At 35.0% G+C, this 101,039-nt stretch overlaps 1 protein-coding gene across 1 annotated transcript; it reads left to right on the top strand.

Annotated features, from left to right (window-relative positions):
* The first annotated feature begins 46,289 nt into the window (after window positions 1-46,289).
* Window positions 46,290-81,655, top strand: LOC148947176 (dimethyladenosine transferase). Its single transcript, XM_089097303.1, has 6 exons — window positions 46,290-46,404; window positions 54,781-54,947; window positions 68,314-68,492; window positions 70,987-71,359; window positions 72,677-72,783; window positions 81,503-81,655. Exons 1-6 carry the CDS (start codon window positions 46,350-46,352, stop codon window positions 81,543-81,545), a joined length of 924 nt encoding a protein of 307 aa, XP_088953429.1. The 5' UTR covers window positions 46,290-46,349; the 3' UTR covers window positions 81,546-81,655.
* The last annotated feature ends 19,384 nt before the right edge of the window (window positions 81,656-101,039 follow it).

Raw genomic sequence — 101,039 nt, 5'->3', positions numbered from 1 at the left:
TGTCTTTAAATCTTCGCTTTAGATTTCTTCATCTTCGAGGTATAGGCAAGTGTCGTGAATCACTAATGCTGGTAAATCATTTGGATTCACTGTATACTGATCTTGATTGACGGCAAAGTCAGGGTCACATTTTCTACAGTACAATGTAACTTCACTCTTGTCATATCTCTTCGTATAGTCAATGATACTATTTGCATTCATATTATGAAATTCATGAGTTTCAATCTGTCTATTTGATGCAATATCACATACTGTGTTTTCAAGTGGTGAATCACATTCGGTAAATGCCAAATAAAAATCACTTGGCTTATAGTCATAGTAGGTGGTGTCATCACAGCGGTGATGTAAAAACCAGATTGTCTTGTTACCCCAACAGTTGAATCGTAGACCCGATTCTTCTTCCCAGAATAATTTAAATCCACGACGATACCAATCTCGTAGAAATAAACTGAAATCACGTTTAGGATTCTTTCCAATCATAGCGGGGTAAGTATTCTCCCACTGATCACATTTATCATTGAGACAATCGGAGCATAAGTGCCCTTTAGGGTGAGAATCACACACCTCTTCAAGACATGAATTACATCTTTTAATTTGCACTGCATAGCCTCTATGTAATATACAAGGATTACATAATTTACACTTTTCACTATATTCATCAATAATTGTACAATTCTCAAACTGAGTCCAACTGCAAAGAGTGTACAAGCACAATGGACATATATAAAACATTTTTTGGTTTCCGATGTCAACTCTCTCGCAGCTAAAACGACATTGATCGTCATCACGCCTTAAATTCAAAGTGGAGGAAAGGGGAGAGGAGTACCTCTGTATTGTTACCTCTTTCGAATGAGGGAGAGCCATCTACATTGGCAATGAAAGTATATCCACAATATGATTCTGCCTTGTTCCAATTAATATATCAATAAATTGAGTATAAGCATTTGAATCACATTTTAAAAGTTTCATACAATAGTCCAATGGGGGAGAATCAGTTTTTAATATATTATCAAGTGTTGCCTGAGAGAATATCCTGCGTTGAAGAGATAACTCGAGAAAATCGTCATCCAAAATCAAATGTTTTTCCATAAACACTAGATTCAATCTAATTCTCTCTTTCTCAAATTTATTCATTTTTCAATCCTTCCACTCTGACTTCTGACTTTAGACTGACCCTGATTCGTTAACCCTAGCCAGAAGAGAGAGGGAACATTTTCGTTTTCGAAACAATTTTATTGAATAATTACAACAACAACAATAATACTAAGCATGTACAATTAGCGATAGAGTTTATTGTCTTCAATATGTTTCATTAATGCACTTAAAGCACATTGAAGTCTATTCACATGTGCTATATCAACTTTTGCGGCGAAACATAATTGATCTTCCATTTTAAATTTGCTCAAGGATATCACATATATATGTGATATCCTGCATATACTACATCCCATTCCAGACAAAAACGTGATCCTTTCGTAATTTCCACCGTAATGTTTGACGCTCTTGTATTATTAGCATCAACTCCACTATCAACTTCTAATATGGTAAATATTTCACTCATTATCACAAATATATATCAAAATGAGTAAAGTCAAAACTGTTCTTCTCACTCCTTTGAATTCTATTCACAGACTAATAAAACTATATCAAAAATCCTTTCTTTATATTCCCTCCGCCGCTAATATGTAACAAGCCCTCTGATTGGTTGAGAAGGGGGATGTAACCGACTCGCTGATTGGCTGAGAAGGAAACACGTGATCTAACTGTTTCTGGGAAACTTATAACATTGAACAATTTTATCCACAACAACCAATACTATTTCTGGATCATAACATTCGCTGTGTGCAACAACAAGAAGGGAGTGTCATTGACCTGCCCCCATTAGACTCAATAAACCTTGAATTGGACAAAGTTTCTGTTTTTCAAATTCTCACTGAAAAAATCCATAAAAATATCAAATAAATCGATCAACACACATAACCATCCATGAAAACAGACATAAATGTGAGAAAATTCCTGTTTTTCCAAGTGAGAAAATTCCTGTTTTTTCACTCTCAGTGAGAAAACCATAAACCACGTAGTAATGTTCGGAGTCAATAAGGCCCTTCTACTAACAGGCTCATTCGATTGGAAATTCAAAGGGCTTGTGCACTTTTTAATAGTCGAAAGTGATTGGAGGGCATCAAGCCCCCCCCCCCCCACACACACACCCATCACTCCCCCAAACACATCCTTGAGGAGGGCAAATAGCCCCCCTCACGCCCTTCATTCCCCCAAACACATCCAATCAAAGTTTTGAGATAGCTATTTTGTTTAGTAAAGTTGATTTCCAGATACAAAATTTGTTTTTTAGGAGGACAATCCCCCACATCCCTCATGGCAAGGGTTTTAACTTATTCCCTGGGGGTGTATAAGGTTAACAAGGCATTGTCGTAGAAACTTCAATAAAAGCTCATTCGACTGGAAATTCAAAGGGCTAGTGCAATTGTCAATAGTCGAAAGTGATTGGAGGGCATCTAGCCTTTCCCCACACCCATCATTCTCCAAAACACATCCAATAAAAATTTTGAGATAGCCATTTTGTTCAGGGTGGTTGATTTTCAGATAGAAAACATATTTTTAAGGAAGATACTCACCCACAACTCTCAGGGCAAGGGTTATAAGTTATGTCCTGAGGGCATATAAGGTATTTATTGAAATCTTGTCTTAGAAACTTGAAAAAGGGCTCATTCGATTTGAAATTCAAAGAACTAGTACTCTCTTAATAGTCAAAAGTGATTTGTGGACAACTAACCCCCCTCTCTCGCCCATCTTTTCCCAAAGCACATCCAATCAAAAATCTTAGATAGTCATTTTATTTAAGGTAGTTAAAATTTTGGAAATTAGGTCTTTAAGGATGACAACCCCTCCTCCCACAGCCTTTAGGGCAGGGGTTGTAAGTTATGCCCTGAGGACATAAAAAGTTTTTTATTGAAAGCGTTGTCGTAGAAACTTCAAAAGGGCTCATTCAATTGGAAATTGAAAGGGCTAGTGCCTTTTTTAATAGTTGAAAATGATTGGATAGTGACTAACGCCCCTTTCACGCCCACCATTTCCCAAAACATATCCAATCCAAATTTTGAGATATCCATTTTGTTCAACGTAGTAGGAAGTTCTGGAAATTTGAACTTTTAGGATGATAACCCCCTCAGTGCCCTCAGTGCAAGGGTTGTAAGTTATCCTTTGGAGCTTTCTATATAAGGTTTATATAGAAAGTTGTTGCATATGATTTATAGAACAGATTTTTGTTTTCCTCAAATCCAATTTTATATGTTTAAAAACTAAATGTTTACTTAAGATTAAATTAAAATGCACTCTGATAATGCTAATTCCCAATAAGGCATCTCAGCAGTGTCCCAAGAACGACTGAGGGTATTATGTTCAAACAATAGGGACTACTTCTGCTCTTAAAATTTAACCAAATCCAAATAGCGTAAGTGTATCCAAGCTATCAAAGAAAGTAAACAGATTTTTTTGCGAATGGTATCAAGTTTTCACATACAGGTCAACTAGAGAAGTTATGAAACTAAATTAAACAGTACTATTTGTGTCCAGATTTGTAAAAGGGCGTATGCTGTTAAAAATTGCTGAAAATTTTTCTCCGGCATACAAATAACAGTATAAAGTCTTAAAAAACGAAAATATTTAAAGTATTATTTTCTTTTTCCCTGATAAGACTATGTCAATATAAAACGAACAGAAATTAACAAATGAATTTGCATTGTAAGTTTAATATACATATACTGAAATTTAGTAATCAAAATATTAATATTATTTTATTTATTAAAGTTATAAAAGTAAAAACATTTATATTTTTTCCGTAAAGTGCAAATTTTGTTCTGGCCTTGGGAAGGCATAGGAGTTTTGCGCCCAACGTATGTTAATTTCTGCTCGTTTTGAGTTTGACTCGGTTAATTATTGTAATTTCTGTTCGTTTTGGGTTTCATTTATTTATCAATGCTGATTTGTGGTAGTTTCAGGCTTGGTAGATTATTTGATTTTAGTTTTGCACATTTTTTGTTTAATGGAGTTCTTTACTTTTCTTTTAAAAACTTATTTTGTGGAAAAAGTTTTTTAAATTAATGATATGAAAGAACGCTAGACGAGATTTTTGTTTATTTCCACGAGATTCGTATCGTCGTAGTTTTAAATTATTTTGGGAGGAAGAATCAGGTCTACGATTCAACTGTTGGGGTAAAGAGACAATTTGGTTTCTACGTCATAGTTGTGACGATACTATTACAATTTAAGAAAATCCGGACCTAGAAAACTTTACTAAAGAAGAGAAAAATAATAAATTACGCAGACGAGAAGATTATTGGATCCATGCTCTGGGTACCGCTTATCCTTTTGGGCTAAATGATCGAGTTGCGAATACGGAGACATGTCCAATGTAGTTGCTAACAATATTAATGGTTTAACTGAGCACCTTTACTTTAATGGTTCCACTAAACGTAAATACCGATCAAGAGGACAGAGAAAATATTATAGAAAGAATTTTTTATATTTAAATGTATTTTTAACCAATTTAGGTCAGATACTTGTAACTAATGGAATGCCTAGTTTAATAAAATCTTTAAATAAGTTAGCAAGGAATAATTTAATAAAAGTATTCTGGATTGCAAAAATAATACAACATGTAACTCGAAAACTAAACTAATTTATGATGCAGTTTGCATTTTAGCTAAATTAAAATTTATTTCAAAATATAATAAATCTGATAAGATTGTAAATAAGGAGAATAGATTATATTTTTCTGTTAATTTTAGTACTAAACAAATAGAAGATATTAATTTACCCAGAATCTTAAACCAGCAGAGAGTGAAGAATGCCCATCCATATAATTTGGTGTATAAAGGTAGTCCAATTTTAACATATAAATTTTCAAAAATGATTGGTCAAATGATTTTTAACTATAATTCAATGCTTAAAAAACCTGACAGGGGGAGTAATTGGAAACTGGTTTGTAGTTTTGAGTAATTTTTACCGTATGTGGATCAAAGTTACGAGCATGTTGTAACGGGGGATTTGTCCATTCTAAAGAATATTGATCTTCAAAATATAATGAAAATGTGAGTAGAATTCTTATAATGGATTTGCTTGGCTTATGTTCCTTCCCGTGCTATTTGCTTGGCTTATGTTCCTTCCTGTGCTATTTGCTTGGCTTATGTTTCTTCCCGTACTATTTGCTTGGCTTATGTTCCTTCCCGTGCTATTTGCTCGGCTTATGTTCCTTCCTGTGCTATTTGTTTGGCTTACGTTCCTTCCCATGCTATTTGCTTGGTATAAGTTCCTTACTGTGCTATTCTACAGGACATCTACACCTTTTCAAAGAGAGTGAGTATCCCCTCATTATGTGGTATGGGGTTGCTTGGCTTACGTTCCTTACTATGCTATTTTATAGAAGCTCTACACCTTTTCAAAGAGAGTGAGTAGAACCTGTCAAAGAGTTTGATAACCCCTAGCTTAAAAGCATCTCATTGGGTTTGGTTAAGAATGCATCGTGTCTAGAATTGATTGGCATATGGTTTTATATCATTTTGCTTAAAAGCTACTCTAATTTCAAAAAACGGTATAGCATTTGCGAATTGGACTATACGAACGATATTAATTGAATAATAGGGAAAAAAAGAGCTAGATAGCATTTGCGAATTGGATCGTATGAAGGTGGAGAAAAAAGGGTTAAACTGATTATCAGTTAAGGTAACCCCTCGGGGTTGTTAACTCATAGCTTATTTATTATAAATTTGGAACAATATCAATCTATGAAAATGTTTAACAATGATAAAATGGTCTTGTGACTTGACCTAGCTTTACTTCTTCGATGTATTCTGTATAATACACAAGTGGCGTTTAAACAGTAATGTCAATTGAAAATAGAGTCTAACGTTCTAGTATACTAAAACGTTGATACTAAGAGAGATGTAAATGGCAGGAAAAGAATTTTAATAAAGAAATTCAGAACAATCTATAGAAATCCTTACAAATCAAGTAGTGAGGTGTATACGAGTACGAACTGTCAAGGATCGTCATCACCAATGACCCTAACCACCAGGGACCTCAACCCACAAAGGTAACCTATACCCAAGCTCAAAAGGACCCCTCCCTCAAATTTTTTCGCCTCCTCCCCCCCCCCATTTTTTTTGAATTTTCTTTAAGTTTTTTTTTTAAAACTTTTTTTATTATTTTTTTGACAGTTTTTTTCAACTTTTGTTTACATCTCTAAATCATATCAGAAAAATAGAATGACACTTTTGATTTAAATTTTAAAACATATTCTTGTGCATATCCATTCTCCTATTGATGAGGACTGGTGGTTCTAATTCAATATTTTTTCATGAGAAACAAATTTTTTTTTAACTAAATTTTTTTGGACTTCGAAATTTTTCATTATTGACACTTGATGTAAATGTTAAGACATATTCTTGTGCATACCCATGCTCCTATTGATGAGGACTGATGATTCTCATTCAATATTTTTCATGAAAAACGAACTATCTTTTTTAACTAACTTTTTTTGGACTTCGAAATTATTCAACTTTTCTTCCTTTTTTTTATTTGTTAGCATGGTGTTTTTTGTCAACTTTTTTTACATCTCTAAATCATAATAGAAAAATAGAATGACACTTTTGATTTGAATTTCAAAACATATTCTTGTGCATACCCATACTCCTATTGATGAGGACTGTTGATGAGGACGAAGACAATGGTTCTCATTCAATATTTTTTCATGAAAAACAAACTGTTATTTTTAACTAATTTTTTTTGGACTTCGAAATTATTCAAATTTTTTATACATCTCTAAATCATATCAGAAAAATATAATGACACTTTTAATTTAAATTTTAAAACATATTCTTGTGCATACCCATACTCCTATTAATGAGGACTGATGATTCTCATTCAATATTTTTTCATGAAAAAAAATTTAACTAATTTTTTTTGGACTTAAAATTATTCAACTTTTTTTTTACATCTCTAAATCATATCAGAAAAATAGAATGACACTTCTGATTTCAATTTTAAAACATATTTTTGTGCATGCACATATTCCTATTTATGAGGACTGATAGTTCTCATTCAATATTTTTTCATGAAAAATAAACTATTTTTTTTAACTAAATTTTTTTGGACTTCGAATTTTTTATTTTGAATTGAAGTTATCAAGTATTTTGCAATAGGTTGCATAGGTTGCATCAACACGCTGGGTAATTGTAGACAGAGAAAAGCCAAGACAGATAGTCCAAGTAATTGAGAGGCAAATGTTTAAATGGCTGGGGCACGGGTAAATTGCAGGAGTATGCATGACTCTCTTATTGGAAACATACTTGTCAGGTTAGTTTTTGGAAAGGTATTCCCGCCTAGAGTCTTAAGCATACTGATGAAGAATTCAAAAATTGACATAAGACCGTTAGATTGCCTGTAATGAGAGGCAAACAAGACACACCCGCCTATGGTCTTAAGAAGGCTGATCAAGAATTTAAAATTGACAGAGGACCATAAATTTGCTTGAAATAATAGGCAAACAATCGTTTAAAGCCATCTTTATCTTTCAAATAGTACCTATTCATTACCTAAGCTTAGCCCCTCATTCTGAAAAAATTGAATTTTTCATAATTTTTTTTTAATTTTTGGGTCACTTGCCCGAGACTCTGGGCGGGTGTGAGCCCCAAATATTGTCCCAAATACATAGGCAAAAAGAGTGAGAGAGCCAAAAACACATACAAATACTTAGATTCAGACACACAAACCGCGAAAGACTTGCATTGGAATAAGCAAACACCCGCCCAGACACACAGGTAGAAAGAGTGAGAGAGACAAAAACACATACAAGTACGTATATTCAGACACACAAACCGAGAAAGACATGTATTTGGAATAAACAAACACCCGCCCAGACACGCAGGCAAAAAGAGTGAGAGGGACCGAAACACATACAAATGCGTAGATTCAGACACACAAACCGAAAAAGACATGCATTGGAATAAGCAAAGACCCGCCCAGAAACACAGGCAAAAAGAGTGAGAGAGACAGAAACACATACAAATACGTAGATTCAGTCACACAAAACCGAGGAAGACATGCATTTGAAATAAGCAAACAAATGCCTAGACTCACAGGTAGAAAGAGTGAGAGAGAAAAAAACACATACAAATACGTAGATTCAGACACACAAACCGAGAAATATATGCATTTGGAATAAGCAAACACCCGCACAGACACACAGGCAAAAAGAGTGAGAGAGACAAAAACCCATACAAATACGTAGATTCAGGCACACAAACCGAGAAAGATATGCATTTAGAATAAGCAAACACCCGTCCAGATACACAAGCAGAAAGTGTGAGAGATATAAAAACACATACAAATACGTAGATTCAGAGACACAAACCGAAAGAGACATGCATTTGGAATAAGCAAACACCCTCCAAGAAACACGGGCAAAAAGAGTGAGAGAGACAGAAAACACATACAAATACGTAGATTCAGACACACAAAAAGAGAAAGACATGCATTGGAATATGCAAACACCCGCCCAGAAATGTGGCAAATAGAGTGAGATAGACAAAAACACATACAAATACGTAGATTCAGACACACAAACCGAGAAAGGCATGCATTGGAATAAGCAAACACCTGCCCAGACTCGCAGGCCAAAAGAGTGAGAGAGACAAAACCACATACAAATACGTAGATTCAGACACAAAAACCGAAAAAGACACCAGCAAAAAGAGTGTACCCTGCGACGGCGCATACATAGTGAGAGAGACATGCAAAGTCGACATAGCTTTATTTCATTTTTAAGGTTAATTTAGACTAGGTTACGTGCGCGCACGTAACCTAGCATAAACTTTTTTATGCTTTAAGTATGTTTCATTTAATTCTAAGAAATGTAAAAAAACGTTGACAAAATACCATGTTAAAAATAAAAGAAATTAAAAAAAAACTTGAATAATTTCGAAGTAAAAAAAATTAAAAAAATAGTTTGTTTTTCATGAAAAAATATTGGCTGAGAATCATCAGCCCTCATCAATAGGAGTATGGGTATGCACAAGAATATGTTTTAAAATTGAAATAAAAAGTGTCATTCTATTTTTCTGATATGATTTAGAGATGTAAAAAAAGTTGAAAAAATATCATTTTAACAAATAAAAAAAAATTTGACTAGTTTCAAAGGCCAAAAAAATTTAGTTAAAAAAATAGTTTGTTTTTCATGAAAAAATACTGAATTAGAACCATCAGTCCTTATCAATAGGAATATGTGTATGCACAAGAATATGTTTTAAAATTTAAATCAAAAGTGTCATTCTATTTTTCTGATATGATTTACAGATGTAAAAAAAGTTGAAAAAAATACCATGTTAACAAATAAAAAAAAATTTGAATGATTTCAAAGTCCAAAAAAAATTTAGTTAAAAAAAGTTTGTTTTTCATGAAAAAATACTGAATGAGAACCATCAGTCCTCATCCATAGAAGTATGGGTATGCACAAGAATATGTTTTAAACTTTAAATCAAAAGTGTCAATCTATTTTTCTGATATGATTTCGAGATGTAAAAAAAAATTGAAAAAATACCATTTAAAAAAATAAAAACAATAAAAAAATATTTGTTTGTTTTTCATGAAAAATATTGAATGAAAAACATCAGTCCTCACCAATAGGAGTATGGGTAGGCACAAGAATATGTTTTAAAACTTAAATAAAAAGTGTCCTTCTATTTTTCTGATATGATTTAAAGATGTAAAAAAAAGTTGAAAAAATACCATTTAAAAAAAAAGAAGAAAGCTGTCCTTTCCTCAACGCCTTGCTCTTTACTCTAAAGTTTTTTATTGTTTACAAAAAATAGAGTTGTGAGAAAGTCAAACTTTAGCGTAAAGAGCAAGGCGTTGAGGAGGGGACAGCCCCTTTCATATACGGAATAATTTCTGTTCGTTTTAAGTTTTAATGTCGCTCCTTACTTTCAGTTGAAAAAACTTGTTTTTTTTATTTAATTTCTGGACATTTTTAAGTAAATGCAGGTTTTGATCTTGGGTCACAGTACATGAATAATTAAAACAAAATTTTCATATTAATTTACTTCTATTTGGTTAAATGGCTTTCTCGAAACTTGTTTCATTTTATTTACGAATGTTTTCATTAGTAATAAATATACGTAACTTACGAATTAATTTACATAACGAACTTCTATATTCATATATTTTTAATACGTATATTAGGGGGTTCACCCCCTATTCAATACCTTTCTCTTTAAGCGAAAGTTCGAGTTTTGTTCCAATTCTTTAAAACTGACCGCTTAATCACAAAGGCCGTTAATTAGAATAAATAGCTCTTATGAAAGTACTAAAAAATCTCTGGCTTAAAGAGTGAGGTATTGACTAGGGGGTTAACCCAATCATATATGTAATATTTTCTGTTCGTTTAAATTTTTGATGTTGCTGCTGTTGCAGTTGAAAAACTTGTTTTTTATATTTAATTTCTGATCTTTTTTTAAATAATGCTGGGAAGTCTAACGTCCCCTTCATAGCACTTTCCCTTCCCCCATGAAAACATCCTTCATGGTAAGATCCTCCCCCATAACCCGCGACCCCCCCCCGCCCACTACCAGGAAAAATCTCCCCTGAAAACGTCTATACTGTATACTTCCCAATAACCAATACTATATGTTAACATTGGGTAAAATTCATAACTTTCAGCCCTCCTCCCGGGAACTTCGGGGGATTAAGTCATCCTAAAAGACATAGTTATAATATTTTCGAACATGTTGAACAAAATGGCTATCTCAAAATTTTAATCAGGTGACTTTGGGAAAAACTGAGCGTGGGAGGGGGCCTAATTGCCCTCCATTCTTTTGGTCACTTATAAATGGCACTAGAACTTTTAATTTCCATTATAAGGAGCCCTCCTACGATATTTTAGGACCACTGGGTCGATACGATCACCCCTGGGAAAAAAAAACAAATAAACACGCACCCGTGATCTTTCTTCTGGCAAAAAATGCATAATTCCACATTTTTGTAGATAGGAGCTTGAAACCTCTACAGTAGGGTTCTCTGATACGCGAAATATGATGATGTGATTTTCATTAAGGTTCTATATTTTTTAGGGGGTCTTTCCACCTTTTTTCGAAAATCAGCCAAATTTTCTCAGGCAAATAACTTTTGATGGGTAGAATTAAACTTAATAAAACTTAAATATTTGAAATCAGCATTAAAATTCGATTCTTTTGATGTATCTATTTGTATCAAAATACAGTTTTCTAGAGTTTTGGTTACCATTGAGCCGGGTCCCAATAACCAATACTATATGTTAACATTGGATAAAGTTCATAACTTTGAGCCCTCCCCCTGGGGACTTCGATGGATTAAGTCATCCTAAAAGACATAGTTATAATATTTTCGACCATGCTGAACAAAATGGCTATCTCAAAATTTTGATCGGGTGACATTGGGAAACAAATGAGCGTGGGAGGGGACCTAGTTGCCCTCCATTTTTTTGGTCACTTAAAAAGGGCACTAGAACTTTTAATTTCTGTTCCAATGAGCCCTCCCACGATATTCTAGGACCACTGGGTCGATACGATCACCCCTGGGGAAAAAAACAAAAAAAAATAAAAAAACAAATAAACACTGATAGGGTGATAGGGTGAAAATTTTGATAGGGTGATTTTGGAAAAAAAGACCGTGGGAGGGGGCTTAGTTGCCCTCCAGTTTTTTGGTCACTTGAAAAGGGCACTATAACTTTTAATTTCTGTTCGAATGAGCCCTCCCGCCATATTATAGGACTATGGGTCGATACGATCACCCCTTGAAAAAGAAACAAAAACAAATAAACACGCATCCGTGATCTTTCTTCTGGCAAAAAATGGAAAATTCCACATTTTTGTAGATAGGAGCCTGAAACCTCTACAGTGGGGTTCTCTGATACGCTGAATATGATGGTGTGATTTTCATTAAGGTTCTATAACTTTTAGGGGGTTTTCTCCCTTTTTTCAAAAATCAGCCAAATTTTCTCAGGCGTGTAACTGATAGGTAAGATTAAACTTGATGAAACTTATATATTTGAAATCAGAATTAAAATTTGATTCTTTTGATATATCTATTGGTATCAAAATTCCGTTTTTTAGAGTTTCGGTTACCATTGAGCCGGGTCGCACCTTACTTACAGTTCGTTACGACGAACTGTTTGATAAGAGTTTGCACTGAAAGACATAGAAGAACATTTATCCCTTACATAGTTGACATTTTCAACCAGTGAATCTCCGAAGCCTTCCCCCCCTGACTCACTTTTTACCTCATAGTTATTTTTAATGCCCATTTTGCAAATTTGTAGGTTTTATATTTATGTTTTTTAGTCACTGATTAACTTATGTTTTTGTTTTAATTTTACTTTATCCCCTTGTAATTTTACAAGTTTTCGTTTTTTTGGCGTTTTTGCTGACTTGACATTGGCCTTTTAATTTTATGAGTTTATTTTGGTTTTGTTTTTAACATTTTTAGGTATTTGACATTGACCCTTTTATAATTTTCTGTTGTTGTTTGATTGTTTGTTTTTGTTGTTCTTTTTTCGCTTTATTTGACGCTAAAGTGCGAATTCGGCCGTTTTTGGGTTGTGATAGCCGTTTTTCAGTAATAAATCTTATCTTATCTAAATCGAATTAAATTGATTCTTAGCAAAGTTATGGCTTCCTTTAAGAAAATAATAATTTTACTAAGAATTTAAGTGTGGGAGGTTGTGAGAAAGCCTTGTCATAGCCTGACTAAATTGTAAAAATAGCAAAACTTTAGTATGACTTTTGTGTAATGTTAAAAATAACGAAGCCTTATTATGATCTTTGTGTAGCGAAAACAGATCTAGAAGTTGAGAAATCTGACTTGAACAATAGTACCCTTGACTTAACAAGGTCCATAAAGTGCAAATAAACCAGTCTGTTTCAAAATCAGAGTTCAACGCCTAAAATATTACGTGACAATATCACATGATAAAAATTACAAGTGCCATGTCTTTTGCAGTGTGTCCCTTATACATCCCATTTATCTTTAACATTTTTGCAGTTAGATAACATTCTTCTGGCAACTCCACTATTGAACTGCCCTTTATATTCGTGAATTTTCTATTTTTCTCGGTTTCGCATTCGAAATGTATTCTAATTTCTTCTTTGAAAGGAGATGTGATGATATACTTTGCCCTTCCAATTCTTTGAATTAAGATTTTATTTTCCTTTATAGTTTCGGTTCCACACACTTTGTTAATTAATGCACTATTTCCCATGTAGCTTTCAAAACTGCAGGAATTCATTTGTTTGCTTCTAATTAATGGCACACTCTTTAAGTTATTTTTTTTTCTATAGTATAATTTTCTAAGAAATATCCAGTTTGATCTTTACTCAACCGAAAAAATTTAAACTCGTTTTCAGTTTGAAAGAAATACGAAGTGTTTGATACTAGGATTGGAATGCTGAACATTTCGTACATTCAGAACTCATCTTGTTTCTTTTATATAGAGAAATAACAAATAACTAACAATTTCAATTGTTGTGTTGCCACATACCCGATAGTCAATTTATAAAATTCTAGTAAGCCGTAGCATCTATAATTAACCGATATTCTATAGCCTATTGGCAGTGAATTTTCAATTTTGAAAATTTTTCTAAGCATGTCTGCAGGATTCGTAACAATAAATGGGAAACCTTTATTTTCTGCTTGAAGAATAAAAAGAATTACTGTTTCTATTTTCTTTACTAACCTTTTTATTTGTATTCAAGTTTTCATCACTTCCTTGTTTATATGCAGTATTAGTATATTTATCTCATTAATCTCTCTGGATATATATTCGATAATACGCTTGGAAGTCTTTCCCAAAATTTCTAAACTTTTGTTGCTTTCCATTCTTAATTCCCTGTTGAGGTCACTCATTAACGTTATAAATTTATCCAAAATATGTATTAACTTTTATTTTTTTGCTGTCAAATAATCTACTCTATGAAGAGTTTTTTCTACATCTCCTGCCGTTGCTAGTCCAGCTACCTACCCTATTGTTTGCCCCAAAAGTGGTAATAGACTCTGTTTGTTTTGTTTTGTATTATCCGTCATTAATGATTCTAGTATTTTGAGAATTCTATTTCCTTCGCTTAATTCTAAATGTAATAGTTTACGCTTATCTATTACTTATTCCTTTAGATTATGTATTTCTCTGAGTTCTGTGAAATTCTTTTTTCCTTTTTCTAAGTCTTTTTACTATTTGTTCCATAATTTTAACATTTTTTATATTCAAAATGATCAAATATTAGGTCGTCCAAATCAGATCTGAGGCTTTCCAGATTAATATACTATATTACCCGATGTATTTCGTTAACTGGGAAAATTTGACCAATATCCTTGAAAGCTATTTGGCTATGTATTTCTGTTTCCTTTAGCAATATCCCTGTTGTAAACAGGGTCAGCCAAACAAACAGGGTTCCAACCGTTTCTGAAATGGTTTTAAGTATTTTAGTTATCTCTTAACATGACGGGATTCAAGTGTATTTCATTTAAAACTGTAGAACTGTCTGTGATTTTACATACCCATGACACAATTCGTTCTGACACTACTAATAAGCTGTCTATATGGAGCAATCGTAATCCATGTGAACGTCGACCTCACAACCGTAGGTGTGTTGATATGGTCATTGTCCCATTTCGGGGGTGCCGTCCTTATGGTAGAAAGTCTGGCGCCGGGCAGAGAAAATTACATTTTCATACTAATTACCCTGCAAATATAATTGCGCATTGTACTGTTAAATCAGTTGATTTAGATATTGGCGGTGTTTGTCATTGTCCTTGGATTCATCCCTTAGTTTACAGTGATTAGTGTTTATGTGATGTCCAGTTTAAAGTGTATAATTTTTTTAACCAGTGATGGGAGGGTCATTTTACACACCCACCATGGTGTTTCTTTAGACCAAACCGACAATTTAAGGATTTGAAATATTTCGTCCTGTGAGAATCGCCCCAATAATCTTCGGTGTCTGGTTTTGGTTCTCGGAGGAATTTCAGTGTTGACCCTTGAATACATTCACACCAATTTAGTGAGAAAGGAAACTAAGTTATATGCTGTGCAGGTTGCTGATTTTGAGGGTTTTTGTGGAACTCCCGAGAATGCCGGTTTGGAGCAGCTATTTGAAGGTTTAATTTTAGAATAAGGTATGTTTGTTAGTTATTTTTCCAATTTGAATTTGCAATTTTTGCAATTTTGCAATTTTTTTTGGCAATTTTTTTGCGGCTTTGCAATTTTTCCGTCAATAAAATCCTTTAAACTAGTATCCTTATAATATAATGGTTTTGTTTTAGCTTTCCTTTCATGGATAATTCTTCTCTGTTTGTAATTATTACTACCTGTTAGCACAGAAGTGTTCCCTTCCGAATTGTCATTTATTCCATCATTGTCAATTTTGTTAACAGGTTGTAATTGGGATTCTGGTAAACTCAATTCTGTATATGTTTCTGGGTTACTAGAATCCCTCAACTCACTCAAAGTCGTTATGTAAGATTGATTTATACCTTCCAAATTATTATCATTCACTTGGTTTAATAAACTTCATTTTAAATTACATTGTCAAATATTATGTGGGATGTCTTCCTCTATCAGTGTTTTATTCGTTTGTCCCCCTTTAATTTCGTCTGTTATAGGATCTAAGGGTTTGTCCTCTATCTTTGACAATTGTTTCGTAATTTGGGCGCTCATGGCTAAGAACCTTTCGTAGTCGTTTATCTTTTTAAGTTGTCTTATATTTACTAACCGTCTTTTACAAGTTTTTAACTCGTGTAACAAAAAGACGTTTTTATATAATTCCGTAAACACTAGAAAGAGTCCCCTATAAGAATAATTTTTTGATGAACTTTCTTGAATGACAGACACTTAAGTATTAGGTAAGGTTTTGATTTCCAATATTTTTTGTTTTTTTGTGCTGCTTGGCCCTTTCGGGCCCTTTTTAATCCATTAATACATATTTGTCGGCTGACATATACCTCTTGTACGAGATTAGACACCCATTCATCTTCAGAACAGAACCCATCCCTGGGATTAGAAACAATACAGTCGAATACCCATTTAGCTTCCAAACCATGGAGTAGGAAAAAGGATGTATATTTCCTGCTAGCATCTATACTAGAGTTTAACGCTAATTGTATGAATGGTAAGAATTCACTCCAATTTCCTATACGTACCTCATCGTTGTAGTAAGTTAGTATTCTTTTTACACATTTTACTCTATTTTTTGCTAATCCATTTGATTGGGGGTTCCTCAATGATGAACGTATAATTTTGAATCCTAAGGCTTTGGCCATTTCATTAAAGGTTTTGCTTGTAAAGCATGAAGCATTATCCGACAGTAGGAAATCCATATTTTCAAAATTTGATATGATTTCTTTTATTATAAATTCCATTACTGATTTTGACCTGAGGTCTTTGGCTGGTGCCATGACTGTATATTTAGTGAAATGCTCTACTAAGATAATTATATATTGGTCACTGTTAGCACAAAGTTGCAATTTTCCCGTGGTATCCACTAACCAGATATAAAATGGGTGGTTGAGGAAAATACTTTTTTTTAGTTTAGGATATATTGTGCTAACTTTATTCCTCCTCAAATATAGATCACAGTTCTTTACTGCCTCCTCAACTTGACAGTAAATATTTTCAAAAACAAAACTTTGTTTTAACTTACTCAAAGTTTTCACAGTCCCCATGTGTGCTCCTAGGAAAAGGCCCGAATGCATAAGATTAATGATTCCACTAATTAGGGTTTTCGGTAGGATGATTTTCAATTGATACATCTGTTTTCTGAATCATCTATTGCGTACAATAACCCTTCTTTTAGGATCAACTGGAGATCTCTTAACCATTTTACAAAAACAGGATTCTCTTTTCCCAAATTTGAAGTTTCTGGTGTGTCCTTAATTTGAGCTATGCCCGAAGTAGGGAGCGACGTTCCATTAAGCGTGCCGCTATAGGCCTTTGATAGGGAGTACGTAGTCCCTGAGTCCCAATTTCAAGGTCAAGGGGTAAAACCCAGAAATGTTTTTGTCAACAGAGACCTTGGGAAAAACCTTAGTTACATACCATGTTTGTGAACAATTTAAGATTTTGGGAAAACCTAATTAGTTTCTCAACAATGGAAGACTTTGGGGGAGAACGTAGTTATTTAACTGATTTGTCGGTTTTGCAAGGTTTTTGGGAAAATATCTATTGGGTAATAGCTATTGTGATTGGATAATTTTTTCTCGATATAAAACGGGGACTATGGGGGAAACCATAGTCCCGGCCTTCAGATGTACATATAAGTTGAGAAATCAATAATAATATTATCATTAGTTTAACGATACTTGAGTGGTGCAGAATAGTTAAGTCAATAAATTATGTCTGAGAAAATAAACTTGGACTGTAGTGATTCTACGGAAAAGGTAAGTTTTCTTTTTTTGTTATGTTTAGTGAATATAACTGGAAGAGAGATAGGCTTATTAAAATATATATTTATAAATTTCATAGGTATTAAATTATCAAATAAATATCTAGTGGGGCTATATAATTTATAAATAAATATATATATATGTACTTCTTACCATTTTCGTAATAAATTATTCCAAGAATATACTGGAATGAACATCAAATCCCATTTCATGTTTCACTTTTAAGCAACATTTCTTTAATAAAATTACATTATAACACAGTAACACTCTGCTTAATACTAAACGCTGTATGCTGAGAATGTTAACAGTGTAGCATGAAAACGATTGTTAGACGTATGAACCCTATGGCATTCAAAAGGTTAGTTTCACCAGAGATGAATATAAGATGTAGTATTTTACACTATGGAAAAGAGATAGGAAATGATATTTTTTAAGACGAGGGGAGGGAAGGATTGAAAAGAAATAGCCAAGCATTTTTTTTAAAGAAAAGTAGTTATTTTATTTCATTGGGTTTAATATTAGAAATACAATTATAGTCATTTGAGTTAAAACTTAAGGCATATCAATGAGCTTTTCTTGAAGTAGTATGAAAATACAATTCTCACTGTTTGAGGTCAAATTTACGCCACGGCAATGATTTTTTTTTCTGATGAGAAGAGATTCCTATTCGTTTTGTTTGAGGACTTTTTTTTATAAGCCAGTGTAAATTCATTAAGAACCACCTAGGTTTATAAAACATAGAAAATTAATCATATATTATTGACAGAGAATAAAAATTGAGTGAATATTGTACTAGGGAAGGGAAGGGCAATTCAGAAGATTTTTCGATCTAAAATACCTTCAGGGTTTATCTTTTTTTTTTAAATTTCATTTAAATAACATGGAGCCAAACTCTAAATCAGAACCATGCAGATTTAAAATGGACTTCTTATTTCGAAGAGGCAAGAAAAATATTTTCTTTAGCTTTGTGTCTTATCCTGCTAATAGTAACTCAGCCTCAAGCCCCCCAAAAAATGTAAAATAAATAAGGAAAAGTGGTGGGGGCCCACTAAATTCTACAACGCCCATAGGGAAGATGGCATACTATTAGAACAACTAGTCCCTAAAGACTTTATTACGCATACTTGGGTCTTGTGCAATACTATAGTACAGATGTTTGTTATGTAATGGTAAAGTGCACCTATTTATTACCTCATAGGAAATGCTTCTTTACTTATGCAAATGTTTTCTTCAAGATTTCTGTATCCTCTCTCTCTCTCTCTTTCTTGTGCATGTTTGAACACAACTCTCTAGATGGGGGTTTACTGGATTCCACAGGGCCTATAGGGGAGTATACTATTGGAGCAACTAGCCCCTAAAGACTTTATTACACATACCTGGGTCTTGTGCAATACTATAGAATAGCTATTTGTTATGCAATGGTAAAGTGTACCACAATCGTCTCAATTGTTTCAGCTCCATATCTATAAAGTGAGTCAACTAAGTCGTTTTCTGAATGAAGAACAATAACCAATTTGGGATATATATTGGCACAATAGGGGAGTAAAAGTAAGGTAAACTAACTTCACCCACTCACCTAATCTACAACTATATAGTCCAATTCATTCTGTCACCCGTCATTTGTCTTTGTCAATATGAAACTGGCTTTCTTAGATCTTAAATTTAGCAAACTTCTCAAGTGTGTACAGGATAATTCGGAAGTACCGTCTACGGCACCGAAGGTTTTTTTAAGTTAACTGGATATACCTTATTTTATGCATAAATAATGTATTACCAGACATCCAAAACGTATTTGGAGCAATTCTACAGTACAAATAGTTGAAAAATAACGGGAAAAAACGAATAACAGGTTGTCCCCAGATGGAATGGGAGGATTCATAAGGAAATATTTAAGAGAAAGTGATTCACGACAAATTTAGTTTTATTATAAACATGAATTTAGGTTATGTCTCCTTCCATAATTGTAAAAATGTAAAGCCTACCACGTCATTGGCGAAAGTATTACAAATATTCTCTTTTCCAGTTATTCTTTTCCAGATATTGAAATGAAAATAAAAATTCCATTATTCAAATTTTATTTATTATAAAAAAAGGAATTTTACTTTTTCAATTTTATCCATTTAAATAGAATTAAACGTTTAGCCTTCTTATAGCATATTAAATGTGTTCAATAGCTTGTAGCAATTAGATAGTTTTCCTTGTTCTATAAAATATTACAGACAGATCCCTACTTATATAGTGATTTTTGCCTATTTTGGCAATGCAAGCGTGGGCAGTTCTAACAGATAAAAATCTGAACAAGATCCATGAAATACGGTTTCACCCATTTTTAGTCTGTTGGAAGAAAATGGGCTGTTTCCATAACCGATCTATAGTTTTTTTTTCAATATTTCTATCTCTCTCCTACTTTTTCAGTGTCAAATTTCTTCAAATAAAATAAATCTACAAGACAACGATAACCTACTGGAAGCCCTAAAAGCAGCCTGAGAAAATCTTAAAACGAACTTTCAACTCAAATGTCGCGAAGTAATTCAATTACAAACGGAACTTGATCACTTTCAACAAGTTCCAGAGATCACCAAAAGACAAATTCCGAAAGAAACTCAAGTTTCTTAAATCAGAGTTGAAACCCAACTTGCAACTGCTCTATCTGAAAATTCACTATTGAAAAAAGAAATTACTAAGTTAAAAATTGAAAACTGTATATTTTTAAGTGAAAATGAAAGACTTGACTCAAGAAAAATTTATTGGAAATCTCACATAGCACAAGCCTTATTATATAAATCTTGCCTTTTAAACTCAAAAAACTCTTTAAAAGAGAAAATTGCTAAGTTGAATATGGAATATAATCAAAATTTAAAAGAGAAAGAAGAATCTGCTGTAAAAGACTTGTCCAGAAAAAATTTTATCCAGAAAAAAAATTAGACTAACTCCAGTGCTAGAATATGGCATTATTGGTCCGTCATACCAACCTTGCTTGTTAATGAATTTCACTGGTGCATACCATTGGTTAGTTGAGTACTTATGTAAATTATAGTTTACATTCCAATGGTGAATATCTACTTCTTTAAATTGTTCATTCATCACTAAGAGAGCACATTCAAATATTAATCCGGAATCAACTTTGGCTATATTGACAAATTCACTGTCAATAATTCCGAACATCATTCACTTATATTTTTCTGAGAACTAAAAAAAAAATAAATATTCTTTTTACTTCAAGTATCGACTTGAAGTGTTGGTTTTATCATTGGAGAAATTGTTCGCTCAAGATTTCATTGGTCTTTCAAGTGCCTTAAAGAATCATCATTGTCAAGTCTGTTTAGAGTTCATTAAGTCTCAAGAGTGTCCTAGGGCTAAATTATTGTGCAACTAACGTTCAAGACTAGACTAATCGTTTACATAAGAGTTCGTTGCTACTTCAAGGGCCATAGAGATTGATCTTGGTTAGTGAAAGGGGGTATTCACTCTGTGAAAAGGTGTTTTTTTTCGATTCATTAATTTTAAACTAACTATTGTGCTGCTGATTTACAAAGAAACTAACACGGAAAAAAGTCTTGTCATGTTTAACTACAACAACACAAAAAATCACGGTTTGCATACTCTTATTATTTTCGCTTCTTATTCCAAAAATATCAAAAATAGTTGAAAAAAAATCAAATTGAGAGGATGTTCTAGAGAGTATTTGTTAAAGGGAAAGTATACACATATTGATTAAGAAAAATATATTGTAAGTCCTTTAAATTGATTTTTTTCATAAATAATGAAGAGATTTAAAATATTCAATAGATAAAAACCAACATTAGTTAATCGCGTTAAAACAAGTCGCGATAACAAAAATCCATTTCATGAAAGAATTCTTTTTCTCTGTCTTTCAAATGAATAATCATATTTTCTAAGGCGTTCATCAAACTGGTTTTCTCTCTGACTTCTTGTTCAAGACGTTCTGAACCTGTTTCTAATGTCTGGTTTTTTTTTTAGATATGCTACAAAAGACTTGAGGCATGAAATTTCTTCTTCGTCTTTTACAGCAAATTCTTCTTTCTCTTTTAAAATTTGACTATATCCCATATTGATACAAGATATATATATAATAAGGCTTGCTCTAGGTGAGGTTTCCAATAAATTTTTCTTGAGTCAAGTCTTTCATTTTCACTTACAAATGTACTGTTTTCAATTTTTAACTTAGTAATTTCTTTTTTCAATAGTGAATTTTCAGATAGAGCAGTTGCAAGTTGGGTTTCAACTCTGATTTAAGAAACTTGGCTTTCTTCTGGAATTTTTTTTTTGATCTCTGGAACTTGTTGAAAGTCATCAAGTTCCGTTTTTAATTGAATTACTTCACGACATTTGAGTTGAAAGTTCGTTTTAAAATTTTCTCTTGCTGCTCTTAGGTATTCCAGTAGGTTATCCTTGTCCTGTAGATTTACTTTCTTTGAAGAAATTTGACTCTGAAAAAAGTAGGAGAGAGATAGAAATATTGAAAAAAAACCTCAGATCGGTTATAGACACAGCCCATTTTTTCCAACAGACTAAAAATGGGTGGAACCGTATTTCATGGATCTTGTTCAGATTGTTATCTGTTAGAACCACCCACGCTTGCATTGCCAAAATAGGCTAAAATCACTATATAAGTAGGGATCTGAATGTAATATTTTATAGAACAAGGAAAAACATCTAATTGCTACAAGCTATTGAACACATTTAATATGCTATAAAGAGGCTAAAGGTTTGATTCTTTTTAAATGGATAACATTAAAAAAGTAAAATTCCTTTTTCTTAATAAATAAAATTTGATTACTGTAGTTTTTATTTTCATTTCAATACCTGGAAAAGAATAACTGGAAAAGAGAATATTTGTAATATAGTTCGCCAATGACGTGGTAGGCTTTACATTTTTACAATTACGGAAGGAGACATTACCTAAATTCTTGTTTATAGTAAAACTAAATTTGTCGTGAATGGTTTTGGGAAGAAAATAAGATTAAACTAAATATTTGGTAAATAATGATATCAGGTGCTGAAAAAGCACATCATTTGAAAATTTAATTTTACTGTAATTTAATTTTTTATTTCCAATGTTCTAATAAGTACGTATGAAAAGTATTTGTAATGTAATTCATTTTCAGTAAAGTCCCATTTATGCAGTAGATTTTAGACATTTACAGATAGGGGAGGAGAGAGTACACACACTCTTGTATGTAGTAATATTTTTTTCATTTAAATCTTGATTTATATATTTAGTTAAACCTTTATTCGTTTTATGATTTGTTTATTCATTTATGTATGCTTCTCCTCCGTCCATATCTATTCAAAGACTCACTCTTTACCACTCTGCTCGAAAGTTTCTGTTTCTCTTCAATATTTTCTTATGACATCCTCCCATCCCAACCGTGGACGATCTGCTTTTGTTTGACCCTAGACAGTTGGATGACAAGGACAATCTTTGGCAATCTGACATTCTTCGTCTGTAGAACGTACCCTAGCCATCTCAACCTTTCTCTCATTATGGTCCTAGAAAGTGGAATTGAACCCCATTTTTTTTAAAAACCTTCTGTTTGGATATCTAAATAAATAAGATTGACAAAGTAAAATTTTTTTTATAATAAATAAAATTTAAACAGTGAAATTTTTATTTCAATGTTGTAATAACTTGAAAAGAGAATATTAGTAATATAATTTGCTTTCACTGACACGCAAACTTTCAAAATTTCATTTGACTATAATTTCATTTTTATTTTTCAGTGTTGTAATAAGTATGTAAGAGAAATATTTGTAATATAATTCATTTTCAGCAAAGTGCCAATAGCGCACAAGGTTTTGGATTTTTACAGAGAGAGGAGGAGACAGTACCCTTACTTTTATGTGTGTAGTATTTTTTTCAATCTTGATTCACATATTTAATTAAAGCTTTATTCGTTTTAAGATGCATTCATATACGCTTCTCCTCCGTCCTAATCTATTTAAAGCCTCATCCTTTACCTCCTCCCAGATAGTTCCCCTTTATCTTAAATATTTCCTTATGAATTCTCCCATTCCAGCTGGGGACAACCTGTGTTTTGTTTTTTTCCGTTATTTCTCAACAATTTTTTTTTGTAAAATTGCTCAAAATGAATTTTAGATGTCTGGTAATACATTATTTATGCATAAAATAAGGTATATCCAGTTACTTTAAAAAAAACTTCAGTGCCGTAGACGGTACTTCCGTATATTCCAGTTAACAGTCGATAAGTTTGCTAAATTCAAGATCTAAGAAAGCCAGTTTCATATTCATGACGGGTGACAGAATGCATTGGACTATACAGTTGTAGATTAGGTGAGTGGGTAAAGTTAGTTTACCTTACTTTTACTCCCCTATTGTGCCAATATATATCCCAAATTGGTGCTTGTTCATTATTCAGAAAACAACTTAGTTGACTCACTTTATAGATTTGGAGCTGAAACAATTGAGACATTTGTGGTGCACTTTACCATTAGATAACAAATAGCTGTACTATAGAATTGCACAAGACCTAGATATGCGTAATAAAGTCTTTAGGGGCTTGTTGCTCCAATAGTATGCCCCCCTATAGGCCCTATGGAATCCAGTGGACCCCCATCTAGAGAGTTGTGTTCAAACATACATAAGAAAGAGAGAGAGAGAGAGAGAGAGAGAGAGAGAGAGAGAGAGAGAGAGAGAGGATAAAGAAATTTTGAAGAAAACATTTGCATGAGTAAAGAAACAAGTCCTATGAGGTAATAAATAGGTGAACTTTACCATTACATAACAAACAGCTGTACTATAGTATTGCAAAAGACCCAGGTATGAGAAATAAAGTCTTTAGGAACCACTAGCTCCAACAGTTTGCCCCCCCCCCAATGGGCCTCGTAGAATCTAGTGGGCCCCCACTGCTTTTCCTTATTTATTTTATATTTTTGGGGGCTTGAGGCTGAGTTATTATAGCAGGATAAGACACAAAGCCAAAGAAAAATATTTTTCTTGCCTCTTCGAAATAAGAAGTCCATTTTAAATCTGCATGGTTCTGATATAGAGTTTGGCTCCGTGTTATTTAAATAAAATTAAAAAAAAAAAACCTTCAAGGTATTTCAGACCAGAAAATCTTCTGAATTCCCCGTCCCTCCCCTAGTACAAAATTCACTCACTTTTTCTTCTCTGTTAATAATATATGATTAATTTTCTATGTTTTATTGACCTCAGTGGTTTTTAATGAATTTACATTGGTTTATAAAAAAAGTCCTCAAACAAAACGAACAGGACTCTCTTCTCTTCAGAAAGAAAAATCATTGACGTAGCATAAATTTGACCTCAAATAATGAGAATTATATTTTCATAGTACTTCAAGAAAAGCTCATTGATATGCTTTAAGTTTTAACTCAAAATGTCTATAATTGTATGTCTAATATTAAACCCAATGAAATAAAATAACTACTTTTCTTTAAAAAAAAATGCTTGGCTATTTCTTTTCAATCCTTCCCTCCCCTCGTCTTAAAAAATATAATTTCCTATTTCTTTTCCATAATGTAAAATACGACATCTTATAATCATCTCTGGTGAAAGTAACCCTTTTAATGCCATAGGGTTCATACGTCTAACAATCGTTTTCATGCTACACGGTTAACATTCTCAGCATACAGAGTTTAGTATTAAGCATAGTGTTACTGTGTTATAATGGAATTTTATTGAAGAAATGTTGCTTAAAAGTGAAACATGAAATGGGATTTGATGTTCATTCTAGTATATTCTTGGAATAATTTATTACGAAAATGGTAAGAAGTACATATATATATTTGTTTATAAATTATATACCCCCACTAGATATTTACTTGATAATTCAATGCCTATGAAATTTATAAATATATGTTTTAATAAGACTATCTCTCTTCCACTTATATTCACTAAGCATAATAAAAAAAACTTACCATTTCCATAGAATCTCTATAGTCCAAATTTCTTTTCTCAGACATAATTTATTCACTTAACTATTCTGCACCAGTCGAGTATTGTTAAACTAATGATAATATTATTATTGATTTTTCACCTTATATGTACATCTCAGAAGGTCATGGGTTTCCCCCATAGTCCCGGTTTTATATCGAGAAAAAATTAACCAATCACAATAGCTATTACTCAATAGAGATTTTCCCAAAAAACTTGCAAAACTGAAAAATCAGTTAAGTAACTAGGTTTTCCCCCAAAGTCTTCCATTGTTGAGAAACTAATTAGGTTTTCCCAAAATCTTAAATTGTTCACAAGCATTTTATGTAACTAAGGTTTTCCCCAAGGTCTCTGTTGACAAAAACATTTCTGGGTTTTCCCCCGTGACCTTGAACTTTGGAGTCAGGGACTATGTATTCCCTATCAAAGGCCTATAGTGGCACGCTTAATGGAACGTCGCTCCCTACTGCCCGAAACGTCAAATTTTGGAAATTCTTCCTGCGGTTTTTCCCTCTTGGTGCCAAGGTCTGTGGGTATTCCAGACCCATCCCAATTATTTGTGCTAGTGACTCCTTTCATAGTCCTAGTCTTATCCGTGCTAGTGACTCCTTTCATAGTCCTAGTCTTTGCAAGCTCCACTGCACGAGCTTGTCGTATCCATAGTGGCTCAACCCTCTCCGAGTCCGGATCCGTGGACGTTTCACTCCCAACCCAATTACTCATGGTGCCAGTAACTCCTTCAATAGTTCTGGTCTTCGCAAGTTCCGCCGCCAGAATTTGTCCTTTACAGGATTTAATTTCACTCCCCTCTAAAATTGACCTGCTGTCAGTAACACACACGTGTGTACTGCACTTTACTTTTACCTCTTTCAGATTGCCATGGATATACCCATACGTCATGGATTTTTCCCTGTACCCAGGCTTGTTCCCTCTCATAGAAGGAACCTCCTCTTCAGTATTACTACTGAATTCATCCCCTTCCGATGTTTTGAGAGCTCCCGGAATGCTTGAGCTACCCATATTTGACTCACATCCCTCACAGGGCCTGGCCGAACCAGTCTGGCTCAACTGTTTATTTATACCCTCTTTAGACTTCTCATTATTTTCATATGTTTCCTGGGGAGATTTTAAGCCTAAGAGTGTATTTTCTAATTCTATTATTTCGTTGATTGCCAACTTAATTTCAGGGTCTCCTAGTTACAATTTCCTCATCTCTTCTTTACATTTTCCATAAACATTAATTGGTACCTCGTCTCCTAATAGGTCTAAATATTCTACTTCTAACTCATCAAGATCAATTTACCTATTTTCCTTAACAAACTGTGAGATAGGGCGACTCAAATACTCAGGAGGGTTTCTGGTAGTGCTAATGTGATGATAAGTATATAGATCGTTGTCTAAGAGAACCGCAATTCTATATAATTTTGAGTGAAGGTCTTTGGATCTCTTAAGATATGTGAGAGAAGCGCAGTCTACAAATATGTGAGTTCTCGCGGCCCATAAATATCCCTTTTGGAAGTGCGTTAAACTTAGTACTAAGGCCAAAAGTTTCCTGTTGTGGTTATCAAATCTAGAGGCTGCACCACTAAGAACCTTTGAATATGTTGCCACTTTTCGAAATCTATCAGTTGTTTCACATTGTTGCATTATAATTAAAGCAATACTTTTTTCCGAGGCGTCCGTGACAAAGTAAAATTCAAGACAAGGTAAAAAAAAACCTATGCCTTCCCAAGGCCAGAACATAATTTGCACTTTACTGAAAAAATATAAATATTTTTACTTTTATAACTTTAATAAATCAAATAATACTAACAGTATATTTATATTGAACTGAACAAACACATTCATTTGAATTTTATCAGTAAAGTGCAAATTATGTTTTGGCCTTGGGAAGGCAAAGGGGTTTTGAACCCAACTTATGTTAATTTCTGCTCGTTTTGAGTTTGAATCGGTTATTTATTGTAATTTCTGTTCGTTTTGGGTTTCATTTATTTATCGATGCTGATTTGTGGTAGTTTCACGCTTGACAAATTATTTGACTTTATTTTTGCTCATTTTGTTTAACGGAGTTCTTTACTTATCGTTGGAAAACTTATTTTGTGAAAAAAGTTTTTTTTAATTGATTTCTGCTCGTTTTATAGTGATATAGTCTTTTCAGAGAAAAAGAAAATAATACTCTAAATCTTTTCGTTCTCTTAAGAATTTATAGTTTGACCTGATATTTGTTTGCTCTAGAAAAATATTCAGAAATTTTTAACAACATACACCCTCTTAAAAATCTGGATACAAATAGTAGTGTTTAATTTAGTGTCATACCTCCTCTAGTTGACCGGAAATGGAAAACTTGATATCATTCGCAAGAAAAATCTGTTTACTTTCTTTGATAGCTTGGATATACTTACTCTATTTTGATTTAATTAAATTTTAAGAGCAGAAGCAGCCCCGAAAGTTTGAACATAATACCCTCAATCGTTCTTGGGATACTGGTGAGATACCTTATTGGAAATTAGCATTAACATAGTGCATTTTGATTTAATCTTATGGCAACATTGAGTTTAGAGCTGTTTTTGAAATTTCTATACCAACTTTCTATATAAACTTTATATGCCCCTAGGGCAAAAGTTAAAACCCTTTTACTGAAGGCTCTGAGGAGGTTATCATCCTAAAAGACCTAATTTCAAGAACTTTCAACAACGTTGAACAAAATGGATATCTTAAAATTTTGATTGGATGTGTTTGGGAAAATGGTGGGCGTAAGAGAGGCGTTAGTCGCTCTCCAATCACTTTCAACTATTAAAAAAGGCATTAGCGCTTTCAATTTCCATTTGAATGAGCCCTTTTGAAGTTTCTACGATTTCAATAAGAACCTTATACGCCCCCAGTGCATAACTTACAACCCTTGCCCTGAGGGCTGTGGGGGGGGGGGGGGAGGGATTTTCATCCTTAAAGACCCAGTTTCCAAAAATTTCAACTATGTTGAATAAAATGGCTATCTAAAATATTGATTGGATGTTTTTGGAGAGAAGATGGGCGTGAGAAGGGGATTAGTTGCCTTCAAATCACTTTCGACTATTAAAAAGGGCACTAGCCCTTTGAATTTCCAGTCGAATGAACCGTTTTTCAAGTGTCTACGACAAATAATGCAATAAAAACCTTATATGCCCCAGAGCATAACTTATAACCCTTACCCTGAAGACTGTGGGGGGATTGTCCTGCTCAAAGATATAATCTCCTGAACTTTGAACTGCGTGGAACAAAATGGCCATCTAAATATATTTATTGGATGTGTTTGTGAAAATGGTGGGCGTGAGAAGGGCGTTAGTTGCTCTCCAATCAATTTCAACTATTAAAAAAGGCATTAGCCCTTTCAATTTTCAATTGAATGAGCCCTTTTGAAGTTTCTACGCTTTCAATAAAAAGCTTATACGCCCCAAGGGCGTAATTTAAAACCATTGCCCTGAGGGCTGCGGGGGGTTGTCGTCCTCAAAGACCTAATTTCCAGAACTTAAAACTACGTTGAATAAAATGGCTATCTCAAAGTTTGGTTAGATGTGTTTGGGGAAATATAGGGCGTGAGAGGTAGGTTAGATGCCGTCTAATCACTTTCGACTATTAAAAAGGGCACTAGCCCAATGAATTTCCAATCGAATGAACCTTTTAAAAGTTTCTATGAAAACTCCTTCAATAAAAATCCTTATATGCTCCCAGGGCATAACCTACAACCCTTGCCCTAAGGGCTTTCGGGGGCTGTCCTCAAAAGCATAATTTCTATCTGGAAATCAACTACGCCGAACAAAACGACTATCTCAAATTTTGATTGGATGTGTTTTGCGAAATGGTGGGCGTGAAAGGGGTGTTAGTCGCATTCCAATCACTTTCGAATATTAAAAAGGGCACAAGCCACTCCAATTTTGAATTGAATGGGCGCTTTTCGAAGTTTCTACGACAACTTCTTCGATACGAAGTGTCCTTCTCTAAAGGAAAAAATTAATGAATAATAAATTGTGTCCAAATCGTTCTTATATGTCCCTAGGCCATAACTGAAAACCCTTGCCCTGAGGGTTGTGGGGGGGTGTCCTCCTCTTTACTTCGTCCCCGTTTCTTGTTTCGTTTTCGAGTGTCCTCGTTCTTTACTTAGGCAGCACGATCGCGCTGCCTATGATTTATACAACAACTTTCTATATAAACCTTATATGCCCCCAGGGCATAACTTACAACCCATGAACTGAGGGCTCTGAGGGGGGTTATCATCCTAAAAGACCTAATTTCCAGAACGTTCAACTACGTTGGACAAAATGGATATCTCAAAATGTTGATTGGATGTGTTTTTGACAATGGTGGAAGTAAGAGGGGCGTTAGTTGCTATCCAATCATTTTCAACTATTAAAACAGGCACTAACCCTTTCAATTTCCCATTGAATGAGCTCTTTTGAATTTTCTACGACAACGCTTTCAATAAAAACTTTCTATGCCCCAGGGCACAACTTACAACCCTTGCACTGAGGGCTCTGAGGGGGTTATCATCCTAAAACGCCTAATTACCAGAACTTTCAACTACGTTGAACAAATTGGATATCTCAAAATTTTAATTCCATGTGTTTGGGAAAAGAGTGGGCATGAGAGGCGCTTTAGTCGCTATCCAATTACTTTTAACTATTAAAAAAGGCACTAGCCCTTTCAATTTCCAATTGAATTAACCCTTTTGAAGTTTCTACGACAACGCTTTCAATCAAAACTTTATATGCCCCCAGGGCATAACTTACAACCCTTGCCCTGAGAGCTGTGGGGGGATCGGTTGTCATCCTTAAAGACCTAATTTGCAAAACTTTCAACTGCGTTGAATAAAATGGCCATCTAAAAATTTTGATTGGATTTGTTTGGGGAATGATGGGTGGGGGGCTATTTGCCCTCCAATCACTTTCGACTATTAAAAAGGGCACTAGCCACTCCAATTCCCAATCAAATGAGCCCTTTTCAAAGTTTCTACGACAACTCCTTCAATACGAAGTGCCCAGGTATGGAGAACAAAAAAACACATTGTACCCACATCGTTCTTCACTTAGGCAGCGCTAGCGCGCTGCCTATGATTCTGGAAAAGCACTATTTGGATTTAATAATTCTGTTTTCAATTTCTCAAAGGCTACACTTTGTTCTAGGCCGAAGACAAAAGTAACGTTTTTTCTAGTTAGTCGAATTAAAGGTTCGGGTAATTTTGCGTAATTATGATAAAAACCTCTGTAATAACCGGTTAAGCCTAGGAATGACCTAATTCTTGTGACGTCACTCGGTGGTTCTAATTTCTTTATAGGTTCTAATTTTTGGGCTTGTGGTTTCACTCCTTTCGGGGAGACTCGAAACCCCAACAAGTTACATTCTTGCGCAAAAAATTGGATTCATCAATATTAAGCCTTAGATTAAGTTTTAATGGCCTGTTTTAAAGTTAGTTCAATATGTTTCAAATGTTCTTCAAAGTTCCCTGAAGTATGTATTGTCAAGTCATCTACATAACTTGACAAAAATGAAGAAAATTTGGGTCCGTAGACCTGATTTAGAAATTCAACAGAAGCGCGAGGTGAGAAAACTGACCCTTGTGGTACGTGCTTAAAAACATAAGAAAACCCCTTATTTGAAAAACTAAAATATTTTTGGCTTTCTTCAGCTAAGTTGCAGTGACTAAACCCCTTTCTAATATCAATAGTTGAAATAAAATTGGTTTTATTAGATAGGTCAGAGATGACCTCTGAAATTCTTCGAATACCCCACTGTGAGTCTTTTATCGCTTTATTTATTGCCCTTAAATCTATGAGAAACCGACTGTTATTTTAATCCCATAAATTTTTTGGTGGAATTTCCCCATATTTTCCGGGTTTTCCTATGCAAAATGTTGGAGCTGTATACTCAGAATGTCTCATTTCATTTATTCCTACTCTTACCATTTCGTTTATGTGTTTTTGTAAGCATACTGGCATTAAAAATGGTAGAGGGAATTGTTTAACACATTTAATAGGTATATCTGGGTCTATTTGTACTTTATATCTTGGGAGGTCCTTTTTCCCTACCTCATAAGGTCCTGTCGCAAAGGCTCGTTTCAATTTTAATAAGACTGTCTCTGCTATTTGTTTTCTATCTGAGCTTAACGGGCCTGATTTAATTCTTTTCAAAAATCCACTGTCTTCCCACACTATTTTATCATCCTCTATAGAGAGGGATTCCTCTTTATTTTCTATTATTCCTGCTGCTAAGAGAGTCGTATCCGTTCAATAATCATTGTTTATCTCTTCATATGAACCAACGGTTTTACCTCGTCGCAAGTCTAGAGGTTCATCACTAGTATTAAAATAAACTATTTTACTGAGAGTCCAGGCTTCCAACAGTTAAAACATTTTCTTCTTTCGTAGTCATAATTTCCCTTGTCTTTATATTCTACTCTGTCTAGTGGAACTCTTGTCTCTTGAGTCTACTACTGCTGCTCCCAAGGACATATCTGAGAAGTCCCTATAAATTAAACCTAGTGCTTCGAATCTTTTTGCTAGTGCTAATAATTCGTCCTGGTCGTCTGAGGCCTTAGATTGTTCCGGTACTCTTCTTCCAATGGAAGGGAGCTTGCCACTTTTAAAAATACTAATCGTAATGCCATCTGCTCTTATACCAGGAGATTTTTTTTCCAAAGTCTATTCCCCTGAGCCTTTTCCCCTGATCCGGGACTAAAATTGGTGTACTAACTCAGATGGCCTTTGTTTCTTGGATAGGAGTTCTTGTTGTTTTTGTGCGGCTGGTTTTTCATGTAAAAAGGCTTCTCTTTGGACTTTTTCTAAATAGTCTAAATCTCTGATTTTAGAAATATCTAGGCTCGTTGCGAATCTTTGGATTTCTCCCAGGGTGTATAGCAAATAGCTTGATTTATCAGAGCAATGGAATTTTTTTCTAAACTCTTTTGTATTTGTTTAAGGGTCGTAATCCACGAATGGATTTTATTTGGATATCTCAGTAACGAGATAGGAGGTGCTTGCTCCACAAATAGGTTTTGAAGCCTACTTATGACTGGGGCATCTCCATATTGCTCTTGTAGAGCGTTTATTTTAGCTTGTGCACTCTCTTCTGCTCTTATTCTCTCCTCTTGCGCTTGTCGCAGTGCACTTTCTAACTTTTTAATTTTGTTTTCATTTGGACTCATGATGGGTCTATTCTTTTCAACTCTTAGTGTGGGATGCGTTTTGACCCCTTATATTGTTTTAAGTCGCTAAAGTGAGTCTATTTATAAATTTCTGCGAGAATTTTCTCAGTACCTCGAATTAAATTAACTCTCATTTTTAGTATTATGATTACACGCACTTAAATATTATAAACCTATGGCCCTATTTGAGTAAATTATACACGATTCGAATGCTAGAACTTGTAACAAAGAGAAAGAAAAAGAGAGGAAAGAAAGAATCTTAGGAAGATAAACGGCTGTCTAAACTTCTCTTTAAGTCGTTATTTAAAATTTTTCTTTAATGAACACTTTTTCAAACCTTTTTGTCTCTGATAGGTTTGGAAAAATTGAACACACACCTTTTTGGGAGGAACAGAGGACTAAATTTTACCAAAATTTTTAATTTTTATTAATCCCCCCCCCCTTAAACGAAAATTGCACCGAACTTGAGTACCACTGACACCAGATGTAAGGTTGCCCCTCCTTATCAGGGATAAAAATTTGGTAGCGTGTTGTTACTGAGGCGTGTTGGTAAGAATCATTACTCAGAATCCAGTGACCACTGATATTTATTATGAAAGGAAATAAAAGGAAAATATTATAACTCTAATTATTTTGAATACTTCTAAACCTCTTCTAGGTCTGTTGTTCAATCCACGAATGTTTACCGAAAAAAAGAATTAAGTTGATTCTAGGCTATCGAATACTTCTAATTAAAAAAGCCACACTTGAATAATCAGACAAGACTTGGGCACCAGGGTAATTAAAATTCTTTGCATCAAATATTATTTTTCGGAAACTAGGAATAACCTTTTTATCAGATCTCATATTAGTTGTATAAACTAAACCAAGTTTCAGGTTTATATTTTGAAAAGGAAGTTAATGTTCTTTGGAACTTTGATAAACCTCAACTTTTCTAGAGAAAACTGGATTTTGGGTCGGAAGAGACTGAAATTCTTAATCTAGCAATTTAATTCTTTTTTATTCCCTAGCCAATTTGTAAAACATGAGGACCGCCTCTATACAATACTAGCACGGGTTGAGAAATGCAAAAGTGGCTAAAAAGAGGAAATAGCGTTCCCCTTTCCTATAACGTTAGAAAATACGCCGGGGGAGGAATATTGTATTGTCCTCTAGTTCCAATCTTCTTATATATATATAAGATTTTAATAAACGCTAGATAAGTTCCAAAGGTCACTAAGCTAGAAAGAGGAGGCAAAAGTTCGTTAATTTGTCCTTTAAAGTTCAGGGGTTTATCTTGTACTTAAACCTTAGGTTATTCACAAGTTCTAGTTTCTAAGACGAAACTAATTTTATTTCTATCTCAATCATTGAAAATGCTGTATTTCATCTAGAGTACCCAAGTCTTTCTAACTGAACCCAAATCACAAAAATATAATAAAATGTCGTGCTTTGACTCCAGCACTAGTTTATATTCTCTATATGAGTATTAAATATCTTACTTGGCCTGGCCTATCCAGGTAACAGAAATCTTTCAGAAGTTTACTTCTTATTTAAATTTTTATCCTCAAAGGGGAATTCAGACAGACAGCGGTAGCTTTATCGTAATTACAAATAAAATACTTACTCGTTCTTAGTTCCAAAAAAGACTACCCTATTTGAGCCACCACTTTAATCAAGTTGGAGAAAGATGTACAATCTGTAGTGAAGACATTGTGTATGAATTTCCTTGCTGCTTCTAACCTTTGGAACCAAAAAAACGTCAGGGATGTAGACGTGGTCGGCGAATATATTTACCTTAAGGTTGACCAGGATTATCTTGGTTTGAACGCCGAAAGCCGCATTTCCGATTTGATGTCTGATCCATGATTTGCAGAAAGCTACAAAAAGTCTAGAGTATGGCCAGAGAATTTTACAAGGAAGCAGTAGCACAAATTCAGAAAATATTCCCGTTTGAAGGTGAAATGTACAAGTTTGTTGAGCTTGTGAATCCGTCTTTCCCTCTTTCAGAAGAAGCTAAGACCCTGCTACCTTTTTTTCACATCCTTTGGACTTCCTTCATTGAAAAAGCTAACATTGAAAGAGAATTGGGAGAATTGACTTTAGGTTGCCTCCCATATGTCGTGGACTTTGAACGTGCTGACCAACATTTGTTCTGAAAATATGTTGCAAGTGTAAAAACGCCTAATGGACGTAAGAAGTTCGAAAATGTTTTGAAAGTTTGTCAAATTTACCTTCTTTTTTGCTATTTTCAAATTTTGTAGTAGAAAGACTTTAGCATCTTAAAATTGATCAGAAAAGTATAATCGGCTAGGCAGAGTCACCCTTTCCACCCCTTTTCAGACGAAGTGTGGACTAAAACGAAAAATTTCGTTGACGATTTGCTTAAAAAGCATTTGACGAGGGTTAAATCTTACGTAACAGCTTCAGAATGCTAAAGCACATGACTATTTCCGATTTGGATTTGAAATCTGAAGCATTGTTTTAAGTGAATTCCGTCATTACAGCCGGAAGCATTTGAATTGTTTTTTGGTCCGACCGCATTTGGCTTAGCTATTCAGTATTTTATCTGATATTGTCCCTTTCTGTTTTTGGCCGGTTTTAAAGTTAAAGTCATTTACCAGTGAAAAATCATACGTGAGCCTCGGAAAGTCTTAATTTCTTATCCAAATTCTTCAAACAATTTAGGCATAAACTACTTATTCTCTACTTATATTTGAAACCGTTTCTACTTCCAATTTACTTACTTTTTGGGCTCGCCTACTTCTTTCTGGGCCATGCCAAATGAAAAAATTTGCTAGCTAGGCCAAGGTTGCCAACTTTCACACTTTTCGTGTGAAATGCACTCTTTCACAACACGGCCAGGATTTGCACTCTTTTAGCCAATTATTTGCTCTCTGCACACATTTTGCACACTTTTATGAAATGATGATAGAAAAAGTATTAAGCGAAATAAAAAATTAAAATTAAACTATTTAAGTGCAAAAGATAGAGCAGCTAGCCGGTATGATCTCTGTTATCTATGCCTGGGCCGTCTCCCACGCGTCTTTCTCGTTTTTTCAGCCATTTACCAAGAAGTAGACCAAAGCATAGATAACTAGTGAAAACGTGGCAAATTCAAATCAAGTTTTATAGAAGGAAGTTGAAAGCTAATGGCCACAACTGCTCTTCACAGAAATGGAAAAGCAAGAATGAAACATGAAGTAAGGCGATTTAGAAGCAACAACGAAAATAAACCTACTAAAGTCTAATCTAAAACTAATAAAATTCTGCAAAGACTTTAGGCCTGTGCACCATTTTAAAGCGTGAATGACCCATATCTTTTTTTGATAGCCAGTTTTTCTGAAACAAACATCTTATCTTACCAGCCGGCGGTTCAAGAATTTGCTTTGGATGGGACCCATACTATCAAAATGATATAGAAGGGTAAATTAGGAAAATATGGAGTAACCTAAAATTGTAGTTTAGACTTCAGACACTTCTTCCTATCTTAGAAAGCAGTTTAGTTAGTTGAATGATACTTTCAGAAATGAATTTAAGGCCAAAAATATTGGAGTCAATTGAAAATGACAATGAAAAATGGGTAAATATTGAGCAGTTCATATTTTTGACCTATGAATAAAGTGAACATACCACTCGATGCCTTTTCTTTTCTCTTTCCGAATATAATAATCGTTTTTGACGCAAATTCACTTCACCCGACCCAAATATACCGATTCAGGGTATACATTTGCATATTAGGGCGGGGGTGGGGGTAAAGTTCAAACTTACCTCTATAGTAAGAATTGCATCCCGAATCCAAATGTAACATTCCTTTGCTTCAGAAATTAACTATACAAGCCCGCCCCCTTAATGAGTAAATATATACCCTAGGGGTTGGAAGTAAATGAAATTTACGCCAAAAGCAAGTATATTGGGAAAGAAAATGAAAAAAGGCATCGAGTGGTATGTTTACTTTATTCATAGGTCAATAATATGAACTGCTCAATATTTACAAAAAATGAGCAATATAGTACCAAAAAGACAGGAATACTAAAAATAAGGATCCTTTTCTGTAGAAACTTGAATTATGCGGGCCTATCATAGGTTTTATAAGATTTTTGAAGACTAAAAATTTCAGTTGGGGGAGGGGGCAAAATCTGGCCAGGCATTAAAATCATCCACATCCATTCCGCTTGCTGAATTTTAAGTAGGACTGAGTTTAAAACATCTTTGTCTTTGCCAAGCTTTGATTATGGACAATGCTTGGCAGAAGTACTAAGTGCTGATATTCTCAATTTTAAGCAAAGCTGATTGTAGAATAGGCTAATCACCCCTTTTAACATTCCCGAGAGCTTATACAGTAAGCAAGTAATCTTGTACAAGAGACAATGAGAAATAAGGTGCATAGTATTTCTATCTAAGCCTTTTTCCTTTTTTGCATACTTGTTTCAGCCTTGGTTTTTAACATTATTAAAAAAAAAACAAGAAGTTTCTTCAACTGAAAGTAAGGAGCAACATTAAAACTTAAAACGAATAGAAATTATCATGCATTTGAAGAGGGTCATCCCCTCCCCTAAACCTCGCTCTTCACGCTAAAGTTTTTTAGTACTTTTAAAAAAACTTCTTATTGTTCTGTTTCAACGACCTTTGTGTTTCAGGAGTCTTTTTTTAAAGAATTGGGACAAATTCAAACTTTAGAGTAAAGAGTGAGGCGTTGAGGAGCAGTCAACTCCCTTCCTATGCGTTGTTATTTCTGTTCGGTTGAAGTTTTAATGTTGCTCCTTACTTTCGGTTGAGAAAATTTGTTTTTTTTATTTAATTTATGATCGTTTTTTAAATGATGCAAGAACTTAACTTACTGTAAAGTGTGTTATAAAGACATAATCTGACGGGAGTTAAACGTGAAGTGCCATCTTAGAACAAACTTCCACAAGAGCAGGGTTCAGAACAATCAGACATCAATGCTGCAGTATGAAGACCTTCCCAAAAAATTACATGCTGAGTCTAGAATTGAATCCAGCTTGAAGCCTACGTCGTGGGTCGTCTTGGAAGACATTACCAGTACAAAAATGGACACTTTAATCCCAGTCCTAAAAAATGCTTTTGGAGACTCAGAACTTTGTAAAAGCTTCAATCAGGGCAGAACTAAAACTAGTGTGATAATTAGACACGTCATTGCCCCCGTAGAAAGAGATGTGTTTTCTTGTGAACTGAAGAAAGCTCATATCTCTTTAATAGTTGATGAATCTACAGATAACTCATGGCAGAAGGTTTTGGTCCTTATAGCAGAGTAAAAAGACTAAAGATATAGTGTGAGAAGACTTAATGGAGGTTTTGCCAGTAAGTGATGTCAGTTCAGAAGGGCTAAAACGTCTAGTGCTTGGACATTTGAAAAGCCTAGAAATACCTTTGCAAAATTCAATGGCGATTGCCATTGACTTTGATATTTCCTATTCGTGACGTAGTGGCATATATGACAAATAGCCCAAAAAGGCAGGATGAGCTAAAGATCTACCAAAGTTTCTGTCATGTGGAAAACCATAAGCCTTTGCGGGCTTCAAGTACGCGATGGCTCACCCTTGAAGCTTCCGTTGAACGGATCCTTGAGCAGTGGAACCCGCTCCTTTTATTCTTTACCAACCATGGATAAGGTGACTTCCCTGGAGATAGAGGAGCCAAAGGAAAGGCTAATGAAATTCTTGCTTATATGTGTTGTTCTTCTGTGAAAGTTACTTAGTATTTTCTTTCATTTATCTTACAAAAGATCAATGCACTAAACAAAGAGTTTCAAGCTGAGAGAACACGGATTCACAGGCTTTTGGAAAGTTCGTGATAGACGTATCTGCTGCCCCTGAAGTACTTTGTCAAAAAGGAAAAAATAGGGCGTGTACAAGATCCATTTAAAGTTCGGTTGAGCCCAGCTCAATTTCTTACACTTGATTGTGGGACAAAATGCAACTGTGCCTCATGAGAAGCCTGCAAAAGCAAAACACTGGCCAATTGAGTGCTCAGCAGGTTCACTGCATCCAGATGAGCTGTCTGAATTTTTTTGAAATTGTGCTCACAAATGAGCAAACGAATTGACTACAATGACCTAACGTTGGAAAATCTCAAACGCTTAAGTCCAAATGTTGCCTCATCTGGAGATGTGGACACTTGAGCCTCTTCTTCAACGGTTTCCAAATTTGCTGGGTGACAGGCACAACGCGATAAAATGCAAATAAAAATGCAATAAACACTCAGTTTTGTGTGCTGTTTTGAAGGATGATTAAATCCGTTTTGTTTCTGCTCCCACTTTTTTCACTAAGCTAGGGTACGGTACTTGACTTGACTACCGTGAAGTCAGCTATAGTTCACGACTAGTTACTTGGACCTCTTATATTCCTTTCAAAACGTTTGGATAAAATGGCAAAACTTTATCTAAACATTGGATGCAGTCAACTATTGTTCAGTTAAAGATCTAAACAATCAAAATAAACACCTGAAAATTTCAAGCAGAGCATTACCTTTTAAGCAAAAAAACACAGTGATAATTAATATCTAACTTATTAATTAGAGGTCGATTTCCTAACTTTATTTTAAATACAAATCAAAAATTTCAAGATAATATGTTTATCGATCGAAGGATAACTGATAATTATGTGTAAATGCCGTAAGAATGGTCAGAACATTGAAAGGGGCTACGCGCCCAACAGCAGCTGCGCGTGCGCAAATTTTTTGACTTGCACACGCTTTTAACAACTTGCACTCTTGTTTGCCTTGATTTGCACTCTTTCTTTTACGTCGGCAGTCTGCAAGCCTGAGCTAGGCAGTATTTTTAAGGTTTAAGCGCATGCTTTCAGAAGAGCTGATTCACCTGCCAAAGGTAGGTGAAAAAAGACATCGCGTTCATAATGAAGCAAAAGCTAATGGTCTGTATTCTGAACTGGATTGTCACAAATCTTGGCATTCCTATGTTCTCTTGAAAACCAACCTAGGCTACATTTCCTGTCTCTTTCCTCTGCCTAGGCACTAGCCTGTCAGCCAATGTAATTGGGTGAATAATTTCTTCTTCTTGGGAAATTATTTCTAGTAAATTTTTAGGTATTAACCTACAATTGGGACTATTGAGAAGGAAATATGTTAAGAAAACAATTCTTACTTCACAATCATAGGCAGCGCAATACCGTTGCCTAAGTAAAGAATGATGTTGGCACAATTTATTATTTTTTTTTTTTTTTTGTCTTAGGCCAGGGCACTTCGTATCGAAGGAGTTCTCGTAGAAACTTCGAAAAGAGCTCATTCGATTAGGAATTGGAGTGGCTTGTGCCCTTTTTAATTGTCGAAAGTGATTGGAGGGCAACTAACACCCCTTCCATGCCCACCTTTTCCCCAAACACATCAAATCAAAATTTGAGATAGCCATTTTGTTCAGCGTAGTTGATTTCCAGATGGAAAATATGTTTTTGAGGATGACACTCCCCCCAAACCCTCAGGGCAAGGGCTTTAAGTTATGCCCTGGGGGCATATAAGAACGATGTTGGCACAATGTGTCTTAGACCAGGGCACTTAGTATCGAAAAAGTTGTCGTAGAAACTTCGAAAAAGGGCTCATTCAATTGGAAATTGGAGTGGCTTGTGCCCTTTTTAATAGGCGAAAGTGATTGGAAGGTGACTAGCACCCTTTCTACGCCCACCATTTCCCGAAACACATACAATCAAAATTTTGAGATACCTATTTTGTTCAGCGTAGTTGATTTCCCGACAGAAATAATGATTCTGAGGAGGACACTCCCCCACAGCCCTCAGGGCAAGGGTTTGAAGTTATGCCCTGTGGGCATATAAGGTTTTATAGAATGCGTTGTCGTAGAAACTTCAAAAAAGGTTCATTCGATTGGAAATTCAATGGGCTAGTGCCCTTTTCAATAGTCGAAAGTGATTGGAAGGCAACTAACACCCCTTCCACACCCACCATTTCCCCAACACATCCAATCAAAATTTTGAGACAGCCATATTGTTCAGCGTAATTGATTTCCGGATATTAAATATGTTTTTGAGAAGGACACTCCCCCAAAACCCTCAGGGTAAGGGCTGTAAAATATGCCCTTTGGGCAAGAACAATGTTGGCACAATGCATTATTTATTATTTTTTTTCCTTTAGACCAGGGCACCTCGTATCGAAGACATTGTCGTAGAAACTTCGAAAAGGGCTCATTCGATTGGAAACTGGAGTGGCTTGTGCCCTTTTTAATAGTCGAAAGTGATTGGAAGGCGACTAAAACCCCTTCCACGCCCACCATTTCCCGAAACACATCCAATCAAAATTTTGGGATAACTATTTTTTTTTAACGTAGTTGATTTCCAGATAGAAATAATGATTTTGGAGAGGACACTCCCCCACAACCCTCAGGGCAAGGGTTTTAAGTTATGCCCTGGGGGTATATAAGGTTTTTATAAAAAGAGTTGTCGTATAAATTTCAAAAAAGGCTCATTCGATTGGAAATTCAAAGGGCTAGTGCCCTTTTTAATAGTCGAAAATGATTGGAGGGCAACTAGCCCCCCTCTCACGCCCACCTTTTCCACAAACACATCCAATCAAAATTTTGGGATAGCCTGTTTGTTCAACGTAGTTTTAAGTTCTGGATATGAGGTCTTTGAGGGTAAAAAATCCCCCACAGCCCTCAGGGCAAGGGTTGTAAGTTATGTCCTGGGGGCATATAAGATTTTTATAGAACGCGTTGTGGTAGAAACTTCAAAAAGGGCTCATTCAATTGGAAATTGAAATTGCTAGTGCCTTTTTTAATAGTCAAAAGTGATTGGAAGACAACTAACGCCCCTTGCACGCCCACCATTTCCCCAACCACATCCAATCAAAATTTTTAGATAGTAATTTTGTTCCATGCAGTTTAAAGTTGAGGAAATTATACTTTTGAGCAGGACACACCCCCACAGTCTTCAGGGCAAGGGTTAGAAGTTATGCCCTGGGGGCATATAAGGTTTTTTATTGAAATCTTTGTCGTAGAAACTTGAAGAAGGGCTCATTCGATTAGAAATACAAAGGGCTAGTGCTCTTTTTAATAGTCGAAAGTGATTTGAGGGCAACTAACTTCCCTGTCACGTCCACTTTTCCCCCAAACACATCCAATCAAGTATTTTAGATAGCCATTTTATTCAACGTAGTTAAAAGTTTGAGAAATTAGGTCTTTAAGGATGACAACCCCTCCACCCTACAGCCCTAAGGGAAAGGATTGTAAGTTATGGTCTGGGGGCATATAAGGCTTATGTAGAAAGTTGTTGTAGAAATTTAATAAAGGACTCATATGATTGGAAATTGAAATTACCCTTTTTAATAGTCGAAAGTGAGCGGAGAGTAATCAGCACCCCTCTCACACCCACCATTTCCCCAAAAATATTCAATCAGAGTTTAGAAATAGCCATTTTGTTCAAAGTAGAGGAAAGTTCTGGAAATTGTGTATTTAAAGATGACACAGCCCCATAGCCCCCAGGGCAAAGATTGTAAGTTATGCGCTGGGGGCATATAAGGTTTTTATACATAGAGTTATCGTACAAACTTCAAAAGGGGCTCATTTAATTGGAAATTGAGAGGGCTAGTACCCTTTTTAATAGTCAAAAGTGATTGGGGTGTAACTAACCCCCCTTTCACGCCCATCATTCCCCCAAACATATTCAATCAAAATTTTCCGACAGCCATTTTGTTCGACGTAGTAAAAAGTTCTGGAAACTAGGTCTTTGAGGATGACAACCCCCCAGCCCTCAGGGCAAGGGTTGTAAGTTATGCCCTGGGGGTTTGTAAGGTTTTTGTTGATACTGTTGTCATAGAAAATTCAAAAGGGCTCATTTGATTGGAAATTAGCTATAAAACTTTTCCATAAAAAAGTTTTCAAAGAAAAGTAAAGAATTATATGAAACAAAAAACGAGCAAAAATAAAATCAAATAATATACCAAGCGTAAAACTACCACGAATCTCCATCAATAAATAAATGAAACCCAAAACGAACAGAAATTACAATAAATAACCGAGTCAAATCAAAACGAGCAGAAATTAACATAAGTTGGACCCAAAACCCATATGCCTTCCCAAGGCCAGAACAAAATTTGCACTTTAAGCATAAATGTTTTTACTTTTATAACTTTAACAAATCAAATAATATTAACATTGTGATTACTAAATATCAGTATATGTATATTAAACTGACAATCAAAGCACATTTAATGCACAATTTCCAATCGAATGAGCCCTGTTCGAAGTTTCTATGACAAGTCCTTCGATACGAAGTGCCCGGGTATGGAGGAAAAAAAATAAATAAATAGTACATTGTGGCAACATCGTTCTTTACTGACCCTTTTTCGAAGTTTTTACGATAATGCCTACTATAAAAACCTAAATATGCCCCTAGGGCATAACTTAAAACCCTTGCCCCGAGGGTCGTAGGGGAGTGTCCTCCTCAAAAGTATATTTTCTATCAGGAAATAAACTACACTGAACAGAATGGCTATCTCAAAATTTTGATTGGATGTGATTGGGGAAAAGGTGAGCTTGGGGGAGGGGGGGCTAGTTGCCCTCCAATCACGTTCGACTATTAAAAAGGGCACTAGCCCTTTGAATTTCCAATCGAAAGAGCCTTTTTTGAAGTTTCTACGACAATACCTTCTATAAAAACCTTATATGACCCCAGGGCGTAACTTAAAACCCTTGCCCCGAGGATTGTGGGGGAACGTCCTCCTCAAAAAGTTCTATCTGGAAATCAACTAACCTGAACAAAATGGGTATCTCAAAATTTAGATTGAATATGTTTGGGGGAATGATTGGCGTGGGGGAGGGTGCTAGTTGCCCTCCAATCACTTTCGAATATAAAAAAGGGCACTAGCTTTTGGAATTTCCTATCGAATGAGCCTTTTTTGAAATTTCTACGACAACACCTTCTATAAAAACCTTATATGCCCCCAGGGCATAACTTAAAACCCTTGCCCCGGAGGTTTTAGGGGAGTGTCCTCCTTAAAAACATATTTTCTATCTAAAAATCAACTACGCTGAACAAAATGGCTATCTCAAAATTTTGATTGGATGTGTCTGGGGGAATGATGGGCGTTTGGGGGGGGGGGGGGGTAATTACCCTCCAATTACTTTCGACTATTAAAAAGGGCACTAGCCCTTTGAATTTCCAGTCGAATGAGCCTTTTTTTTAGTTTCTACGACAACGCTTGCTATTAAAACCTTATATGCCCCCAGGGAGTAACTTAGAACCCTTGCCCCGAGGAATGTGGGGGAGTGTCCTCCTCAAAAAGATCTTTTCTATCTGGAAATCAAATACACTGAACAAAATGGCTATCTCAAAATTTTGATTGGATGTGTTTTGGGGAATGATAAGCTTGGGGAGGGGGCTAGTTGCCCTTCAATCACTTTCGACTATTAAAACAGGCACTAGCCGTTTGAATTTCCAATTGAACGAGCCTTTTTTGAAGTTTCTACGACAACATCTTCTATAAAAACCTTATATGCCCCCAGGGCATAACTTGAATCCCTTGCCCCGAGGGTTGTAGGGGATTGTCCTCCTCAAAAACATATTTTCTATGTGGAGATCAACTACGCTGAACAAAATGGCTATCTCAAAATTTTGATTGGATTTGTTTCGGGGAAGGATGAGCGTGGGGGGGGTAGTTGCCCTCCAATCACTTTCGACTGTTAAAAAGGGCACTAGCTACTCGAATTTCCAATCGAATGAGCCCTTTTCGAAGTTTTTACGACAACTCCTTCGATACGAAGTGCATGGGTATGGAGAAGAAGAAGAAAAAAGAAAAATAAATAATACATTGTGCCCATATCGTTCAATACTTAGGCAGCGCTATCGCGCTGCATATGATTGAAAGGGCTAGTGCCTTTTTTAATATTTGAAAGTGATTGGAGAGCGCCTAAAGCCCCTCTCACGCCCATCAATTCCCCAAACATATCCATTAAAAAATTTTGAGATAGCCAATTTGTTTAACATAGTTGAAATTTCTGGAAATTAGGTCTTAGAGGATTACATCCACCCTAACAGCCCTAAGGGTTGTAATTTATGCCCTGGGGGTATATAAGATGTTTATAGAAAGCGTTGTCGTAGAAACTCAAAAAGGCCTTATTCAATTGGAAATCTAAAGGCCAAGTGCGCTTTTTAATAGTCAAAAGTGATTGGAAGGCTTGAAATTTTCATAGCACAGATCGATGTGAGTATAAGGTATTATTTTGTTGTTGTTGTTGTTTAGACCAGGGCACTTCGTATCGAAGGAGTTATCTTAAGAACTTCAAAAAAGGCTCTTTCGATTGAAAATAGAAAGGGCTGATGCTCTTTTTAATAGTCAAAAGTGATTGGAGGGCAACTAATCCCCCTCCCACGTCCACCCTCCCATTTGTCCTTTAAGTTTAAAAGCTAAATGTTGGCTTAAGATTTAATCAAAATGCACTGTTTTAATGCTAATTCCCAATAAGGCATCTCAGCAGTTTCCGAAGAACGACTGAGGGTATCATGTTCGAACTTTCGGGGCTTTTTCTGCTCTTAAATTTTAACCAATCAAAATAGCGTAAGTGTATCCAAGCCATCAAAGAAAGTAAACAGATTTTCTTGAGAATGGTATCAAGTTTTCCATTTCAGGTCAACTAGAGGAGGTTTGAAATTAAATTAAACACTAATATTTGTGTCCAGATTTTTAAAAGGGGTGATGTTGTTAAAAAGTGCTGAAAATTTTTCTCCGGCATACAAATAGCAGGCCAATTTATTAAGTCTTTAAAAAACGAAAAGATTTAAAGCATTATTTTATTTTCCGCTGAAATTACTATGTCAATATAAACGAACAGAAATTAATCAAAAAAACTTTTTCCAGAAAATAAGTTTTTCAAAGAAAAGTAAAGAACTCCATTAAACAAAAAATGAACAAAAATAAAATCAGATAATCTACCAAGCGCGAAGCTACCTTAAATCAGCATCTATAAATAAATAAAACCCAAAAAGATCAGAAATTACAATTATAACCGAGTCAAACTCAAAAAGATCAGAAATTAACATAAGTTGAGCTCAAGAGCCATATGCCTTCCAAAGGCCAGAACATAGTTTGCACTTTACTGAAAAAGTACAAATGAATGTGCATTGTCAGTTTAATATACATATGCTGATATTTAGTAATCAAAATGTTAATATTATTTGATTTATTAAAGTTATAAAAGTTAAAAAAATTTATATTTTTTCAGTAAAGTGCAAAAAAAAAGGTACGGTAAAGGGTATGGTACTTGACTTCAGTGAAGTTAGCTATAGTTCACGACTAGTTACTTGGACCTCTTATATTCCTTTCAAAATGTTTAGATAAAATGGCAAAACTTTATCTGAACATTGAATGCAGTCAAATATTGTTCAGTTAAAGATCTAAGCAATCAAAATAATCCCCTGCAAACATCAAGCAGAGCATTACCTTTTAAGCTAAAACAAGAATGATAATTATTATCTAACTTATTATTTAGAGGTTGATTTCCTAACTTTATTTTGAATACTATTGAACAATTTCAAGATAATATGTTTATCGATCAAAGGATAACTGATAATTATGTGTAAATGGCAGAAGAATGGTCAGAACAGTGAAAGAGGCTACGCGCGTGATGGTATCCGCGCGTGCGCAAATTTTTGACTTGCACACGCTTTGAACAACTTGCACTTTGTTTTGGCCTTGATTTGCACTCTTTTTTTACGTCGGCAGTTGACAACCCTGAGCCTAGGCACTATTTTTAAGTTTTAACCTCATGCTTTCAGAAGAGCTGAATTGTAATAAATGCCAAAAGTAGTTGAAAAAAGACATCGTGTTCATAATGAAGCAAAAGCTATTGGTCTGTATTCTGAACTGGGCTGACACAAATCTTTTACTTCCTATGTTCTCTTGAAAACCGACCTTGGCTACATTTCTTGTCTCCTTCCTCTGCAGAGCCTAGGCACTAGCCTGTCAGCCAATTTAGTTGGATGAATAATTATTTCTTCTTGTGAAATTATTTTTGGTAAATATCTACCAAATCATATTATTGAGTTAGGAATAAAGTGAATACACCATGTGATGCCTTTTTTATGCTGATTAGCCTACGAATATAATAAGCATTTCTATTGGAAATGAATTTCGGTAAAGTTCTATGAAATCATATTATTGAGTTAGGAATAAAGTGAATACACCATTTGATGCCTTTTGGTAAAGTTCTACAAAATCATAGCCTATTATTGAGTTAGGACTAAAGTGAATACACCATTTGATGCCTTTTTTGTGCTGATTGTGAATATAATAAGCATTTCTATTGGAAATTAATTACCGCCCCCCCCCCTATATAGGCTTTACCAAACCCGTATTGGACATATATAGGGGGGGGGGGGGATGAAACTTATTTCCGATATAAATGATTATTATATTCGTAATCAGCAAAAAAAAGTGCATCAAATGGTGTATTCACTTTAGTCCAAACTCAATAATATGATTTTGTAGAACTTTACCTGCCTTTTTTATGCTGATTACAAGTATAATAAGCATTTCTATCGGAAAAGAATTTCAGCCCCCCCCTATATAGGCTATGCTTAACCTAACCCTGAGTTGGCATAAATAGGGGGGACTGAAATTCATTTCTGATAGAAATGATTATTATATTTGTAATCAGCATAAAAAAAGGCATTGAATGGTGTATTCACTTTTGTCCTAACTCAAAAATATGATTTCATAGAACTTTCCCTGAATTTCAGCCCCCCCTCTATATATGCCAATTCAGGGTTAGGTTAGGTTAGGTTAGGAATATATAGGGGGAAGGCTGAAATTCATTTCTGATAGAAATGCTTATTACATTTGTAATCAGCATAAAAAAGGCATCAAATGGTGAATTCACTTTATTCCTAACTCAATAATATGATTTGGTAGATATTTACCTTTCTAGGTATTAGCCTACAATTGGGACTATTGAGAAAGAAATATGTTAAGAAAACAATTCTTACTTCACAATTTGCAGAAAAACTTAGGCTAGTTAACACATTTTTAGGGGACTTCCAATGCACTTTACCCCCCCCCCCCCTATGGTTCAAATATATACTACTACTAATACCTCACTACAGGACAGAGATGCCTGAGATTAACACAGCTACACAGGCTCCTCTTCCATCCCAATCTATCCAAAGTCTCCCTCTTTACACCCTCCCAGGAACTTTGTACTTCCCTTAAATCTTTCCTCATGACATCCTCTTACTTCAACCAGGGATGACCTAAACAGATAAAAGTAGTCTACTAGGTGTAAAACCAGTATCCAATAGAGCAAAACTATGTAAAACTAAAACCCTCACACCTTGTTACCAAAAAAGAATTGAGAAGAATTGTATATATAAAAAATAACCAAGAATCTAAGTTATGCATCCATAATTTTATTATCAAAATTTTTAAGATCAAGCACTTGAAATTAGGCTATTAGTTTATTTACTTACCATACCTTCAAGGACCTCTTTTTGGAAATACCAATTATCCTATTTTGATGTGTATATCTGTTTAGTTTTATTCACATATTAACAGAAAGCTAATTTTCTTCTGGTTCTAAAAATGTAACTTTTATTGCTTGATGTTTATTCTATAAATTACAAATAGGCTATTAAATATATTTCTTTTCTTTTCAATTACTTGTCAAAATAGAGACCATATTTTTGATTAATGCTGTCAAATTATTGGTGAAAATTTTACCATGAAAACAGGGCTCTTGTTTCTACCCTCACAATGCATCATTTTATAGTAAAATAGGGATGGTCCAAAACCTATCTCTATTTTTCTGGACTGCCAAAGAAAAGTGTTCTCTCCCAAAAAGAGGTCTTTTACCCTAGGCTAGGCTATTGTTTGGTTACTATTTTTGCTATTTCCAAAAATCATTAATTCGACACCTGTCTAAATACTTGGGGAATACTTGTGGGGGGAACCAGGTATATTTAACACGTATATTCTTGTTTCTTTGTTTTTCTTCAACTTCATTTAATGTATAAAAGTATAAAAGACTATGCAAAAAGTAGAATAAAACTAACAAAATTGTTTCAAGTATGTAGTATTTGGTATAACAAAATTGGTGCAAAAAATTTTAATACGCATTATTAAATACAAATAGTATTTAGTATAACAAAATTGTTTCACTAGCATTTCGGAAGGGATAGGGTCTAGGAAAACGGGAGTGGATTTCAAGAAATTTAAGAAGTTTATTTGATTTAGTGGATTTTATTTTCATATGCAGATTCTTAGTTTTGTCCAAAACTTAGGCCTACGCGTCATTTTGTATAAGATTTTGTATTCGATATAATTTGTATTTTTTATTTGAATGAAGGATAAATAAGGGTATAATCTAAAAAAATCTGGGGGGGGGGCAAAATCAGGTCTGGGGGGCAACTGCCCCCCCCTGCCCCAGAGCGATTTACGCTCCAGCATCATATTAGGCCCAGCGGCAGTTCCTCAGATGATGGAAAAATCCAGTATTTGTAAGTAAAACTTAAAAATTAAAAAATAACCTTTTCTTTAAATGTTCTTTCATCTGAAATAGTGTTAGAAATAATAATCATCATAATCTCTCGTTGCGCAGAAAGCACTTGTAAATTCAACAGCTATGGTGCCTATGGTTTCGTCAGTGGGTCCTGGAATTTCGACACCTATTATTTCTCATCTGTTATACATGTTCAGTGAAGTTTCAACAAAGTCACCTATATTTTGACAGGGCCTGTTGCTGTCTGTCCAAAATTTCGACAAGGTTACTATGAGATATTTGACAAAGAAATAAATCCCTTGATAGAAGCCGATATTTACGCTTGAATGCGCCTGAAGCAACATTTTTAGTCCGCCTGGTATTCCAGTACATCAAACAAGAATTTTCGACGCTTGGAGCCTAGTTTCGACAATGCAATTTCCATTGCCATTTTCAATTGATTTTATCAAGAAAAAAGCTACTGTGCCTACGTTTACGAGAAGATGAGATGTATCTTGACACATTGGTGCGTACCACAACTTTCTCTTGCGATAGCTAATCAAGTAATGATAGTTTGAACATTAAATACCTGAAAAATTGTCAGGAGCTCCTTTCGTATCGAAAACAGGAAACTGACCGAATTGAATGTTCTTTTCTTATCTTGGTGTACCGGATATAGTGTCCACGTTTTGCACCGTCGAAATATAACGACGGCTCCAAGAGATGGCGCTCTAAGTCACGGCTAAGCAGAGCTATCCCGTTTTGAAGGAACATTTTGACAGTGGTTCCGAAATTGCACTGTCAAATCATTGGTGCCTTTACCCTAACAACACAAAAAAATAACAGCTCAAAACAGCAACACTGCAAAACACAAAACAAGAAATAAAACAAAAAATATTCATAAATAAAAAAAACAACTATACTACAGAAACTGTTTTTTGTAGAACTCAGTTTCAACAAGAGCACTTAAATGATTCCACTGTTTGCATAGAAACTATAGTATTGGGTAAACTATTCCAAAGTTTAGTTGCATGGTTAACAAAGCTACATTGACCTATTTTCTTGAGCACTTGTGGCTGATACAGTTTATATGAGTTTTTTCAAGTGGTTGAGTAATGACTAAGTTTGAAAAAATCAGCCCAGTTCACATTATCAACACCCTTCATAATCCGGAATGTATTAATCAGGTCAATCCTACCCTCTCAAAACTCCAGAGAAGGAAGTCCCAAACACTCCAGTCAATGCTTATATGGTAAATGGCTCAAATATGGCACTAACTTTGACGCCCAATGTTGAACCCTTTCAATTTGCTGCAAGTCACATTTCCATGTAGGATACCACACAGAGGAACAATATTCTACCACCAGGCATAGACCATCATGGTTGCCTTTCTGCCCATTCATTGTACCCCTATATAATACATCCAATTACTTAACCTATATAATGCCTAAATTACTTATATGATATATGATTTTAACACTTTATTGTTTTGTGCTGTTTTGAGATATACTAATCACTTCCTTTGCAAATTTATTTTGAGCTCTTAAAATGGCCCTTAAAGTGATATCTTGCTGCTTATTAGTTTCCAGTAGAAAATAGTTGCAAAATGTTCTAAAATCATTCAAAAATAACCATAAATACTTACTTATATCAATAATAAAAGTGCACTTCTTCACTTAACTCTAGCCCCACCCCCCGTGGAGAAATATAGGATCCACTATAAATATACAAACTATTTTTCAGGATAGCTTGACTCTTCTTTCACCAATTGATTAGCATTTGCTGTGAAATAATAAAGAAGAAAAGATTTCTGCTATTAACAGAATTTAATTTGAATGTATAGAGAGTAAAATGTATTTATCCATAAGGAAAGGCAATAAACTTTTAGTACTGTAGTGAGATTTGTAAGTATTTATGAATTTTTTAAGGTATTTTTCAGATTCTTTTAACTGTTTTCTAATGACAAAAACATACTCTACATGATAGCTTCTGTTAGCTCACATCAAACATCAAGTCAGTCTACCTTATTCATCCTTTGTCACAAATTATGGGTATGCAGTGGTACTGGGTATGTGGTGGTATGCTCCAGCAAACCACTCAGGGGTCGGCGTTCCTGCCTGCAGAGCTTGAGAGTCGTAGGTACTGCAAGTTGCTGACTCCTGCCTCTATTGGGGTCACCACCACCTTTGCTGAGGTTAAGTATGAGGTCTTATGACTGCTCCTTATCTGATGAGCCAAAGTCTGTCTTAGGATTTCTTTAGTCTGCTGTTTGGGCCAACTACCCATCCAGCCAGTATTTATCAAGTTTTCAAATGGAAAAAACAGCCTCAGATCAGACTTCCTTCTAGTAGATGACCAAACGCACATCCCTAGACAATTCTTATGGATACGTTTACTGTTACCCACTGCAATGTACTTGGTCTCCAATCCAAGTTGGATCACCTACAGCACATGATGAATGAGGTATCCCCTTCTGTCCTGTGTGTATCCCAGACCAACCTGAATTCTAGCATCATTGATAGTGAGATCAGTGTTCCTGGTTACACTCTGCTCAGGCTGGATCACAAAAACCAGAGAAGCTTGACTTTTGGTGGAGGTGATGTTGCTATTTACCTTAAAATTAACATCCCTTTTTTGGCACTTTTGATTCCTAGCAATAAGGAGATCCTTTGGGTTAAAGTGAACCTACCAAATAAATTGTTTGTTATTGGTACAGTCAATAACCCACCAAAGATGAAAATCACCAAACATCTGGAAGATATTTTAGAATTTGTGAAGCAAAAGTTCCCTAAATCAGGTATAATAATCCAAGGAGACTTCAATATTCATCATCGCCCTTGGCTGAAAAGTTGTACAACTGATGCAGATGGCATAGCTTTGCTAGACCTGAGTCTTGCTTACAGCCTAGAACAACTTGTTGAATTCAACACTTACATCAGCGCTCATGGATCATCCAGGCTTGATCTCTTCTTAACTGATCATTCAGATTCCTTTAGTGTTGAAAGCTATCCTTTTGCAAACAACCTTGTGGCAGTTATAGCTTGTGGAAATCTCAAAATACCTCCACCTGTAAAGCATGAGCAGATCATCAAGCAGTATCACCGCACAGACTGGGATGGTCTGCAAAACTTCTTATTGGCAAAGCTGTGGAGTACATTCTTAAAAGAAACCCCACACAAAGCAGAACTTTACAAAAGCGATTACAGAGGCTATTAAGCAATTCGTCCCCTCAAAAATAGTAAAAGTCTCATCTCAAGATAAGCCATGGTTCAATGCTGGTTGTAGAAAGGCAATCTGGGCCAGAAGGAAGGCTCAAAAGAAATGGCGTTCAACTGTATCTGACAAGGACCAGGCTGCTTTTATGAGCACTTGAAATGAGTCAGTTAAAGCTGTATGTCAAGCTAGAGCCAATTACAAGCACAAGATTGTTGATAAACTGAAAAGTGCCCCTGCAAAGAGGTGGTGGAGGGTCGTCAAAGAAGCCCTACTGTCATCTAAATCAACATCAATTCCCTTGCTTCATGTTGAAGGGACGATGATCCAGTCAGGCTAAGAAAAGGCAGATGTTCTTGCACAAGCCTTTTCAAAGGTCTCCCAACTTGATGAGTATGGAGTGTCACCTCCCCCCTTTCCACCACAAACAGATGCAAAAATCACCAGCGTTAACATAACTACTAGGAAGGTGCTCAGAACGCTAAGCCAGCTGGATGTCACCAAACTTCAGGACCTGACAAGATTCCCAATCTCATCCTTAAAAGATGTGCCCCTGAACTTACTGGTCCTCTTGCCTCTATCTATAGAAAATGCTTTGCAGCAGGATTATTCCCAAAAGCCTGGAAAACTGCTCATGTGGTCCCTGTTCCAACGGCAGAGTCTGACCTTACTAATGTAGGATCATATCATCCAATAAGTCTGCTGTCCTGTGTAGGTAAAGTTTATGAAAGTGTCATTAATAAGACCCTTTACCAATACCTTGCATCACATCTGTTGTTGGCAGACATGCAATACAGTTTTCACAGAAAACAGTATGTTAGACTGTTTGATTGCACAGTATCAAGAGTGGGTTGAGCTCCCTTCTCAGGGACATGATATTTGCCTTCTCTCCTTTGATATTGCAAAAGCCTTTGATCATGTATGGCATAAGGGACTTCTTTGTAAACTGAAAGCCTATGGAATTCATTGTTGACTATTTGACATGCTTGCCGACTTTCTTTGTTAACAATTTTGCAAGTTGTCCTTGATGGCTTCATATCAAAAGAACACCCAGTTTTATCAGGAGTACCACAAGGAAGTCTTCTTGGGCCAACTCTTTTCTTGGTGTTTATAAATGACCTAGGGGACAACCTTGTGAAAAAACCTCACCATTTTGCAGATGACACAACAACAAAAACATCAGTTACAAAAGACAAAGATCTCAGTAAACCCCACAAGGAGCTTCTTGCTGATCTGGTGAAAATTGAGGTGTGGGCAAATGCATGGCTTGTAAGTTTTAACACATTGAAAACAAAAGAGCTCCTAATTTCTAAGGCGTGTAATATGAGGGCTCATCCTGATTTCGTCTTCAAAGAAGAGGTGATAACGCAAGTGGATACACTGCACCTACTTGGAGTTAATTTCTCTTTGGATCTCTCATGGACTGAGCATTTCAGTAAAATTAGATCCTCTTGCAACAAGAAATTAGGTGTTATTCTAAGATGCAAAAGTCTTCTCTCTGATGATTCTATTCTGCCACTTTTCAATTTGTGCATCAGACCTGTCATGGAATATGCATGTCCTCTCTTTGCTGGTGCACCAAAAATTCACATCGCTCCACTCCAACATATTCAAAATTGAGCAGTGTGTGCAGCAACCTCTGGCAACACAAAATCTAAAACCCACAGCTGATCCAGGAACGTTTTGATGTGGTGTCCATGTCGGTTTTCTATAAGTACTTGTATAACCCTCCATTGGAGGAGCTATCAAAGCTCGTTCCTGGTAAAGCAAAACCCTTGCAATCAACTCGCCAAAGTAAAGCTTGTGAGTACTACCTTGAGCAGGGTACTCTTCGCCAAGAATATCTGAAAAGGAGTTTTGCCTGGTGATCAATTTCCACATGGAATAGATTGCTGGCAGAGGTAATCCTGAAAAATTCTTCCCTTGACGCATTCAAGAGAAGGTGTAACAAGTACCTCAGTGTTAGAAAATGAGGTAACTACCAGGACTAGTGGCAAATCATCATTTTTGATGGAGCCATGAAGGCTGTAATAAAAAAAAAGCTACAATTAAACCACCATCTTTTGGGAACTTTCTAAGTCAGTTGCTCTACAATATTATTCATATAGGAGCTTTTGAAAATTCTGATAGGTCAAAACTTTGTTCAGTTTTCCCCTTCTTGATAAAATAGCTTCTTTGCTTCTTTCCTTGGATCTGTAATTAATAACTTGACAAACAATTCATTATATCATAAAAATACAAGTATCTGTATATGATACTCAATAATTGGAGTTGAACCATTTAACCATCTTTGATTTTTGGTGCAGACCAAGCAATGTATCCAAATACTTGTGTTGTTTTGAAGTATTTGTTTCTTACTTGATTGTTGAAGGTAAACTAACGTTGGTCTTTGTAGTTACCTTATAAATAATGAAAATGTTTGTTGTATTTTTAAGCTGGCTATTGGTTTTATATTTACTCTGTTTTTTGTTTGTTTATGCTTCAAATCATCACTCACAACTATTAAGGACATTTATGAGGTTTCAAAATTTCTCTTTTCAGCTCCAGGGCTCAAATTTAACACAGATCTTGGGCAGCATATCTTGAAGAATCCTCTAGTTGTACAAACAATGGTGGAAAAGGCTGCTATTAGGCCAACAGATACAGTGCTTGAAATTGGCCCAGGTACTGGTAATATGACAGTTAAAATCCTGGAAAAAGCCAAAAGGGTAATTTAAATTTTTTTCTCTTTTTTGTAAGCAAAAATCTTCTTCCAGAAATTTATAATCAAAGAAAGTCCTAGTAGTAGCACTTACTCTTATGGCCGACCTCTTTTTCTTCTATATATATATAGTCTTTAGAATTGTCTTAACTCCAAAGTTAGTAGAAGGCACCAACAATATATTCAGTAAGCTATACAGAGGTTTCAAGTTCCCATTCTAATATTCTGTTAGTTTTTTTTCAAGAAGGATAGACAATAATCATGGATGTTAATAATTTTTTTTTTTTTTTTTACATTGAATAGGCAATTTCAACTTTTGAATTGCATTTGGAAGCCCTTGTTGAAACCTATTAAATTAATTGCTTGCATACTGTGCTTCAGAGCTCAATTCCTCCTTTTACAGATAGTTTGTTGTTATTTTCATAGGTTTCTTGGGGTTTGCAAGATTATTTTGATTTTCTTTTTTTTATACAAGAAATTCATTTTGATGCTCAAAGTGCATTCAATAGAGTACAATGATTATGCTTAATACACCATTGCAATCAACTCTGTCAAATTTTTGAAAAATAATGCTATTATAAGCAATTCTCATGCATCATTTCTTTGTTGACAGCAAACATCTATGTAAAAAGCTGTATCAAACAGTTTGTGGTAATGTGGCCCAATAATATCCAAAACTCTAAGAACTGAATTTTGACAACAATAGATACCATACATAAAAAGAAATGGCTGTTTATGCAGATTCCAGATATATAAATCTATGTTGTTTAGTGTCACCCTTCGAAAGCTAAGAGTCAGAGAAAGTTTACCTGATTTTTGAAAAAGGGGTGGAAACATCCCCAAAAGTAAAACAATCTTAACGAAAATCACAGCATCGGATTCAACATATCACAGAACCCTATCATAGAGGTTTGAAGCTCTGATCTATAAAAATGTGGCATTTTGTAGTTTTGTCAGAAGAAAGATCATGGATGTATTTAATTGTTGTTTTTTTTCCCAGATGTGATCATGTTGAACCAGTGGCAACCAAATAGCCCTCCTCCTATGCCAGTTTTTTCCCAGAAGACATTCCATCAAAATACTAACATAGCCATTTGATTCAGCATAGTCAAAACATGTAATAACTATGCCTTTGGGGGTGACATGACCCCTTAGTCCTGGGGAATGGGCTTCAAGTTATACAATTTGCCCATTATCTGCATATAGTATTTGTTATTCAAAAATATGTGGAAGATGTTCGGAGAGAAAGTTTCTCAGGATTTCCACAAGGAGATTTGCAAGGAGGAAAGTCTCCAGGGGGCTTTTACCAAGGGGGGAGGGAAGGTGATTTCTTGGCATGATTTCAAAAATAGTCATAAATTAAAAAAAAGTCTGTTCAGCTGAAAGAAAGGAGCAATATTAAAACTTAAAATGAACAGAAATTATTCCATACATCAGAGGCTGTCCCTTCCTCAACCCTCACTATTTATGCTAAAGTTGGACTTTTTGTTGTAATTCTTTAAGAAAGACCGCTCAAGCACAAGACCCAATGAGTTTGGATTAAACATATTTTAAATAACTTTAAGACCCTAGTATGAAGAGCAAGGGTTGAGAAAGGGGCAGCCCTCCTCATTTGTAGAATAATTTCTCTTCAGTTTAATGTTGCTCCTTATTTTCAGTTGAAACAGCTTCTTTGTTTTTTAATTTAATTAGACAAAAACTGACAGTGCTTTACCTAAGATAAGAGGAGTCTTAAGTTGATGTGTGGATGATGCTTTATAAAAATTATATGCATACTGACCAAAAAAAATGTAACTTGTCTTGGGTTAATGTATGGTTTTTAATATACCCAAACATACGTTTTGAAACAGGTTTTGCTTGAAGCCTTGGGTTTTCAGCTGTTGTTGCCAGTGAAGATAGGAACTTTATTGTATCTTAAATTATCACCTATTGGTTGAGAAATCATCTACAATCACTTACAGTAACTAGTTGAAGTTATTGGCTGAAAAGTTATTTGCTTTGAATTGGTAGCAATTTGTTTTGTCTACAACAAGTGGCAAAGGAATTATTTAAGAATTTTGTTTTCCTGGTTGTCTCTTTAACTTATCTTCAATCGAAATCTAATCCTTCAGTTTATATACTGAATTTTTGCAGTTTATTTTTTTCTCCGTATAGATTGAAGAAAAGAGTGAGGGTACCTTAAAAGAGTGGAAACTGGTACTAGTGTTAACCCAAAAATTCATCATTGCCATCTAGCATTTGATGTTTCTTGGCATTTCTTTTCAAGCTTCATAATCGTATTTTTAGGAGGAACTACTATTCAAACTTTTTATTTCCTCCGAACACGAAAAGTAAAAAAAATAAATAAAAATAATAATAACCGCCAATCAACAGGCCATAACTCAGACTTTCTCAGACAACATGCTAAATAAGAATTACTACAGATCATTTTACTTATCTTCAAGTGATGAAACCAAACAAAATACAGTAATTTAAAGCATAAAGATGAAGTCTGGGTGTTTTTTTTTTTAAAGTTTCTTATGTTATGTAAAAATTCTATTAACACATTGACCCTAAAGGTATCAAAAGGCTCTAAAGCAACATAATGTCTTGGTGCAAAAGGTTATGTAACGCCCTTAAAGTACCGTATTGTGAAACATTTGACACAACATTTAAAACAAATCATCCCAAGACCTACTGATTGCATTAATGTTTTCAGGTCTCGTGTTTCATCTAAGATATAATGATACGAGGCTGAAATATAAATAGTTGACAACATAAAGGCATTTTTTCTCACCAAAATTGTACCCACATAAATTTCAGCAAGATGTTAAAACCAAAATCAGGCTGAATTAATTCAGTCAACAAGTAGTCAATGATTGGAACTTTTTGAGTTACAATACAGTTACATGGAAGAGACATGAAAAGGCTCACTAAGGAGTAAGATGATTAACCTTTTGACTATAATAGGGATGCTTACCTAACCTACTGAATATTGTCCATATAGTTTTGACTAGTGATAATTTTCAAGTGTATTAGATGTTGTCTAAATCTTTGTGCCTTATCAATAGGTGATGACACAATGACCTTTAATTTTAGTTGTTTTTCCAATGAACTCAGATTGTTAATAATGGAGCTGTACAGGTTACATTAAGCCTGTAGTTTAAATAAGATAACTAAGGTACAGATTGATTGTTCTGATTGGTCAGTTATTTTTTGGGAGGAGAGGAAGGTGTTTTTTTTTAGTCTTTTAGTATTTGCTTTAAATAGGTCAATCAATCAATTTGTTCAATCAATCAACTCAACAAAATAGACTTCAATATAAACTCCCCCGTAAGGCTCTATGGCCCGGAAAAAAAAAACAGGGGAGAAACAAAAATGAAACAAATACATGAAAAACAAAAATATTTTCAACATCATACATTCATACATTTAAGAGACTCAACACAAGAGAGAAAAAAATAATAATAATAAAAAAATAAGAAAAAAAATCATAAAATACATTGATCCACATAAAAAAAGGAAGAAAAAAAAATCCAAAAATCAAAAACTAATCAATTTAAAAAAAAATCAAAAAAGCAATCAATTTATTCCGCGTGGACTACCCTATGGTCAAGGTTCTATGGTCAGGAAAAAAAAAACAGGGGAAAAACAGAAATGGCATAAATAGTAAAAAGAAGAAAAGAAAAAAAAATTCAATATCATGCAATTCAACCTTTCAACGACCCAACCCACACGCACACACACACACAAAACAAAACAAAGAAGAGAGAAAAAAAAAACAATAATTAAAAGACCCAAACAAAAAGCGATTTTATGAGACCCCCCTCCTCCCAAAAAAAAGATGATGTAGGACAATCCAATAAATTAAACCAAATTCCAAATATATATTTGAAACCAAGCCACAAAAAATATTAGACAAACTCAGTACCCTTCACAACAAACGTTTCTAACCCAAGCTAGTGTCACACCCCCCCCCCCCAAATAATAATAATAATAATAATAAAAAAATATATTTTTAAACATGAAGATTCCAGACATTAAAAACTTTCTTAAAATTCTTTTGAAAATACGAAACGAGTGACTGTCTTGAGCTGACTCAGGTAGGCTATTCCAAACGATATGACAAGCAGTTAATGGATTAAAGTCAGACCTCACCGATGGAGTAAATAAAATATTAATATTCCTTGAATTGCGAAGATGATGCGAAGACATATCAGCGACGAAAGAAGGAGTAATTTGAAGGCCTGTGCACCATGAATTTGATGAAAAGTGAAAGACGCGCACGAAAGAATGTAGAGAGACTGCAAATCAAGTAATGGGCTAGTTGGGTTAGATGTAGAACAATTTGTTTCCTGTATAAGCTCTTGCCTTATCATATAACTTAGAAAGTGGTTTCAAAAAAGAAGAGAAAGTTGACATCCATATTGTAGGGTAATAAGAGACGTAGGACTGAACTAAGCAATGGAACAGAATCTTTAAAACTGATCCAAGAAAAATGTGTTTTAGCTTCCTCAGTATTCCAAGACTCCTTAAGATCTTCGTATTATAATTAGTCCAATATGATGCCTGAATGAAAGGTTTTCATCGAGAAGAATACCGAGAAATCGGACATATCGTTCCTTAGGTCTACTGAGAGAGCCCCTTGAAAGCTGGATATTAGTTAACTCAGGGCACGCCAGAGAAATACGGGAAAATTTTTAAAAAACTTGACTTTGCAACATTTAGGGCAAGGCAATTTGCATCAAACCAAAGAACGACTCTCTAAAAAAGGTCAAATAATTTTGGAAGCATCTCAGACTCAGTTCCTACTACAGTACCAATGGCACTGTTATCAGCGAAAGAAACGAGAGTGTCCACTTCCTGCGAAAACGATGGATTTTTTTTAGCATTGAAAGATTTAGGATGATATAGGTGACAGCAAACTGTAGCTTTTTGATTCTTAACCGCAACCATAAGGACATTAACACAAATCAAAAACAGAAACGGTCCAAGAACAGACCCTTGAGGAACACCAACTTCAACTTCAGACGAAAAGTGGGAAAGGGAATTTACGGATATAGTTCTACCTGACAAATAGGGATCAAACCAAGCATGAGCCTGTCCTCTTACACTATTGTGTGATAGCTTATACAGCAGAATCTCATGAGTTAAAGAGTCAAAAGCCTTACGGACATCTAGGAATATAGCTGCAGGATTCAAATCAGAGTCAAGCGTGGTGTGGAGAAAATTTAAAAGAGTTTCACACGCATGTTCCATAGAATGTTTAGCTCGGAAGCCAAACTGAAAATCATAGACCAAGTAGACGGGAAAGCATGGTCTTTTCAAAACTTTCGCTAAAAACAGACAGCAAAGATATAGGACGATAATTGGCTGGATCACTTCTTGGTCCACCTTTATATAAAACAATTTTTCTAGCTTGCTTAAGAGAACTGGGGAAAATCCCATTTTCAAAAGGAAGATTTATAAGCTTTGTCAATGGAGAAATAATTGAAGAAAGAATGAAGTTAACTACCATAGTTGGAATACAGTCAGGACCAGACGACGAAGAACCCTTCAAGCTATTTACAATCCTGGCTGCTTCAACATCAGAAGCCGGATATAACACCATCGATTTGAGACAAGGCGGACCAAGATAAGATTTGTAATCTGGTTGTGACTGTGAAGACCTGATTGAAGAAGCAGTGATTTTCCAAATATTGGCAAAATAAGATGTAAATGCTTCATGAACCGATGGAACACCCTCAACAACCACATCAACAACGACAAGACTTGGAGGGAAAGAAGGAGCCGGAGAAGAAAGTTTGAGTACGGAATTGATCACTTGCCAAGTTTTTCGAATACCTTTCCCACACTCCGAGAATTTTTTGGAATAATAAAGGAATTTAGCCTTCCGGCATAAGGAATTGAAAACATTCCTGTAGAGTTTGAATTGCTGAAGACGTGCAGCATTCAAAGATGGTTTTGCTGACTTAAAAGCTTTTTAAAGATTATTTTTAATTCTCCAACTCTTTAGAAGACCAGTGGTAATCCATGGTAGATCTTTTTGACCTTGAAGTAGAGGGGGCAGAGCTCATACGTCAAAAATAGACTCTTTCACTGACTCATAAAAGGAATCAAACTTTGAACAAAAATCATTATCCTCACCAAAAATATTCCATATCTTCTCAGCTAAATGGGATCTAAGGCGGATCAATTCATTCAAACCAAACCTAAAAGAAGCTGAAGCAGATGCTGGGTTGTCCATAATCAACGTTTTTTCAAGGATAAAACTGGAAAATACAGGAAAATGGTCTGAAATATCACTCACTACAACAGAATTCTGAACCAAATTAAGAGACGAAAAAATGTTATCAATTAAAGACGCTGACGTAGCAGTTACACGTGTCGGAATACAGGCTGTTGGTAGAACCCCAGCAGTGAGCATATCTGAGAGAAAATTCCCTGTAGTAGAGGAAGTCATGTCAATTAGATTTAAGTTGAAGTCTCCCATTATTACAGGTTCACATGGACGTCTGCCTATTAAATCCAAGACCTCATCAAGAACCTGAAGAAAAGAAGGGACGGATCCACTGGGAGATATATAAACATTACCAGTTATCAAAACCTTAGTTTTAAAACTCAATTCATGTCAAGAAATTTTTATCATTAAAAACGTAAGGTGTTCTTGTTGTGGTACAATTTTGTATAAATAACACATATCAGAACGTATTTTTGAGATTCTGTTCTGCCCATATAAGTCTTTAAGGTTTGATTGATATTGCCCTGTAAAATAAAATCACAAAAGGCATTATTGTTATTTCTTTGTGGTCTTTTCTCAACATTATAAGAATGGATTTCTCTTCAGCATAAGGGATGGTTGTCACAAAAATGAATTCAAAGAGCTCACAAAGATGATTACAAGGGAGCAGTCTCAAATTCAAATGATTTGATTGGTTGAATGATCTGTTGATCTGTCGGATGATTTGCCAGAAACCACACATAGCACTTCCGGCCAAAGGCAGGGAATCAGGAGATCGCTACCTGCACTACGTGGACCATTGGTCAACATTGGAAAAAGTTTTCTATGATTAATTGGCTGGAAACGCCTCTGGAAAGTTTTTAAGTTTTAGCACTTTGCCGTTGAGCATTTACAATATGCTCATCATACACAGTTTTAACCCTTTTGCCATAATATAACAGTAATTTTTTTTCAAAATTTGTATGTAACTCTGACTTCAGGTGTGCTTAGGGATTTATTTCAGAGAGAAAAACCTTTATTTGAAAGCAGAAGCAGTAAATAATCCAACAACCCTATTGGCCGGTTTGGCTGCATGTTTAATGCTCTATAATAACACTAATTAATTATCCTTTAAACTGACTCTGATAAAGTGTTTAGTAAAGGGAACATACTTTTACTCTACTACAGTGGTCCCCAAGCTTTTTAAAATCTTGTACCCCTTAAAAAATATTTTCATCTTGGAGCACCCTCTCCCATGCTACATGGGAGAGGGTGTTACTCTTGACCACCTTACCTTTAGCAAATATAAGAATTTATTTTTGTTTTCTTTGTGATCTTAATAAGGTCTGGGCTTTGAAGGCACAAATTAATATGCATTATATACAAAAATTGGGTTCATTCGTCAAGTAATAAAATAATACTTATTTAACTGTAAATCTTTTTCTAGCAAGAATTTAAAGAAAACAAAACTTTTTGTAAGTAAGTAAGTAAGAAAATAACACTAAATTTAGCTTTGATACATTTTTTTACATAGCTTCGAAGTAACATAACATTCTGCATTGTTATTTTCTAAACAATTTTTCATAAACATTTATGAGCAGAAAAAGTTAATACCTCTCAATGAGATGATTGAGTTTGGATGGTTGAGCTTTTTTAAATCTGGACAAAAGGATGAAAGGTAAATCCTTAAATTTGGAACTGCATAAAATTTATTGCTATATTTGTTCTTGACAAGTGCATAAGATGAAGCCCTTTCTACGATTAATGTGCTTTGGTAAGGCAACATACACTTCAAAGCTTTATCATCAATATTTCTATATTCTTTGTTTCCAGAACTCGGTAAGATTTGCATGTTTAAACTTTAAACGCAGAGAAGAATCTCTTGAGGTTTCAATTAATGCCTCTTTATCTCAGATTGACCAGTTGGTTGCTTACTAAAAAAAGGTGGGATCAAGGTCAAAGGGATGTGAAGTCCATTTCTCTTTACTATTTTGCTCTAGAAAGTTTTTCCTGAATGACCGTTGAATTTTTTTTAAAGTCTGATATAACATCATATTTTATTTTTTGTGATAGTTTGAGATTATTCTCCATCAGTAAACATCAGTAAAAGTTTGCCGAAAAATTCACACTGGTTCTTCAAAATTTTACTTTCTTTATTATGGACTCAATCTTGTCAGATAAATTGAAAATATAAATGGAACTATTCTGTAATACTACATTAAGTTAATTAAATTGTGAAAAATATCAATTCTAAAAAATGCAAGCGGTTGAGGCCAATTATAATCATAGACCATGGAAGCCAACTGAAAAGCCTGACCTTCAAAAAAGAGTTGTGCTTCATTATTATTTTCAAACATTCTTGTGAGTATTTCTCTTCGAGATAATCATCGCACCTCTGTAAGAAAAAGCACTGTGATATATAGGGTGTCCATATTTTCACACAACAATTTAAATAGTCTTGATTTTATTTCACTTTCCTTAATATAATTCACATGTTTGACTGTTTCGTCGAGAAATTCAATAAACAAGGAAGGGGGTTTAAAGCTAGGCTTTGCCTATGGAAACTGCAATGACTACAGGAAACTTGAGTAGCTACCTTTTTCATGCAACCCCTCAAGCCTTTTTAACAGCCATCATCAGAAACACTACAGCAATTTTTCCAGCCATTTTCACGTTGGCTGAAATAACTTTCGATTGCATTTAATATTTCCTCACTAGTGTTTTGTATGTAAATGTCGCATTCATCATCAGCATTTGTTTTATCATGATTATTTATTTTATACTAGATATAGCACAAACAAAAAGAGCGAAAAAAAACTGGGTCCCCAGAAGCAAGGTTGCGGAGGGTTCATTAAACATTTTTGAAACTAAAAACTGACAAGACACGTGGAAATGACTCAGTAAATTAAAATAGCTTAATTAAGTCAAATAACTTAAAATAACAATAATTTAAAATAAATAAATAAATTAACATTTTAAGGATTAACAGTGAAGTTTCAAATATCCGTTTGATAAAATGTTTCCACATACAATAGACTATGGTTTCTGACAATTATCATCAAACGTGACAACGCATTGATGTTTTGAGTTCTTTTGATAAAGGTTGACTTAGCACTTATTTTACTTATGACCACACTGTTGTCCGTTGATGCACTTTCATCTAATTGCGATTATAAATTAGATTGGTTTACTCTGCTCCTTGCTGAGGCTGCCGACTTACTCTGCTCAGTGTCTGCTGTTGTAGTAGAGGTTTTAAGTGTTCTAGTTCTCAACCGCTTATCCATTTTAGCACACAAATGATCACTCAGTAACCGGGCTTGTATTTACAACAAAAACTAAAGAATAATACGACAGTAGCAAAGTAGCTAATGATTGTAATAATTAAGCAGGTTGCATTGCAAGTAACTTGTTGAAAAACGAACAAGTGATTCATGGAGAATGAAGACTATTGAATTGATTGAAAAAAAAAAGGAAGAAAAAGATTGCGTGCCACACTAAAAGGTCAATCGTTGTGTGATAGTTATGGGTCTGCCTACGGTAATTTAGTGTGGTAAAGACAAAGAGCAGTTGCCTGACTGCCTTACAAGTGAATGTGTAACATGGGAACAACCGGCAGTTCGTATGATATTTTGCGTGGGCAACATGACAGACGGTTCCCTGAAACTTTTGTAATAAAAAATCGTACATTTTTTACATTTTTCATGTTTTTCATCCTTATGTTTTCCATTGCTTCCCTGCGCTGTTAATAATATCCACTCACTTACCCTGATCAACAACACGTCAAGTATACTGCGTAAATTTTCATTGCCAATGACCAAGATGTTGATTTTGCCATTACTGATATTTTCTTGCCTACCCTCGCCCCTCATCGGCTTCTACGTACCCCTGGGGATACGCATACCACATGTTTGGAGCCACTAATCTAATCAATCTCAAGTCTTAGAAGCAACAGTTTGTTAATCATAGGCGGCACAATAGCGCTGCCTAAGTAAAGAACAATGTTGGCAAATGTATTATTTTTGGTTTCTAGCGTTTCTTTAGACCAGGCTTCGTATCGAAGGAGTTGTCGTAAAAACTTCGAAAAGGGTTCATTCGGTTGGAAATTGGAAGGGCTTGTGCCCTTTTTAATAGCCGAAAGCTATTGGAAGGCAACTAACACCCTTTCCAGGCCCACCATTTCCCCAAACAAATGCCTACTATTTCAAAAAACAAATCCATTCAAAATTTTGAGATAGCCCTTTTGTTCAACGTAGTTTAAAGTTCTGGAAATTAGGTTTTTGAGGATGACAGCCCCCCCACAGCCCTAAGGACAAGGGTTGTACGTTATGCCTTGGGGGCATATATGGCTTTTATAGAAAGCGTTGTTTTAGAAACTTCAAAAAGGGCTCATTGAATTGGAAATTGAAAGGGCTACTTTTTTTTAACAGTCGAAAGTGAAAGGAGGGCAACTAATCCCCCTCTCACGCCCACCATTTCCCCAAACACATCCAATCAAAGTATTGAGATAGCCATTTTTTTCAACGTAGTTGAAAGTTCTGGAAATTAGGTCTTTGAGGATGGCAACCCCCCCCCCCCCACAGCCCTCAAGGAAAGGGTTGTAAGTTATGTCCTGGGGGCATATATGGCTTTTATAGAAAGCGTTGTTGTAGAAACTTCAAAAAGGGCTCATTTAATTGGGACTTGAAAAGGCTAGTTTTCTTTTTAACTGTCGAAAGTGATTGAAGGGCAACTAACGCCCCTCTCGCGCCCACCATTTCCCCAAACAAATCCAATCAAAATTTTGAGATATACATTTTGTTGAAAAGTATTGAAAATTCTGTAAATTAGGTCTTTGAGGATGACAAACCCCCAAACCCCTAATGGCAAGGGTTGAAAGTTATGCCCTGAGGACATATAGGGTTTTTATAGTTAGAGTTGTCGTATAAACTTCAAAAAGGGCTCATTAATTTGGGAATTTAAAGGGCTAGTGACCTTTTAAATATTCAAAAGTGTTTGCAGGGCAACTAACCCCCCTCTCACGCCCACCATTTCCCCAAACACAAATTTTGAAATAGTCATTTTGTTCAACGTAGTTGAAAGTTCTGGAAATTAGGTCTTTGAGGATGACACCCCCCCCCCCCACAGCCCTCAGGGCAAGGGTTGTAAGTTATGCCTCGGGGGCATATAAGGTTTTATAGAAAGGGTTATTGTAGAAAATTCCAAAAGGGCTCATTTGATTTGAAATTGAAAGGGCTAGATCCCTTTTTAATAGCAGAAAGTGATTGGAGGGCAATTATACCCCCTCTTTCGCCCACCATTTCCTCAAAAACATCCAATCAAAGTTTTGAGATAGCCATTTTTTTCAACGAAGTTGAAAGTTCTGGAAATTATGTCTTTGAGAATGACAGCCCCCCCCCCCACACACACCCCTCAGGGCAAGGGTTGTAATTTATGCCCAGGGGCATATAAGGTTTTTATAGGAAATGTTGTTGTAGAAACTTCAAAAAGGGCCCATTCGATTGGAAATTGAAAGGACTAGTGCCCTTATTAATAGTCGAAAGTTATTGGAGGGCAACTAATCCCCTCTCATGCCTACCATTTCCCAAAACACACCCAATCAGAGTCTTGAGATAGCTCTTTTGTTCAACGTAGTTTAAATTTCTGGAAATTAGGTTTTTGAGGGTGACAAACCCCACCCTCCTACAACCCCCCGGGCAAGGGTTGTAAGTTATGCCCTGGGGGCATATAAGGTTTTTATAAATAGCGTTGTCACAGAAACTCCAAAAAGGGCTCATTCAATTGGAAATTGAAAGGACTAATTTTCTTTTTAATAGTCGAAAGTACTGAGGGGGTAACGAATCCCCCTCTCAAGCCCACCATTTTGCCGAACCAATCCACTCAAAATTTTGAGATTACTATTTTTCTTAACGGAGTTATAAATTATGGAAATTAGGTGTTTGAGGATAAAATTTCAAGAAAGCCATTTAGCCAAAAAAAAGTAAAATTAGTATGCAAATTTTGTTTTAATTATTCATATACTGTGAGCCAAATCAAAGCTGCATTAATTCAAAAACGTTCAGAAATTAAATAAAAAAACAAGTTTTTTCACTGAAAGTAAGGAGAGACATTAAAACTTAAAACGAAATTATTCCGTATATAGAAATTATTCCGTATATAAAGAAATTATTCCGTATATAGAAGGGGTTATCCTCTCCTCAACGCCTCGCTCTTTATGCTATTTTTTTATTGTTTTAAAAAATAAATTTGTGAGACATAGTCAAACTTTAGCGTAAAGAGGGAGGCGTTGAGGAAGAGACAGCCCCTTTCATATAGGCTACGGAATAATTTCTGTTCGTTTTAAGTTTTAGTGTCGCTCCTTACTTTCAGTTAAAAAAACTTTTTTATTTTGAAAGTAAAGAATAACGTTAAAGCCCATCATGAAAAGAACTTATTCCGTACAGGAGGGCGTCTGGCCCTTTCTCATCCATACCTCCACCTCAAGGTCACAGCTTAAGAGTATGCTCATTAGATCAGAAAAAGTAATTTTTTAAAGTCCAGAAGGATTGGAGACCAACCAACCACGTGGGGTGTAGGATTTCCCGGGGGGGGGGCTATTTTCCGTGGGGGGAGGGGTAATTTTCGAGGGGCTGTATTTTCCACTGAGGGTATTTTTTTTGTTGGGGGGGGGGCTACCAAAATAAGACTCCCTTTTAGCTCTACCTAAAATCTTATTGTAAATTTTATTTGTTGTATATTGTAAAGTATATTGTAGATTGACTTTGATTTGAATCAGCCAAGATTCCACAATTTTAGTGTGCTAAATCCACAAAATGTCAAAACAGATAATTGAAGACAGGAAAGAAGGTGCCGCATAACTAAGAATAATTTAGAAATTTTTGAGAACAAAATCACTGTGGCCATTTGAGTGATATTCTAGTTACTTAATTACTTAATTACTTAGTTACTTAATTTTGAAAAAAAAAATCACTGAAAAAAAATGAAATTAAAAATGTCTTAAAAAGGAATTAAAATATTTCTTAAGATATTGTTGCATGAAGAAAAAAACCTTGTGTGACTTTTGGGTGACAATTTAAGTCAATTGTTATACCTAGTACTTAAAAATGTGTATGTCCAGTATGCGTATATTCTGCTATATACAGTATTTCGAATGATACTAACTTTGGTCTTTTAATAGGTAATAGCCTGTGAAGTAGATCCTCGGATGGTTGCAGAATTACAGAAGAGAGTTCAAGGCACTTCAATGCAATCAAAACTAGAAATTAAAATTGGAGATGCACTTAAGACAGATCTACCATATTTTGATCTGTGTGTAGCAAATTTACCATATCAAATATCATCACCAATTGTGTTTAGGTAAGTTTGAATTTTATACCTTGCATTACAGTAGGCGTGTGAAATTTGTCTATCATGAGAATCATGGAAACACATATCTCCATGCAGAAAGGAGAAACTAGGGACTCGCCCTGTACAGTCGGTCCTATCAACAAAAACTTTTTTTTTATATATAATTCCCGGTCAGGACGGATCATGACCAAGGAGAAATCATCAAAGAAAGTGTAAAGGCTCAATGCTAGTCTCTGACGCTCTAAAGAAGTTTGAGAACAGACCCGAGTTAGTCCCTTTTATTTTATTTATTTATTTAATCGTAATTACTGACAAAAAACATACGCAGTATTTACGTACTTGTTGTTGTTTAAAAGAATTTTATGGCCTGTTGATTAGCGGTAATTTTTAAATTCTACTCTTTGTATTCGGAGGAAATAAAAAGTTTGAATTGAATTGAATACCCCCCAAATGCCACAGCATGATATAGAGGAGGGATAACAAAAAAAAAACAAACAAACAACTTAACATAAACCTCACAAGGGGTTTTAAAAACACAACTACAAAATATTACCGCAGAGCTGTTGAATTTGGGGCGAAATGCATGCCAGGGCTATAAACTTTACCTGGAAGTTGAGCAATCTAGACAGGCTGAAGAGGAGTCTAAAAGGAAAGAATAAGAAGAGGAAAAAAAGAGAAAGAGAAAAACAAGTTAAAGAATCACTCCTTTCTAAAGATTAATGCGCCGCATTGTCAGATAATAGTCATCTAATAAGAGTAAAAATGGTATTTTTAAATTTTCGGGACCTCCTCCAGGAAATATACCCCGTCCCCCTAAAACAGCTGGTGCCATATCATATCGGCATTGTCAACGATCTCAGCCATGTCCTCGTGTACTTACAAATGGTGTTATAGCCATAATTTTGCCATAATGGGTAAATAAAGCCATAATATATTTGCTTATTGTGCAAATAATCGATAAAGCCATAATATAGCCATAATTTTACCAATCGATCAGAGCAATTTGTACGTCAAAGAGAAAATAAATCGATTGGTCCAGAGTTCTTATGCTAAGTTATGTAAATATGTGAACGGAACTTTTAGCTATGTGGTTCTCTGTACTGTTTAGAAAAAAGAATTGCAGCAATTTACCTCGTAACTTTTAGTGAACAAAATCAAAGTTTTAACGAATTAGTACCGTTAATAAAATAAAGAAAATTCCTAACTTTGATTCTGGATATTTTGGCCGTATACCATTGTGCCTAAAACCAAAGGAACTATTCGTTGTTTCTTGAGACGGACTTAAGCACGTAAGCAGAAATTTTCTATTGTGGGGGGCGGGGGGTAAAAGCTATTGAGAGTAATAGGTAAATTTGATTGAAAACATTGGGAACTCCGGTGAATTTTGTATAAATTCTAGGAGCTCAGGGGGTAGGTTCAAAGTCCCCCTGCCCACGTCTATACGCACATATGATTGTTTTTGTGATAAGTGTCTCGTTGTGCTTTCCACGGAAAGACCTGTGCTGCACTTAATCTTTATTGATCTAGTGCTTGGTTACTGGTAAATTTTTTACTCTAATATCCTCGTATCAATAAACAAAAAATTGAGTTTTAGAATTCACGGAATTAAGTAGGTCCAACATTAAAGAGAGAGGGAATCAAGTAAAATCTTTATGTTGTAATTTGTTAGATAAAAAGGTTCAAAAAGAAAGTTGTAAAAGGAAGGAAAAAAGTAATACTAAAACTGAAAATGGACAGAAATAAAGCTATACAATGAACATAACTTAAAACAAACAGTAAAATGAAATTATATGAAACAAACAAATAATTATATGAATGACCAAATGGAACCTGAAACTACTATTTAACTGACCCGTTAATCCTCTTGAGGGTAGAGGATTGTTTGTGCTTTACTGAAAGCGTTTTATGTTTCGAAGAGTGGGTTTTTCGATAAAAACAAAACAAAGAATAAAATTTCTGTTACAGATTTAAAGATAAGAGATGCCACGAATAAGAGTAGGGCTGCTGCCCCCTCAAACCCTCTAAATAGCCATCGCTATTTACTTTCTACTACAAACAATATTTATTTCAAATAGTGTTTCTTACTCCACTGGGCATGCTTGCTACAGTGTATTCACATTATTAGATGCTGGGGAGACAGGCTGTGATTGAGAAATAAATATTTAAGTGTATAAGTTCGCGTTATTTGGGGACATTATGTCACCAAGTGAGGAAATTTAGTTTTCTAAGTAATTATGGCTGTTAATAGAATACAGAAAAACCCCCACTTTGATCCTGAATAATTTAGCTACCGTATATACCATTATGCCTTAAAACAAAGATAACATCCGTATTTCAAGATATATTAATTAATTATTTTTTAACGTAAGTTATTTTAGCCCTTATATATAGCCCTTATATATTATATATTTAGCCCTTATATATTTTATTTATATAGCCCTTATATATCGAATTGTCAAATTGAATACCCGTACATTAAAAACACATTTTTTTTTTCTTTCAGGCTGCTTTTGCATCGTCCGATTTTCAGACATGCTCTTCTAATGTTTCAAAGGGAATTTGCCATGAGACTTGTTGCCAAACCTGGTGACAAACTATACTGTCGACTTTCAGTGAACACTCAACTTTTGGCTAAAGTAGACCTGGTGATGAAAGTGGGAAAGAATAATTTCAAACCTCCGCCAAAAGTTGAAAGCAATGTTGTCAGAATAGAGCCGAAAAATCCTCCACCGCCGATTAATTTCAAAGAATGGGATGGATTAACACGAATTGTGTTTGGAAGGAAGAATAAAACCCTTGGTGCTACCTTCAAGCATAACACTGTTTCAAACGTCTTGGAAAAAAACTATAGAATCCATTGCTCAGTCAATAATTTGGTAAGCCTTCGTAGTATCATTACTTTGTTTACTCACGTAGTTAGGGATGGGATGTTGCCGTAATTAGGGCCCTTCGGCATGTGCTACTGCAATAATTAGGGATAAAGTGTAGTTTTGAGCGTTAGAATACTTTTTATTAGTAGCAGTAGTGTAACATGTAGTGAAAATTCAATACAAAAATCAGTCAGCAGCATACCATCCACCCCTCTAGATTCTTTAGCTTTTCCAGCTTTTTCAAAATACCTTTTTTGCTATTTCCTTTGAAAAATTCCTGTTTTTGGTATTTTCATTGAAAAAATCGTACAAAAAAAAACGGCCCCATCCCCTGGTATATTTCCGACGCAAAGCGCCGTGAATTTTCTGGATCAAACACCAAAAAGCGTGTGCTTGACAAACTTGAAAAGTAGAGTAGTAAGCTTAGTATAAAACATATCAAGTTCTTTCCCCCTTCAAACTCTTCAATTTGAACTAAATGAACCAAAGTCTCAGCTTGCGATTGTGTACTACTAAATAAGAACAACAAAAAATGAAATAAAATATTAATAAATCGAATAAATAAACTGAGATGATTTTTTTTCATCTGTTATGAGAATTAAAAATTACGGTTTATTAATTACGGTTGCATATACTAGGGTAAATGCAAAAAGGATAATTAAAAAAGTTATTAAAAATTATATGAGTGCACCTGATACAAAAATAACGAGTTCTTATCCTTTTCAAACTATTGGGCTTCTCTCTATTCTGACAATTTGTTTTTGTCAATTCTAGTAATATTGATAACATGCTGACTACAACTGCATATCGGAGTAAATTTGTAGATGACATAGGTGCACATATTGTTGGGGGAGGGATAGGGGGCAAACTGCTAAATGTGCGCGTTTAAGGCCTGCTTTCTGCAGGGATAAGGGGATTTTGGTCACCTTCAAAGGAAGAACCCATCCACTGACTTGCGCTCAAAAATTCACATGTTAACGTTGCTTTGTTGTTTCGCTTGATAATCGTTTTCGGTCTATTGACCTGTATGTAAGTAATTATCATGCCAAATAAACGCCAAAAATTGCTGTACAACTTAAATTTAGCTGTTGTACTAATGCATCACATATAATATTATCAATAAATTTTATTTTAGGGATTTATCAGTCGAGGATGGAAGCGTGTCTTAAAAATCTTACTTTTCTCGTAGTTATTTAGACTTGTGTTTTTCTGAATAGGGGGGGGGGGTCCTTTTCACGAATCATGTGGGAGCTTTTCCCTAGTTGTAGGAATGTTTAAGGTATTGTGTTTAATTTGAATTTGGAAGTATTTTTCCTTTTCCAGCCTATCTCGGAAGAATTTTCGATGAAAGACAAAATTGAACAGATTTTAAAAGAGATTGACTTTGATCAAAAGCGTGCCAGGATGATGGACATGGATGATTTTATATTGTAAGTAACAGCAAATCAGTTATTTAGAAAAGCTTATTAGAAATAATATGTACCAGGACGAACCTTATCGACAGGATTTTGAGGGGTTTAATCCATTGAATTTCAAGTCAATGATTTATGATTCTGTGATTGACTTTTCTTTAAAGTTGGATGTTTCTTTAGTGAAACATGAATTGATTCCACTTTTTCTCGTAAAGTGTAAGTTTTAACTGAATTATTTAATTATGTGAATTATTTATGATTCATTCATTGTTTTTTCTTTAAAATTGGATCTTTCTTTAGGGAAACATGGACTTAGTTCCCTTTTTTTCCTATAAGAAGTAAATTTCAACTTAATTATGTTAATTATTTATGATTCCTGCGTCGCTTTTCCTTGAAATTTGGATCTTACTTTAGTAAAACACGAACTTAATTCCCTTTTTCCCTGCAAAGGCTAAGTTTCAACTCAATTATTGAATTCTGTAAATCATCTATGATTTCTTCGTTGATTTTCCTTTAAAATTGGATCTTTCTTTAGTATAAGATTTGTCTTTAAATGTCGCTGTTTCGGAAGATGGCAAGAAAATCGCTAGAGTTAAACTAACGGGCTCGGAATGCTGATGATGCTTAGGGATGAATCTAAATATTTTAGGGTTAAATAAATCCCAATATTAATCTCTTTTATGCTGAAAGTTATATTTGATAGATGGCGTTGTTGTATTGGAACTAGAATGCTAGAGCTTCTTCCGTCAAAATATGCTCCTTAAATCTAATATTTTCCGAGGTCTTGCAGCTGAGCTAAGTATCGGCTAATCCTTTTATTTTTCTACCCAGATTACGGTTTTGTCGGAACTAGGAAGTAGATATAAATTGTTTGTTCAATGAAAAGTACTCAAGCTTCTGCTCTTGTTCAATTGCTTCGTGGTAGAGATCACATAGAAAAACCTTTACGCGGGGTAAGGTAAGTGTTTTGGTCGGAGGGAGTTGAATGATTTAAATGTCAGCTTTTAGAGTCTAACATATGGAGTATTATGTTTAGAATTATTTTTATTAAAAAAGCTCTGTTTTTTACTACCAAATATGGAGACAACGCAATTTACAAAGATATTCTGCATTAAAGCAATTTTACAAATTTAAATTAAGCTAGGATTATGAATAGAAATTGATTATCAATGAAGAGACTAACTAGATTAATAAGATTAATAGTGTTAACTAGATTAACGGTTGAGAAAAAAAGGTCTGTGGATTATCATTATAGGTTTTGGTTGCAAAATTTTAACTAGAAATAAAACACAATTTTTATTGACAGTCTGGATTTAGCAAAACAGTCTGGGCTTGTGACAAGACCAAACAGTCAGACCCAAGACATAAACCTAGACAATCCAAAACTAATTTTTTTTATTAGCACAGCTCTCTGAGCTTGTGAATTCGGTCATTCGACTGACACTCTTGGCAGACCCCCCCCCCCCCTATTGAGCTTTAGATGCTTGTTGTCTTACAAATTCTGGCACCTTATTGGTCAACCAATATTTAATGAATTTTTTGTCAGATCAACTATCTGAGTTTGTGAATTGGGTCACTTGCCAACCTGGAAATCTAGGTAGTTGGGCCCCTCTATTAGGCTTTGGACGCTTGTTTACCTTCCATTCCAGGCAAATTAACGGTCCTGAGTCAATTCTAAAATCTTGGTCGAACTGCCCGAGACTCTAGGCGGGCTTGCCTTTCCAAAAGCTAACACGCAAGTATTTGTCCAATAAGAGAGTCATACTTACTCCCGCCGTTTACCCGTGCCATTTAACTAAACACTTGGAAAACTATACGTCTCACCATTCGCCTGCGAGTCCAGAGGATTTGTTGGTCATGTGTCAATCCTATGCCACGGTTTTCCACCTTTAGACCACAGGCGGTCAAGCTTATTAGGCTTAGGTCACTCCTTCGTCTGTGAGTTCAAGCAAATTCAGTCCCCCATTTTGCATACAAGTCCAGTGGACATTGTCCGTCACGCGTCAACCCAAAATAAATCTGGTTTTTCGTCCCTTAGGTCTATGACTGTCTACCTTAGTTCCTTCCTAGGAATGATGTATGGACGGATAGATGATAGACTTATCTATCAACAAGTGAAATGACATAATTTTTTATACAATCCTATAAAAGGCTTATGCCAGATTTGTGTCTCACCCGGACTATCTGTCTTGGCTTTTTCTGCAATTAAACCATTGCTTGATGCCCGCAACTACTTGATTTTAATTAAAAATCAACAGACTCGGACTCGCATTCCGTGGACTCGGAATTGGGCGGAAAATCAATCCGATCTTTCATCCCTTAGTTCTATGACTATCTACCTTAGTTCTGCCCTAGGAATGATGTATGGACCGATGGATGATAGCCTTATCTATCAACAAGTGAAATGACATAATTTTGATACAATCCTAAAATGGGCTTATGCCAGATTTGCCTCTCACCCGGACTATCTGTCTTGGCTTTTTCTACAATTAAACCATGGCTTGATGCCCGCAATTACTTGACTAACATGTGGAGTTTTATGTTCAGAATTATTTTTATTAAAAAAAAAAACTCTGTTTTTACTCCTCCCGATTGGGAGACAACGCAATTTACAAAGATATTCTAAATTGAAACAATTTTACAAATTTAAATTAAGCCATGATTATGCATAAAAATTGATTTACAACGAAGAGATTAACTAGATTAATTAGATTAACTGTCTTAACTAGATTAACAGTGGAGAAAAATAGTTTTTTTTTATTTGTGAGGTGAAGCTGCCAGAGTCCTTACTTCTGGCTTGAAGAAGAAAAGTCAAGCCAGTAATTATAAATTTGGGTTGTTTTGGAACGGTTGTTTCAACTAAAAGTATATTTGGTTTACATGAAAATGCTCAAATAAATTTAAAGTTAAGCATCAATCAAAAGCACAACATTTTCCCTTTTGTATGGTTTACTTTTCCGAAGTGCAGTCACAAAATGAGAAATTCAATTCACACTACATAAACAGAAACAGAAAAGAACAACATTTTCCCTTTTGTGTGGTTTGCTTTTCCGAAGTGCTGTCACAAAATGAGAAATTCAATTCACACAAAATAAACAGAAACAGAAAAGCACAACATTTTCCCTTTTGTGTGGTTTGCTTTTCCGAAGTGCTGTCACAACATGAGAAATTCAATTCACACTACATAAACAGAAACAGAAAAGCACAACATTTTCCCTTTTGTGTGGTTTGCTTTTCCGAAGGGCTGTCAAAAAATGAGAAATTCAATTCACACTAAATAAACAGAAAAAGAAAAGCACAACATTTTCCCTTTTGTATGGTTTGCTTTTCCGAAGGGCTGTCACAAAATGAGAAATTCAATTCACACTACATAAACAGAAACAGAAAAGCACAACATTTTCCCTTTTGTATGGTTTACTTTTCCGAAGTGCAGTCACAAAATGAGAAATTCAATTCACACTACATAAACAGAAACAGAAAAGAACAACATTTTCCCTTTTGTATGGTTTGCTTTTCCGAAGTGCTGTCACAAAATGAGAAATTCAATTCACACTACATACACAGAAACAGAAAAGCACAACATTTTCCCTTTTGTATGGTTTGCTTTTCCGAAGGGCTGTCACAAAATGAGAAATTCAATTCACACTACATAAACAGAAAACAGAGACAGAAAAGCACAACATTTTCCCTTTTGTATGTTTTACTTTTCCAAAGTGCAGTCACAAAATGAGAAATTCAATTCACACTACATAAACAGAAACAGAAAAGCACAACATTTTCCCTTTTGTGTGGTTTGCTTTTCCGAAGGGCTGTCACAAAATGAGAAATTCAATTCACACTACATAAACAGAAACAGAAAAGCACAACATTTTCCCTTTTGTATGGTTTGCTTTTCCGAAGGGCTGTCACAAAATGAGAAATTCAATTCACACGACATAAACAGAGAACAGAAACAGAAAAGCACCACATTTTCCCTTTTGTATGGTTTGCTTTTCCGAAGGGCTGTCACAAAATGAGAAATTCAATTCACACTGCATAAACAGAGAACAGAAACAGAAAAGCACAACATTTTCCCTTTTGTATGGTTTACTTTACCAAAGTGCAGTCACAAAATGAGAAATTCAATTCACACTACATAAACAGAAACAGAAAAGCACAACATTTTCCCTTTTGTGTGGTTTGCTTTTCCGAAGGGCTGTCACAAAATGAGAAATTCAATTCACACTACATAAACAGAAACAGAAAAGCAGAACATTTTCCCTTTTGTATGGTTTGCTTTTCCGAAGGGCTGTCACAAAAAGAGAAATTCAATTTACACTACATAAACAGAGAACAGAAACAGAAAAGCACAACATTTTCACTGTTGTATGTTTTACTTTTCCGAAGTGCAGTCACAAAATGAGAAATTCAATTCACACTACATAAACAGAAACAGAAAAGCACAACATTTTCCCTTTTGTGTGGTTTGCTTTTCCGAAGGGCTGTCACAAAATGAGAAATTCAATTCACACTACATAAACAGAAACAGAAAAGCACAACATTTTCCCTTTTGTATTGTTTGCTTTTCCGAAGGGCTGTCACAAAATGAGAAATTCAATTCACACTACATAAACAGAGAATAGAGTTAGAATAGCACCACATTTTCCCTTTTGTATGGTTTGCTTTTTCGAAGGGCTGTCACAAAATGAGAAATTCAATTCACACTGCATAAACAGAGAACTGAAACAGAAAAGCACAACATTTTCCCTTTTGTATGGTTTGCTTTTCCGAAGGGCTGTCACAAAATGAGAATTTCAATTCACACTGAATAAACAGAGAACAGAAACAGAAAAGCACAACATTTTCCCTTTTGTATGTTTTACTTTTCCGAAGTGCAGTCACAAAATGAGAAATTCAATTCACACTACATAAACAGAAACAGAAAAGCACAACATTTTCCCTTTTGTTTGGTTTGCTTTTCCGAAGGGCTGTCAAAAAATGAGAAATTCAATTCACACTAAATAAACAGAAATAGAAAAGCACAACATTTTCCCTTTTGTATGGTTTGCTTTTCCGAAGGGCTGTCACAAAATGAGAAATTCAATTCACACTACATAAACAGAGAACAGAAACAGAAAAGCACAACATTTTCCCTTTTGTATGGTTTGCTTTTCCGAAGGGCTGTAACAAAATGAGAAATTCAATTCACACTACATAAACAGAGAACAGAAACAGAAAAGCACAACATTTTCCATTTTTTATGGTTTACTTTTCCGAAGTGCAGTCACAAAATGAGAAATTCAATTCACACTACATAAACAGAAACAGAAAAGCACAACATTTTCCCTTTTGTATGGTTTGCTTTTCCGAAGGGCTGTCAAAAAATGAGAAATTCAATTCACACTAAATAAACAGAAATAGAAAAGCACAACATTTTCCCTTTTGTATGGTTTGCTTTTCCGAAGGGCTGTCACAAAATGAGAAATTAAATTCACACTACATAAACACACAACAGAAACAGAAAAGCACAACATTTTCCCTTTTGTATGGTTTGCTTTTCCGAAGGGCTGTCACAAAATGAGAAATTCGATTCACACTACATAAACAGAAAACAGAGACAGAAAAGCACAACATTTTCCCCGTTGTATGTTTTACTTTTCCGAAGTGCAGTCACAAAATGAGAAATTCAATTCACACTACATAAACAGAAACAGAAAAGCACAACATTTTCCCTTTTGTGTGCTTTGCTTTTCCGAAGGGCTGTCACAAAATTAGAAATTCAATTCACACTACATAAACAGAAATAGAAAAGCACAACATTTTCCCTTTTGTATGGTTTGCTTTTTCGAAGGGCTGTCACAAAATGAGAAATTCAATTCACACTGCATAAACAGAGAACAGAATCAGAAAAGCACAACATTTTCCCTTTTGTATGGTTTGCTTTTCCGAAGGGCTGTCACAAAATGAGAAATTCAATTCACACTACATAAACAGAGAACAGAATCAGAAAAGCACAACATTTTCCCTTTTGTATGGTTTGCTTTTCCGAAGGGCTGTCACAAAATGAGAATTTCAATTCACACTAAATAAACAGAAACAGAAAAGCACAACATTTTCCCTTTTGTATGGTTTGCTTTTCCGAAGGGCTGTCAAAAAATGAGAAATTCAATTCACACTAAATAAACAGAAAACAGAAACAGAAAAGCACAACATTTTCACTTTTGTATGGTTTGCTTTTCCGAAGTGCAGTCACTAAATGAAAAATTCAATTCACACTACATAAACAGAAACAGAAAAGCACAACATTTTCCCTTTTGTGTGGTTTGCTTTCCCGAAGTGCTGTCACAAAATGAGAAATTCAATTCACACTAAATAAGCAGAAAACAGAAACAGAAAAGCACAACATTTTCCCTTTTGTATGGTTTGCTTTTCCGAAGGGCTGTCACAAAATGAGAAATTCAATTCACACTACATAAAGAGAGAACAGAATCAGAAAAGCACAACATTTTCCCTTTTGTATGGTTTGATTTTCCGAAGGGCTGTCACAAAAAGAGAAATTCAATTCACACTACATAAACAGAGAACAGAAACAGAAAAGCACAACATTTTCCCTTTTGTATGGTTTGCTTTTCCGAAGGGCTGTCGCAAAATGAGAAATTCAATTCACACTTCATAAACAGAAAACAGAAACAGAAAATCACAACATTTTCCCTTTTGTTTGGTTTGCTTTTCCGATGTGCTGTCACAAAATTAGAATTTAGATACACACTGAATAAAAAGAGAACATACATAGAATATACCCACTTTTTCCCGGGTGTATGTTTTGCTTTTCCGAAGGGCTGTCACAAAATGAGAATTTCGATTCACACTACATAAACAGAAAACAGAGACAGAAAAGCACAACATTTTCCCTTTTGTATGGTTTGCTTTTCCGAAGTGCTGTCACAAAATGAGAAATTTAATTCACACTACTTAAACAGAAACCTTACACAATTAAAAATGTCTATTTCTATGCTCCATTGCTAGCGTAAAAAACCGTCTTAAACTTTCAGGACTTACAAAACACGCCGTCCTTAATTAAACTTTCTCTCTTCACACACTTCTTCTTGCAGCTCATCAATTCTTCTCACTCACCATTATCTGACCCGCAGTCTCGTCATATCACCACACATACGGCAAAAGTAAGGACCATTCTGCCCTTGCATCCCCTTTAAGATTGAACAACCCTGATGGATGAAAATGCACTTCGAAGCATTTAAAATACAAATTGGAGTTTTTATTTTATGTTGGAGTTAAAAAAAAAATCGATAAAGAATTTTAGACAAGCTTTTGCTGGCCGTTGCTCTCCTACGCATATAGTATGTTACGCATTACTGATCTGGGCTGCATATCACTTTATGAGGTTGCTTAAAAAGTTTCCATCTGGTTCTTAAACACTTTCTTACTTGCTGTCAGATTTATCAGTAATTTTTTTAATTTAGGATCCAAAGTCTTTGCTCCCGGATTTTTTTTTCCTGACTTACAAATGTTTTCGAAAAGCCTATCGATAGAAAGTGGTTTAAGTTAAGTCATCTTGGTTGAATGAATTAGGCCATTTGTCTTGGATTTTGTCTATGTATAGTATGAAGTTGGGAAAAACGACACAGGCATATTTTATTGAAATAGATGACAGTATAGTTTCCCTTATCTTAAACCCTGGTTTATCGAGTCCATGTATTGCACTAAATATTGATGAAAAATAATAAACATACCCTATAAGATAGTATAAAGTTTCAATATCAATCCTAAGGAAATATTGTCATCTTGGCCTGTAAAAAGATATACCTAATAGGCAAGTCTAATTCAAGTATTTTCTTCACATTAGTATTGTCTATTCATAGGAAATGCTAAATTCTGTAGTATTGCAATGTACATCACTCTTGTTGCTATAATTTCACCCGAATCATCTTCTTTTTTTTATAAGTTTAACGTCAAATTTTTACAAAATTTATGTTTCATACTGATTGATTGATGTATTCACAGAACGGATTATTGGTCACTGATCTTAATGCTTTGGGCTTCTTGTCTATTAGACAGACTTTTTACAATAAATATTGATTCTAATGATCAATGCCTTTAATATTCTTTTGGTAAAGCCCTATACCTGCTGTTACTATTCTTTTGGAAATTCCTAGAAATTTCAGAAAATTCCTACAGTAAAAATTCCTGACGTAACATCGTAAAAAAAATGTAATACCAAGACTCCTGCAACCAGAATTTCTATTAAAATTCTGACAGGAAAAATTACAACTTTACATGTGGCGTCACTTGGTGCGTTGTGTCCTTTCTCGGTCTTTGCTTTTTATAACAAGTTTGGGAGAATATTAGCATAAGTGTCCCCCACTATCTTGACACTAAAGTTGAATTGGCTGAAGGTGGAGGCTGGCACAAAAACTCTGTTCGCGTTCGCTGATTATCCCATGTATTTTAGTCCTGTTTTGACAAATCACAAAATGGTGCACCTAGCTGTATGACCCATCGAAATAATGCATAAACTTACCCTCCACCATCTGTACTACCTGTTAGTTGTTTTCGTTTGTTCACATTTCTTGATGGTAGAGATCTCATCTTTGGTGGCATAAATCTTATCTTTGGTATTTGTCTTAATGACTATGACTATGACTTAATGACTTAATGAGTCTACAATTTTTTATATTATTATTCTTATTTATTGTAAAAATTTTTGCATTACAGACTAGATATGTTTCTTTTCTTTTAGGTTGCTACACGCTTTTAACAAAGAAGGAATCCATTTTGCGTGATCAATGTGAAGAGTTAAAGAGTTGCCTACTTTGTGTTATTGTTAAAGAGTTGAAGTCAACATCTTTTTGATACTGGTTCAATATGTGAGAGCAGTAAATTGCACCTTGTACCATTTTATGTTTTGTTTTGAGACTTACCATTACGTATACTCTTAAATAGAAAGTAAATGCAAAGATGTAACAAAAAGTATTGATAAAAGAGGAAAATAAGGAAAAAAAGCAAAATGAAGATAGCAGCAAAATAATCAAAAATTGTTTTAGAATAAAACGAATCCAAAAACGGAATAATTTACTGCAAAACCTTAGACTTGAATGAGGGCGTACGCTTTTACGAATGTGGGGCACGAATAAAAAAAAACTGCCAAAAACTTACCGAGCAGCCAAGGAGGGTGAAGCTAGGTCCTGCCTGATCAATAAATATTGCGAACAAAAGAGATAAAGCACCAATGCAAAATACATTCCAAAATTGAAATGTATAAAGAATACAACAACATGACAATATTTTATCAATAAGGACTTATCAGAGAGGTTCCAGTACCCTGTATAGGTGTTTTCCCTTTGACATTTTTTAATTACAGGTCTAAAACGCCGGTGGTTTGGAAAATTGATATGCTGCATGCTTCCAGAGGAAGTGTTTGAAGACAATTTTGGATAGCCATTTTGCCCAATGTAGTTGAAAGGTCTGAAAATTATTTCTTAAAGTCTGGAAATTATGTCTTTGAGGATGACAACCCCCCCCCCCCCCACTGTCCGCAGGGCAAAGGTTGTAAGTTATGCTCTGGGGCATATAAGGTTTTTGTAGAAAGCGTTGTCGTAGAAACTTCAAAAAGGGCTCATTCGATTGGAAATTGAAAGGGCTAGTTTCATGTTTAATAGTCGAAAGTGATCGGTGGGAGAGTGATATTTTGAATGCTACTAACTTTGGTCTTATAAGTAATAACCTGTAAAGTACATCCTCGAATGGTTCCAGAATTGCAGAAGAGAGTTCAAGGCACCCCAGTGCAGTCAAAACTAGAAATAAAAATAAGAGATGCACTCAAAACAGGTTTACCATATTTTGATCTGTGTGTAGGAAATTTACCATACCAATTATCATCACCAATTGTATTTAGGTAATTTCGAAGTTCATACCTTGTATAACAGTACGCGTGTGAAAAACATCTACATGCAGAAAGGAGGAATTAGGGATCTGCCTCGTAGAATCGGTCCAAGGACCAGTCCCGTCTCTCCTAGGAAAATATTTGTGAAAATGCACTAAATTGTTGGATAATAGTCATTTGATAAGAGTAAAAATGAGATTTTAAATTTCAGGACTTCCTGGAACAATATATACCATCATAACAAAAAATCAAATTGAAAAAGGAGTGATCACACCTCCAAAAAGCAAATTGATCTTAAAAAATCATAACATCAGAATTAGCATATATGTAAACCCAACCGTGGAGGTTTTAAGTTCATTTTGTATTTTTGGCAGAAGTAACATCATGAATGCATGTTCATTTGTAATTTTTTTTGGGGGGGGGGGTACGATCTAAAGTTCTATTGTTCTTTTTAAGTAACCGAAAGGATTTGAAGGCACCTAGCCCCCCTCCCACGCTTTTTCCCCCATTATATATCTAGTCAAAATTTTAACGCATTTAAAATTTTCGAGCCATTTTATTCAGGTTAGCTGAAAGGTCCAATAACTGTGCTTTTGGTGATGACATGACCTTTCATAGTCCCCGAAGAAACGGCTGTAAGTTGCGCAGTCTCCTATATTGTTCACGTATAGTATTTCTTATTGGACAATATACAGAAATTGTTTTGGGCAATTTTCTGCGGGGAGGGGGAGAATTTTCCACGGGGAGGAAAGTTTCTGGGGGAATTTTCCAGCAGAAATTTTACATTGGGGAGGGACGGGAATTTCCTGACATGATTTGAAAATATTCAGAAATTATATAAAAAAAGGTTTTTCAACTGAAAGTAAGGAGCAGCACTAAGACTTAAGACGAACAGAAATTATTCTGTTTATGAGGGGGCTGCCCCTTCCTCAACCTTCACTCTTTTCACTAAAGTTTGTCCTGACTCTTCAGTAAAGACTACAGAGCTTTAAAACTTCAGCGTAAAGAGCGAGGTTAGAGGAAGGGGCAGTCCCATCATAAACAGAATAATTTCTGTTCGTTTTAAGTATTAATGTTGCTCCTTGCTTTCATTCAAAAAAAAACTTGTTTTTTATTTTTATTTAATAGAAATTCCAAAAGATGGAATGGTAAAAATATAGGTACAATGTGCTGAGATTAAAATGTCAATAAATGGCCAGTAAGTGAAAACAGGGAAAAAATATGGAAAATAATTTTGGAAGCACATGAACGAAGACTATTCAAAGCTCATTCAAAAGAAATTAAGAAGGCAACTTCAAAACAAGCAGAAACATTCCTGAATGGACAGTGCTTCACTTTATTTCAGTTATCGTAGTCCTTTTTATCGGGTTTCATTTGCTATAACCTGGGTCGCTCCTTACTTACAGTTCGTTACTACAAAATCTTTGATTTTTACCTTACATCTTCAGCCTTACGTAAAGTAAGTAAAATCTAAATGTTTAAAATATGGTGTAAAATCAAAAACTTATGTTATTTATTTATATGACAAGAATCGCATTACAAATTACACAAGAAAATTATGTAGAAAAATTAATTGAAAGGGAAATAAATTGTATGTTTGGTATTACCTTTGGAAATTCCTTGTGACACGTGAGATTGAACCATAGAACCTGCAATCAACAGGCACGGTATTATCCACTACGCTACCACAAGGTATTTGAAACTTCCAATTTTCTAAGAAATCGTGCACATAATTATGAGAAAAGAAAAGCAATTGGTGATGTATAACCATTTCTTAGTTTACGCGGAATTGAGTCATTATTCATATTATGGACATTTCAAAAAATAAAGGGTAGTATTTGGATGTAACACATCAATCAGATGGCAAATAAGAAAGGTACGTTTTGGTTTGCTATTTAACATTATTCTATTATGCTTAGGGAACATTGTGTAGGGGTGCCAATTAGCGTGGCCGGGAGAAGGGGGCATTTTCTCCTCCAATTTATATCCCCCCTCCTTCTCTATATTTTGAAGAATTTTTTTTCATTGGAGAATGCTGTTTCTTTATATTTTCATTGGAAAAAAAAAAAAAATCATTTTTGAATACGCTACAGTTTAACCTTTTTTAATTTTGTTTTCTTTACATTCTGCCAAATATGTAAGTTACAAATCAAATAGTTCATAGTAACAAAATGAAAGTAAGGAGCGACTCGTGCTAATAGTAACCAAAGCTTCATAGAAAAGTTTTGATAACAATAAATAAAGTGAAGCAATGCGCCCTTAGGAATGAGATAAGCAAATAGTTTGTGATTGTGTTGAAATTACCTTCAGAATCTTGTCTGAAGGATTATTAAATATTTTTCATTATTGTGGGTTTAAAACTTTTCTTCTTATTAATTACTGGCTATTCATTGACATTTTAATCTCAGCACATTTTACCTATATTTTTACCTCTCTACCTTTTAAAATACAGACTTCTGAGAAATTTCATTAGAAATTTCATTTTCGTTAGCTACAAAACATAAAAAATCCTACTGAGAATTTATTTGCTGGTTTTTAAATATTGGCTTGCAAATTTGTACCATATATATTTGATCGATAGCCATGTTTAATTAATTTAAATTAATTTGCTTTATGATGTCGCATTTTATGGAGAAAGAATGATAGACAACAAAGAATTGAGCTTTTCTCCAAGCTCATTTTTACAGAAGTATGCATTCTAGCTAATTTAAAATAGCAAATGAATTTTATATGATAAAATAAAAAAATTAATATCAATTCAATGGTTAAGAAGACACAATCGGTACGTCTATTTAAAACGAAGAAACAATTATTTATGTAAGTTTTGTAGCTAATTCACAAGTCTTCCAAAAATACCGATTAAAATAATATAATTGCTCTGCAATGTGTGTTTCAGTGAAATGTTGTTCTATTATACCAGCTTATGCAGATGAACACGTTATTTATCCTATTCAAAATTATATATACCTAGAAAACAACTGAAAGATATAATATCTGGAAGTGTGTCATTGAATAATGTTTCATTAGTATGCAGAATTGAAATACGTTCAGGGTACTTGATGAAGTTACAGTGCTAGGATATAAGACATATGACAGTACCTATGAGTATTTATGTCTTTTATACTGGAACTTGGTTGAAATTGAGAGATGGCCATATTTGGTGGTTGGAAAAGGTAATTATTAGATAGGCCTAATGAAAAAAGGGTATCTTGAAGTCTCAATGAAGCCTAATGAAAAAAGGGTGTCTTGGGGTGAGACTCTTGAAGTCTCATCCCAGTTAGCATGAAGTCTCATCCCAGTTAGCTTGCCTCAACAAAGCCTTCAAGAATGGATGTACAGCCCAAATTTAGGTCCAACAAGGTGTATGTAATCTCTTAATACACCCCGATGGGTTGCTCTCTCTCAGAAATCATGTACAACAGGTGGCACGTGCCAAGCGTGACGGAACTCTGCTAAGCGTTTGGGGACTTTGCCAAGGATGATGGAGCTGGGCCAAGCGTTGCAGAGTAGTGCTGAACACTTGGCGTTCCCATAATGTACACGAGGTGGAGGGGAGTCAACACTCTTTCGCTATGCCCCTCCTAGCTTGTAAAGCTTGAAACGTTATGTGAAAAAAGTATACTTCTCCCAGATGTGTAGTCTGCTTCTACCTGACCTTATACCTTGGCAACCCAGTTTATAGGACTAGGGCCAAGCCGGAATATATTTCTTTTGCTTTTAAGTAGAAATAGGCACAGAGTCCAACAAATATCCAAATGACAACCCTGTTTAAATTAGGCAACTTGGATTTTAGTAATTTGAGCTTGTCACCAGTTCGATTTTAATAACTGCCGTAAAATGAGCTGTAAAAATAGGAGCTTTAATAATCATTTTAATATTCGCATTTCCTTTTTGGTGGCCCACGAACTTAACTTTTGTTACCTATTTGTCTTAGTTTTTAGCTTAAGTCAGATTTTAGTTTCATTATCTTCTCCGTTCGATGTAGAACACAAATGCCGAACTGTAAGTAAGAAATGACCCGGGTTAATAGTAAACGAAACTCGATAAAAATAATTTTGATAACAATAAATTAAGTTTAGCAATGTGCCTTTAGGAATGAGATAACAAAAAAACATTATAATAACGTAGTAAATTCTTTATTTTATTATGATCAGGAGCCCTCCAATGAAGAAAAAATGTTCTGATTCCCCTCCCCCTCAATTAATGGTTTAAACACCTGTCTATGTTATCTACAATATAGTGTTTTTATTTTTTTTTTTTTTTGCTGGACTTAGCTCATACGATGCTGAGGTGGTTTATTTCGCAAACGTTTTGTTCTGAAGAAAATCTTCATCGATGTAACTGCATTACACGTTACATCAAGCATGAACAATTGCAAGTGTGGTTATAAATTTAAAACAAATGAAAAGATAAAAATTTATAAAAAAAATCAGAAATATAAACATTCATAAACAAAATAAAATCTAAACTCTGGCACTATCTCTCTCCTAGTTTCGGCTCCCAGACGACTTCTTCTTAGTCCTCTAGGAAACGATTGATATATTTTTATGTGATATAATACAATTTGGCATAATCCATAATAAAAAAAAAATACATAATACAATTGAAGTATTGCAATTATTTACCTGTGGTATTAGCAATATCCAGTTTATGGGGGATTTTAGGGTCTTTATATTCGGGTAAGGATGGACAGCGGCCAAAATTTCACTCGATTTTGTTTACACATATTTTACACTCCCCCTTTGATACTAACCCTGAGAATTAGGTAAGCCACCGATCATGCAAAAAGCGGCGTCAATTGGAGGCTAGATAAGTTTTGCTTGTTCTCGGTTCTTTTATGATTTAAACAAAAAACAAGCTTTTCAACTGAAAGTAAGGAGCAACATTAACATTTTAAATCAGCAAAAAGAATTCCACATGTTAGGGCTGCCTGTTACCTCGCTCTTCAAGCTGAAGTCTCAAAATTCTTTAAAAACACTTTTTATTAAAATTTAACGGTCCTTGTATTTCAGGAGTCGTCCTTAAAGGACTGGGACAAAAAGTCAAATTTTTACTCCTTACTTTCAGTTGAAATATTGTCTATTTTTTATTTAATAAAATGACTAAGACAGGGACATATCTTGAGCGATTTCTAGAATAGAGAGAATACAGATGGTACCGTGCGTTTTCCATACTCAAGATGTATATATAGAGATTTTGAGTAATATTGTATATCCATGGCTAGATAAAATATAAATGGCTAGAAAATATAGAGTACTGGATTCCGCTTAGTCACTCTGATTATGTCAAAATGCCATCTATTAGTCGAAAGTTTTTAATCTATGTTATGTAAACATGTGAAAGGAACTTTTAGCGAAAAAAATTTGCTGCGAAAACCTTGTCACCTTTAGTGAACAAAATCAAAGTTTCAAAAAATTAGTACTATTAATAAAATAAAGAAAAAGCTTAATTTTGGTTCCAAATAATTTCGCCGTACGTTATTGTGCCTAGAACCAAACGAAGTATTCGTAGTTTCTTCAAAAAGACTTAAGCACATAAAAAAATTGTTTTATTGGGGGAGGGGGGATCTAAGATATTGAGAGCAATAGGTGAATTAATTGAAATCATTGGGAACTACGGTGAAACTTGTATAAATTCTTGGAGCTCAGGGGTAGATCCAAAGGCCCCCTCCGCATCTCTGTAAGCATATATGACTGCTTTTGTGGTTTTAGTAAGTGTCCAATTGTGCTTTCCGCGGAAATACTTATATTACACTTAGACTTTATTGACTTAGCGCTTGGTGACTGGTAAATTTTTTACTCTAATGTCCTGGCATCAATAAACTAAAAATAAAATTTTGGAATGCATGAAAATAAGTAGGTTCAACGTTAAAGAGAGAAGAAATCAAGTAATATATTTATGTTGTAATTTGTTAGTTAAAAAAGATCAAAAAAAAGTTTTAAGAGAAATGAAAAGGGTATGCTAAAACTGAAAATAGGCAGAAATAAAACTAAACAATGAATATAACTTAAAACAAACAATACTATGAAATTATATTAAACAAACAAACAATTAATATGAATGACCAAATGGAACTTGAAAGTGCTGTGGAACTTTGCCAAATGGAACTTGAGACGGGCTATGATTGAGAAGTAAATACTTAAGTATTTAATTTCACGTTATTTGGGGACATTATGTCACCTAGTGAGGGAATTTTGTTTTCTATGTAATTATGGCTGTTAATGGAATACAGAAAACCCAACCTTAATCCGGAATAATTTAGCTATATACCATCATACCTTAAAACAAAGATAACATCCGTATTTCAAGATAGTATTCATTACTGATTTTTAACATAAGTTATTTTAGCATATAACCCTTATATATCGAACTGGAAAATTGAATACCATTACATTAAATGTGCATATTTTTTTTCCTTTTAGGTTATTTTTAAGTTCATAAGTTTATTAATCACATTCATAAGACAATAGATAAATTAAATAACACTTTCACGCTGGAAAAAACCTATGAAGGTTTGCGATCGAGTGAAACTCCACATAACTACTTACCTAATAACTCAACTATTTACATAAACCTCAACTATTTAATTAAAACTATTATAAATAAACCAAAAATAGATAAACTATATCCTATACATATATATATATATATATATATATATATATATATATATATATATATATATATATATATATATATATATATATATATAAATAATAATAATAAATAATAATAATAAAAAAAATAATAGAAAAATAAATAAATAACTGAATTAAAAATGATAATATATAAATAAAATATAAAAGAAAAATAATAATAACCAATCCAGTCTCCATCACTCATTATACTCAACTTCCTCTCCCCTCCCTCACCCTGCCAACCTTACCTTAGCCCCTACCCACCTTTACGTTCCCAGCCCACCCTTACCTCTTCAGCTCCTCTTCCTCCCCTACCCAATCTACCAGCCATAATAAAACTTAACAAATTCCCCTCCCCCCCCAAAAATAATGTTTTAAATTCTTTTTAAACTGAGGTACATGTTCCGCCGCTCTAATGATCAATGGTAGCTCATTCCATACTGATGGACCCAGGTGTTTTATTGAAAATGAAGACCTGGTACCACGACGCCAAGCAACAACCATATTATCACTTTGCCTAGTTCCATAATTATGCAAGTCACTATTTATTTCGTTAAAAATTCTTAAAAACATCTAGGGTTAAACCATTCTTACACTGAAACAAAAATACTGCAGCTTGGTAATCTCTTATCTGACCTACATTAAGGAGCTTCAGGGACCTAAAACTTAAAGGGCTGAAAAAGCGTAGTGTTTTCTAAGCTTTTCAAAACGGGCGTATCTTTCGCCTGCTTTCAAACTAGGGGGTGCTATTGAAGTAGGTGCTAATCAAGCGGTAGCGAAGAAAAGTAACTATTTAACCAACACGCTATTTGGTGAATTAAAAAAAAATAATTCGTTTTTTAAAGTTTTTGTTGTACACCCCCCCCCCCCATCCCAAAAAAATCCTTCCGTAACAAATCCTTTTACGATTAACGCTCATTTTTAGCGGTTTTTAGGAGTTTGAGAGATTTTCTCATTATGTTTGAATATTTTCAATGCAATAAATTTGCGGATTTACTTACTAGTTCACTTATTATGCTACTTGAAAGCTTGGCTCAGTAAATTGTCAAGTAAAGAAAATACGCTCAGTAAAGAAAATATGCTCAGGATATTTTAAGTATTGTAAATGTCTGCTGCGTTTGCCTTGGTGGTACCGGAACCATAGAATCGTTTCTAAATTTGACATTGTTGATGCGCCCTCGGGACTGAAAGAAATATCTGCGGATCTATGTTTTGAAACTCAGCAAATTACTGGTGTGTTTTACCTTCTTTGGATATTTCTTGAGTTGAGTTAATTTATTTATGTTTTATTATAGAGTTGTGTGTTTATTGTTTTTTTTTACTCCATAGTTTTTCATTGTATTTTTTGGGCTATAAATAAATATTATTATATTATTATTATAATAAATGTCGTCATAGTTTTATTAGAGCCATATAGGACGTAAATAGAAAAACGATATATACTATGACGTTAGCTCTGATGATATCGGTATGTTATGACGTCATCATAGGCAGCGCAATAGCGCTGCCTAAGTAAAGAACAATGTTTGTACAATGTATTTTTTTTTTTTTTTTTGGTTTTAGACCAGGGCACTTCGTATCGAAGAAGTTGTCGTAGAAACTTTGAAAAGGGATCATTCGAGTGGAAATTGGAGTGGCTAGTGTCCTTTAAATAATCGAAGATGGTTGTAAGGCAACTAATACGCCTTCCAAGCCCACCATTTCCCCAAATTCCAATCGAAATTTTGAGATAGATATTTTGTTCAGCGTAATTGATTTCCAGATAGAAATTATGTTTTTGAGGTGGACACTCCCCTACAGTGCAAGGATCAGGGCAAGGATTGTAAGTTTTTGCCTGGAGGCGTATAAGATTTTTATAGAAAGCGTTGTCGTAGAAACTTCAAAAAAGGCTCATTTGATTGGACATTCAAAGGCCTAGTGCCCTTTTTAGTAGTCGAAAGTGATTGGAAGGCAACTAACCCCCCTCTCACGCCCACCTTTTCCCCAAACACATCCAATCAAAATTTTGAAATAGCCATTTTGTTCAACTTAGTTGAAAGTTCTGAAAATTAGGTCTTTGAGGGTGACCCCCCCCCACCACAACAGCCCTGAGTGCAAGGGTTATAAGTTATGTCCTGGGGGCATATATGGTTTTCATAGAAAGCGTTGTCGTAGAAACTTAAAAAGGTGCTCATTCGATTGGAAATTGGAATGGCTAGTTCAAGTTCAAGTTCTTTATTAATCAATAAAAAATGTTTTGACAAAACTATCAAATTAATGACCCACAGTGAGAATAACTCGTGTGTGGGTTTATATACATTCAACAATAAATAAATAATACTATCTCCAGATACTGTAATAAAAAGATTGCTCTTCAACTCTCCGTATGGTAACAACAAAAAAATCCGCATAAAACCAAAATAACCAAATAAATAAAGTGAAATGAGGAGCATCCACCCCAGAAAATAAATCAAATTAATAATTACTGATTAAGTGATTCATTAATCTAATTTTATTATTAACCAATGATTTATTCAAATCAACAAAACTATGAAACTTCTCTTGTTAAAGCCTTGACAGACAACAGAACTGCCACGGGTCCAATATGCATGCAAAACCTGATTATCATCCTGAAAAAAATTATTATGCAAATAAAAATACTCAGGCAAAAGACCTTGAACGTGTTTAATCATATAAAGAACAGAATGGAATGAAGGGAAAAGATCTAGTGGAAGGATATCTAAAATTTGATACATACTTTTTGTTGACGATTTACCAGGGTAAGAAAACGGGCTATGCAGGCAATTTTTCAATAGACGCAGAGCTTTATTTTGTTGCCTCTGAAGAGGAAGAATATGAGTTTTAAAAGTATTCAAAAAAATAATGGGACAGTAATTTATATATGAATGCACTAGAGAAGGATAAAGAGATTTCAGGGCAAAAAACGGCAGAAAAAATTTCAGATGATTCATCATTCCAATATTTCTTGCCAGTTTCATTCGAAGATAAATTGCATGGCTTTTAAATGATAAACTTGAATCCAGTATTATCCCGAGATACTTAATATCATCAACTCTTTCAATTTCAATGGGTAGGCCTTGAATATTAATCATCATAATTTCCAGTGTTGTTTTCCCAGTACAAGAGAAGATGATGAATTTTGTCTTAGTACAATTAATAGTCAATTTATTTCTCGAAAACCATAAGATAAGCCTCTTCATTGCTGATTCCAATCTAAGCTTCAAAGATCTAGAGTCGGGGCTGCTGACATTGCATGCCGTGTCATCGGCGAATAATGTGTTGAGGCCAATATCTTTGATGCTATTACTGATATCATTAACATAGATAAGAAATAGGAGTGGACCCAAAATAGGGCCTTGTGCGACTCCAACTGACTGAGAGTGAGATACTGATGAGGAAGAAGTATCGTCTCCGCCTACATACTGATTTCGGTTTTTTAGGTATGACATTACTAAGTCATTAACTGGGCCTCTTATGCCGCAGTTATCAAGTTTAGTATGCAATATTTTATGGCAAATCGTATCAAATGCCTTTTTAATGTCAATAAAAATTGTAGCAGGACTGTCAATAAAAATTTGTCGAGGGCGTCATGAACAAACTGAGTCATTGCCATAATAGCATGCTCAGTAGAGTGAGAATTCTGGAACTCAAATGGCATCGAACTAAAGACTTTAGATTACATTAAAAAGCTGACTATACGGTTATATAGACACTTTTCGATCAACTTCCCAAATGTAGACAGGACTGAAATGTGCCGATAGTTTGTTGGGCTCTTCGGGTCTCCTCTTTTATACAAAGAGATAATTCTTGCATACTTGAAACAAGAAGGAAATCTTCCGGTTTTAAAACAGAGGTTGAACACATGGGAAAGCGGGATTACAATATTTGGTGCTATGCACTTAATCAGAATAGTCGATGACCCATCAATCCCTTCCGAAGATCCATTCTTTAAAAGGTTTGTTGTAAGTAAAAGTTCATCTGGGGTTACAGGAGTAAAAAACATTGAGCAATTGTAAGACGGGGGTAGATATGATTGAAAGTCCTCTCCAGTTTCATTATCCAGATGACGGGCCAGGTTGTTTCCAGCAGTTGACGCGGTTTTCTCGCCAATTTTTGAGAAGTGTATATTTAATGCATTGACAACTTCTACTTTCCCTGTAGCAAGTTTAGTTCTATCTTCAGCTATTAATTCATCAGGAAGATCATGGGTCTTATGCTTTCCTAAGCACTTATTAATTATTTCCCATGTCTTCTTGGGGGACCCTTCTGCTTCAACAAATGCTTCGGTGAAGTAATGACTTTTTGCTAATCTTAAAATTTTTGTTAAATAATTTTTTTATCTGCAAAATTCAGCTAATTTAACTTCAGATGGATGGATTAGGTATGCCTTATATAACAGATTCTTATTTTTTATTGATACCAGCAATCCAGGATATATCCAAGGCTTAATCGGCCTTATACTATTTCTTCTTGATATTTGGCGGAGAGGGAAAGCATTATTGAAACAACGTTTAAACTGATTCACAAAAAATTCAGCAGCAAAATCAGGGTCCGAAGATTCTAAACAAGAAGAAAAATCACTTGAAGAAAGCAATACTTTAAGTTTACTTAAGGAGTTTCTATTAGTCATTCTCATTTTTCTTTTAGTAGGCCTATTAAACTTTGTAATCAAGTGAAGGTTGGGCACAAGCATCAAATGGTCTGAAAAATCTTCAATAACCACATCACTAGACTTTAGTTCCAGATTTGTAAACAAATTATGAATAAGGGAAGCAGAATCTTTCGTTATTATTGTTGAGGGTCCATAAGCTGGTAAGATACCACGGGATAAACAAACTGCTAACAAATAAGCCCCGTCAGAATAGAGTCTGTGGAAATTACCGCTTAATTATTAGAATTAGATAAATCAATATTAAAGTCACCCATGATAACTATTTTTGGATACTTTTTCGAAGCAATGAGCATGAAATCATCAAGAAGTTCCACGAATTTTGAAGCCAGAGAACTTGGAGGCCGGGAAAAAACACAACACAAAATTTTCATGCCATTTACATCTATTTTAACTGCCAAAAATTCAAACACCATTTCAAGATATAGGCAATCAAATTCACTCACCAGATCTGACTGAATTGTTGATTTAATAAAAAAAACTACCCCTCCCTGTTTTTTATTAATCCGATTCTTATGAAAAAAAAGTATTATCCTGTTTATTAATAAATGTTTTTGTCGAATCATTTAAAAATGTTTCACAAGAGGCAAAGACATCTATATTATGGTGAGAAATAAACAAGGATATTCGATCAAAAATATTTAGTAACCCGCGACAGTTCAAAAATGTTATTCTAGTATAGGCGCCTTTATTTAAAACTTGGGTAGGGAGTAGATATTTATTTTTTGGGATAGAATGAACCATCATATCAAAAACATCGTCATCTTTACATAAATTCTCAAATATTTTACTTAAATCTAGGGGGAGCTCCTCGAAATTACCAAGTCTATCATCCATTATCTCGATGCTGGGTACACTTATTGACAAAAAGTGACTTACCAACCATACGGAGAGTCAAAGGAGACACAATTGAAACCAGAACTTCATCTGAAAGAGACAAACATAAACAAAAAACTAGAAATTTATAACATGAAAACCTTATATAGGAAAGATCAGGAATAGTGTGGCACAAAGTAAGGAAATTCAATATAACAGTTTTGATAACAAAAAAAAAAGTAAGAAAAAACCACATAAAACACATTATGATACTTTTGCGAACGGGCCTCCGACAATAAGATAATCATAATTGTTAGGACCTTTGGTCCTAGTTTGTTTCAGATAAATGCCCTTCCCAGATTTTTTTCTTTTGATCCCTTAATTATTCTCTTTTCCCCTAGTAATAATTATTAATTTTCCTTTAATTTTGGTCGCGCCATTTTATTTCCTTCTTTAATTGCGTAGTTTGTGAAACAAACCACGAGGCATTAATTGCACAGTTGGGGATGATTTAACAGTAATTAGTAAGCCTTTGGATTGGCTGGAAAAATCCACCCACCGCAGGCACGTGGTGAGCAAACTGGGGGAAAATTGAAAGTGTGATTTTTAGTTCCTTTTGTAGCGTGACTGAATACAGTAAGATTTTTTATACTATATAATCTTTGACTTTTTAGCCTAGGTAGAGTCCAAGGAGATAGTTAGAAATAATACCGGTAACCCTTGGCCTTAAAATGGCCCCTGGGACCACTCGATCACGCTATCGTACCCTAAGGCAGGATATATTGTAAATCGGGCACTGACATACCCGATAGATACGGAACCGTTAGGGGAAGTGCGGGAATCCCACTAACATTTGGGCCGACAAGGGGTTCTCCCCCTCGAGTAAGTGGCATAGCAACATTTTTGCGCCATTTTTGCACAACTAAGTGGTGACCCCCGTACTTTACACCCCCAATACTGGTGGCATTGTAACCAACCAGAATAATAGTGGTGGCAGCAAGAAAAGGTCCTATCAGTAAACCTGATAGTAAAAGAATTCCGCGCTTTCGAAGAGATAAATTAATTCAACCTACAGAGTAGCCCATTGTGATTTTATATAGAGAGAAAAACAATACGGAATCAATTAATAGAATTATGAAGGTCTATAATGGGCTGTGCCTTATTAGAAAAATATGAAAAAGACGAACGTGAAATTAATGAGTTGAGTTTACAGTGGGGGAATCTCCGTATTGAAAAGTATTACAGGGTTTAAGGACAGATAAGAAAAAGTTGAAAGTTGGGTTATTATTTGAGTGAATTGAGTATTGAGTGAAAAGAGTATTGAGGACGGCAAATTAGGAGAATTTGTCAGTTCGTGCGCACATTGGCCAAGGAAGGTGGGAGGCACCTGTCTTATTGAGTAATCTGCCCAGGAGGAGATTATATTTGAAGTACGAGTATCCAGGAAGGATACGTGATTTGTTTTACAGGATAGTTCCCCTGTTTGAGTTTAGTCCAGCTACTTCACTAGTGGAATATTCACGCGGTTTTACTTTTTCGTCCAACCCCTGTTAATTCGTTTTTCGGAGATATATTTCACTCGCGTAAAACTGCTTGTTGTGAAAGAAGTCGTTAATCACGAATGAAGTCTAGATATTCCGGTTATTTGAAAAATTTTTGAATCTCATTACACGGAGCTAATATAAACAATAGTAATTGCGTATTATAGTTTTTAAATGTACCAATTGTTGAACTTGCCAAGATTGACTAATTGAATAAGAGATAAAATAATCGGAAATTAAGTATACGCAGTAAAATAAGGGGGTACGAAATAAACAAGGAAGAAATAATATGTGAAAAAACAAGACGAACTCACTCCTCAGAGGCTGTGCCAAATGAAGCTGAATTGCGGGATAGAGATAATACAGATATGGAACAAATGAATTCAGAAAATGAATTAAGAAGAAATAATGACAGACGGAATTTTGAAATAATTTCTGACAGAAACAAGATAGACTCAAGACCGAGAAGGGTGAGTGAAGCCCATATAAAAAGTAGGAAAATAGAAAGAAAGATTAATATGGAGGCCTTTGAGAGAAAGTACCTAGAGTATAGGAAAAAATTACAGGATGAGATAGATCAAATTGAACAAGATAGTCAAGCAAATGAAATACTTCATCAGGCCTGTATAGACAAAATTGAAAAAGATGGTCAAAACAATGAAATACGTCATCAGGCCCGTATGGAAAAAATTGAAAAAGATAGACAAGCCAATGAAATATATCATGAGGCTCGTATGGAAAAAATTGAAGCACATAAGGGAATGTCAATGAGTGAGAGATTATCAGACATTTATTACACATTAAATGCTAAAACGGAAAATCATTCTACTTCGTTGACAAGGCGGGGAGGTGGACCGGCCCATAAAACAAATTGGGAGGCTGTACCACCCTGTCGGTAAAATGAAATGCTTGATACTCAAAATATTGATAATCTGGTAAAATTTGATTCCTCGGAGCCTTTTTCTAAAAATCGCCATAATAAAGATGAGAAACAAACCTATACAAGAACAAATTGGGCTATAGCCCATAATGAAGGAAACATTGACGAGTTTGTGAAATCACAAAAAATAGGAGGAAAATTAAACGGAAAATTGACCGAAATGGTAATTGACTCAGGGAGTGAGCAAACTTTTGTGCGAATGGACCTAATTAAAAAGACGGAAATAGACCATAAAAATAATATTAAAACAGTGTGTTATTATGGAGATAAGCACCAATGACCGTCTACTCGGGTTAGAATAGAAATTGCAAGGAACGACGGTACAATCCAAAGAAACACGATAAAAGTAGGCTTAGTACCTACGCTAGCAGTGGATGTTTTAGTAGGAGGAGACTTTGGAGATATCTTTACAGAAAATAGAAAACTTGAGAACACTTTTAATGAATATGAGACGCTAACAAGTACATGCCAAAATGAAACACTAATTGTACCAGAGAAAAAGGTGACGAAATTTATTGTACGCGCTTTTCCTTGGAAACATCAAGAAATTTTAGTACAATATGAAAAACCAAATGTCGGAGTTCAGTTCCCATTTGATAACGAAATATTTGTTGCTGAGGTAAAAGAAAAGAAAACTAAAAAGGAGAAAAGAAATATTTAACGAAGCTACAATGAAGTAATGCAGTCAAAGATGGTGATCAATGTAGTCAAAATCAGATATAACGATGATTTATTATTTTGCGCCATGGAAAAATTGAGAAAAGTGAAAAAGAACAAATAAATGCAAAACAGAGACAAAATTTGGAGATAAAGCCTGCAGTGGCGAAAAATAAAAAATTATCTGGGCTGTGCCTAGCTAACATAAATAATAGGGGGGACAAAGAGGTCCAAGGCCCACTGGGAAAATAACGAAATTACAATAAGACGAAAAAACTTAGGAGGGAGGAGAAGACCCATGACATATTAAGAGAAACTACAGATAATCATGACATAGAATTGACTTGTCAACAACTGGTTACGGAAAGATTGAAAGGTATTGAATTTTGGGTTGGATCGAAGAAATTTGGGAAGAAAACTGATATTGGTCTCATCAACTCAAAAGAGGGTTTGTCCCTTTATGAGGGGGAGGAATCCCTTGGGGGAAGATCTCCTGCGGGAAGACGTGAAAGATAGCCCTTTTCCTCAATGCACAACTGGCGGACAAGTTGTGATCCCTTTACTAAAGCCTTGGCTTTCTAGTTTTCAATATTAACTTCATCCCTCATCGCCGGGCATTATTCATTCGATTATTTTAGGGGATGGGACCCAGAAAAAAAGCGATTCATGGTTCGCTCAAAATTTTACTTCATTTCCCTGTACCCCTATCGTTGTCACTGGCCTTTATATTTTTGGCCTTAGATTATTTGAAATTATGACAAGGGGCAATTTACAGTTTAATTGAGATGTGGGGCTGTTTACACAGATGGAAATTAAGAGGCTAGTGCAGCCAATTTTTCATGATGGCTGGTATCATCGAATGTGCCAGGAACTGATTCTCTGCTCCTCTCAAATGTAAGTTCGTGAGGGCGAGAAAATTTGTATTTTTGACTGTGCTGCGCACGATCATTTTCTACGAGTCTTGGGGACTTTAACTTTCAAAACCAAATACGGATGCCATACGATAAAAATAATGGTGGTTCTACGGTAGAGACGTGTGGATGACGACGAATCCTAAGCCAAGCAGTGGAAGTACAGGCACTGGTGGAAGAAAGAAGAGAAGATATAATTTTGGTGATTTTGAGTTTGGTGTTATTTATTTTTTGTCTGAGTTTCCAGCCAATCAACCGGAGTAGCGGCCATTTATCTTAGGAGGGAGGTGGTAGGACCATTGGTCCTAGTTTGTTTCAGATAAATGCCCTTCCCAGATTCTTTTCTTTTGATCCCTTAATTATTCTCTTTTCCCCTAGTAATAATTATTAATTTTCCTTTAATTTTGGTCGCGCCATTTTATTTCCTTCTTTAATTGCGTTGGTTGTGAAACAAGCCACGAGGCATTAATTGCGCAGTTGGGGATTATTTAACAGTAATTAGTAAGCCTTTGGGTTGGCTGGAAAATCCACCCACCACACTCCAAGGAGATAGTTAGAAATATTACCGTTAACCCTTGGCCTTAAAGTGGCCCCTGGGACCATTCGATCACACTATCGTGCCCTAAGGCAGGGTATATTGTAAATCGGGCACTGAGATACCCGATAGATACTGAAACGTTAGGGGAAGCGCGGGAATCCCACTAACATTTGGGCCGACAAGGGGTTCTCCCCCTCGAGTAAGTGGCATAGCAACAATTTTGCGCCATTTTTGCACAAATAAGTGGTGACCCCCGTACCTTACACCCCCAATACTGGTGGCATTGTAACCATCCAGTATAATCATAATCCTCAAAAAATCATAAATTATCAACTAACTTAACAACTAGAGCACTAAACACAAAATAAACAAAATACTCCACAATATCTTATAAATATAAACTCAAATTACTACTATCCTATTCACTTATTGGTCAGCTCTCTCCCATATCACCGGGCCATTTTTTTTTATCTCAAGCCATACATGGGTTCCTTTATTTTTCACCCGAGAAGCAATAATCATTCCAGACTCCTTCATCTCTTTTGCTTTAGTGAGGAATCCTGTGCGTAAAGCGTTAAGTGATGGAGGAAGGTCCGTGCAAATTTTTATTCCAGAGCCCTTAAGCTTGGATACGTTTTGCATAACTAGAGAAGCTTCAGGTTCATTCCTGAGCCTAATTAGCACTGGATTAACTGCCGGTTTACGTGACTGACTTTGATTACGTTGTCTATTCGTTATATTGACAGTTTTTCCTCCTAAGCGATAACATTTGTTAATTGACACAGATGACTCAATTTTTAAGGTTTTCCTAAGTAGATCTTTTACGTGAGCTTCAAGGGATTGATTCGGATTAATATCCGTCGGTGAGCCGTGTATGATCAATTCGAACTTTTTTCTTTCACTTCAATTAGTAGCATTTGACGCTCGAGCAACGAGTTCTTCTGCTTTCGCTCTTCAAGTGACCTTTCTAATTCGGCTATTTTTCTATCTCTTTCTAAAGCCTCAATCTTTAACTCCTGTATTTCAGAAGACAAATTGTTAACTGCAGTTATTAAATCACCCTGCTTACTAAGTAGTCGGTCTAATCTTTCATTTTGGAGCTAATTAGCTCGGTCGAACTTGGTCTGGGATACTGGAATATTCATTATATAATTTGGCGAGATGCCCGAACTCAATTTTTTTTTAAACATCATTAAACGAGACTTACTCGCAAGGGGGGTGATTGACTACCCCCAAAAAAATCCACAAAACGTGTTGTTGAAAGGAAATTTCTGTTGAATAAATTTCTCAGATGACAGTTCAGGTATCCAGTAATTGCGCAATTTAATCCTTTCATTCACTCAATTTTTTTTTTATTAGGATAGCTATCTATTTCATATACTGGTCTACACACTACAGGAGTTAGATTCATGCCCTTTTTAAGAGTCGAAAGTGATTGCAAGGCAACTAAAACCCCTTCCACGCCCACCATTTATCCAAACACATCCAATCAGAATTTTGTGATAGCCATTTTGTTCAGCGCAGTTGAAAGTTCTGGAAATTAGGTCTTTGAGGATGATGACCCTTCTCAGAGCCCTCAGGGCAAGGGCTATAAGCTATACCCTGGGGACATATAAGGTTTTTATTAAAAGCTTTGTCGTAGAAGCTTGAAAAAGGGCACATTCGATTGGAAATTTAAAGGGCT

This window comes from Artemia sp. Qi Xiang Cuo, chromosome 11 (assembly GCF_049724085.1).
Source record: "Artemia sp. Qi Xiang Cuo chromosome 11, ASM4972408v1, whole genome shotgun sequence".
NCBI lineage: Eukaryota > Metazoa > Arthropoda > Branchiopoda > Anostraca > Artemiidae > Artemia > Artemia sp. Qi Xiang Cuo.
The sequence above is the reverse complement of the archived record's forward strand: the minus strand, read 5'-3'. Positions and strand labels throughout refer to the sequence as shown.

Excerpts from the sequence above, each read along its gene's own strand:
- LOC148947176 (XM_089097303.1), top strand. The coding sequence starts at position 46,350 with ATGCCAAAAGTAGTTGAAAAAAGACATCGTGTTCATAATGAAGCAAAA. Across the intron at positions 54,948-68,313 it reads TCCTGGAAAAAGCCAAAAGG|GTAATAGCCTGTGAAGTAGA; the intron begins GTAATTTAAATT and ends GTCTTTTAATAG. Across the intron at positions 68,493-70,986 it reads TCATCACCAATTGTGTTTAG|GCTGCTTTTGCATCGTCCGA; the intron begins GTAAGTTTGAAT and ends TTTTTCTTTCAG.